The sequence below is a fragment of the Lutjanus erythropterus genome, chromosome 18 (genome assembly GCF_056507025.1).
Source record: "Lutjanus erythropterus isolate fLutEry1 chromosome 18, fLutEry1.hap2, whole genome shotgun sequence".
NCBI lineage: Eukaryota > Metazoa > Chordata > Actinopteri > Lutjaniformes > Lutjanidae > Lutjanus > Lutjanus erythropterus.
This window is the reverse complement of record NC_139334.1, coordinates 26,116,648-26,253,201: the sequence shown is the minus strand read 5'-3', so window position 1 is coordinate 26,253,201 and position 136,554 is coordinate 26,116,648. Positions and strand designations below refer to the sequence as shown.

General features: G+C 38.6%; 6 protein-coding genes and 1 pseudogene across 11 annotated transcripts; 4 read left to right on the top strand and 3 right to left on the bottom strand.

Annotated features, from left to right (window-relative positions):
• The first annotated feature begins 37,316 nt into the window (after nt 1-37,316).
• Nucleotides 37,317-39,905, top strand: LOC146311190 (G-protein coupled receptor 151). Its single transcript, XM_084742598.1, has one exon. It carries the CDS (start codon nt 37,374-37,376, stop codon nt 38,505-38,507), a length of 1,134 nt encoding a protein of 377 aa, XP_084598724.1. The 5' UTR covers nt 37,317-37,373; the 3' UTR covers nt 38,508-39,905.
• Nucleotides 39,906-57,325: 17,420 nt separating this feature from the next.
• mavs (mitochondrial antiviral signaling protein) lies at nt 57,326-65,305 on the top strand. The gene is made up of 4 exons (XM_084742503.1): nt 57,326-57,455; nt 58,260-58,440; nt 60,002-60,735; nt 62,845-65,305. The coding sequence occupies exons 1-4, from the start codon at nt 57,333-57,335 to the stop codon at nt 63,568-63,570; spliced, it is 1,764 nt and encodes a 587-aa protein (XP_084598629.1). The 5' UTR covers nt 57,326-57,332; the 3' UTR covers nt 63,571-65,305.
• Nucleotides 65,306-67,771: 2,466 nt separating this feature from the next.
• Nucleotides 67,772-78,152, top strand: pank2 (pantothenate kinase 2). 2 transcript variants are annotated; one of them, XM_084742623.1, is made up of 7 exons: nt 67,772-68,204; nt 68,719-69,071; nt 70,997-71,250; nt 73,688-73,831; nt 74,195-74,318; nt 75,323-75,448; nt 75,535-78,152. In XM_084742623.1, the coding sequence occupies exons 1-7, from the start codon at nt 67,988-67,990 to the stop codon at nt 75,583-75,585; spliced, it is 1,269 nt and encodes a 422-aa protein (XP_084598749.1). In that variant the 5' UTR covers nt 67,772-67,987; the 3' UTR covers nt 75,586-78,152. The 2 variants fall into 2 exon arrangements, with proteins under 2 accessions (XP_084598749.1, XP_084598748.1); XM_084742622.1 differs by having other exon boundaries at nt 67,784-68,204; nt 73,688-73,864.
• Nucleotides 78,153-80,351: 2,199 nt separating this feature from the next.
• loxl3b (lysyl oxidase-like 3b) lies at nt 80,352-112,974 on the top strand. Of its 5 annotated transcripts, none has more exons than XM_084741855.1 (16): nt 80,352-80,609; nt 86,746-87,090; nt 88,501-88,664; nt 91,543-91,760; nt 95,926-95,991; nt 98,306-98,362; nt 99,337-99,544; nt 99,976-100,156; nt 104,290-104,444; nt 106,363-106,518; nt 108,479-108,638; nt 109,683-109,926; nt 110,809-110,924; nt 111,226-111,362; nt 111,589-111,700; nt 111,955-112,974. In XM_084741855.1, the coding sequence occupies exons 2-16, from the start codon at nt 86,754-86,756 to the stop codon at nt 112,026-112,028; spliced, it is 2,385 nt and encodes a 794-aa protein (XP_084597981.1). In that variant the 5' UTR covers nt 80,352-80,609; nt 86,746-86,753; the 3' UTR covers nt 112,029-112,974. The 5 variants fall into 5 exon arrangements, with proteins under 5 accessions (XP_084597981.1, XP_084597980.1, XP_084597982.1 ...); XM_084741854.1 differs by lacking the exon at nt 106,363-106,518 and adding an exon at nt 105,536-105,706 and having other exon boundaries at nt 80,354-80,609; XM_084741856.1 differs by lacking the exons at nt 98,306-98,362; nt 106,363-106,518 and adding an exon at nt 105,536-105,706 and having other exon boundaries at nt 80,354-80,609.
• A 3,263-nt stretch (nt 112,975-116,237) lies between these two features.
• On the bottom strand, nt 116,238-118,874 carry mrps26 (mitochondrial ribosomal protein S26). Its single transcript, XM_084742434.1, has 4 exons — nt 118,493-118,874; nt 117,631-117,777; nt 117,389-117,512; nt 116,238-116,746 (listed from the first exon to the last, which is right to left on the bottom strand). The coding sequence occupies exons 1-4, from the start codon at nt 118,711-118,713 to the stop codon at nt 116,615-116,617; spliced, it is 624 nt and encodes a 207-aa protein (XP_084598560.1). The 5' UTR covers nt 118,714-118,874; the 3' UTR covers nt 116,238-116,614.
• A 3,142-nt stretch (nt 118,875-122,016) lies between these two features.
• neff2 (neuronal intermediate filament family member 2) lies at nt 122,017-126,180 on the bottom strand. Its single transcript, XM_084743086.1, has 3 exons — nt 125,011-126,180; nt 123,833-123,957; nt 122,017-123,195 (listed from the first exon to the last, which is right to left on the bottom strand). The coding sequence occupies exons 1-3, from the start codon at nt 126,019-126,021 to the stop codon at nt 123,135-123,137; spliced, it is 1,197 nt and encodes a 398-aa protein (XP_084599212.1). The 5' UTR covers nt 126,022-126,180; the 3' UTR covers nt 122,017-123,134.
• Nucleotides 126,181-132,801: 6,621 nt separating this feature from the next.
• Nucleotides 132,802-134,310, bottom strand: LOC146311184 (nanos homolog 1 pseudogene; annotated as a pseudogene).
• Between the last annotated feature and the right edge of the window lie 2,244 nt (nt 134,311-136,554).

Sequence of the window (136,554 nt, the reverse complement as noted above, 5' to 3'; positions counted from 1 at the left end):
GATAATTCACAGACATTGTTGTGAGCAGTTTCATGTAGGAATTACTTTCCTTATATTAGAAAGAAAGTAGTTCCAGGAGATTCTCGTCCACTATAATTCCCAGGATGTCGAATACCAACATTTTGGGTTGGCAAAGCGTCCTGAGTGCAACAAAATAAAAAGAAAAAAAAGAAGGTACAGGTGGAGGGTGGGGTCTCTGTGCATGTAGGCTCTGCTACACACTTCTGGTGGGTTGTGGGTATCACCACTCAAAAATCAAGACAGCGTGTAAGCAGAAAAACAAACAAACAAGTGAAACCTCAAATAAATTTAGTCACGCAAGCCCCCAGTCCCACGCCCGCTCGTGTGTAGTGTTACTCAGAGACATGACTGACAGACAGACAGTAAGACAGATGGACAAGCAGACACAAACAGACAGACTCCATAGATTTATAATTAATCTTCAGCAGGTTTGGATGTGCAACATGAATATTATTTGCTGTACATATATAGAAGTATAAACATGGACACATGAACAGAACAAGCAAAAGCAAGAAAGATAGAAAAGAAAATAGAAAAAAAAAAGTCAGACCTCTGCGCTGACATTTAAGCTGCGATCCAACTCTCCTGTTTCTGTTGTGTATGTGCAGGTTGGATGTACAGAGATGTAACCTAAAGCTGCAGCATGTCATTGTGCCAGATGTCCCAGACAGAGTAATTGGCAGCCATTTTTGGAGTCTTGTCTGGGCTTGGCTGAGTTTAATCCTCTCTGTATGAGAGCAAAGACAGTCCACACGTGATGACCAGACAACAAATAAAAGACTTAAGTGCTTTGCTAAAAGGCTCTTTGGCAAGAGAGACGTCGCACAATCAGAAGATTCTCTGATCAATCCTTGTACCCACACTGTATTTATCAATAACCTACTCTACCTGCTTTCATATAATCAGATCTTTTATCCTCGAATGCCCTCGCTCTCTCTCTCTCTGTCCCTCTTCATCTGTTATCAAAAAAACATTCTCATCCCCTTCATCATCATTTCTCATTTCATGCACCTGCAAACCTCACACAGTGGCACTTGTGTTAGGTGAGTGCACTGGAGCTTATTCTCAGCAGCTTCTTCTTGATCCACTGCGTCTTGGATTTTACCTCATTTGTACGTCGCTTTGGATAAAAGCATCTGCCAGATGAATAAATGAATGAACCAGATTGCAGCCTGTAGGAGCTGCACGTAGGTGTTGGCTGATATAAAATGCAAACAGCAGTCAGCTATCGGTTGTTATCCTGCCTTGGTTTTGCATGTTTATGTCACATTTTTGCCTTGATGGACGGAAATGTTGGTCTGTCAGTCCACCACTGCTAGTCCAGACTGAAATATCTCAGCTACTATTAGATGGACCATCATGAAGTTATGTAGAAACATTCATGATTCCCAGAGGATGATCCCTGTGGCTGTCACTGATGTTTCCTCGTGCACATGGGAGAAGTTAGTCTTCAGGAGTCAGGTGACATAGTATAGAGCAGTGGTTCCCAAACTGAGGCGCAGGCCCCCCTGGGGAGGCACAGAGCCACAGCAAGGGGGGCATGAAAGACCAGGGGAGACAGACAAACTGAAACAAAGTTGAATGAATGTGATCTATGTAGGGGGGAATAAACAAATGAGTTTGCTATTTCTATCCTGCTGACCTTTATTTAGCTAAAATTTAACTTTTGAATTCTTTTTTTTTTATCAATTCAAACTTTTGTCGAGTTCTGAAAGGAGGACATGCCATAAAAAGTTTGAGAACCACTGGTATAGAGTGACAAAGTCCACTGTAGAAGCAGGTTGTGACTCCCATGTGAATCTGATTGTTCACTTATTTTTAGACTAGATTGGTTCAATTATATGGTTAGGGTCTGGACAACAACACTACTTTGTTAGGCTAAGATGAGATCATGGTGTATGTTAAAGCCATACTATGTGTATGTTATTATTAGTTTCCAAGTTTCCAACAATCTGCAAACAAGGAGAAATCTGTAATTTATTCAAGGTAATGGGTCATTTTATGCTAGCTGCTGCTAGCTAGTTGCTATAACTTCTGAGGAAACGTGAATAAAAAAAAAAAGAAAATTGAATAAAACTTTAATATTATATCATCCGTGAACATGATTTCTGTCTGAGTCCTGCCAGTTAGATTTTCATCAGCCTTGGTGGTTGTTTAAAAGTGAAAAAAACAACTCCCATGATCCCACGCTACTTCACAATGTAATCAAACTACGTCTGTTGTTTTAATGTGAGAGAGACCCCTAGTGGCAGAATTGACATATTGTGCGTTTAAAATAGACGTCTTAAAAAGCCTCTCTGGTAGAAAGCCTTGAGGGCTAACTTCTTCTACATGCTTTCCTCATGAGGCTGACATTTGTGGCTTTGAATGAAATTTCTTGACAGCTATAAGGACTGCCATGAAATTTGGTTCAGACATTCATGTTCCCCTAAAGATCTTTAAGTTGAACTTCTAGCACCACTAACAAGTCAATTTTTTAAATTGTTATTTTTTTTTTTACGACCAAATGCCTGCAGTTGTACTTAGTGTATGCTAACACTGTACACTACAATGTTGAACATTACACCTGCTAAACATTAGCATGTGGGGGTCGTCATTGTGAGCATGTTAGCACTAGCAGCAGCTGGTGGTAACGCATAACAAGTAACGTACATAAGTTAAAAAAAAAGTTGTTTTGTTTTTTTAAAGGAAGGGGTAGTTCTCTTGTTCCTTTTTTAATAAATATGTACTTTTACTCTTTATTCGAGCATATTTTTGAGCCACTCATCTACTTTTTACTTCATTTCATTTGGGGGTGCACCTCTACGTCTTGAGAGCTGCCTGAAAGAAAAAGCACCACCCATCTTTTAACCACAATGCGAAGATGACGGAGCAAAAACCCAGAACAAAAGGCAGCTTTCAGCAACAATCACTGCCCACGTCTGGCCACACTATTTATACCAAAATCCAAAAAAGACATCAGTTACATGATGAAGCGCCTGCTGTGTCTCACGAGAACAGCCAGATAAATCTCCACTTTATAAACTCTTATGTTCATTTTGTTAATCTTTGATGTTATTGACATTAGTAGCCAGTTGTTGTTCTTTAGACACCAGTTAAACTAACATAATATCAACTTCAATGTTTAAGTCATTTTCATACATGCAGAACACCCCAAAAAATGGGAATAAAAGGAATGTAACTTGTTCTTTGAATAATTTATTAACTGCACACTTTTTTTTTGCTTTTACTTCAGTAGATTTATTAAATGTTAATTTTCACTTTTACTTGTGAAAACTAGTCATTTTTACAGGAGTAATCGTACTTTTACTTGAGTATAGATTAGAGCTGAACACTTTTGAAAAAATATCAAATTGCAATGGATTTGACTGATATTGCAATGACGATATGATTTGCAATATTAGAGGTAATGATAATTTTTACATCATTATTTTTTACTTTTACTGAAAAACATCTCTGCCTCACAACAATCATTAATTTAAATGCTTTTTGACACGTTTTGCCTTTATACATAAAGTTTAATATAATGTTGTGATGATTATTGTTCATGGTTTAGGAGCAGCCATTGGCACCGTTTTATTCATCGGTACTTTGGGCAGGATTTTCCAAACCGAAGCATCAAAGGTCATGACATTAAATAAAGCACATGAGAGTCAGTTTACCCAGCTGACAATTTTGGCACATCCTGTTTTATCACATCATGATTTCACCACAATAGAACCTGAAAGCAGATTATCACATTTTCAGAAAAAAAAAATCCCCTTGGTTGTAGAATAATGTCAGTTCTGCCATATTCATGTATGGAAATAGATGCAAGTGTTTCTGTGTAAATTAAGTTGTTTGCCAGCGCTGCCTTACGTTTACCGCATGTTTTAATTGCCTGTAGTGTCCTTGTTATTTGTCATGTCACTTGTCAAGCTGTTTCCTGCCTTCAACTGCACTTATGCCAGTTGAATCTTTTTAAGTTTCTTTTATCTTTTACATACTAGTGGCTTCCCATTTGTTGTTGTTTGTGTCCCTCCTTTCTCATTAAGACCCTGTTTGCGTCTCACCGGCTGTCATCGCGAGGACAGACTCGTTCCCAGTTGATCTGGCAGCTTCCGTCCGTCTGAACTCACTTGACGTGCGGCTGTGAAAGGCCTCGCTCGACCCGGGGCATGTGAGGTCACGTCTGCCTGAGAGTGACTGATGGGAGGACCGGGCTGCTGGTGGTGGTGATGAAGTGCTGAACGGAGCACAGTTTACATGTGAGAAAATCAATAAATGGTGAAGAATTTGCCACAGCTTGATCTGAGGGAAAGTGGACGGCCTTCACTATATGTCATACCCCGGTCTATTTATTGACAAACAGGTTAAAAAGATCATTAATTCAGGTTAGAGGTAATTAACTGGTTAATTTATGTGCAGTAATGGCAGATGTATCCTCTCTTGACAGATGTAAATGCACATCATCCCACAGGCAGAGCAGAGTGCAGGTTTGGAAGCAAAGCAGCAGCTCAGGAGGTTTTACGTTGCCTGGGGCCACTTCAGTGGTGATGTGAGGAAGTGAATATGTACTGCATTCACTTCAAAGCAACTGCAAGGACTATTTCTCTGCTGTGTTTTTGATAAATCCAGTCCGTAGAACTCAATACTATTGTTTTTTCATCACAAACATATTGGAATTGTGCCTATATAAGGGCTACAGTAAGTTGGATATCTTCCTAATGCTATGGATGTGATTCATACACACGAAAACACTGATAATTGCCGTAGAATGATAAACAAGAATATTTTCTAATAAAAGTAACTTAGAGCTGCAAGCAGCAACGAACCACCCCTGGGCTCATCAGGACGAGCAGTGGCCATGACCCCGTCACCGAATGCTGATTGTTTGACAAGTTTCTGAATTGTCATGTGTTTTGGACACTGCAAGAAGGAGTTTGACATCACTTCCTGTCTTCACAAGGTGGTACCACAGAGTAGCCATTAATTTTATCTTACGTTCCAGTATATTAAGTGTGAAAATTTCATGTAAATCAGATGACGACTGTCACACGAGGCTTACTTCCTGTTGCTAGTGGGTGGCACAATGAGCATTACTCCTGATTGACATGTAGATGTGATCAGGAAGGGATTCTTATCAATCATTTGAAGTCTGGGGCTGATTGGATCATTTATATTCAAATTACAGCAGCTTCCTGTTTCATGGTGAGACATCAAAACCCAATGCCACACCACACCCTGCAATGATCTTTTGATAGCTTTTAATCACAAACTAGTCTAGATGGCACACACCAATTTTGAAGTCAGTTTGAGTTTGTTAAAATATAAGCCATGGAAAACGCCAAAACTGACAACTTAATTCAAAATGGCTGACTTCCTGTTTAGGCTGTAGCTCCAGCAGGCTTTTTTGTACACCTGGACATGATACATGTGCCAACCGATTTTTTTACATGAAGATGAAATGTACCATGTGGGCTGCTTCCTTGAAATTTTGCAGGGGGCACTATGGAACCATTTTGCAACACCAACTAAATATTAACCTGTAAATGTGTTTAGGCCAGTAGGTGGCGCTGTGACTCTGATGTTATATTGTCATGTAACCTGGAGTTATATGGTAAAACTTCAAAACTTGATGCCCCACCATCAGCTGCCACCTGAGTAGGCACCTTTAAGCTGCTTTAGCTTGCTTGCTAATGCAGAAAAATTGCTAGCTAGCTAACATAACAAAATACTGTCTTGCGTGAATAATATCCACTATTTCATCCAGAATCCCGGGGCTGACTGGCTGGAAAATTGACTAGCTTAGCAGCCAACATTACAAACCAGGCTAGCCAGATCCATGCAGTTTAGGTAAATCACCAGCTAGTAAGCTAACCTTAGCTTGCATGCTCAGCATGGTCCATGATGTTGACATATGGTGCTGATTTTAGCCAACAAGAAATGATGTAATGGTACAAAGCAAACTTGTATAACTAACGACTGTTTTCTCCTTACCAAAAGTGATGCACTGCAACAGGCTAGCTGTAACGTAATCTAAGCTATAGTTAGCCAGCTAGCTGTAATTTTGCAACACGGCAATGTTGGTTGCAAAGCAATTCGCAAACAGCAAGCTAATTAGCATCAAGAGCCAATGGTCCAAATAAAATATTATGGATAAAAACATTATTCTAAATATGATTGCAAATTTTTACAACATTCAGTTTTCATTTCAGCGTTCAGTCTTGTGTATGTCAGGTCACTGGCTGATGCTAAGGATGCTACACGAGCAACAGGATGCTAACTGCAGTTCATTTAACAATGGTGTCATTTATAACAACAGGGATTTTCTAGAAAAAAAAAAATTCCACAGCATATCGTCAAAGGGTTGTGTGTTGGACTACTTCCTGGTTGGGAGCTGTTGTTAGGAAACAAGCAGAGACTCCAGGAAGTTACAGCAGAATTTAGCTTAATATTTGACAGACAAATACAAGAGATTTGAGAGATCTCTTGAGAGATTTAGAGGGGCATTGATCTTCTCATTTAATTCTCCACCAAAGTTTTTTCTTTTTAAAGTTTTTCATACCAACTTTGAACTGGGGTAGACTGGTTTCCAGTACTATTAAGACTGGAATGAACTGCCAAACAAGCTGAAACTGTTCATTCCTCGGCTGGACTTGGAGTTCTAATATTTTTATTAATATTTTAGTCAGTTATAGTATGATGACTGCTTTGTGTGACTGCATTTTCTTCATTCATTTTCTTCTGCTGTCAGGTTTCTCTTGCAAAACAAGACTTCCTGCATAGATAAAAACTTAACTACAGCTGTATCCGAAAGCTTCCTGTGTGGGTCACTGAGCAGATCCTCTAAAGCAGCTACAGACAAAGTCTCCTCATGCTCAAAAACACATCAGCAGCTGCTAAAAGCCTGAAGAGGCTCCTTGATTTCAAAGTGACTGCACCAGCCCTTCTCCTTTGGTCTGCTGTCGCCCACATATGAAATATTACTTTATGGGCCAGTTTGTGCCGACAGGGAGAGGATTTTCTTTCTTTGAGGGTATTTTGACAGAAGCACTTGAGATTTTCCACTCAGGTAAAGACGGAGTAAACAGACTGGCTCTGAAGTGGCGACCGATGGGAGGGGGGCAACATCGGGCCACTTAACAAATGTTTGTATCCATGAAATTTGAAGTGCAGGGAGAGTTTTTAGTCAACAGGGAGCTTGAAAATGTGGGATTATTGAACTATTTCTGACTTGATCTTTCTGTCATCTTGTTACGTTGTTTATGTAATTTTCATCTTGTTACATCTTTCATGTAGTTTTCATTTTGTTACGTCTTGTGCGTCATTTTAGTCTTTTGTATCTTTTCTTCTTGTTATGTCTTTTACATAGTTTGGATCTTGTTGCGTCATTTACGTCATTTTCATCTTGCTACATATTTTATGACATTTTGTTCCTGTTATGTTTTTTCCATTGTTTTGGACTTTTTATGTCATCTTTATCTTGTTACCTCCATCGTGTCGTGTGTGATGTGCATTGATGGATACACAAAGGAATCGTGCTTTCTATGTGTTATCATCCATCCATTTAGGTTGAAATCAGTCCCCTTAAATGCATTAAAATAAAGAAATGAGCCTGTTATGAAAATGTAAGGAGTAGAAAGTACAGTGTGGGGAGCAAAAGTAAAAATTAGTATTTTAGTTAGTATTAGTATAAGTATTTCTACTTAGTTACTTCACATCTCTGATCCTTTTTGCTCTCCCATTGGTTTATTTCCACCTCCAACAAGCATTTAATATCTGATGCATAAAGAGAGAGAGATGTAAATTGCTAAATAAAACATTTTTTTAAATTATAATATTAAAGATGTTCTGACTCCCACACGTCCAGTTTATCACCTCCCTCAAAAATTTCATTTGTCCACTGTGATCACATTATTTTAGATACCAGGACTCTGTCCATAATGTTTTATAGGAAGTTAATTTTAGTGGAGGCATTAATGAGGTTTGAAAATAAATTAGTTTTGAGGGAGTTAGGAATGCAGGTGTCAAAGCGAAGGTTGTGATTTCTCTGAAATTAAACTCAAATGTAGAGGGAAAATGGCTCTGATAAATGCTCCAATCTGACTTTTATGGAATTTCTGTGAGTTGGACGATGCTACAGAAATATTTTAGCGGTGCCAAGATGAAGTTTTGGCTGAGGAGAAGACGTGATTTTGGCGATGAAGCAGGTTTTATTGGTAGAAGTCCAGATATGTGTTACTGTATCCTGCAGGCAGTGAGGGCAGCAGGCAGGCGTCATGGTGGTTACGTCCAGACTCGCATCAAACAGCAAATAAACCTTAATGCTGTGTTTTTACTTCACTCAGACTGCCAGGAGTGTGCTGCCAAGGAAAAATGGTACTTTTTAAAAAAGATGAAGCTTTTTAAGTGAATTTAGTGAATCCATGGTGGACCTCTTCTGTGCCTAAACTTGAAAAGAAACCCTGATATGCAAAAGTGTTTGACCCCAGTGTGACCTTGATATAAATCCTTGTTCTGTATCCATGCAAATCAAAACGCAGTGGATGTGCAGGAATGGGCGACATGCTTTGCATGATTTATGAAGGCCCGCTCAGGTTTTACCCACACTGTCAAGTTTTGATGGACACTTAGAAGTCAGATAATATATATTATGATAAATTTACCAGAGCAGATTTTTAAAGCTACAACTACATCAAAAAGCTGCCTGTGTTGAGCCCTGTGTGCAAAAGCACATCAACAGCTGTTAAAAGCCTGAAGAACATGTTCTCTAATTTAAAGTGAGTGTCCTCCAGTCAGAAGGAAGGTACAGGATTTTATTTCTTTGCAAATATATATTTACAGAGGTACTTTTTTTTCTTTTATTCACATTTCTTTCTCAGCTGCATTTCTTTTTCCTGTAAACTCAAGTTGTCCAGTTTGCAGTCAGTGAACATGGGCTGCACAGAAACCAGCTGAGGCATACAGCGCCCTCTGTTGGTCATCACAGGCTACAACAGTTAGACTCTGGATATTATTTGAGAGGCCATTTCTTCAGGAATGCAAATAACAATTTCTTCCATTTATGATGCATCAGTACAGATAGTTTTAATTTCAGACATTTAACTTCTGAACACAAGATAGATAGATAGATAGCTAGATAGATAGCTAGATAGATAGATAGCTAGATAGATAGATAGATAGATAGATAGATAGATAGCTAGATAGATAGATAGATAGATAGATAGATAGACAGACAGACAGACAGACAGATAGACAATGACACAAACAGCAAATCCCAGTATTTGTTTGTTTGTTTGTCTGCAATAGGCTACTTACAGGTCATTATTAATTTTCTGTTAGTCAACTCATCAATTGATCTTTTTACAAAATATTTTAATCAATTCATGTTTTTTTCTAGAAAATATCATCATTATTTCCCTGAACCTTTGGTGATGTCTTCACATGTCTTGTATGATCAACTGTCCAAAGACCCACAATATTTGCTTCAGGGGAGACAGGGGGCAAACGCAACAGCGGGGGGGGGGGGGGGGGGGGGGGGGTTGTAACACACTAAATTCCTCCGATCAGAAACAAGCCAGAGTGATAACACTTACTCCGCACATGCTCAGTTGGATTTTTTCTCTGATTGTGTAACAGGAACACAATTATCATTTCACCTCGGCCAAGTTTTCGACACTTTTCAACTGATTTTGAGGCGTAAAAGTTTCTTGTTGGATGTGCATTATTTTCCTTCTCCTGTGAATTTAAACTTACATTCATTTAACTTACTGGTTAAAATGAACATGAACAACCCATGTTTATATAGATTCTTCTGGTTAGTACACAATGTTATGTGCTTTTATTTGAGATACAAACCAATAAGGGGGCAGTTGTACCACTCTGACTTCCTGCTGTAACTTTAATTTTATAGTCTTATCTTTATTAGTGAGAATATATGAATTTTATTATTTATTAGTGTACATATACTTGTTGAAAATGTAAATAAGTTAGAATTGTTCCTGGTCTGATAGAAAACAAAAGAGAAGCTGGAACCATATAATATTTGTCACTTTTACTTCATTAATGATTTAAAAAATGTACTGACTGTCCAAATTTTTGTTTATTTTCTCTTTATTTCCTGACTGATTGTTTCAGCATCAGTGATTAAACAGACTTTTCCCACTCAGATTGATTTTGTCAACGATGCTTCAAAGTTCAAGAATGAACTTTTAATCTTATTTTTTAAGACAATGTAGACAAGAAGACCTTAAAGTGCTCAGAAAAATTTACATTTGAAAAAGATCATGTGATGCAGATCAGATCTAATGAAGAGATTGGATGATTTTCCGTGACACGGTGCCAAATTGCCTATTATTTCCTGATGCTCCGCAGACCAATATGAGATTGTGAGGCTGCCTAACATCCCTCGACGTCCTCTAATCACATCAGAGACAAAACCTATCTGAGAGCCATAAAGGCATCTAACAGGCTCTAAATGAGGGGCTGAAATGTTTAGCAATATTTTTTCACAAACTAATCTGTCTCATTAAGATTTTATCCGCGCCAATCACGCAGACGACAGAGAGATTTCTATAGAAAGCCCCGTGAAGAGATCAGCTCGGAGCTTAGGGCCTCATCAAAGACAGATTCCTCGTCTATTCTGGGAGTCGAGCTGTCAATCATCCCCTCATCAGGCTCACAGATTCATATCAGATCCTGACACGACAGCTGTTACATAACCACAGATAATCCACACACACACACACACATGTGAACACACACACTGTGGTGGCAGACAATAAAGGCCAGCAGCTGCCACACACACACACACTCTCTGTGGAGCCAAGAGAAACAGATAGATGATGGATCCAGTTCAAGCAGCGCAGTGCAAATGGCCTACTTAGAGTTTAAACTGGGTAATTAGAAACCTAATCAGGGCTCACTTTGTCACCCCTGATGAACGTAATGAAATGCTCCTGTCCTCGTATACGTGACACTCTCGCTGACACACACTCACAGCGTCCAAAAAAACACAGCTGTGACTGCCTGTAAACACACCTCACATCCCAACATGTCAACAGATGTGTTACAAACTGAAAGTCAATCAATCAAAATCAATCAAAAATACACTTTTCCTCTTACCTGTAGTGCAGTTTGACTGCATCCCCTCCTGTCTGTCATGTCACACTGCTGTGCTTTATGAGCAGCTGTCACTGGGCAGTGAGCACTGCTCGTACTGGTGTTACACTGGGCTTTATATGAACCCAAATATTTAGACTGTGTGGAGGAGATCAGGTGTCTGCAGGACCTGAGGATCCGTAATGAGTTTTTATCTGAACTGAGCAGGAGATCATGAGTCCAGACTGAAACGGAGAGAGGACACAACGGCTAAAATCTTCTGAATAAGATGTTCTGTCTACCAATATTTCAGGTCAAGAGGTCATTTCTTTTTATATGACCTCTAGAAATTTTGAACATTGAATACAGCTGATTTATTTCTGACACTAAAGGAGTTTTTTTTATTAGGTTTAAAAGTGTAACATTATGTAGGTTTCTTTATCCAGTAACCCAAAAGTGAAAAGTCTCACTTTCAGGCCTCAGTGATGCTACAAGTTGTTGTTTTTCCCACCTATGTGACACAATGTTCACCTTCTGATTAATTATTTGAGAAATTTAAAGACTATTTGATTAACCAGGGACACAGAAATTAACTTGACACAGAGGAAAATTACTGTTCCAAGGAAAATGTCTTGTACAGTATTTTTTTTTTTTTTTTTTTTTTTACAGATTGTTTAATGGAAACAATTTCCTTCTGTTTTATTTACTGCGATGTTTGTGGTAATTAGACATGCATATGGATTAGTATTCCAATATCTTTTCATTACAACCATGAGGCTATTATTTTAAAAAAATTAGTTTATTGAGTTGTTTATTTAAAGTGTGAACATATCTGTGAAACTCAGATCAGCTCTGTGTTTCATTGTGTGCAGGTAGAAGACAAGTGTTTTCCTTTATTAACAGCACAGGAGATGAATTCAGTGTCCTGAAGCCTACAAAGCTGCGTTCAGGTGCAGTCGGTCAATTTAAAAGCTGCAAGATGAGGCTGCATGCTTCAGAGAACAAAGTTAAACTGCAGCAGCATCACAATGAGAATAAATGTGCAGTTGCAGGATGGTTTGGACTAAATGTGCATTTGCATACTGACCACAGTTTGATGTAAAATGTGGTTTCATGCACATTAGTGGCAACAAATGGCACTGACATGCAAACTTCACCACCAAGAAACCCAAACACTGTATCACTGCCCATTTAATGTTTCAGCTATTTTATACCACATATTGTCCAGGAAAAAAAACATACTTACAAAATATATCTCTGTTTCATTTGTGATATTTATCTTTTTCTTTTAAAGATTTCAATAAAATGCTCATTACAAAATAGCAACCTGTATGCTGTCTCTTTTTCCCTTTAAAATCTGATTTTGAATTGCATATTAACATATAAGTTATTGGCTTTCATTGTTGCTTTTTATACATATTTATAATTACACCTGCTACTTGTATGTAATAGTTTATTTTTACCTATCTTTGTTCAACTTTGTTGTCCTTGTTTTTAGATATATGTAATGGTTCTGTGCGTACAGCAACAAAAAAAAAAATCAATCTTATGAATGAAATTTATGATGAGAACAATAAATCTTGTCATGTGCATTGTTTCATTTCTCTACAGTAATGTGAATTAGGGATACATATAATCATGTAAGTGTGGTTAACTTAGGACGATCATATTTCCCACAGCCCCTGAACGCAGCGTGTCTCCCGCGGCCTGTGGCGGGTCTCGGTCCCGCCGGCTCTCCGTCCACAACAACACTTGCGGTGAACAGCTGGCGGAGAGCGGCGTGTTTGTCTTTGCGGTGTCGGTTTACCAGCGCTGGGATGTGGCTCCGCTTTGTAACGCTTACACAGAGACTTAGAGGTCTTTGTCCCATTTATATTTTAATTATCTGCTAAACTGCGGCTGAGGGCCATGTGGGAAAGAGCCGAGAGCTGACCCCTGCAGCTGTCAATCAGCCTGCAACCAGGACCACTCTGTGCACACTTCTTATCATATACATTCAACAGTTCAACACTATGCAAAATACAGCAGCAAATCAGCTCTAACAGGCTTTTATTTTGTTAATTTTGTTTAAAAACCAGGTGATGCAGCTGTGAACAAGATCCTCGAACTGGATTCTCATTTTCTACAACAACACAGAGTTTAAAACATTTTAAATTCCAGTCTCCAAATCTAATTTAATCTGTGTAGTTCAAATAAATTTGTATTTGACGCCATCTGTTGGTCATGAAATCATTTCTGCAGTGAAAACACTCGAGATGCATGACGTCTCCATTTTTCTCACCTTTTAAAACACAATTTTAAACTATGTTTTTACTTACATTTCTATAAACTCACCATGAAGCAGCTGTACCATGTTTGTGTTTTATATTTTTGCACTTTTTATATTTGCGCTCTTTCCTGCTTTTTACTGCATCTGCTGCTCAACAGTTTCCCTCAGGATGAATGAAGTTTTAACTTATCCAAATGTAATTTTTGGCCCACGTTTCTTCATTTAAAATAAATAAATAAATATACAAACATGTGATTCACATTTCCCTTAACATAACTTCAGGTTGGACATATTGTTTTTCTCTGGGATAAAGCTGCATAAACTTAATTTTCATTTAAGACTCCCTATACAAAAAAGCAGCATTTTACTGCTGCAGCCACTCAAGGTGGAGCTAATTAACTCCAGTGTTTCCCAACTTAGGGGTCGGGCCCCTCCAAAGGCTCAGAAGATAAACCTGTGGGGTCATGAGACGATTAGATAAGACATTAGAGGATGGCTATTCACATTATTTTCATCTTTAAACAGACACATTTTCACAGATTTTGTGTATTTTATTCTTGTGATTCTTGACTTTTACGGTATTTGCTTGTTTTCTCTGACTATGTTTATTGTGACCATTATGCGGTTCCAGATTCCACAGTACCAGATTCCTCGTATGTGGTGTTATGTGTATGTTGTGTCTTTTATTTCTCTCTTAATCTGATTTAGATTTTAGTTTTTCTTCACCATGTTTTTTAATAGTTTCTACTCCTGTAACCCTGAAATGATATGAAGAGTCTGGGTGTCAAACACACGGGTGTAGTTTTCATTTCAACACTTGAAGGTGGGGCATATGTTAAGTGGGTCATGTGGGGGTCCTCCCTTGGGAAATCTGGTGCGTTAAACACTTAATTTTGTGGAAATGTCTTTATTTATGTAAGAAAACACAAGAATATAATGGAATAAAACATAAAAAGGCTCCTAGGCAAGCAGTTTGTCAAAATAAAAGTCCTCTGCTCATATCATCCAAACCATTTCCTAAAAAAAAAATACAATAATTAAGTGTCAAAAAATTATAAAAAGTGATTTATATACAACATATTAAAATCTGCTATAATGGAGCATTAATCTAAGCACCTCCCCCGTCTTCTGCTGTCACTTAACAAATATCTTCCTCCACAGACGACCAACAATCATCCCAGTAGCAGCTAATAGAGATCAAAATGAAGGAAACAAAGGGGGGAAGAAAAGGAAATCTCAGCCTCAGAGGAAGCCCTCTCCTCTCCTGCTGTCTGCGTGTCTGTGCTGAATATTAAGTGACGGCCGGATGATTTGTCCTTGTGTTTGTCCTCCTCTGATACTTCCTCTCTGGGCGTCACATCCCCCATGAAGAGGCTAATCTGCTCCCAGCAGGGGCTCCTCCCCAATGAAGAGCTGAGAAAAAACACTCAGGCCTACGAGCCATTGTCCCCGAGACAGTCATTACAGACCTGGCAACCAGAAAACTGAAACTAGAAAGCATTAATCTGAGTGAAAGTATTAAGTAATAAAGTTATAAAACATCGTTGTAGAATTTTGTGCAGGTATGGATCAAATAACATGTCAGAAAACAGCACCAAACTGCCATTAAAGGATCAGTGTCTCGCCTCTCCCTCCCCTTCCAAGCATGTAAAAGAGCATACAGTGGCGGCGAAAGTGGAGAAAAAGACAAAAGGCCATATCCAGAGCCAGTGTTCGGTTTGTCTGTTTTGGGCTACTGTAGAAACATGATGGTGCAACATGGAGGACGACCCTCATCCTCAGATATAAAGGGCTCATTCTAAAATAATGAAAACACGACCATTCTTCTTCTCTTAATGACAACACACTTATGAGTATTATATTCAGTTTCTGCCAATAAATCCCCACAAATCTTACAAAGTGGGCTTTTAAATGTGGCTGGCTGCAGTTTAGGTCATAAACCCCGTCCTCTCCATGTAAGCAGACAGGACAGGAGCCAAATTAAAACATCAAAGTACACATCAAATAAAGTTTTCTTTAACATGGTATCTGTCATTTTAGGTAGTTCTTCTTACACTGATGTTTGTTCAAGTATTCTATTTTTTTATCACTTTGGTTTTAATTAGTTATTTGATGCTATAAAAAGTGGGTTTTACCTCATGATTGATTGAGTCCAGGATATCCAGGATATTTTGGCTCCATTTTTATACAGTAGGAGGAATGAAGACACGTTGTCCATCTGCATTTGAAGTCAATGATCAGGTGTAAACTGTAATGAGACATAAACAGACATTCTTAATTTTAGCAGCAGCTTCTCAGAATAGAAAACCTCCAAAATATTTCTATTACACTACACAATTAGAAAAATGGTCATTGAAGATCACTATGTTGTGACATCACTGTTTCTTTCAGCAAATCACACAAAAACATCATGAAAATATGTTGCTGGATTTGACCAATTTCAGGCCGAAAAGTGAAAAGCATTTGTGCACATGAATTAAAATGCATTTTCAGGGCCATTCTTTGTTTTCGTGGTGCTCCTTTTTAATTATTGCAGATAACCGTAAGAAATTGTTTCTGCTGAGAAATTTCAGCGATAGATGGCTTTCTAGACTGACTATATTGCACCATTTTTGAGGATGAAGCCTGTATTAGATGAGCCAAAGCAACTCATTTAAGACTCAACAGACCAGAATTCAATGCAGTTATAAGAATGATATTTTTTGTAGGAACGGTGGCAACATTTTCTTGGCGGGAAAAGCTCTCAGCACTGTCAGAATCACCCAGAACTAAATACACTAAATAAATACATTTGTTCTGTGGGCAAAAAGCAACCTGGGAAAAGTAGTATATGTAAAATAGTACACAGAGAAGGTAAATTGCAACACTTAATCATGAAATTACATAATATACAGACTCATAAAACCATTATTAGCACAAACAAAAAAGACTTGTATCTTGTATTTGTATCTTTTTGACCCACATGAGCAACAGATGAAGAGTTTTCCATCAAGCTGATTCTTGTTTCCACGCAGTGAGTCTGTGGTCACCATCAGGCCTGAGGAGATGTCATTTTTAAAACGTCTTTATGAACAGAGTGAGACAGGGAGCTTGTGGAGCCTCCCTGCAGTCTTTCAGGGATTGAACTAATACGGTGGAACAAAAGAGAGGAGCAGATCTGAAGTGGAGCGAGTGGGCTGAGTTTAACGCAGCCCGTCTCACTGTTTGATGTCCCTGGGGAACGCAGAAATCATGTAAGCCCCCTGTAATTTACTGTTTGGGGTTGCCTGGGTAGGGTTAATTCCCATGAGGACCTTGTCCCAGTGCTTTTATAAAGTCAGGGTTTGTAAAGCTGCTCTCGTTGACCCCCTGCAGGTCATGAGGGCACAGGAGCAGCGTGACCCTCCTCGGGACTGAAAATGAGGGTGTGCGTGTGAGATAAATGCATGGAGAAAGAGGCAGATTGACGGAAACGCTATACATACAGGGAATAACAATTATTTTAGGTGTTAGCAACAATTTAAAGGGACAGTTCACCACAAGTTCCCCTGGCCTGTAGTGCTATTTACTTATCTAGATAGTTTTGATTTGAGGTGCAGAGTTTTGGAGATATGAGCCGTAGAGATGGATTTCTGTCTTCTCTTAAATATAATGGGACTAAATGGTAATCGGCTTGTGGTGCTTATGCTGAAGGCACCAAAAAATACTTTTTGAAATATTCAACAATATCTCTTTCCAGAAATTATGACCTGTTTGCTCAAAACTTATCTACAGACCTTGCTGTGAACAGTTTAATGTAAGAACTACTTTCTTTCTGCAGTAGAATCTACCTGAACTACTTTCTTTCTACTACAAAGTAAGTAGTTTCTACATGAAACTGCTCACAACAAGGTCTGTGGATTAACTTGAGTCATGATTTTTGGAACGAGACACTGGTTTTGAAGTTTTAAAATGTATTTTTTGGCTCTTTGAGCGCCACAAAGTGTCATTTAGTCCCATTATGTTGGAGTGAAGGCAGACATCTCAACGGCCGATATCTCCACAACTCTGCAATTCAAGCCAAAACTATCTAGAGAAATAAATAACACTACAACCCAGGGAAAAATCTGTATTTTTAGATTTGGGGGGGTGAACTGTCCCTTTAAGGAGCAATCTGAGATTATTAAACGTCTCTTTTATGACTCAGTTAACAATAAAACACAGAAGAAACTCAACCTGAACATGTTACTGTTAAGTCTGCAGGCCATAGTAAACAGTGGCAAAACAGCTGAATAAAACGTTCAAATCAAATAAAATATGTGTGAAAATTGTAATTATTATTTTCCTCGCTGCCCTCATCATTCAAACATTTCCCATTTCTTCAGTCCCTCATTGCACTTCAGACAAATCCATAACATCCATGAAGAGAATGAATGGTTCATATGGAATCAAAAAGTGATTTTCTCCATTTACAGGCAGGAGGACGTCTCCTGTGCAGAAAATCTATCAGGTGTTTACCAACGGAGCAGGCATGTCTTTATGTTTTGGTAAATTGGATCAATTGGATTTATGCTCAGCATGAACAGGTTAGGATGCAGAGGTAGATTAATGTCCATTATTTATGTATTTTGCGTGTGATACCTCCCTCCAGAACACTGTAATCTCCTCACAGTCCCACACACAGGAGAGCTGGATAGTTAGCAGGAGGAGACAGTCACCCTGGCCTGGCTAAACAGGCAAAGCATAGAGCGCCACCTACAGATACTTCAACTTTTTCATCAGGAGAAAAATCAAAGGGACAAATGTCAACGTTTTGTCCAAACTGTTTGACTGGTATGTAAGATATTCTTTGTAACCCAAGTGTTTACACAAAAAAATACTTTATTTGCCATTTTAAGAGTCAGAGAACTTTAAAAAAAAAAAGAGAGAGAGAGAGAGAGATTTCTGCACACTGCTCTTGAAGTCTAGATGTTTAGTGTCTTTCTTGGATGTGGGAATTTCCTTTAATTAAATGTCTTTGACTCACATGCATTAGAAATACTGGGCGTGGATGTGTCAGGAAGTCATTAATTCTGCATGGCTTTACAATAGAGGAGAATAGCTGAACAAAGAAATTGAAATTCTTGGCATTTTTTAAAGTTTTCTGGCATTTAGCCTATAGGCACAACGCAACAGGCAAAAACACTGGTCAGTTTTGAGATTTCGAGGCCATGTTTCTTCCATGACATTTTCTTTCAGACTAGCAGAAAGAAAACATCCAACGTGCACATTTAGGTGTTTATTTTAGTTCACAGGCTTCATTTGCATATTTAAACATAACATTTTAGAGAACTTGTGAATGCAAAAAAACAAGAATCGTAAATAAAGTGAGCTCAATGATCAGCAAAGTAGTTTTTTCACTTTGGGGGAACAAAGAAGAAAAGAATAAAGTGAAAGTGTCGTGAAAAACAAATAATTCAAAGTCAAACCATCGACCCAGGCAATAAGAAAACAATAATTAAAGGATCAAGTGATATGAAAATTATAATAATTCAATACTTAGTCATCACATGATTACATAGTGCTGTTGTCAGTGAATTCTTAATGGTGAAAAGTTTTAGAGATAAGAGTTTAGATGTTTCTTTGTTATATTCATGAAATACATCATCATCAGCTGCAGCCACCGCATCATGAATTTTAAATCATTTGTGTCTGCAAACACAAAATGAAACTGCCTGTTTTTGCTGTGAAAAAGTGCAACAGATGAGGATTAATTTGACCAAATGCTGCTGTTTGCTGATGCTAATGTTACAAATAAACTCGTCTTGTCGGCAGCGATAACAGAGAGAGAGATCATAACACCCTCACAGTGGATATAAAGGAGGATTTAGACATTGTTGTGAGCGCTGCATGAATAGCAGCGGTCAGTGTGTCAGTTTGGAGGGCAGGTTGAAGGTTACAGCAGGGGCCTCAGAGAGCAAACAGTCCCTCGTAATCCCGACCTCCCCTCTGTCCTGCAGGCAGGAGTTGACCGTGACGGTTAAGAACCGCCGCGAATCCTCGAGCACGTCTGGACGCCCTCAAAGTCGAGGGAGAGCGGGACAGAGCCGGGTCGGACTAAGACGGAGAGGACGGCCGTGAGGGATCATGGGAAAAATACAGAGTGGCATGATGGTGCTAAGACAACAGGGTTTCGGGGGAGAAAGATACTGTATACTATATTGTGTTTTATCTTATGTAACAAGCAGGATAACGTACAGTGAGCATTTCACTATTGCAAAATAAACCCATAAAATCATTTAAAAATGTATTTTGTTTCACATAAATGTGTGCCAGATTGATTATTGATAAGTAACCATGCAATAAGCGGGATAATGTACAGTGAGCAGGTTATTATTGGGAAATAACAGGAAGGAAGATTCAGGAACCTGTTGGGGTTTTCTTTTCAAAAAATAAACCCTGACCTATTATCCTTTACATGTTGCATCCATACAATAACTCACTTTTGTTTAAAACTACATTTTGCAAAATATTTGACATGGGATTGACAATAAATACACAAAGTAGGTGACACTATATCATCTATATATATAACTGATTATGACTCTGCTCAGTTGGTTCAGTGGATTTTTCTTGTGAAGCCTGAAACACTTCACAGTCTTCGTCGCTCTTGTCAAAATAACAAATACAGAGACATCCTCTTTGTTCCCATGTCCTCTATTTACATCAACACTGTCAAAATGTTCAAAAAGAGCAAGACATAAGTCCTGAACTGGTTGCTCAAAATAATCCACAGACCTTGTTGTGAGCAGCTTCATGTAGGAACTACTTTCTCTCTGCAGTAGAATCTTCTCAAACTACTTTCTTTCTCGTAGAGAAAAAAATAGTTCCTATATGAAACTGCTCAGAACAAGGTCTGTGGATTATTATGAGTAAGTGGGTCATGATCCCTGGAATTGGAATGAAATTTTTCAATTTTGGTGCTTTGAGCTTCACAAGCCAAGTGGCATTTAGCTCCATAATATCATCTCTGCGACTCTCCAAAACTTTGCAACTCACACCATAAAAAAATAGACTGATACTGTGAACTGTCCCTTTAAGATAAATTATCTCCCCCCCATGAGTTGCAGATTAATTACAGCAGCCAAAACTAATCTCTCAATAGTTAAGTAATTCATTAAAAGCTTGTTCACTGTTATAATTTGATTAATTAAAATTGATTCCAGATGATTTATAATTCCCATCCTTCAGAGTGGGTTCATCTTCTGCACATGTAGCTTATTATTCTTATTTTCTTATGTGCAACAGCTGTATAAGTTTCATTTTCTCAATATTTAACATGCATGTTTGTAATTGTGACATTATTAGAAAATGTACAAATATATCATGTGGTTTTGTGTGGAAATATGTTTCAAAAGTGTGATTTGTTGACAAAGTGAACGCAACCTGTGAGCTTACAAGGACGTAATTGGCCGTGCAGCAGCCCGTCAGGAGCTTTAATGCGGCTGAAATGACCACAGAGATGATGTGCGATGATGGAGCAGACATAAACAGCACTAATCTGCTGATGAGATGGACCCTAATCTGAATTTCAGCAGTGGCCAGTGTCAAAGCCAAAGGCGTTTGTCCGTGTGCATTCATTGACAGGATCTCAGAGGTTATTTGTCAACACGACTCGTACAGCTTTGGTAATCTCCCCTCCTCGCCTATAGACTGATTGATAATTGATCCCTGTTCAAACAGGCCCTCTGTCAGACACAGTTGCCTTTGAATGCCAAACGAGTCATTCGGCCTCGTCCTCTCACAGCAGCCTAATCCGATAAACGAATGGGAATGAGTGTCGTCCTCTGCTGATGTCAACCTTTCACTCTGCCATTTATCTCAGATTGTTTACTGATGAGGCCTCACAATGGACGGGGTCACTCGCCGAGGCCGCTTCTGTCAAAAGAAGAAAAACCTGACGTACTTAAAAACACAACTGCTGCACAGTCACAGCTGCAGGTCGTCATTTATATCAAGTACTGACTCATGAACAGCAAGGTCTCCAAGATTTTTCTGCAATTCCTGCAAACTTATCACTGCTATACAACATTCGTGTTCCTCTGAGTATTGATCATACTGATTTTGGTGATCTGACTTTTCCTCTTGCACCATCAGGAGGTTGAAATGTATGGATTTGAGTAAAATATTTCAACAATTGTTACATGTACTGCCAAGATGTTTGGCTCACACATTCACGTTCCCTTCAGGATGAATTGTTATAACTCTGATGCCACCATCAGGTAAATTTTAGTTTGTCAAATTGCTTTATTGATAAAATTCCTGCAACACCAATTACATTTTTACTAGGGCTGCACGATATGTAAAAAACATATTGCAATTATTTTGACAGATATTGTGATTGCAAATGTAAATGCATGTTTTGTGACATCCGGAGAACAATAATTGTAATTCAGGGCATCTCTGCAGCACTGCAGCTCACACACATTTTTCCTTTACATAAAAAAATGCAGCTTCTGTGATTTGGATATCACATTTGGCCACTGTGCGTTTTCAATAATATTTTGATTTACTGTGCAGCCCTCATTCCCACCAGCCTCAACTGCACCTTGTGATTAGTGATAATTATCAAATGTTAACATAAACATTTGACAAATTTCACAAAAATAACTAGCAATTTTGCAAGAGGCTGTGTCTTTAAAAACCCAAAGTCAACTTTTATTTGTTCTCTCTCAGGTCTGCATTTTAGATGATTTAAAACATGTCTTGAGGCAGAGAACACATTTGCAGCATTCATGTACGGCAGTAAATCCATATTTTATTCAACATGCATCAAATTTGAGAGTTTTACACAGCCATCGGTTGTTCAGATGTTTTGGTCTGCTCGTTAAATCTTTTTCTTTCCAAAAACATGTTCATTTTTGTGAGTTAGCACCACAGACTTATTATAGAGCTAGACAGAGCTTTGCCCCCCAGCTCTGCCGCCAACTTTTCCCAGTGGCCACTTGCGGTATTGCAGTGAAAAATTCCCCACCAGCCCAAAAAGCATCCCACTCTCCCCATAGGTAACCACTATAAAATAAACACCTATAAAACTGTTGTCAGCAAACATCGAACTGCAAACAAGATCAGTCATGAGTCTTTCTATTATAATTTTTTTGATTCATGGAGTTTTTATATTTGTAAAACCTCCCTTGAGATGAAAAAACACCCTAAAAAAATTTACAGGCTGAGTGGGAACTCACAGACAGGGGGCACTACTGCGCACATTCAGTGGACCATATAACCAGGAAGTAAACTTGGGAGCTAGACAACTTTTAAAGCTTATTCACCAGGTGAGAAGTTGTGATTGGACTAAATGGGCGTCATCTTTGCATTCACTTGTAGTTCATTATAATCTGTCAATGGTTAGGACAAGCTAGCTAGCTATGTTTGAGGAGCAGAGTATCTGACACTGAGAGCTAATCATGTCATATTATATTTTCTAATAATACAATTAATAATATATAATACGATACATAATTAAATGTTATTTTAAGACTCTCCTTAAGGTTTAATGGTGCAACATAATTCAGTAAATCAAACATTTTAATTACGTAGTAGTAACTTTAAAGGAAGAGGAGGTGTTACCCAATCAGATGAAAAAAACAATCTCACCAAAAAGGTCCGTTCAGAAGTTGCTCTGAAGCCCATTGATCATTTTATATACAGTAGAAATTCACTGGAACCAAAGACCGCCTTAAAGACAGAAACCGCTGACAGATATCCTCACTTTTACATCCGAAAACACACCGGAAAATGCTGTTATAAGTCGCATTACATGTATATTTAGGCGTTGCAGAGGACTTAATGTTTTGTGGTGCGACCTGCCTCCACCCTGCTGCTGCCACAGAGTTAAATTTCTCCTCCACCTTCACAGTGAAGAGGATAGGTCAGTCTGTGATCAGCCCAGGCCCTGAGCGACACAATTTTATTTGTAAGGCGCGACACGGGGAATGACATTTAACTTGTTATTATTTCCCAGAGAAGATTAATGATAAATTGTCCATTATTTTTCCTTAAAAGTGAAAGATAAGACCACAGTCATTTGCCCTACAGCCAGAGTGCCACCACTATGCAAAATGACAGCCAATTATCGGGGCCTAGTTTGGGATAATGACTTTACAATGAATCTTTTGATTGAAATGTAACTCGGCTGGCCCTGGGCAAAGTGCAAAAAAATGAATAGAAAAGTTACAGAAACAATGAGCACTATATAACTGTGTTCAGCTCTTTCTCTAGGTCTCTCCTCCCGCTCCCTCTCCACTCCTCTTTAGAAATAGCTATAGGAGAAAGGCAGAGATATTGATGGAAAAATTATTAAGTCGCACAGGGCTTGCAGCAAACATAAATTAGCATATTCAGGGTAAATATGCAGACTATTTACGATAATAAGACCGGATTATTCAATTCAATGAATGTTAAATAGATGAGGAAATGGTATGTGTCTTATCTAGTCAAAGCTTCTATTCATTTTAATCGCTTCCCAATTGAACTCTTCATTTTATTCTCTCTCAGTTATTGTTCCCATTCCAGCCGGCGATGGCACCTATGGGTCCTGGGAGATTTCCGCCGGTCACGTGGTTTAAGTGGCATTCACCTTATTCTCTGCGGAAATGGAGAAAGTCGACGTCACCCCGAGGCCAGCATCATGATAAGCCCCTTTTCATTATGCACAGGGGCCGATGGAGAACAAGATTAGCGGGGGCCTTGTGTGCATAAAGGCAGGAACATACAAGTCATCTAGATTAAATAAAAACAGCACAAGTCCATAAACAAAACACATTTGGTTTCTTATTGTGTGCATTAAAACTTTAACTTTAATCAGTTTGACCCTGTGTGTGTGTGTGTGTGTGTTAATATATTATAGTCTCTCTGACATGCATGCACACAGACTGTTCCTGCTGCAGGCTTTTCTTCTCTTTCACCACTTTCATAAAACACGAAAGACACATTTGAACTAATTATTAATCCGCCTACATGTGGAAATGGCTGAACATAAACTCTCTCAAGTCTTGGAGGGGTTTAATTTGGTCCTTTTGTGCAAAAATAAAATGTAATTTGCGATTAATGCGCAAATAAGTGAATCCAGACATACACAGACACCTTAGAAAGACAGATTAATGTACATGTCCAGACCAGTCAGGTAAACACAGGTGTTACCAATGATACTAACTGAAACTTCTCTAAGCCCCGCCCTCCTTAATTACTGTTGCTACGCCTGTCAAGCTTTCCATTCTTGCGCTGCATCTCAGCAAACACTGGTCAGATGGTGAAATACGGCAGGTACATCTACATGATCGATGACAGAAATACACTCAGCACATTTTTAGGATACTTAAGTAGGATAAATGATCACAGAAAAGAAGTATTTGTAACACACTGCATTAATCACACATTAAAAACAGTTCAATGTGTAAATTAACAGTCGTCTCACTGCGTCTCCAAAGCCTCTCATGCGCTCATAGCTGGGTGTTTTCACAAGAATGCCTGATGTTTTCAGCTGGAAATAACACTTAGGATACAGGTTCCTAAAATATCACTGCTCCATCATTAGAGCACGAGTAGATCTGACTATAATTACATCTGTATAGTCTGTTAAATCAATGTGCTGCTTATGTGTTTTCTTGAGACAGTTTGTCTTATTCTTTTAGCAGCATTTAATATGAAGTCTCTGCAGATGACAGACAGATGATCAAATGTATTAAATTATATACATGAGAGTGTGACCTTCTCTTCTTTATATGGATATATTTATATTAACGCATCATGTTGGTCAGAATGCAGTATAAAACAGACTTGTTGCAAATAAAAACATAATTCAAAGCGGTCAGCAGGCTTACTTTCATACGTTTTTAAAATTCGACAAGTACACAGCTTTAGTGCTTCAATCAGTCTCTGCTGCAGGATGAAATTGGTTCATAAAATCACAATGAAATAACACTTTTCCCTCCTCCCTCTCATGGTCCATACACCACGCTCCACCCTGACTTTCCTAGTTGATCTCTTGAACATAACTTGCACCGGAGATAAATTTTATTTATTGCGTCTGCTTGTTATGTGTAGGACTACAGAGGGAAATCAGCATCTCGCTAAATCTGTTGCAACCATGTCTTCATTTCTTGTAAATGATCAACATCACTGCACGCTGTCCTTTTATAAATAAACTAAACTAAACCAAACCAAACCACAAACCCTGCTTCATAGTACAGGCTCTTACACCTGAGATAATAAAATCTCCCCTGACTTTTTCAATTGCCTGTAACAGCCTCTGGACTGGTTTCTATTTCCTTGCCTCGCTTCATCTCCCCTACAGTGTCAACAGTTAGCAATACGAGCTAGCACTGGTTTTCAAACACAGTCTGCAAAAATCAACAAACAGGACCAAGTCCAAAATCAAAGCTAATGTTCGCTAACATTAGTTCCAAATTGGTAGTTAGCTAACGTAGCAAAACACCGTCTGGAGTGGATAACGTCAGGTAATTCAGTCCAGACTCCGGGCCTGATCCGTTGGCAGGTTATTGTGCAGTTTTCCTAAAACAGCTGGGCTCTGTAGTTTTTGGTAAACATTATTCAAAAAGTAAACGATGCATTTGATGGAGACTATTTTCAGCTGCAGATGAACACATTTGGTTCACTGGTGAGTATTTACAGGACAGGGACGGTGTGTGAGGGACTGAGTCAACATATGACAGAACATGTCACCTGCTGCGGCACTGTGGCTCACTGATGTGCTTTTAATAGTTTTTGGACAACAAAGGAAGAAGATATATCAGGCTTTGATACACAGACAGACAGAGAGACAGGCAGACAGACAGAGAGACAGGCAGACAGACAGGTGTTGCAGTGATCTGGACCTTAGAATGAGAGTCATTGATTTTCATTTATTTGACAGTATGCAAATCGACTTGCAGAGACTTGGAGAGAGTTTTATAATCATGAGGTAGTGACGTAAGTGTGAGTCACAGTACACACTGAAGAAGCAGAGTTAACTGACTGCCACTACAATGATATGACTTCAAAATAACATTTAAAAGTAAACATGATGCTGGGATTGATTAGTGACTGAAGTCTGTTTGAAAGTTGAGCTGATTTTCACCAAATGACACTTTCTGACATGTAATTCATGAGATAGATAAACTCACACAAAAAACAATTTAAGCTTTTTACAGATACAGATTCACTCACACATCCATCTACTGTTGTGACAACACAAATGTAAAAGTCTCCATCTGGTGGCTGAGAGATTAAATGATTATGAGATTGATTGAACTGTCCTCTGCCGCCATCTGCTGTTCATATCAGAGTATTAATATTGAAGAAATGTAATGTATGTAATGTATAAAATGTGTTACACATGCAAAGATGAAACTAATCTAACAGCATACACAAGTTAGTACAAAATGCAACTCATCTTCTAAATGGAAAAAGTAAGCTTGATCACATAACTCCAGTTCTGACCTTCCTCCACCGGCTTCTTGTCCAGTTCAGGATTGATTTTAAGATTTTATTGCTTGTTTTTAAGGTTTAAAATGTGTTGCCACCAATTTATTTAGCTGATTTCTTACATCTTCAGACTCCAGTTAGAGTAATTAGATTGTCTAACTAGTCTCTCTTCGATCTTCCCTGATCCAGATGCAAAAGAGTTGCTGCAGTAGCCCTAATCCTAATCCAATAGTTTGCCTTCAGACCCCAGAATCCTTTAAGTCACTGCTAAAGACCCACCTTTTCTCTCTGGCATTCAGTTCTGGCAGGCATGCATGCGGACGCCTACTGCGGCGGTTGCCGTGGGGTGTGGCCTGGCCCTGGCTGACGGTGAGCTTGACCTTTGACCTCTGACCAGGAAAATTCCATCGGCTCATCTCTCATCAAGTAGTTACTCAAGTCGATCAAGTCACACGTCAAGTCATATGCAGTTCTGATGATCTCCCCTCACTTTCACAGACAGTCATTATAAAGTGAGTTTTGTTATACTTATTGTATTTTCTTTTATATTTTTTGAACTTTAAAATTGTCATTGATGTTGACATATACTTTGTCAAACCGAAGGTGGGAAGTGGAAATAGCTTCATCTTATGTGGTAAATTATTATTATTATGACTATTATACACATATTTAGAGAAAAATGTGCTGTTGGGGATGATAATCAACATCTATATTTTATACTTAATTTAGCATTTCTATTCTCCTGCATGTTGGCAGGTTATTGTTTAAAATATGTGTCAAATAATCAGAGTGAAAAATGTCTGGTGAGAACTGCTGAGATGTAAGTTTTGCTTTTCCTTCCTCTGTCACATGGTGGCACTGTTCTCTCAGTATTTCTGCACATTTGTCACCACTGTTGACACAAAGCCCAGAAAACCCGACAACACTCCTCAAACCTAAACCTTCAAACCCCTTGATTCTAAAATAAAGTCATTTTTAAACCCCTAAACCTCCCTCTGATGTGATGAAAAAATACTGATGGGCATTTAACTTTTACCTACTTGGTCAAAGTACTAAAGTTTTTATCAACAAAACCACTTAAATATCCAAAGTACTCACTGTGCAGTTGACAGTCCCATGTCAGTACTGTACTTACATTTACTTACTTACATTTGTACTTACATTTTTATACTGAAAAAATGCACACACCATGTACACCATGTGATATATACCCTTATATTCTAATGAGGTATTTATATCTTAAGACTTGAGCTTTATCATTTACTTTTCTTATCAATATTTGGACTCGTATTCTAATTCTTACTTTTGATTACACACTAGCTTTTTTAAAAACCACATTATGCCACCCTGCACTTCATTTCAGTGCACACATTGTTTCAGCGTGTGACAAACAAACCCTTATGGTCTTAATCCTGAATCTTACTGATAATTTAATATCATCGATAACAACACAGTTTATAACCTCATTCATACGTTTTTTTACTCACCATAAAAGAAGAAGAAGAAAAGCTCAGTTAACACCTTGTTTTGCTGCTGCTATTTTGAGTATAATTCTATTTTGTTGACCTATTTTACAGGCCTAGTTACTAAGTTCTTGATTTGTATTGATTTGCATTTTTCAGTCAATAAAAAAACTTCTTCCCCCCCCAACAGCCTCCAGTTCTCCTCATTGCCTCACTGCTTGGTTCCTGACAATAACTGTGACAAGTTTTTCCAAACCAAACAATCACTTGATCAATGGAGAAAATAATTTGCACATTATTCTATAATGACAAACAGTAAAGCCCTGCTTTTACATTCATGTCTGAGTAACAATAATCTAATGATATATAACAGTATAACAGTCACAGGGGTAATTTTTCTGCATTACTTTTAATATTTTAAGTACATTTTATTGGTTTTACTTGTAATAGAGTATTTTTACAGTGTGATATTAATACTTTTGATTGAGTAGGATATGAATATTTCTTTCACTCCATGATCAGTCATGACAGCAGACAGCAGGAAGCCACAGCAGGCAGCAGCATCGAGGTAACATTCATCTGCATAAAAAAACAGGATACAACAAATCATTAAAAAGGAGTAATATTCATTAAATATACTGTATATTTACAGTATCTGCTGATGCCTGTGTACAGTTCTGTGTGTCTTTGGTTTTTACATTTTATAATTAAAGAAGAAAAAATAGAAACACCTCCACCCGCCCCCTCCCTCACATACACACTATAAAAAAAACCTTGACATTAATTATTTGCTATTTTGCAGGCGGGAGTCTGCCCTTTTGCTAAAGGGAGTCATTTATCCCTTTGCATGATGCCTGAGACAAATGAAGGAAACAGCGACAGAGATAATGAGAACGATTTCCTGCTGCTCGTCACAAATCAAACGCACATTTATTCACACGAGCAGAGAAATCACTCATCAACTGTTTAAGAGGTTCATCTGCTGTCTGAAGCATGACGACCGTCATCGACAGCTCCTGCAAGTCGAGTGTTTCCATCCACAGGTTGTCGTGGTAACTGTCAGTCCTGTCACCTGCACACTCTCAGAAATAAGCGTTCCAAAAGGGTTCCTCATGAACGGCTCTGCACAGAACCATTTGGGTCTGGGGAAGCTTTTTTGAAGAAAGGGTTTGTCAAGGGGTCTTTGAAAGACTAAGGGTTCCATTAAAACTCTTTTCATCCAAAGAACCCTTTTTGGAAGACAGAGTTCTTCAAGGATTGTTGAAATCTTTGAAGGGTTCTTTGTACCATTATATAAAAGGGTTCTTGGTAGAACCCCTTGGTAGGTTCTAGATAAAACCCTTGTAATATGAAAAGGTTCTCAGTAGAATCTCTTGGTTAGCCTCTAGATAAAACTTTTGGAATATAAAAGGCTTCTTGGTAGAACCCCCGGAGTGTGTTCTAGATATAATCCTTAGAAAATAAAAAGGTTGTCAATAGAACTGCAGTAGTGGGTTCTAGATAAAACCCTTGGAATATGTTCTTATTAGAACCCCTTGGTGGGTTCTAGATTAACTATTGAAAAACATAAAGGTTCTCGCTAAAACTACGTTGGTGGGTTTGAAACAAAAACCCTTGGAATATAAAAAGGTTCTCAGTAGAACTTTCTGGTGTGTTCTAGATAAAACCCGTACATATAAAATGGTTCTCAGTGGAATCCCCTGGTTGGGTTCTAGATAAAACTTATGGAATATAAAAGGGTTTCTCGTAGAACCAACTGAGTGTGTTCTAGATAAAACCCTTGGACTACAAAAAGGTTCTCTGTAAAACACCCTGGGTGGGTTCTAGATAGCACCCTTAGAATGGTTATGGATAGAGAAAGGGTTCTGGGTGGAACCATTGCACTATAGAAGGGTTCTCTGTAGAACCTCTCATAGGGGGTTCTGGGTGAAACCTTTCACAGACGGTTGCAGGCATAACCCTTTATGCTGGGTTCTAGGTAGAACTCACTTCATTAAAGGTTCTAGCAGGAACCGACAAGTGTTCTCCTGTGAGAACAAATCCTTTATGGTTCTGATTAGACCCTTTTATGTCTCAGAGTGCAGCAGTAACTTGATGTCAGCAGCCGTCAGTGTGTTTGATGACGGGGAAACTTGAAAGCAGTCATGTAAAACAGGGTCGCAACATCAACAACAAATTGCTAATCACTTCTGAACAACAGCATCAATAAGAAGCAGCTCTGATAACAACGAGTCTTTTGTCTCTGTGGTTACCTGGGGAGACCTTTTTACCTTTGATCTCCGTGAATGACGCTAATGACAAAAACCTGCGTTTGTTTTCTTTGATACTGTAAAAGCTTTTCTGCATCAAGGGATTTGGGACAAAAATGTATAATGGCAAGGTCTGCTTTTTTCGGTAGACATCCCTGTGGTCGAAAAACTACTTCATCTTTGTTTCTACTCTGGACTATCTCCAAAGGGAACATTACTGGAGTTCATTTAGACTCTCTGGGTTTTTGTTCATGGTCCCCCCTCCCCTCCCCCTCTCGATCATTTTTCTTTTACTGTTATTTTGTCCTTCTCCAGCTCTGTAAACGCCTTGAGGGAACGTGAGGGATCCAACTCTCACACAATACTGATTCAGTCTATTCTGGAGTGGAGGACGCACAGATGAAAAACAGAAAAGAAAAGGGGAAAAAAAAAACTCACAGGCATTTGCTCTGGTATCTCTGTTGGGTCTCTGGGTTGTTGCCCAAGAAAAAGACCCACAGTAACAGTCTGAGTAGCAGACACTACATGTAGGCGCACGCAGGCTACGCTTCAAAAGGGAGTCTTTCATCCTCGCAGGACCCCGCTGAGAAACTGTTGAGACTCATTCTCTTCAATGACGCACGATGGAAAATTATAGCGCATTAATGCACCTTCAAAAGGATAATAGCAATCATGACTGACAGAATTATAACACCTTATGAAGACAGGATGTTCCACAAATATGTTTTTTCAACCTGGCTAATGTTCCCCCTCAAAAGGATTAGAAGAAAATTAGAAAATTTCAAATGGATAGTGATTTATTTAATTAATTCACACCCACAGCATATTAGAAGAAGAGTGTACAGACATAACAGCAGCTCTGTATTTTCGCAGCACTGCTTTGAGCTAAATGCTACTGCTAGCATGCAATGCTAAGATGCGAACAATGACCATGCCAACACACTGATTGATGGGCAGGTATGTTTTCCATGTTCATCGTGTCTAGTGAGTTGGCATGCCAACATTTGATGAACCCCCTCTTAAGTCCCGCCCCCTTTTCCTCTGTGCTCCAATAGCAGATGAGCATGCTCGGTACCCGGCGGAACCGTCAGCTTTCTCCTTTCTTGTTTCCTGTACTTAGATCAGGGTCAGTTTTTTAAATATAAAAATGTGTGTACGGTCATGTGTACCGTGCATTAACAGGAACATGATGGGACGGGAATCTTTTTTTACGGGATTTGAATGGGACAGGATATTTTATTTACTCTGTCATGGTATTTGGATGCAAGAGGAGTATTTTTGTGGGAGTGGGATGGGACAGGAGTGAAAATCCACTCCCATGTCACCCTTTAGTATATAGTCACATCTTAAGTTAGCAAATGTTAACAAAATGCTAAATAGCTAACCAACGATTAATGCTAGCTATCCATTTAACTAGTGTTTTGGTAACATTAGCTTTCAGATGCAACTGGATAGCTAATAATTGATATAGATTGGCTGGTTAGATAGCATTTTGCTAACAGTTAGCTATCTTAAGATGTGACTATATTCATGTCACTTTTAAAGGTCCCCCAGTAACATCTTTTAACCACCTGCAAAATCAGTTTTTCCTCTGTGCGTCAGTTTCAGATGAGCAGGCCTGGTACTCAGTCTGTACTTAGATATGTGCTAGGTTTGTCTGTGTTGAAAAGAAAAACAAATTTTGAAGATGATTAAAAGATGTTGCTGGGGGACCTGTATCTAGTGAAGGCTGACCACGGGATTCCTGTGGGTGTCAAGTGGGATGGGAGTCAATTTCACTATTAATCACGGGACCTGGACGGGACGAGCTAACAGGAGCAGGTGGGAATCATAATAACAAATGGTCCTTTTTTTTAGATATAAAAAAGTGTGCAGTCTCATGTGTGGTCTGTGGATTAATGGAAATGAGATGGGAAAGGATTTTTTTTTAACTCTGTCACGGTATTGGGACAGGCAGGAGTTTTTTTGGGAGTGAGACGGAACAGGAATGAAAAGAACCCCCGATGTGCTAAAGCCTTCCTTCCCGGCTCACTGTGTTTAAAAATCATTCCTTGTTACAGCCTTTTTTAATCTATTTTTAAATTTTCGGTTAATCACACCATGTCAGGTCATGAATTTTTATATTTACTGGTGGTATTGTTATTGTTTTAATGTTTTATTTGATTGTTATCAGTTATGGGTCTTGTCATGTGAGGAAAATGCACATGTATCTCTGTGTAAACAAATGCAACTTTGCGTATTTGAGTGTTAGATTCACGTTAAACTGATGGTTTTCCAGAGGCGAAATGAGTGGGAGCTGAAACCTCCTCGTATTCTCAGCCGTGCACAGTCCGTAACCTATCAATTATCCCTGATTACTACGCATGCCACAAGGGCAGCACTCCTGCTTGTGCCATCATATTATTATTTCACCCCTCTAAATACCACCGCAGCCTTTTTCCCCCCTCTGTAATGACGCTGTGTGCGGATTCATTCATTAGATCTGAAGCTCCAAAGTCTCTTTAAAGCCTCTCCATCCGTCCATATCTCACACTACTTCATGATGCCTCACATCTTCCTAACCCCATACTGTGATGGTGGCTCCGGTCGCCTAGCAACCAGCACTCTTAGAGGAGGTGACAGCATTTGAGTGGGCACCCTCACCTCTCTACATACAACCCCCCCACTACCACCACCACCACCACCACCAGCAGCAGCAGCTCCCCCATCCTCCCCCTCATCATCCGGATGCTCTTCAAGTCAAGTAAACACACCTCACTGTGTAATGCGATGCTTCAGGCACTTCAGCCTTTAGGGTCACTGCATTAAACTGTTAATGAGCCTGAATGGTCATTTTGTTTCACTCATATTTGAATCAGTGACTCGCTACACGAGTACTGGTAGTAAAACAGAACATAATGTGGCACTGAACCCATTAAGGAGATTGAATATGATCCTCATTAAATACATTTTTTGTCAGCGTCATCATTGTTACTGCTATCTTTTACATTCATTAGATCGTAGCAGGTGTTCCTGTTACTTTACATCATGATTACTTTAATAAGGTAGATGCAGTGAGATAAATTTGGGGAAAAAGAGTTTGTAGATTTGCAGATTGGGGCCACTGCTGGTATTGTCTCACTAGAAGGGCCAATTGAAATTCAAGTACTGCAAGAGAGTGCAATATTTCTGAAAATTTACTTTTGTTAACATATTTTTAGTTTCTGTACATTTTTTAGTTAGCTGTGTATTGGACACAAACTCTGGGCAGATTATATGTAATGTGATTACATTATCAGGATACAAAAATAGGTAATTGTATTCCATTAGAGTTAAAGAAAAAAAAAGATGTAGTCATTTTACATTTAGTAAATATGGGGATTATTTAGCAGGATTGCATTTTAAAATAAGAAATATAAACTTATCATGCACAGTGTGAACACATTACAACAATTAATTGGTCTCAAACCAGTCTGACGTCTGTGAAATTTTACAATCTCATTTTACAGTCAGTTCATTATCGTGGCCTCCTGTGAAAAGATGCTTCACTGGGTGGAAATCATAGATATATTATAATGAACTAGATAGTGAATGCAAAGATGGCGCCCATTCAGTCAAATAAGAGTTGCTCTCCTGGTGCATTAGCCAAAAATGTTGTCTTTCTGTGCAGTAGTGTGTGTGGAAATGTCAGTAAAAATGATCAGGAGTGTTCATTTATGCACGAACTTGGGTCGCAATGGTTTGTCATTTTTAAAAAGATAACAGGAGTTTGGGAAAAACTGATATAGAAGCATCAGTGATAAATTGAGACCGAACTCCTTGTAGTAGCTTTAAAACTGTAATATGCAACAACTGAACACAATACAAAATCTTCCACTTCTCTCTTGGCTGCCTGTATCCCTCTGCTAAGCCCCTCCCACCCAACCCACAAGCTTGAATGGGAGCAGAAGGACGTGGTGAGCCTCACCAAGACCCCAGTCCTTCTCCATGACACCCTGTCCAACATTTCATGGCCACACAGCAGAGCGCCCCAGGCTTCGGAGGCAGCAATAATTCCTCTTTGCCAGTTGTCAGCATCGAACATAATGAGCCTGAAGCTCTGTGGAACCTGGATGTTTTCTACACGCTGTTGTAGGCAAAGAAATTATTTAAAATATATCACACATTGCAGGAGTTTCTGCCACTGAATCTGGATTTTACCATTGGAAAGGACGCGCAGGCATCTGCATAATGTTCCTATAGGAACACCTTCTCTCTGCAATGACCTGTGACTGGCCAAAGTCTCCGGTCACTGGCCAGATTTTTTAAGTCTGAAAACAGAGACAAGAGGAGACAACTTAAATTCAATGTTCTGAAAGGTTATTATGAATGTAAGTTTTGCTGAACTACAGTCACTGTGGTCACAAGTGGAGAGTCAAGACTGCAAAACTTTTGAGTGCACTGATCTCAATAAAGGAGTGTTTTATTGCACAAGTTAAATATTTAATTTGTGAGAGAAACAAACAAACAAACAAACAAAAAACCTTGAAAAGTAACACTGTCACTTTAAATATCTGAAATTGACAGAAGTGCTGGAGAAAAGTATCTTAAGCTGCCAGAAATATTGATAATTGATTTGATGTACAGTAGATGAAAGTTTAGTCTAAATGTTGTTTATTCTTCTCAATTTGTCTTAAAATGGGATTCAGGTTTGTATGTTTCTGTCACTTTATAAAATTTGGGAAAATGAGCCATAAATTTTGCCATTTTTAAGAAAACCATATATTAAGACAAAATTAAAGCATTTAAAAATGTATTATAGAGACATTTGTCCTCATTGAGCAGCTGCGTGCCTTTTAGCCATCATGTGATATGATTATTATTTAAACATGTCATATGTCTGCACAATATGCCACTCATTTCCCAGTGATTCCAGGAAAAGTCACAGCTCTGTTGTCTATTTGCGCATGTTTCAGTTTCATTTTTAATCTACTGGTCACACTTGATTTTACTGTACACTCATAAAACATAACAAGCCGTAGTTTGTATTAAATCAGGCAAAAACTTAAAATTATATGTTCTTTGTTAAACAGTATTAGACGCTTTAGTATTATTAATATTAGACTTAATACAAGGTAATTAGGGACATAATTGCAGACCAATATTTGACTTTATTAGAGTTTAATTATGTTTACAGTACAGTTCACTTGTAATGTGTCTCTAATTACCCTCCAATAAAGTCCAACATGGGTCTATGTTTGGGTTGCACCAACATGTAGTTATTTTTCAACCTGTTTAAATCAAGGTTTAACTTAAAATTAGGTATAAGCAAACTTTTACACTAAATTAAAATTTAGAAAGATTAAATTTAAACCGTTTTTTCAACCTCAGTTTAGTTTTTACAGTAAAGTTTTGGTGCAACAGTTTTTAATTGATCAAGGTTTAAACTCCAGTTTTAACTGTGATCCAGTATTAACTTTAAACTTATACTTGAGGAGGTTTAACTTTAATATGGCTGCTTTTTTAAAAAAATGGATTGAGTAAAATAGTGAAATAGTAATTCAGCTAACGTGGTTTTCTCAAAGGAGAAATAAAGCTTCTCTGCTGAGTCGTCATGAGTAAGCTAACTAGACTAACTTTTTAGCTAAACAATATACGTTTAGTTTACTTTTTAACTAGCTTGCAAACAATATAATCCTCTTTTTTAATCTTTTAGTTAGCTAGCAAAAAATGTAACATTTAGTTAACTTTTTACCCAGCTAGCACACAATAAAACATTTTTAAAAACATTTTCGCTAGCTAGCAAAAAATTTAAAGTTTAGTTAACTTTTTAGCTAGCTAGCACACAATGTAATGCTTGGTTAACTTTTTACCAAGCTAGTACACACTATAATGTTTTGTTTATTTTATTTTATTTTATTTTATGTTTTTACTGTTTAGGTAGCAAGCCAACAATACAACATTTTAGTTTGTAGCTATCAAACAATGTGACATTTAATAAACTTTATAACTAGCTAGAACACCATATAACATTTTGTTTATTAATTTAACTTTTTAGCCAGCTAGCTAACTAGCAATGTAACATTTAGTTAACTTTTTTAGCTAGCTAGCAACTTGATGTTCACTGTGATACCGAGTTAAGAAATACAGAGCAGCCTGTGTTAACTATTTTCTCTTCTTTTAACTGATTGATTGATTAAACTCCATTTACATTATTAAACCTCTATTTACAAAACTTAGATGATTTTTTTAAATTGTGCAATAGAGCCCTGTTTAATCTTAAACCTGGATTTACTCATTTAAACCTAGTTTTGCTAAACTCTGATTAGAGCTAATCTTACATTAAATTAATATTGGTTGGTGCAACACTTTGGATTACAGTACAGTGTTGTTTTGTCCTCAATTATCCTGTAATAAAGTCTAAATAAGGGTCTAATAAAGAACATATAATTTCTAGTTTTTGTCTGATTGATACAAAGTACTACTTGTTGCGTCTTGTTAATGCTGTGTAAAATAAAGTGCAGGTCTCCAGAAGATGTTTTTGTTACTTTGACATGTTTTCTGACACGCCACACCAGCCGCGCTCCCTCCGAGGTTTCACATGTAAATCACATCACGCTGCGCTCACATTTGGTTTGGCTGCAGCCCGGAGCCACACGGATAAAATGACGTGAGTGGTTGACGATGCTAAATGGCAGCACTTGAAATAGCCTACCTGCCAGCCTGCTCACCCACTGCTGATGCGATCACGACCCCATTCAGAGCGTTTCAGCTCCGCGGCGCGCTGGACGAGCTCATCCTCCGCCTTTGTTTGTGTTTTTTTTCCTCCAGGAGAAAAGTGGAACTAACAAGAAAAAACATTTAATTTTATTTGTTGACTTTAAGGAGCTCAAACTTTTGGAAGAAGAGATGGATATTGATCGACCTGCAAATGTGTCCTTTTTTGATTTTGTTGGAGGAGTTCAACTTCTCCAGGGGGGGGACACCAGGACCGCCATGCCCGTCATCCTCATCGGGATCTGTGTGTCAGGAGCAGTTGGGAATTTGCTCGTCTTGCTGATTTTCATCCGTGACTTTAGGAACGGACGCGGCTCTGAGGTGAAGGCGCTCCTCGCCTCTCTTGCCTCCACGGACTTGGTGATCCTGTTGCTGTGCGCCCCGGTGCGCGCCGTCACCTACTACAAGCAGACGTGGACCTTGGGGAGTTTTGTGTGCAGCACCACGGACTGGTTCCAGCACTCGTGCGTGGTGGCTAAAACTTTAATCCTTGCAGCCACAACCAGAGCCAAACACACTTTTGTCCCAAGCGCCGCTGCGGGCCCCCTGTACAGCCCGACGTGGATCCACGGAGCCCTGGCGTTCATCTGGATCGTCTCCATGATGTTTCCCATCCCTCAGATGCTTTTTGCCTCTTTGGCGCAGAGCGGCGGAGACACTATCTGCGTCTCTGAGATGCCAGTTTGTGCGTCTGACTTCATGAGTTTGTTCTACAAGATTTATCCAACTGCAACATTCGTGGTGCCGGTCATCTTTACGCTCGCCTACTATACAAAGACCCTACACTCTGCGGTGAATCACGCACCCAGCCCGCAGCACCAGAGCAAAGTGACCCTGGTGTTACTGTGTCTGAGCGGCGCCCTCGGGCTCATGCTGATGCCAGAGTGGGGGACTTTCACCTGGATCAGGCTCGGCTACAACAAACCGCCTGTGGGGTTGATCATATTCGCGCAAGTGCTCCTTTACGCATGCAGCTCGCTCTCTCCGGTCATCCTCATGACCATGTACGACGACGTGCGCCAAGGATTGATCACCATCTGGTTCATCGCCACCTGCAGAGGCTCCAAGCAGCTTCCCAGCAACAAGTGTCCCAAAACGGAGGGGAACGGAGCAGAAGTGGGGGCCAACGCCGTCGCCAACGCGGTGTCGCCGGACAAGGAGAAGACGTTCCCAGACGTGGAGCACTTTTGGACAGGGCGCAGGAACACGCATGTCGAGGAGGAGCAGGACCCCGTGCCGTGGGAGCGAGAGGAGAAGATGTTGTAGGGGAGACTGGGGATGGTTGTAACACTTTCTGTTTGAGCATCATAACTCAGTGATTGATCATGTTAGATCTCACAAACTGTTGCATACTACAAATAAAACCCAACTGGATGTCTTCTGCACAATTGCAGATTATGTGAGTTAATGTCAAATACAAGCTCTGTTGGTACAACCTACCCTACTACCGGGATGAGGTCTAACATTAGCTGGGGAGAGATGTAACAGTGAGAGGTAATAATTTGCTGATTTAAGATCCACACTATTGAGTTCATGAAAGAACGTTATTAAATAATAAAGAATAAAAAGTTATGAATACAAAATTTTGAATATAACACTTTTTAGGACAAATATGTAGTAACCATGTGCAAAAATGAGTGTAGCAGTCCAAATAGTGAGTTGAAGCCATAGACAGCATATTGAATTTTGGTTGAGATCCTTTTTAATATACAATCTATGGTTGAAGTGAGATGTTTCCCCCGCCCACTCCTCCAAGGACTCGAGGAAGCTCAGGCAGGCTGCAGGAAAACTACAGGAGTGCAAGACGAGCACAACATTGCAAATTGACAATAACAAGCGAGGACGAGTCCTCGACTGCAAGTTGATCAGCTGTTTCTGTCAGCTGTCTGTCAATGTTAAGCCTGTTATCATGAAAACAAAAGCCCAGTGCTCTGAAAATACACTGGAGTTGGAGTTAAGTAACTGCCTGCCAGACTCCATTAACAAATTGCTCAATTTAACCATCATACAAATTTACACCTTCTACACGATTATTAATGACTTCTAACAGTTCATAAACAGTCACTTACTCCTTTTGCAAACATTCTGCATTAATTTGAACTTTAATTAACATGAAACAGGCAAATTAATCTTAATCTTAATCTCTGATGACATATCATGGTCATTTTATGATTTATTGCAGTAAATATATTACAGATTTCTCAGTTACAAAAACACTGTGTGTTTTCCTGAATGTGTCACATAAGTGTTCAGTCACAGTTGCGCCTAATGTGGACGGGCTTTGTGGATCCAGAACTGACAATACTTGACCAACATTTCTTTCAGCCTTGACTTTACAAAGGGTTCAGTGCACTCAAAGCGGAAATTCTCATAGTTTTATTGAACTGTTAGAACTATCCCCACCCTAGGCAGCGATAACGGAGCTAACTGTTTTAGCATGTGTGCCTGAAGGTAGCATGAACGAAAAGCATCATGAGAATAATTTGTCCCTCTAGCGTGAATTTGGGTAAATCTCTGGCATAAATTAACATCCATATCTTTTTCACCTGCCCCTAAAAGAAAACTGATGCAGCAGATATTACAAAATGCATGCACCCTTTCATTTAAAATGCAACTTAAGAAACTGGAATTCTTCTTAGGAAGTCCAGTTTGGAAACCAGCAGTCATATAAGGCTTATACATGTTGTACGATGTTAGCAGCAGGTTGTGATAATGAAAAGGAAAAAAAAAAAAATGTGTGAAAACTGGTCAGAAACTGCAGGAGAGTTGTGATCCCAGCAGAGACCAATGAAAAATGGGAGTGTCATGGGAAAAGTGTGAGTCAAACACTTGTATCCACAACACAATGAAGTTAAATACTCTTGATAAAAATTATATTAATATTTATATTTTTTGGTCATAAAATCCTCAATGTTGCCCGCAGAGTCATGTAACATCTCCTGTCAGCTCAAATGGGAGCGTACAATACTGGTGACATCACTGCAGCTCTTTTCTGATTGGTCAAACTGACAGTGTTACAACAAACCCAGCGTTACAACACTCCCTGGTCACCCCTATAGTGAATCAGACGTGAAGGTGTCTTTGGTTTCTAGTTCGTTTGACCCACAGTGCAGACCCTCGGTGATCGTGGCCTGTTTGCTGTCGTGAGCTCGATTAGATGTAAAATAAACACTCATGTTTTGATGTGTTTCTATTTTGAATATTTGTTCTCGCTGCACCGTCAAGTAGAAAACACCTTTGTTAGAGGAGGTTTGTACAAATATGAAGCCAATGTAAATATCCAGGACTATCAGCATCAAACGGGTTTGTTCTGTTGTGATTGTGTACGTGTGATGATGCATTAAAACATTCTCAAATATGGACTGGTCTTTCTCTTCATTTTTTTTTAATACGTCTACATTAATCACGGATAAACTACAATTCCACCATCAAATCTCTCCATTTAATTCAGGAGGTTATGAGATGACATGCACTGTGCTGCAAACACTCATTTCTCCATATTAAATTCACAACTAATCCAGCTGCACGTTTAAGGTCAAGTCAGTCATAATATTTCAGTGAACGCAGCATTTCTAAGCAGTTTTAGCAAGTAGAAGTGGAGCACAAGGAGCAGTAAAGACATGACACATGACAAGTGCATTATGTTGTATTATTTTCACAGTTTATAATCACCGGGAAAATTTGTGCAAAGCAGCCGACAATTTTTCGAATTTCTGGTGACATTTTATTTTAACAACCCATGCAGTATTCAGGATGGATAAGCGGCGATGCAAAAAGCTCTCAAATCTATTTACTAGTAAAAGTTGTAAAACTAGAGTGTAGGAATACTCTGTTACTTGTAAAAGTTCTGCATTAAAAAATATTTGAGTAAAAGTACTAAAGTAAAAGCATCAAAGTATACTTAAAGTACCAAAAGTCTAAAGTACACATCATGCATAATGTCACAGTTCAGAGGAGTAGATATTATATTGTTTAATTATAATTATTGATGCATTAATGTGTTCATCACTTTAATGTTGCAGCTGGCAAAGGTGGGGTCCATTTTGATTACTTCTATACAGTACATACCAGCAGGAATATAATACATCATTTATTTGATGATTGATTTTTTATTTTGCTTTTTTCAGTTGAGCATGTAAAGTAAATATAGTAACTCAGCAAATAAACACAGTGGAGTAAAATTAGTACAAAATCTGCCTCTGAAATGTTGTTGTTTAAAAGCATAAAGTAGCAGAGAATGTAAATACTCAGAGTACAGTGCAAAATACAAAAATACTTAGTTACTTTCTGTCACAGTGTAGGCATGCAAAGATTTAATAAATGGTATAGAACACAGTATATTGTCATTGTAGGTACATTTATGGTCTTTTTTATGTGTTTATTTATGCAGTTTAACTTTAAAGGGAAAATTTACCATTTTTAAAGGGAAAATTTTCCATTTTTCATGTGGAAGTCAGCATCAATAGGAAATGTAGTCAGTTGTAGCAGTAAATTCCTCATTGCTGCTATAATGACCAAGAAATGTCAAATGACGTCCATATAAAAAGTACCAGCTTTTCTCTTTAGAAAAGTCCAAAATATGTATTAAATTAAATTACTGGATTATTCATTAATGATGTCTTAGTGTTCACATCACTTTCATTTTGCAGCTGGCAAAGGTGGAGTTAATTTTAATTACTTTCTATACTGCTGGGTCGCCTTTGCATTTCCCTCCAGGGATCAATAATGTCTTATCATGACCTATAAATAATGCATCAGAAGTTATTTGTTGGTTATATTTTACATTATTGAACTGAACATGCAAAGTAGATCATAATTAAAGAAATCAAAGTACAAATATAATATGTGACTCTGAGACGTAGTGGAGTGAAAATATTAAGTAGCAGAAAATGCTCAATTAAATAAAAAATTAATACTCAATTAAAGTATAGTACTTGAGTAAATGTAAATACTTTCCACCACTGTGTATATACACACTTAATAGAGGGTTTACAACACAATATAATGTAGGCTGCGTGCAGATATGAAGCCTCTTTATGTGCTCAGTGATGCAGTTGTCAACAGCATTAAGTAAAAATACAAAAAGTATAGCTTCAAAAAATAATACCAAAAGTAAAATTACTTATCAGGCAGGATGTTTCATTTCAGAATAGTGGATTAATTATTGACACATTTATGTGTACATCACTTTGATGTTGCAGCATGGGGTCAATTTTAATTACTTTGTATACTGCTGAGTGGCTCCTCAATTTCTCTCCAGGGATCAGTAAACTCTTATCTCGACTTATAAATAATATATTATAATTTATTTGCCGATTATATTCCGTATCAAGTAAATGATAACATAAAAAAAACAAAAAAAACAAGAGTAACCTCAGAAATACGGTGTAGTAGAAGTATTAGAAGTATTATAAACTTGTACTTAAATGTAGTACTTGAGCCAATTGTATGTGAACATTAAAAAGGAAATATCACCACTTTTTATATGAGCGTCCAGTCAGTGTTGATCGATGTCATCAATAGATCTTTTTCACTGCAGCCGTTTTGACATGAAACAGTAGAACCACTATTGTGCATGTTGGCTCACTGGAAAGGCTCTGCTACACTAAATGGAATGGGACCTTAATTAGTGTCACCGTTGACACCTGTGTTTACACTACCGTATCATATTAACATGGCTGCTGTGAACAACGCCGGCTGTAGTTCTTCCTGAATCCAGTGACCTCACAGTGATGCTGTCAGTGAACTACAGGCTGCTTCATCTTGGATGGAGAAAATGTAAATAAAAGTACAAATAAAGTAATATAAATGTAAACGATTCATTATGAAAGACTTTATTGGACAACATGAGTTTGTAGTTTGAGCTCATTTTGATTTCTTGTGTACTAAAAACAGTTTATTCACATCATAAAATGAAAAATTAAGTCTTGTTAAATGGTGTATACATTGATGTATACATTGTTTTGGTCAGATGTCTAGTGAATGGACAGACGCCACCCCTCCCCTCACCTGACCTGCGTTAATGCTCTAACCTTTCAGCGGTCGTGAAAAGAAACCTGCTTTTAGTCGTGTGTGCGCTTGTGTGCGTGTGTTTACCAGTAAAGCAGCAGCCGCCCGTGGCTCCGACGCCCCAGCAGATTTGACATTTTAGTCTGCCTGAGTGAAAAGAAAGGTTACAGGTTGAAGAGGAAAAAAAAACACACCAGCCTCTAAAGCTCTTCAACATGATTGTGCTCCTGCACATAATTTATTCATTGACAATAGACCATGTCTCCAAACGTCTGCCCTTGGGTCACTTGGTTTTTCATTTTATGATTCACTGTATTTTTAGTTTCTCTGTCATTGGAGGAAACCAAACTGAATAAGAGACAGATGTTTTTTTTCTCCCAGCCAATCAAGCAGTCAATTTAATAGACAAACCGACAAAATTAATTCCTGTCCTGTATTTTTTTTTCTCCAACATTAATTAAAGATAGAGACACTGCCCTGCTGACAACAGCATGCTCATAACCTTTCAGGGAATAAATTATACTGTAAGAAGTGTAAGTCATCAACTTTACTTCTATAGCCCAATGTCACAAATTTGCCCCAAGGGACTTTACAATTTGTACAACAAAGGACACACTCTAATCTTTTAACCTTGATTGTGAAAAGGAAAAAGTCTCCAAAAATCCCTTTACCAGGGGACAATGGAACAAAAAGACATTTTAAAAAGTGTAAAAGTAAATCGACTTGCACATTAAATGAAATGCGACAGAAACATTTAAGGTTTACAGTTAAAACAAAAAAGATATTTTTCTTCTTTCTCCCATGCACAGTTACAAACATTCTTAAAGGGATAGCTCTCATTTTTTAGCAGGATTGTAATAACAGACAATAACATGACTTTAACATAATAAATTATTAATAAAATAATAAATAATAAATATTGAAGAATGCATCAGATCAGCAATATACAGAAGATGCCCTGGCACCAATATCAGCTTTCAGTTCAGTCTGTAGCCCGGTCATGTTCTATCTGGGTTTTTTTGTGTGTGTGTGTGTGTGTGTGTGTGAATTTGAAAGTTTTAACAACCTGAGGGAAGTTTAAAAATGTACACTCTTTATTTTATAGTTTTATTCCAGTTTAAAACTTGAAGTAGTTGAATTTGAGAACTTTTACTGCCAATAAAAAGTAAAATATTGATGAACTAGGAGTGGGTATCCAAATCTATCCATTTACAATACTGGAATATTAACACATTTTGACACTTTATTTTCTTTAGTTTTCCTCATTTAACAAACTTCTTAACCCATCATTGTTAAATAAAGATCTAAACATGATAAAAGTCTGCATATAGTTGATGGTAGCATGTAAAGGGGCTTTAAAACAGAATTTTGGATGTTCAGATTTAGAGAATGCATAACATGAACATTTAACAGAATAAAAGAAAATCTGAAAAACATTTAAATAATATAAACGTTCAGATGATTAGTGAATGTAATGTTGGGGGGGGACGTGCACTCATGATGATGTTAATGTTGCTTAAGTCTAGGCTGCAGCTCTTCTTCTAACATTTATATGAAAAAAATATGAGCGAGCACTCGAATGTAACCCTGATCACACTCCTGCAGACAGACATACTCATATAAACAGGATAAAACCTAATCAAAGGCTTTACAGAGGAGTTTTTAACCCAGTTTTAAAAGAGGTTATAGTGTCGAGACGCATCTTGCATCGTCTGACAGCCGAGTGCAATAACTCCGACGGTAAAAGCAGCTTCACCAGCTTTCTGTTTAATCCTTGAGCATAAAAGTTTAAAGGACAGCACAGGACTGAAAGGACCTGATAGACTCTGGCCTGTGAAAAATCAGACCAAAGATCCAAAAATCAGGTCTGATCCTGCAGATACCTGCAGCGTTCACTTGGATAAAACCTTCAGCTGGAAGTTTGTGTTCTTGTTTACCGCAGAGATTTTACTTTTCACAAACTCAGGCTGTGTGGGCTGCATCAGAGGATTATGTTTTTATTCTACCAGACTGTGAAGGTATAGGATGTCAGCATGGTCTGGTTATTACACTGTACGGTTAAAGGAATAATTCACCCAGGAATAAAAATTCAGTCATTATCTACTCATCATCCTGCTGACTGAAGATCAGGTTTACTTTTTTTAGACCACAAAATGCTGCTGGAGTTTAAACAAGACGACGGCATTTTGCAAAATCTGCCAAACAGTTCACTTTTCCTGTGAACAATAACGTGAAGATTTCTTGGTGAAACCATCAGTGCACATCAATCAGACATAACATAACAAGATGAAAGAGACAAGAGAGGGAGACTCGACTGCGGTGAAAAGGTGAGGTTCAGTTTGCTTTGTAGTGAAACAGCCAGTAGAAACAGAGGGTTACTTTTATACTTTGAGCACATTTCAGCAGTGGTGGAAAAAGTTCTGGAAATCTGTACTCAAATACAAGTACTGCTACAATACTGAAATATCACAAGTAAAAGTCTAATAGGGTTAGACACCGGCCGAGCTGCTTCCTTCAGCCGAGCACATAAAAAAATTGCATGTCACGCCACAGACACTCCCACCCAGACACTCGTCGCAGCGAGTTTGGGTGCTCGTCAGATGCCAGCCGGCCATCTGAGTTTATTCTGCAGCAGGACAACAACCCCAAATGTTATTAGGAACCATCTTCAGCATAAAGAAGAACAAGGAGTCCTGGAAGTGATGTATGACCCCCACAGAGCCCTGATCTCAACATCATCGAGTCCGTCTGGGACTACATGAAGAGACAGAAGGATCTGAGGCACCCGACATCCACAGAAGATCTGTGGTTAGTTCTCCAAGAGGTTTGGAACAACCTCCCTGCCGAGTTCCTTCAAAAACTGTGTGTAAGTGTACCTAGAAGAACTGATGCTGTTTTGAAGGAAAAGGGTGGTCACATCAAATAGATTTTAGATTTTTCTTCTCTTCACTCACTCACTTGGCTGGTTCTGGAGATATTTGGTTTTTCCCACGCCGTCTTTCAGACACCATCACTTCCGTTTTACCTCCATTGTGATACAAGAGACGTGGGCCGACTGCTCGAGAAACAGGTCAGTGATTGGTTGGCAGGATGGACAGGTGACAGGGGTGTGGCCTCCAGGGACAGTGCATATTATTAAACATTACTATGAATATAGCCAAATTAGCCAAAATGCTAGTTTTTGTTGAGCAGATGTAAAGTTGGAAACCTAAAATCAATATGAAAATGAAGAAAGAAGTAAATGAATTAAAGAAATCTGCCTGATAATCTGAGACAGGTCACTTTGATGCTAAGCTCAATATCATATAATATTATATTAATTTTAGTAATGTTTTATTCTCTCTTATTTCTTTATTTTATTTTTTAATCATTCTGTTGTATTATTTTATTCTTTATTATTCTTTTTCACTTGTAAATCTTTTGTTTTCATATTTTAGGGGCCAGTTGATAAACAGGCACTAATAATAATTTTATTTACCAGAACAACAGTCAACATTAAAATGCCTATAACTAGTTCTAATCTGAAACACTGTTTTTAATTGTTTTAATTCACAATGACTAGCACAGTTTTATTTTTATTTTACAATATTCATATTGACCTTACCTTGTGCTCACTGCTGTCTGTGAGGGAACATGGACTGTTTATAATCAGGGGTGGACAAACTTTTTCCCTTCTAGAGCCGAAACTGAAACTTACTGTTGAGCCATGAGACAAAAGCACAAACCTGATGTGTTGTACAGATACAAAATGATACTAAGATCACAAGTTCCATGAACTTCCTGTGCAAAGAGTCGCTCTATCTGTCTGCTCAGATTATGAAAAATAATTAATAATGAAGGATCCTGTTTAAAGAGTTTTTTTTTAATATTTTGGGGGGGTTTGCTTCTATTGAACAAGACAGGTGAAGGTAGACTGGAAAGGTGAGAGAGACAAAGGAGACGACAGACAAAAATAAAACTGCATAAATAACAATTTATATATTCATCCTTCATTAAAGCTAGAAATATCTAGTGGGCCGAATCAAATGTCATGGTGAGTCAGCTTTGGTCCGGGTGCCCCAGTTTGGGCAGCCCTGATCTAAATAAAGACTAACAGGTCTGTTTTTTACTTTCAGTAACTGGATAGTTTGAGACAATTTGTTTTACTTGTAATCAGTTACTTCCACCAGTGCATTTCAGAGCCTTTTTCACTTTTACTTGAGTGAAGAAGTTAAATCAGCGTTTCTACTTCTTTTATAAAGTATTTGTACTTCTACTTGAGTAAAGAATATGTGTACTTTTGCCACCTCTGATCAGTGAGTAACAGCACAGCCAGTTTAACATGACAGCTACTCTGCTGCTTCCTTTAACGGTCGATTCTTTGAAGTGTCTGTGTCTGAAAAGTATTCATCTTTACTTTTCTCCACTCTGCTGTTTGTGCACACTGCTGTGTTTCAAAGGTTTAAACCACCAATAGAGATGCAGCCTGCAACCCTGCTGGTGTTAGTGCTCGTCTGACCTATCTGGATCATAGGCACTTATAGTTCAGGCAAACACAACCTATATGCACTTAGCAGAAGATCGGGGCCGAGGTTGAGGTACTTCCTCATGACCGAGAGCGATCTGTGACAAGTCAACTGTCTCCTTACCGACTCTTCATCTCTCTCGCTGACAAATACAGCTGTGCTTCAATGAAAAGAAACCAGCCCCCACTATCTGATGAAAGCAACTGTTTGCAACGATTTTATGAGATGCTTAATGTTCTCGGAGGTCCAGCATGAGGCAATATCCATTCTCTCAGTGTCTAAGAAGCAATAATGAAGCCTGTTATATAATGTTGTGCAATGCAGCCACAATGTTTGGTTCATTTGGCCATTTAAGCATAATGCTGGCATAAAAGAAATTAAACTGCCTTTGGGGGATAAAGTGCATAAGGGCCCATTTCTACTTTACATGTATGTTTCACAGAGGAGGAGGAGGGGGAGCGGCCTTCAGTGCTCACATGGTTAAATATGTCAATGAACATCTCATTCATCATTCATACAGTCTTCATATGTCGGTGAGGGGTGAGCCGTCTCTGCTAGCATCTGAACTGATGAACTCTACCCAAGATCTGAACTCACACTGCGCTCATATAAAGTAAAAAAGCCTGCCAGGTTCGATCAGCAGGAGGATTTGATGGCTGACGTGTCTTCATATGCTGTAAGAAATCATCTGTTTTGACCCTGCAAGTTCATGTTGATGTACTCACAGGGATTTTGGGTTATAAAAGCAGTTTTATGGAGTAATGGATTACATGTAGCAGGATTACATAATCTGCAAACCAAAAAAGGTAAACATATATATATATATATATATATATATATATATATATATATATAGGATTACAATTTTAAAATAAAGAATGATATACTACCATGCACAGTACACACACAGCTGCCAACTCAAAGCCATGACCTCTGGTGAAAAAAAACTTCACTGTGTGGAAATTTCACAATTTTTTGTCTTTAAATCAACCGATCAGTCAATAAATTGTGCACTACAAAGGAAGAATCAGCTGGACAAACTAATAAACCAAACAACAAACATAAAACACATATAACTGCAACAATTAGTCTATCATCAATCAGCTATTAAATTAATCTGCCTCTATTTTGATACTCAATCATTTTGTTTCAGCTTTTTAAATGTGAATATTTTCTGATTTCTTCACTCCTCTCTGATGGTAAACAAAACAAAACATTTGAGGACGTCATCTCAGACTTTGATCAACTTTTGATCAATTTTCAACATTTTCTCTCATTTTATGAAACAAACAACCAATCGATGAATTGAGAAAAAAAAGATTAAAATTGTTAGTTGCAGCCCTAAAACTATATTAGACTAAACAATTTCACAGTATTTTCTATTGATGTAATCCAAAAGTAATGGGAAGTAATCAAGTTACATGGCTTTCATATTGTGATACTTGAATTATGTTACTGACTGAATGTTTTAATCAGTAACTGTATCAGAATACATCTTTAAAGTAACCTTCTTAACTCTGTATAGGAGCAACAAAACGTTCTCAACCAAATTCATTTACTCTCTTTCTTTAAGTACAATTTTTAGGTACTTACCGTCTACTTAAGTCTTTTCTTTTCATGCCATTTTGTACTTCTACTCCACTGCAGACTGAAAGAAATATTCAGTAGTGTAGTGGTACTATATAGCTGAAGAAATTAGGATCAATCAATTAATTGGCAATAAGTAATTTTTCATGCTAAAACATTTCATGGTTCCAGCTTCAAAAAGGCTTTTCTCCTGTTATTTTTTTACTCATTTTATTACTGTTTTAATGTATGTTGGTTGGACATAATGAGCACAGTGAAGGTGTCACTTTAGGCTCTCAATAATTGTGAGAACATTTCTCCCTATTTTCAGAATCTTTATCATCCAAACAATCAATCAATTAATGGAGAAAGTAATCACATTCATAATGACAATAATCACTGCAGTCTTTACCACAGCCAACAAAAACAGTAAATTCCTGCTTTTACATTAATGCATGAGTCATAATAATCTAATGCTTTTGTGACCTTTATTTGTGTGCTCGTACTTTTACTTCAGTAACTGATATGAATATTTGCTCCACCGCTGCCAAACTGAATCTCTACTAAACCCCAAACTGAAACATTTGTGTTGTCCTACATGAGAATCTTGCATGTCACCGTGTTTCTTACCAGTGGGCTGTAGTTTTAAAGCTAAAGGCCTCTGAAAAGACGACAGTCCTGTTCTTTTATTGAGATGTACATGGTGTTTTTTCTCCTCACTCAACCGTGATGGATTGTTGCCGCCGCCTCAGGCTCTGGCTGTGGCTTTATTTGTATCCTCCTTCCTGCTAAAGAAGGTTTGCCCTGCAAGATTTGAAAGGTTTGAAGCAGACTTGAGTCAAACAGGACTCAATAATAGTTTTAGCATTTGTTCTGCAGCTGCATGGAGAGATGTAGGGGTGATATTTGACTGCACAAAGCCTCCTCCATCTGTCATTTTATCAGGTGAAATCCTCAGTCATTTAAGGTTTCTGCTCTTTTTCAGGTCTGGATTACTGTGTCAGGTGATTTAGGTACATTTTTAGATGTTTTTCATCACTGACAGACAAAAATATAGAAATAGGGTAACCCTAATAATTAAGTGTCTGCTCTGGTGTCCAGACTGCAGGAGAAATCTGAGCAGTTTTATGCCTCTGCACCAGAAACAGCCAGAGGCAATAGATTTTCGACTTCTCCATCCATCAGTCCCCTTCCCTATCCGTGAACACCAAATCTCAAGAACGCCTTGACAGAATTTCCACAAACTCGACACAAATGACTACTTAGACTCAAGGACGAACTGATGGAATTTTGGTATCATAAGCAATAAGTTGCATTACTAGTTTTTAGCTATATTACTTTTGTACATTGTTTGTGGCCTTGTTGCCCTCTGGAGTGGAACAGCTGCTCCACTGAACATACAGACAGATTTTGTTGTCAGCTGTCCAGATGTTGGCTGTGGTGGAAACGAAGTCGAGCTCTCTGGGTTTGGCCTTCAGATTAGATTCCATCACAGATTCTCTCTTGAGGAGCAAAACAAACTTAAAATAATGTCAATACTTCCACCTGTTGAAAGTCTGCCTCCAAGTCATCCTCCATACTTCATTAAGCCTTTTGGCTAACAATTGATGTGACTTGGCGTGACCTGTCATATTTTCAAACCTTATTTCCTGCTCTATACAGACACTTGAACTCAACAGTGATTCAACCTGCATCTTTTTATTAAACATCCACCTTTCTCTGACTCTCCTGGGAAAAATCTTCTAGCAGCGACATGCTTTATTTTTACAATAAACAGAAGACATTGAGCAGAAATGGCTGAGCAAACAAAGACTATAGTGCCACCCACATGCAGGGACGGAGACGTCACAGATTAGTTCCAGGCTTGATTGGCAGGTGATCCCTAGGATGTGCAGCGCACAACAGCCACAGCAATGAGCTCAGCCCTGAGCATCGAAGATGTCTACAAGATAAAACAAGTCACTATGGGACGTTACTGACATAAATTATTTAGAGATTTGAGGTTGAGAACATTAAGAGTTACTCCAGCAGTTTAGTGATGTAGCCTCATAAAGCTGAAGAACATGCAGGGCTGTTTCTAGTTTTTTGGCCCCCGTGCAAGAGGTTGCTTGGAGGCCCATATTTTGTGAAACTAAGGGGATTTTCCATTGGCACTTCTGACTGTGCCGAGTCAAACTGTGCTGTGCTGATTAACATTTCCATTTCATTCCAAGTTGCGCTTGAGATGTACCTTCTTTGGTGGGGCCAAAGCACACTTGACCCGCCTCCAAGCAGGCTGCGCAGACACCCTGGCCTTTCTCTACTGTCAAGTGTGTTGCAAGAGTCAACTCATGTCTGCACAGGAGAGCAGAGAGAATGGCTTTTTAAAATGTGTCTTTATTCAACTCACGGTATTTTTGTAGCTTCTTACTGAATCTCTGCTGTTCTGAAGTTTAGTTTCTCTTCTGTGTTGTTGTTTGTACTTTCAGGTATCTGCTTCATTTTACAATTTCCTCTTTGCTTTGTGAAGTTTTAGGAAAAGCTTGTCTTAAATTGAATGACAGACTTTCAAGCATAGCTCTGTTGTAATAGAGTTGCAAATCCCTGTCGTACTGGTCTGGTCTACCGAGCGCCAACCCTCTGAAGTGGACATGTAACTAACATTTAAATGCATCAATCTAGTGCACTTTAGGAGGAAAAGAGGCTTGGTCAGTGGAAAACTCCTAATTTCCTTTTTTCTCTCAAATGTAAATTCTAACATCCCAAGTTGACCCCAGCAATTTAAATCTACAGACAGTTATGATAAATGGGAAACACTGGGGCTCCACTACATCAAGAAACTCTTAAATGAGATCCATAATGCAGTTTCCCAAATTAACTCATTTAGATTACTAATTTATAGACTGCAAAAAACAATGGCAAAAACTGGGTGCTAGCATCCTCCAAGGTGCACATGAATGATGTAGTGATGTGACGTATGACAGAGCTTCTCTGCTGATCTCTCTCTGGACTTAGAAAACACTACTTTGGGGCCCCCAGGTGGCTTGAGGGGCTCTATGCAACTGCACAGTCTGCAAGGAGCCTGATAACATGCAAGAGAGAAGTTACTAGAAATAGAACATTAGAGTCCAGGATATCCTGATTGTTAGTCCTTAGTGTGAGTCAAACTCCAAAACCCCTTCTTCTTCTCCAAAGTTTTCTTCTTCTTCTTCTTGGAACTGAAAAAGTGGAGACCAGTCATTGAGGGAAAAAATGTACCATGGTGGTTTACAAACACATCTACAGGATAAAGAGTGCATAATCCCAAAACATCTTTACATACAAGCAGTGAAATCAGATAACTTTAATCCCCTTTTAACAGAAATATAATATAATGAACTAACATCCTCCCTGATGCCATTATCGTTCCCACAGTCCTCCAGTAATTCAGCTCAACAAGATCCTGTTCATGTTGTTAACAAAGACGTGCATTAAATAAGATTACTGTCATGCAAATATGGATTATGGGAGGCATATTCATTTCACTTTAAATGTTCTGTTTTGTCTGTTATAACTGCACCATCACAGGCAGTGGACTCCCCCTGACTCAGTGAGTGAGGAAATGGCGCCACCTTCTGATCTGAAATGAGCATGAGACATGACTTCACTTGACTCATATTCCTCCTCAAGTGCTATAAAATGCTGTTATACCCATAATTTAAAGTCATATAACTATAATGTTTTTTTTTATTATTCAGCAGATCTTTGGAGAAAATGCAGACTATAGCAAACCTAATTGTTGCCTCACCTATTGTTTTAGTCTTTTACACACTTTAATGTCTGGCATGGGAATCAATAAAATTTATCTTATCTTGTTACCATTGGAAAGTTTTCAGTGACCAAGCTTCAAGAAATCCTGCAGTGCATACAGCTGAAACACCAGAGTGGCTCAAACTGCTTCTCTTAAACTTCAGTGTGTTGTTGTTCACGTTACCGATGATTTAAAACGGGTTAAAAAGGCAGCACTCGGGTAAATGCAGGGGGAAGTATGGATTAAGGATAAGTAGGCTATAAATAAAAAAAAAATGTAGCAGCTGCAGTTGCTTATAGTTGCTGCACACAGATTAATCATGATTAAATGTGGATTAGTACATTTGAAATCTGTGCTGCATATTTAAATATACAATATACTCTGAGAGGATAAATGAAATAATTACAGCAGTGGTGGAACTATGTATATTTACTCAAGTACTCTACTGTGAAAATTTGAGGCTCTTGTACTTTTCATAAGAATTTCAATGCTACTTTGTGCTGTTTTTAAAAATATTATATATTATATATTTTATATATGTATACCAGTCTCTCTGTATATATAATTATATATTTAATATATACACACTTTACGTTCCTAATTCCTTTATAAAGTCCTTTTCTCAATACTGTAAAGTGTATATTTATACTGTAAAATCAGTTATATCTCTTCATATTGCACAATCTTTGTACAAGTATCCATTTTACAATATTGCAATTTTTTATATATACGTACATAATTTTTTCTTAGTATAAAACTACATACCATGTGTATTACAACATGTGTGCAATTATCATGTACAAGTACACGTGTCTTTATAAGTGACAGGTATAAATAGTTTTTTTAATTTGTTTTTAATATTTTTATTTTTATATTTTTATTTAGGTTATTTTTCGCTCTGTTTCTACCTCTAATTTTGATCCGTGAGCTGCTATTACAAGTGAATGTCTCCAATGTGGGATCAATAAAGTGTATCTTGTCTTATCTCAATCAGTTTATACAATATCACCCAACAAAACTGAATATATTATTACTTTATATTATTTTTTATGCTGGTAATAATTTCTAACGATCCATTATATTTTTTATAGATTATCATATGTTTTCTGTGTAAAAGAATATAAATTAAATGGACATATTCAAATACCTCTTTTTTTCAGTACTTGAGTAGATACACTTAGTTACAATCCATCGCTGTGTATTTCATGCATAAATAACACAGTTTGTCTTGTCCCCTCCTCTCCCTCTCTCTGTGCATGTGAACGGATTAGGATCAGGGATTAGAGACAGATGTAAACCAGAAATCGAGATCCAATCTCTACTGCCGTCGCAGCAGGGGCAATGTCACGGCTAGGGTCAAGATTAAGCACGTCCCGCCTTTTTCAACACAAAATCGTTTCTATTGGTCAACTGTTTGTTTGGCGGCGCTGTCATCCAATAGGAACAGAGAACGGGGAGCTGGGGGAACCGCTGCGCAGATGTGTGTGAAGAAGACAGCGCAGGTTTTAGTGAGAGCAGGAGTAACGTTAAAGACGGAGTCACGAACTGCTGAGGCACCAGAAACACGAAAGGTGAGCATTAAATGTCATGGCATTACATTTAAATAAGACTAAATTAAGTGTGTTTTGACACTGAATTGCTGTTTCATTGTTGGTAATAGCGTGTCACCTCAGGAAACTGTGGTGACATTAGGTTGTGTCGCATTTGTCAGTAAAAGTAGCTTGTACAGAACTTTTTGTTCTTTTGGTTGTTTTCACAACCTTTTTAAATAATAATTTACAGGCAGGTATCAGTCTCTACTGATTGTATACAGGCCTTACCACCCTTCTAAGTCAGTTGTTTTAGTCAAAAAAAATGCATTAAAAGCAGTTTACACGGCATATTTATCGATGTAAATACATAAATTCATAGCATTGTATCACCCTCTGTCATCATTGGTGTTTGTGTGCAGCCATATTTAATTCTTAGGAACCGTCTTTGTCAATTGTTACTTACAGTTAAGGACGTGTTTTAGAAGGGAATCCCAAGTCCGCGAAAGATCTCGCGAGAATGGTTGTGTTGATCAGTATAATGATATTTCACAAACTTTACCCTGGTGTTTTTGTCCGTAAACATATGTTGATACTAACCACAAAATGGTTACATTATAAAACATAATTAATATGTAGACTGTTCACAATGTATACAAATCTCGCGAGAGTTCCACAAATCTAGGGTTCTATCTATGCGCGAATCAAAAGTAGGCTCGAAAAGGATACATTTCGATAATATACAGGCAGGTATTATTCTCTGTCGTCCTTTTTATCAGCGTACAACCTTCTGTAATCACCCCCTCCCTTCTTAGACAGCAGTTTGTACCCAAAACGGGCACGATAACTTCCTCATGCCAGCATGCCAGTTAAAATATATGTACTTTCATTACTGCAAGATTGTCGTTACTTGCAAGCTTCCTGAGACTGAACTGAGTTTGAGACATGAGTCAGTAGTGGTGGTATATTACTCATGCAGATACAGATCTGTCATGCATGTAATTTGATCCACAGTCTTGGCCGAGCCAAGGAGACAGCCAAGAAAAAGGACTGTCCTGACCTGCCAGTTTAGAGGTCATTCATTTGGCTCAGTTCTGCATAATTTGCCCTTGTTTCAAGGTGCTTTTTTTTTCTCTCTTACAACCCCTGCCTTGTCTTGTTAATCTGGAATCTCTCATCACTTTACACTTAGATGCATGCTTGATAATAATATTACACGCTCTCACAAAGCTTCCCACAGTCCTCTTATAGGGATAGTTGAGATTTTTTTTAAGTTGGGTTGTATGACATTTATCTATAGTCAGTTTATTACCTACAATGGATGGCGGTCGGCAGCCCACAGTTTGGAGAAGCAGCAGTAGTAGCAGTGTGAGACACTAGCTAAGCAATGTAGTTTTGTGATATACGTTTAAGTGTACACTATATTTAGAATATTTTGACCACCTTACCTTGCTGCCTGACAGTCTTTTCCAAAGGGAATCTACTATTATAAAAGTCAAATATCAGTCACTCTCCGTCAGACTCCATTGCTAAATCAGTCATTTTACCTCGCAGATTACAGGAGTTGCATGCGTACTGCTGCTTTGATCTTTCGTTGCTTCGTTCGTTTGGGTAATTTTGTGACTCTGAAATAGCCTTTTAAAACAGAGAAGTCACACAACCCTGACACTGTTTCCTCCTGCTGCTTTTCCAAACTGGGGGCGTGCCGACTACCATTCAGTGGATAACTACCTCCTGCGACTCCTCGCTCCCTTTAAGGCCTGCACACAGTGCAGTATATCTATCTGGCTGTGTGTGCACGTCAGGTAAACCATGCCCCCTGTCCTGAAGGCTAATGATACAATGAAGAAGACTTTGCTCTTTGGTTGCTGCCTCTGACATTTATTCCATTATGAAATGCAGCCAGGCTGCCTCTGTGCTGTCCCACGTTTACACTAAACTTTAACATACTGCTTCGTTCTCCTGTGAAAACGTTCCCCCTGACTGAACCTGACAACAGATTACTTGAACTGACTGTTTAGATACAAACACAGTGAAGGTTTTAAGGTGTATTCAACACAAAAAAGAGTGTGCAAGCTTTCCATGACCCCATAAAGCTGTTGGAATGTGTGGGTGTGTTTGGAATAAGAAGTTTGACGACTTTCATGCAGCACATTTGAAGTTGAGATATTAAACTGGAGTGTGGAGGTGATTAATCAGTTACTAGTCAGTGCTTGTTCTCTTTCTTCATACTCCAAACAACCTTGAAACAAAGGAGTACACTTGAAAAAGAAGCAGAGAGCCACATCCTCCTTTAAAGGAGTGTTTTTCCTAAACTGAAACAAAAAGGAATATTTTGATATTTTACTTTTTCCCCTCAGATGCAGGATGCCGAATCTTCACTTTCACTTTCAGTTTCATTGATGAAAAAATCCCCGAATTGTGAGATCATTACAGGCAGTAAAGATCAGATTTCATCTTTGTTTTTTTCGGGTATTTCCACATCTCATATGTAGTAAAAGGGAAGCATAGACAATGGAAATGTGGCCAGGATGCCATGCCAAATGAGGCGATAACAAAAATGCAGGAGTGTGCATTAACTATTTAAGTACTGAATCAAAATAACAACATGCAAGCTGTGTTTCACGGGTATCAGGAGTAAAAACTATTACATTTATTTGCATTGTATTTGAAGTCTTTGCTATCTGTTTTTGTCCACTTTCTCATTTCACAGATGTCGTTTGCCAGTGACAAACTGTACAAAGAATACTTGCGGCGGAAGCTGCCGATGATTGCGTCCAAGGTGAAAGTGAGAGAAATAGTGCCTCATCTGCCGTGCTTAACGGATCACGACAGGGTAGGTTTCCTTAGCTAACAGTGACCTTGAACTACGGCTGTTGATAGTTAAATAATGTTGGAATAATATAATGTGTTGGTACTAGTATCCAAAGTTTTGATACTAGTGCTAAGACAATACACTACCACTTCCTGTGATAACTTACTAGCCTTATCTTAAAATTTAGATCAGTGTTAATCAGCTGGCTCCCTGATATGGTGCTGGTTTGCCATCCAATCATTTTCTAATTCACAATTAAAATAAACTGATTCACACTGCTGGTGGTGGTGCTTATCCATAATCAGTGTATAATTATCTACAGTAGATGGTGGTCGACACGTCCCAGGGTTAGAAAAGCAGCAAGAGTACCAGCACAGAAATTAAGCAATATTTTGCCATGGACAGGGTCATTAATGTTAAATTTGTTTTGGTGCTAAACTTAACCTGCTTATAATAACAATCATGTAACCTCTGGTAGATGCTTTTCTTCAAAGCCAGTCATGCATTTTCACAACAGATGGTCTTGTTTGTTACTGCCATAATGGCAAATACATCCCAAAAGGGCATTTTATGAAACTTTGATGAAGGATACACTGTAAGTGCAGTTATAAGCAGGCATAACAGAGCTCAGCTAGCATTAGTGCCCAACCAGTACTGGGTTTGACATCAACATAATGTTACATAATAAACATTTTTACAAGGATGCTCACATTTTATTATTGTTTGGTGGGATGCTGATAGTTGTTACTATCACAAAGTTTATTATCATCAACGACAGTAACACAGCAATAAAATTTAAATTAATAAATTAAAATCTAATTTTAGGAAAACATCGAGGCCAAGAGAGAGATGTATGGGAACTATGACAGCATGGTGCTCCTTCTGGACTGTCTAAAGAGACGGGAAAACTGGCCGGAGCAATTCATCACAGCACTTGAGGCGTGTGATCACCCAACTTTGGCAGCTGAGATTCAAGCAGAATACAACGCTCTCAGAGGCACTAACAGTAAGTCAGCATGACCTGTGTTTGTATTATTGTGTAAAATTCTTCCAAAAAATATTTCTCAGATTCCCTATGATCTCAGTAGCAGTATTAGTGTGTTAGCAACCACAGGTTCAGTTTAGCTGCCTGGTTATAGCCACACAAATTGTCCATTGAATTTTTGAACAGCTTGTGCAGAATAATCCATATTCCCACATTTTTATTATTATTTGTATACTGTACTTTCTGGTGTGTGTGAACACTGGAGCACGGTATATTGGACTCAGCAAACATTTGCAAACAAAATATTTGCATGATGCTGTTGGTTAATGTTAATATTCTGGTTTATTTTAAGATCAGGCCTTAGGGCAGAGTGTCTGAGGTGTATAGTCATCACTGTTCACACATGGATGGACAATTCAATGGTGAGCGAGTGTACTGTGTTGTACAACTGAGGCAAAACAGTTTCTCCTTGTTGTCTGACCTTCAGAGATCACTCAGATCTGCAGAGTTGTGAGATGAGTGGAAACCATTTTGACCTCAGTAACTTAGCATGAAGCTCCAAATTCCAAACTCCTACACTTATAAATTGTTAGGATAAGATACTGTATCCCCGTGTCTGCGTGGGTTCTCTCCGGGTTCTCCGGCTTCCTCCCACAGTCCAAAGACATGCATGCTAGGTTAATTGGTGACTCTAAATTGCCCATAGGTGTGAATGTGAGTGTGAGTGGTTGTCTGTCTATGTGTCAGCCCTGCGATGAACTGGCGACTTGTCCAGGGTGTACCCCACCTCTCGCCCAATGTCAGCTGGGATAGGCTCCAGCAGCCCCGCGACCCTTACGGAATAAGCGGTTACAGAAAATGAATGAATGAATGAAAAGATACTGCTGCATGGGTCCGGTTTTGCAAACCTGCACCTGTCTGCACTTGCAAAGCTCAGTGCTACAACTGACCTGTTACCTGCAGTTATCTTCAAGTCAAATCTGGACCCCCTGTAATCGTTAATATGTCATACCTGACTCGTGACTAAGTACACAGAAGAAAAGTATCTGTCAGTTGGCCCAGCACCTCTGCTCCTGCAGCTGTGGATATGTTTCGTCCTGTTTTTAAAAAGCAAAGTCACTGACAACATTCTTCTTACAGTCCCTGATCACACCACATTTCTCCCAGACATCCAACTTGGCCTTAAACAATGTATTGTCCACAATTTTGTTTTCACCACTGGCTATTTTTTACCTTTATTTCATCCATTTTGATGTACTAGCTAACAGCTAGCCTACATCACTGTCAGATCACAGTGACATCATAATTTGGCCTGATGTGAATTTAGGGGATCAAAGGTTGTGACTTTCTCAAAAAAAATCCAACATGAAGTTTTGTGTTATTTTTCCACGAGATGCTGCAGAGGAAACTTGCTGCGTGTTTGCTGGACCTGTGAACTTGAGTGCTCGTCTGTCTGACATTAGAGACTCAGTAAATGATAAATGATTTACTGTCTAGCTTCAGGGCCAGCTGGTCCTTCAGGAGCTTTAGTCACATGCATTCAGAACCGATTAAAATGACAACATTGTTTGCTCTGTCCTAGATTCCAACCCCAGCTCCCCTTCAACGACTGTCATCAGGGCACACGTCCATCCAGCACCATCTGCGAGTCATCTGCCCATCCCAGAGAGCAGTGCTAACAGTCAGGCTGCTGTTGCTCTGCCAGCTGAAGCATCCGCTCCTCCAGAGCCAGCTGCCCAGGCCTCACCCCCTCTGCAACCACAACCCCCGCAGAGCTCAGCAGCCCAAGTTCCCAAGGCTGTTTCCTCACCTGAGCCTGTCGCTGAGCCACCAGAGTCAACTGCTGCTCCATCAACACCTCCACCTTCCCCTGCAACCCCACACACCCAGGCGACTGCCACCCCACCACCCCAGAGGGAGGTTAATTCTCACCAGCAACCGGAGGAAAACTCTGAATCAGACATCCAGGATATCTCTGGTGATAATGGTGTGATCCCGGAGCAGGCGAGCGCAGGAGACAGCGAGGTATCGATCAGCTCTGTGGACACTCCTCAGCCCACTGGTCCTGTTGAACAGTGTGAAACAGATGCTCCATCTCGCCCAGATCCTCTCCAAAAAACAACAACAACAACCACACAGCCCACACCACCGCAGAGTCCCTCTCCAACTCAGATAAACTTCGATGCGTCTGATGGATCTTCTGTCCTCACATTGACCCCAGAGAAGGCGCCAGTACAGGACACCACCCCTCCTGTAGACATAACACCTGCTGCTGTCCATGAGCCTGAGGAGACCTCTGAGCCTCCTGCCACACAGGTGAATTCATTTTCTGTCTTTTGACTGATTGTTGCAGCTATGCTCTGGTTTCTGAATTAATGAATTTTACCCGGTACAAGTTTGAGACCTGAAACATCACAGTTTCACCAAAAATGTTGTCAATAAGATGCTCTGGTGAACTTCGTAATAAGTGTTACCTGTCAGGAGTTTGATATAACTAAACTTCTCCTTTAATCAATTCAGCATATTTCACAAAATGAGCCACATACTTAATGCACAAGACTAGCAGATGTATTCTGGTGTGTTTTGAGCTTTTTTATGTGTTATAACTGGTGTTTCTTTACTTTTCTGTCATAAGTAAACTTCCATTTAGCCTAAATACTGACACCAGTTCTTGATACCTAATTTGGCACCATGACAAAAAAGACAAGCACAAAACAAAAAAAATCCCATGTACCTCAACATACATCCCTTTATTAAAAACACTTGAACAATACAAAAATCAACAACAAACATCAGAATTGTCACCACCTTCAGCGTGTTGTTGTTCTTGTGGGCATTTTTCTTCTTCCTTTGATATTAAATGGCAGACTAGAACGTTCAAAGGTGTATGCTGTTCCTGTCAGGTCCAGAAGAACTGCATCCCTGGTACCTACTGTACTGCTGAAAAACAAGTACTGTCATATTTTCAGTACTTTGACTTTGTACTAAAACATCAGATCTTGTGATGTTTCTATATGAAACAGCAAAAATACACCACTAAACAACAAAACCAAAGCAAGGTGCATCCAAAATGTTTACTTTGTTAACAGCATTGAAGCATTTTAGGGTGGTTCATCATCTTTTAATAAAGGATTTGTGGTTTAAAAATGTTCCTGAGGCCAAAGTTAAAAGTTAATTGTTTCCTCTCTATTTTCTTATAGTTCCATTTTCTAAAAAAATGTGTTGAGTGGATCTTGTTCCTTTTTAAAATATTTTAAATTGGGCATTGTTTACATTCATGTTTGTGAGCTTGCACTTGTCTTCTTTCTTACCTTTGCCTGCACATCGCTGCATTTCTTGGCGCATTACAGCCACCAGCTGTCGATCAGTAGATTAGCCTGAAACCGCTGGCAGGAATGCAGCTATAAATAGCCACGTCCTGGTGCTTACACATGACATGCAAACAAAACAGAGATCCACAAAATATTCCTGTTTTTGTCCTTATTCCAAAAGAGATAATATTTCTACTTAGCTGTTTACGTGGCTTAGAAAAAATGAATATTCCATTAATATTCCTGTTTACATGCAGCTGTGCATACGCCGATTATAGAAAATTTGACTGGCTGGAGCCACTTGAACCATTTTGCATCAAATGGGGATTAAATTTTTTCTGCTGGTTGTGGACTGAGTAAACAGTCTCCCTCTTTGATTTGCTCAGCCACATTCTCCAAAAGGTTGGTGCTGCGATATTTGCACACATCCAGAAGCCTGTCGTATCCAAGTCTGATTTGCAAAATGCTAAATTCAGAGGAGGGCCCAATTCAGAATATCCCAAGAGAATATGCCATTTACGTGACCCGCGTAAAGCTGTGAAAACTTCAGTCATATCAGTTACCAGAATGCACCAGTTTCGATCGATTCAGTTAAACTTAGAGGCAGACAGTCAGTTGTGGTGTTTTTACTAGACTTCGTTACAGTGATGTGTGTTTCTAACATCTGGTCAAGCCACATTCACATACATGAAAGGTCGACAGAAACTTAAGATAAGCTCGTAAGATGAGATAAACTTGTTTGATCCTTCGCCAGGGACATTCACACTTATCGCACCTTGAGAGTCTGAAATACAGACAGAAAAGAGCAAGTGATGAATAATAATACAACTGACTTATAGAGCCTGGAGGAGCAGTGCTGTCCTTTTTAAATCAATAAAAATGTTTAAATCGATACTTAATGTCAAATTATTGATTTTTTAAAGTAAGTAGCTGTGTAATAAGTGGGATAATTTATAGAGGGCACGTCATTATTGCTAAATAAACCCCTTCAGATTGATTCAAGTCCTGCACACTGTGCATTATCCCTTACTTGCGGTGATGACTGACTTAAACTACACCACCAGGCTGCTTTTCTGACATGAACCTTGACATCTTTTATCAATTTCACCTGCAGGTTGTTGAAAGCAGCCCACAGACAGAAACTGCAGCTACAGCCCCCCCCCCACCTGGTGCCGCAGGGATGGACGCCTCAGTCTTTGATGACGACAGTGTGCTTCTGAGCAAGCCTGGCCAACTCGTCAGCATGCAGCCACAAGATAATGGCAGCCCGACTATACCTTCACCCAGCTCACCGGTGGAGCCGTACTCGGGCAGCAGCGAGCGTCTGGAAATAAGCGAAGCTGCACCAGACACTGCGACCTCTGCCCCTGTTCCTGCGTGCTCCACCACTGTGAATACAGTGTCTGCACTGCCATGCCAGGAGAACGGCATCACTCTTAACCATAACGAACCAGAGGAAAACCACTACGATTCTACCTGTGAGAGTCTGCAAATGCAGTCTGTGCAGGAGCATGTGGTGCAGCTATCCGAAGAGCCACCTATCCTTAACTTTGCCGGCCAGAGCTCAACGCCACAAGTTCAAATCGTCAACGGTGAAGCAGCTAAAGAGATCACCTCTGCACCACCACTTTCTACCAACGCTGCTGATACTGTATCGAGTGTGAACACCCCCTCGAGTGAGAACCACCACCCCTCTGAGCCTGCACCAGAGCTGAAGACGCTGCAGGATTCAGAGGAGAAGACTTCCTCTCACGCCCTGCCAGCTAATACAAAGTACATTCTGACCGCTGCAGGGGTGGGCGCCTGTGCTCTGCTGATGGCGTGGAAGTTTAAGAATTAAGGAGATTTAATACCTTTAAAGGAAGAGAAGATTAGGCTTTAAGGCTTTGAAAAGAGGATCTTAAGGGTATGGTGCCTTATTGTAGTCACTGGCCTGGGATAGCATGAGGCAGCTGTTTAATAATTACCTATAGTAATAATAGCTGACTTGCCAGACCTTTGATCATGTCCTTAATTATTACAAGCCTGTTATTAAGTCCGTCGGACCATCTTTTATCATTTTATTGTTGAAAGAAGTTGATCTGAGTTGAGCAAAAACCAAATCTACCCTTCTTATTCTAGTTATGGAACTGGGTCGAGATCTCAGGTTATTTATGCACTTGATGCAAATATGTGCTTTGTAAAGGTTTGTCAATGCTGTTTGTTAACGATAGAAATGTTTGTATATCTGATAAGCACTTTGAAGATAAGACTGTTGGCTGTCAGCCAGGGAGGATTAGCGCACCAAGGACCTCAGTTTTACTGGACATGGAGGAGGACTGCACAATTAATTGAAATATTATTGAAATCACAATATGGCCAAGTGCAATATCCAAATTGGAGAAGCTGACATTGTTTGATAAAGGTAAAATGTGTGACAAAACAGTGTTATAATGTAGTGCTACAGGGCTGCCCTGGCCTACAAATTTTATTCTCCACATGGAAGAAAACATGTTTGTTTGATACGGACCCCAACAAATGTCACATCATTATGATTTTGAGATTTTTTTTTTTACAGTGAAAATGAAAATTGTGGCGCAAAAACGATCATTCCCACTAATTGTGAATCGTGACATCTGTGAAAATAATCACTGTGATATTTGTTTTTACCAAATTGTGCAGCCCTCATGGGGAATGTGGAAAAAAAAACAGCGTCACATCTGTAAGTTTTCTTTTCCTGCTGATTGTTGGAAGTGGGGGTGTCAATGAAGGCTGGTGCACTGTCTGTATTTATTTGTACATATATGTAGGTATCAAAATGTGTATTTTAAGAAAAAAATTAAGTGTCAAAAACATTCCAAAGCAGTTAGATACGCAGCACTCAAAGAATCAGTCAGCTAAAAACTGCATAATTAAATTACTTACTGGTTCATAGTCTAGATGACTGGTTCCCAACCCGGAGGTCCCGACCCTCGACGAGGGGTTTCCAAAGCGTTGGGTATCACTCAAGTATTTCTGAAAACCAGTATCGATACCTTTACTTTGATACTGCTTCCTTAACGATACAGTTTTATAAAGTCCATTTTGACAAAAAGAACATTACAGTACATAAGGTACAGGTGCTCATTTTAAAGGAAGAAGCTGTTCAAAACCTGACAGCAGTTGGAGAAACTGCTTTTACTCAGAGCACTTTACTCAACCTGGAAAACTGAACTAAAAGGAACTGATGGAATATCTGCACAGTATTGGTCCATATAAAAAAATAAGAACTCCTAAGGTTCTAAAATTTAGTATTGAATAACGCTGAGCCCTAGTCGGCAGAGCTTCATTGGGGGGTTGCGTGTCATTCTTGATTTTATTTGTAAACTGACTTCTTAAGAAGATACACCGTATCTCAGTATTTCGTTTATTTCTGTGACAAAAACTTAATGACTTTGTTATTTTCTAAGTTTAGATTATTATTTGAGACAGTGGTTCTCACCCTTTTTCAAAACACAACCCCCCCAAAGTAATCAAGTTCGTGTTTGTGACTCCCCACCTCCGTTTGCCAGAGATTGTTCAGGGAATTCTTAAACACATTAAAGCTACCAAACTAATATTTTTGAGTGCTACTCCCTTTTCTCAATTAATTGATCAGCTGTCGGTCCATAAAAAGTCAGAAAATTGTGAAATGTGTCAATCAGTGTTTCCCAAAGCCCAAGATCACATCCTCAGATGTTTTTCCTGCAGCCAAAAAATATGCTAAATTTATTGTTTTCCTTAAAATATACTGGTACCAATTAATGAATTATCAAAATAGTTGTTGAGTAATTTAATAATCAATTAATCACTGCAGCTCTACTTGTCCCTTGCGTTGAATCTCTTGCCACAATATGTTATTGTAATTTAATCTCCAGGACCATCTGGCGACCCCCAGAAATTATCTTGTGACCCCTTTGGGGCTCCCAAACCCCCAGATTGAGAAGCACTGACTCAAGATATAAACTTGAGTACAAGCTATATTCACAGAGCTTTCACTGTCTGCTAAACAGCCACATCCTGCATCACAAAAGTACAAAGTTTAAATAACCAAAGAGCTAAAAGAACAATGGCCAAGTGTCAGGAAGAAGAAAACACTCAATTTGTCAAAAAAAAAAAATCCCATTAAATATGTACGAATATTTTAAAAATACATAATACAGACAAAATTGTATGCAAATGTCCTAAAAAATATCTATAAAAACTCTGATGCAGTATAGACGGGAAATAATCTGCTCAAAAATTCATCCAAATTGGTCGTCTTAAGCAAACCTCCTGCAGTTGTTGTGTTCACTGTTTGGGATCAGGTGTTCTATACAATTATTGTTATGCATTGACTGTAGTACAAAATATCAATAAACTACATCAGCGTTCATCAGTTTACTCTGATAGAAAAGTAGTCTCTTGAGGAAAAAAGTTGGGAACTGCTGATTCTGACCAACATGTCCGTGACCAACAACCACGGCCCTACTTGATTGTAATTTTTGTTTTATAGCACAGTCCTATTTCTTTCTGAGCTGAAAAGTGTGTTATGTTAATATGAAAAGTGGTCATTGTAAGCTGTCTTGTCATTAGCTGCGTACTTAACTGGGTTTTTAATTGGTAATTTTTACTGTTTCATCTGTTTTATGTTTGAAAACGTGTAGTTAATGTTAGCATCACATATTTCTTATGCAATGAGATCATGCATAAAATGTTCTATAAAAAAACTGGATCTTGAATCTTGGTGCACTTTGCAGGGATCCACTTTGGCAACCAGTGGTCTAGACAAACAGCATGTACTTCCTGGCTGTTATCTGCTGTAAATGTTTGAGATGACATTTTATTTTTCCATCTTTTTTCTTCTCCCTTAAATATAAGTAAGTTAATATGTTCTGTGAGGTAAGATTTTACTGTGAATAGAATGGTCAGTACAAGAAATGTCATGGGAAGAAATTGTTATTTAGAACGTTTTGCACATGTTAAGAGAATATTTTAGCTGCAAAGGTGAAATGTATCGTGATTATGATACACGTGTAAATTGTAATCTCAGTTTAAGTTTGAGCTCAGTTTTTATGCACTATCCTGTCATTAGCTATGCACTTGAAAATCACACCAATAAACCTGAAATTGTAAAAATAATTATTGAAAGTAGATGTTGAGTTCTCTTCAGAGAAAGCAAGTGTCTGTCAGCTCTATAAAATAGAGCTGTTTTCCTTTTCATCTACTGCATTTTTTTTTATAACCTAAAAAAATAATTTGTATAATAATATAATTTAGAAAATGAAATAAAATGAATAATTGTAAGCATTGGAGCAATTTAGAAAGTTTTGTCTCAGACTGGATATTTAATTGTATATTTAGGACTACAAGTGGCAAGGGGATAGTAATAAAGCTTTAAACATTAATTAAGAATTATACAATAAATTAAATTAGCAATAATTGGCCATATTAAAATATAATTATTAATAAAATAACTAATAAAAGAAATAGCCATTACTTGATATTTGTTTTGAATATAACAAATGATTTACACATGAAATATTAATTCATCAATAAATAAACAAAAAAAAAAAACATCTGCAAATTCCTTTGAATCTGAGTTATTGATGGATTCATATTTCATTTGTAAATCCTTTTTTAAATTAAATATAGAATAATGTATTACTTTGTAATTTAGTTGATGTATTTATAGATTTATAAATGAATTTGGAAACAAAAATGTATCAATGGAATTTTACTGCACAGTTAATTAAATCCTTTATTTCTATTTCCTGTGGTCTTCCTTAATATTCAGATCCTTATTGTTACAGTGCTAATTAACATTCCTATCATGTTGTGTAAATTATAATAGTTGATAAGATACATTGTGATAATATTATGTTATTTTTTTACATGTAGTTCTCATAATTTATTTTGGATTATAAATTGTCTTTGTTTTACCATTACTAAATATAAATACATGATGTTCTTTTGATGTGCCCCAAAACTGAAGAAAAATGTGACATCAGCTTCCTTTTATAAACTGTTTTCTGACTGACTGATTCGCTTTCTGATTGGTTCTGACGCCCTTCAATCACCTCCTGGCCCCGCCCCCCTCAGTCTTGACAGCGAACATAAAAAGGACATGTACCCGGGCCGTGTGTAACGACACAGCTACTTAGCTAGCTAATTAGCTAGCTTATAGAGCCTCGGACTTCATTGTCCAGAGAAATCATTGACGTCCAATGGTTTAATTTATCATAAACTACAGCATATATGTAGCTGATTTTGTCATTTCAATGGCGTTCAATGGCCACCAACGCGACGATGAAGGTATCGACGAAGACGAAACGCCCACGAAGCAGCCGCGGTCCAACACGGAGATGCCCGGCGGTTATTTCAGACACGAGCCCAACAATGAGGCAGCCGGGTCGGCAGCGAGAGCCACATCCGAGCGGCGGACCTCCAACTCGACGACGAGGCATCGGGTCGACTCGGTGAAGAAAACAAGGCCGCGTAGGTGTTCACATTGCTACCGTGGGCTTAGTGTATTTACTGGGCAAGGCACCGTTGCATGTTTACAAAAATCAAAGGCGTTCCCCACAAAAGACAGCCAGAGAATATGCAGATTTGGAAAGAAAATCTTGTAAAGAGCCGCATAAATACCTCAAAAATATATAGCAAATAGCTGCATAATGTGCTGCAATGATGCTAAAATGGAGAAAATAATTTTGGCATTGGTATTACAATGTAATATGGGTGAGATGTAGAGGCAGTAAATAGCCAGGATCTATTTTGCAACAAGATGGCGTTCTTGGTACACACTGTACTGCTGCTGCTCCTGAGGATGAAGCTGCTTGTCATTATGTCGGCCAACAATGAGACATCAGCTCTATTTGTCCGCACTGTCATTAAGCATTCAAATAATAAACATATGAGTGAATATTATAATTAAATATATTTTTAAAAAACACAAAATGTTGGTTTGTGATTATTATTTTTTTTACATATATTATCTCACATGTTGCAGCATTTCCCTGGTTTGGCATGGACATTGGAGGCACTCTGGTGAAGCTGGTGTATTTTGAGCCCAAAGACATCACAGCCGAGGAGGAGCAGGAAGAGGTGGAGAATCTGAAGAGCATCCGGCGCTACCTGACCTCCAACACTGCCTATGGTAAAACGGGCATCAGGGATGTGCACCTGGAGCTGCAGGACCTGACGCTGTGCGGCAGGACGGGCAACCTGCACTTCATTCGCTTCCCCACGCATGACCTGCCGGCCTTCCTGCAGATGGGCCGCAACAAGCACTTCTCGAGCCTCCACACCACCCTCTGCGCCACAGGAGGGGGGGCGTACAAGTTTGAGTCTGATTTCCGCACGGTGGGTCCCTTTTGTTTGCTTTTACAGGCTGGACAGTGAAGGTGGGCAGGAAGAAATGAGGAGAGAATTGTGAAGTCATCACATATTTATAGCATTTGATGGAAATCTTTGTAATCACAGCAGAGTAGACGGTGATGGAGAGAATCTAAAATAACCGGCCAGTGAATTCAAGGCTAAAGAGGGTTTTTATTAGATGTCTTATTCTGAACACCTTCATGCAATTCACAAGTAATCAAACTAAATTCATTTTCTGACACATGCCAAAATCAAATTAGTTGGAATACTACCCACAAACGAAAGAAGAAAAAACACATCTCTTGTGACCAAAAATTACCATAACTAACACAGATTGTTTCTTGCTTAAAGTAAAAGGTAATTAACAGGTAATTAGGGCAAGAAACAGGTAAAGAGCAAGTACCAGGTAGTACTGTAGCACCTTAAACACACAGCCAGTGAATATCAGGACAAAAAGGCATTTCATTAAATGTGCAGTTTTTAAAGTGTTCATGTAATTGGCAGAAATCAAAGCAGATTCATTCTCTGACACATGGTGAAGGTCACTTTTTGTCTTCTGGACCACAAGAAAGAATTCTTTAAATTATATGGACAATTACAATTATCACAGTTTGATAATGAGATAAATTCTGATTATTGCACAACAGACAGATAGAGAGATGGATAGGAGGATAGGAGGATAGGTGGATGTGCTTTATTGGTTCGGAAATTCTAGCGTTGCAGCAGCAGGCTATCCAGACATTGCACAGAAACAGTTAATGCACACCAATACACGTAGGCATGCCAGGAGAGAAATATATCAATAGAAAAAAAGACACAACAAAAAATATATACTATAGTACACTACAGACATGGAAACATGAATATATATTACAATCAGGTATCATAGTTTTATGAAGATGTGCAAAATAACCATGTAAAGGTTTTGAAACAACAGAACAGAGTGGTGCTCAGTTCATCTGAAACTGAAGACCTGAGAGTTCTGGATGTTCTCTGTTAGACAAAGGTGACGTGTCGTACAGAGTTACTGCTTTGGTCAAGAAAGAATTCCTGAATCGGCTCTTATGACAGCAAAGCTGAACCAGCCTGTTGGAGAAAGAGCTCCACTGTCTGTCCAGTCGGTGGCGGAGAGGCGGGTCAGGGTTATTCATAATGGATAACAGTTTGTTCACTGTCCTTCTCTCCATCACGGCTTCAGACGTGTCCGGTTCGCAGCCAGTTTAGGAGCCAGTTTATGTAGTCTGTTTGTGTCACTGTCTATCCCTCCAAGTGCTATTAACCAATCAGACTTTATTTACATAACTCTCTTCATACAAGTGAAATCTAACACAAAGTGCTTCACACAATAAAACAACCTCACACATGAAGCAACGACTTTGTAATTACAACACTAAAATAAGAACAGCACTCATTAAAAACAGGAACTGAGAAAACACTATCAGAAGTGAGGAGACACCAGGATAAAAACTCAAACTAGAAAATTAAATAAAGTAAAATTTATCAATAAAATTATAAAACTAGTAGGTAAAAAGTAAATGAAAAGTTAAAAGCATAAAATAAAATAATAGAATAGTAAAAGAGGGTGTGTATTATAATTAAATAAAAAATGAAAGGTGAGATATTAAAAGGAAAACAATCCAGAAATGTAGAACAAAACAGTGTTATGTTTTTATCAGTCTGTGATGTACAATTGCACAATCTGTTTTCACAAGAGATGTGATTTCTTTTTTCTCTCTTTTTTTTGGTGAGATGTATTCTGATTGAATTGTAATAAAGGTTCCTGTTTCCTTGCCCCCCTGCTGTCTCTCCTCCCTCCTTGTTTCCTGCCTGTGTGTTGTCCTCCTGACCACATCCCCTCAGTGGTGTAATCCATGTTCTCTTTCCTCTTATGAAAAAAAACAACAAAAAAGATGGCGGACCTGGAGCTTCACAAGCTGGATGAGCTGGACTGTTTGATCAGGGGGGTGCTGTACATCGACTCGGTGATGTCCAGCGGACCCTCAGAGTGCTACTACTTTGAAAACCCCACCGACCCAGATCGTTGCATCCAGAGGCCCTACACACTGGAGAACCCCTATCCTCTGCTGCTGGTCAACATAGGGTCCGGGGTCAGCATTCTGGCCGTCTACTCTGAGAGCAACTACAAACGAGTTACAGGGACCAGGTAATTATCAGAGATCAGAGATTTACTGTGCACTGCTCGATTATTAGCCTTTTTACAGCTTTAAGAGTAACATGCTCTGTGATAATGTGCTTTTAGGGAGATAAATTTGAGTGAAATATAATGGAATTGTTTGCATTTAAATATTTAATGCTCATCATGCTAAGATAGGACCATTAAGCATGAGGCCTTCTAAGACACTGTCAGGTCATACCACTGCTAATACTAATACTTATAGGTTTGCTTAGCAGACAAATTATTCATTAAGTGCAATTTTCAATGTAAATGATCATTGACTCGAGTAGAGCTGCAACAGTTTCAGAATTAATAGATTGACTGATTAACAACATGCAATTATTTTGGTAACTGATTAATTGTGTAAGTAATTTTTTAAGTAAAAATACAAACGTTGGGTCCAGCTGCATTATCCAGCAAAATTCATGGGAGAATTTTGTTACATGATGGGTTTTGTTTTATCAAAAGAAACTAGAAACAAGACATTTGATGACATCACCTTGAGTTCTAGAAAATGGTGACAGGCATTTCTCCATCTCTTGTCATCATAAGAGAAAGTCTATAGCCTAAATCATAAATGGATGAATTGAGGAGATACATTCTAATGTCAGGAATAGGGATGTGCCATATCGTTATGTTTTATGATAAAAAAAATATCTTGTTGTTGTAATGGCAATATGACACTGGATGAGTTAGTTCCAAACAGGAAGTTATGTGAAAGTGGTTTGGTTTCAAAAGGTGAGATGCACAACAAACCTTGATAATATGTAAGAAGTGAAAGAAAAGGACCAATACAGCAAACTAATCTACCATGTCAAGCAGAAGCACCCGATTAAGTACGAGGAGAGCCAAAAATACCATGAGGAGAACTCAACAGCTAGTGAGAGTTCTAAACCAAGTCAGTATTTTCATTCATTATTATCACAAAATACCCTGAAACATTGTGATATTATTTTAGGGACATGTCGCCCATCCTTAGCCTGTTATCAGTAATGAATATAATACTAAACTAAGGACCAGTGTGTAAGATTTAGTGGCATCTAGCGGTGAGGTTGCAGATTCCAACCAACTGAATACCCTTCATCTCACCCTCTTTCTCCAAGTGTTTAGGAGCGCTGTGTCCTTGAAACTTGAGAAAAACACAGAAGGCCGGTGTTTGGTTTTCCACTGTGAGCTACTGTAGAAACATGGCACTCTGTGGGAGAGGAGATATAAACTAACTCTAACCCCAGTTGGGTACAGGTTAGGGGTGTTGCAACATGTGGTATTCACAATAATTTTATTACTAAACAAAAAAAAAAAAAAAGAAAGAAAGAAAGAAATATTGATATCATGTCAACAATACATATGATAATATCATGTAAATAATCCAGTGCTTCTTAAAAATGCAGTATACTCTTAAATCAGTTACAGTTATGGTTACAGACTCTTCTCCACCTCCCTGAGTATAAATTATTTGCCAAAAAAGAAAGAAAAACTCACGAGAAACAAACTTGAAAATGAAATGAAAATGGTGCAGTAAAAATCTGATGTTGTGACAACAACATAAACAAGAAAAGGACAAGTTGTCCACTTACTGAAACTTGTAATCCCCCAAAAGATTTATTAATGCAACCTCAAGGTCATTGTTAAGCCATCTTTTGTCTGTACAGAGCCCGCCTTTTGTTCGTATCGACTGTTTAATGTCAGTATTATTGATCTCAGGATAGTGCAGTCAGCTGCAGCACTACAAATTTAAAAAAAGTCTTTTGGTTTGCTTTGCATGTCACTTTCTCCAGAAGTGAATAGAAAAATAGAACAGAAACAGAAACTTGACACGTGGAAACCACACACAGATTGATACCAGGTTAAACGATGCAAGGATTTGCGGGGGCGGGTGCTCCTCAGTCAGGTGGGTGGCCTGTTTGGTGACGTCTGCCTCTGTGTCTCCCTTGTGCCCTGGTGTGAAAACTAACAGCATTTTTTAGCCGTTGGTTACCAAACCACTTCCTTCACCAACTGTCGGGTTGAGAGTTGAAGAAAAATGGCTCTTTGTTAGTTTGATTTTAGTTTGGTTTAAAGTTTGAAAAATGTTAGTTAAACTGACAGTTTCACCTCCTCCTACTCTCTGCACGGGTTTATTTTTACGTGTGGTTTCTCTGTCTGGTGGCTTTGAAAGGGACTCTTAAATGCTTAGTTCTCACTCAACATAATGGCCCTTTGTGCTGATAAAGAAACATTAGAGGAGTGTATTTGAACTGGGAGTCTGTATAATGTACATAACTGTTTTTGGAGAGCTCGGTCTTGCGGAGACATTTCTCTTTGCCCTCAGTTTTAGACTTCAACTGAGACGTTACAGTCTGTACTCAGTCTGGCAGGCAGTTGATGTATGTTACATTTCTAGAATATTAATATATGATCTCTCTGTCTCTGTATATGTTCACAGCCTCGGTGGTGGGACCTTCCTGGGCCTGTGCTGCCTGCTGACTGGCTGCTCTACTTTCGAGGAAGCTCTAGAAATGGCTTCTCAAGGGGAGAGCACCCGAGTGGACAAGCTGGTTCGGGACATCTACGGAGGAGACTATGAGAGGTTTGGACTGCCAGGCTGGGCTGTAGCCTCAAGGTGCGGTTTACAGCAGCTTTTTTTTTCTCTCTCTCTTTACTGTAGGTCACGAGCCTGTTTTTAATAAAACAGGGAACCAGGGCAGTTCTAAATTTGGTCTTTCCTATCCCAGGGTAAAAACAAGAAGCCTTGAAATCAATTTGATGCACTCTGAGCAAAAAGTTGAACATTAACATCTGTGTGCTACTTTAAATATGTGTAGCTTCCAAACATGTTTTAAAAAGATTATTTGGTCTGAGTCAGTTTTAGGATTGCATGTTTGATGCATGACACTGCAGAATTTTAACAGACTTGTGAACATCTAATATTTCTCATGTTTTGATTTGGTAGTTTTGGCAACATGATGTCCAAAGAGAAGAGGGAGTCGGTGTCCAAAGAGGACCTGGCCAGGGCGACACTGGTCACCATCACTAATAACATCGGCTCCATCACCAGGATGTGTGCTCTCAATGAGGTTAGTAACAGTGAGGCGTATTTTACTGGCATCTGTTTGTGAATTTTGCTCGTGTCATTACCAATTAACAGTGGATTGCTGCAGGCAAAACAACTTATAATGTTGTGACAACATTACAAACAGTCATAAAAGTCTTAAACTGAATCAGAATACAAGGACACTGTTTGGTATGAACAGTTGACAAGGATGAAGAGTACATATGTGCAAACGTTTCTACTGCATGGGAAAGTGGGGTGACATACAAATGATTTCTTGCTTGCCGCGTGTTGGTATCAGAGAATCAGAATTTTTACATGGGATGTTAAAATTTATGTTTGATCAGTCTGTGCAAAAATCAGTTCCCCCCACCGGTGTCCCTGCTGGCCGTTTTCCTCTTCGCGTTCAGCCTCTTTACGGTGCTGCCTTGTGGCGTCTTGATCAAGCAGCATTGTACAGGGCTATGAAGGCGTAGAGGACGTAAACTTCACTGTCCACGTGTCTTTTACAGCCCAAAGCATGGGGCGTTCAACACGGAAACCAATTTAAGACTTCGCAACAACGAATGAGATGTGTGTTTTTAATTTATCAATCAAACTGTCAGGTTTCAAAAACACAACCTCAATCAGTGGACAAATACATTTATTTATTTGTGGGTTTTAAGTTTAAAAACAATATATGTTGACCAAAATGCTTTACAAGCAAGGTAAAAAAAAAAAATGCTGTTTGATTATTAAAACTAATCAAAAGTTAAATAAAAAAAAACAAAAAAAACTGCAAGAATATTGGAGACAGGATTCGTACAAAGTCTTGAGAGTTTGCAAAATACCTAATTTAACCGTTATGTTTTCAAGGTTAGGAGTATGCTTGAATTTGAATATACTCATACTTTCAATACAGTCTGGTGTTCCATCACTCATAGAAACCAAAAAGCTTTTTCAATATTTGAAATGACACATTGTGTTAATCCTGCTTACTTTCTAACTTTCAATCTAATAATTTCCTCTTCATTCTCTGTCATAACCCAGAACATAGAGAGGGTGGTGTTTGTGGGAAACTTCCTGAGAGTGAACACCCTCTCCATGAAACTGCTGGCCTACGCCATGGACTACTGGTCTAAAGGACAGCTCAAGGCACTCTTCCTACGGCATGAGGTAAATAACAAAAAGACCAAAAATGTAGATTATGCTTTAATGGGCTCCATGATTTCTAACTCAGAGTTCTTTTCCTGTTTTTTTAGGGTTACTTTGGAGCGGTTGGAGCCCTGTTAGAGCTTCTGCATCCGTCCTAATCAGTCCAAACTACATCCAAAGAAGTACTTGTCAATCTGCTGCAAAGACCATTAGCACTTTAGACTGTTCAGAATCAATTCCACAGTGGGATGTTACTTCAGCCACCAGCCAGTTACTGGTCCATTTCGGTGGTGGCGGGCAAACTGTTAAACATTTGGTGGTCCCATTATGTTGTCAGAAATCAAGCTGGTTTGTAAAATCGTGGCCTCAGTTGTGGTCAGTGGATAGAAGTCTGTATCCTGTCCTGACCAAAGTCGTATGCAGTGAAGTTTTGTCTGCAGAGCTTTTCAGAAACAAGCCAAGTTTGGTCTGAAACACCTCAAGGAAATTCACCGCAGTTGCCTGAAATACTGTAGGTTAAAAAGTACTTGTCATCATAGTCTTGTCTTGTGGACTGAACTTACCCCTCAGTGGGTATCAGGTCCTGGGGCCAAATATTTGGAAGTACTTTTTATGATTTATTTTACTCTCCTTAGGTATCAGGGGGTGGGAGTTTGTTCAGTTGGATTATAGTGTATGAGTTCATATTATGGATGCTAGAACTTAAAGAAAATCACATGAAACATTTTACCACAAAAGGAAAAACTGATCAGAATCAGAATCTGTTGTTGGTTAAATTGTTTGGTCTTCGCAATCTCAGAAAATTGTTAAAAATGCCCAACTGTAATTTCCAGAGCCAAAGATGACTTAAAAATTCTTGATTTTTCTTAACAACAATTCTAAACCCAATGATATTAAGTCACGATGGTGTAATATGGCCATTGTAGGCTTCACAAATACACAAATTTTACAAGGCAAAGCTGGATGATATCTGAGATTATAAAGTCATGAATTTGCTAGAAAAAACTCCAGGAGAATATTCAAGTTTTCTGTCATAATTAAAAAAAGGTCAAGTGAATTTACCACTTTAATGCCAGAATATCCAAGTTTTTATTTCTTGCAAATTTACCACTTTAATCTCAGAAATTCTGAGTTTGTCTTGGAATATTACCTACTATCCTGGCTTTTTGCAACCTAATGGCCCTAATGCAACATCACATTCAGTTTACTATTAGAAAAAAGACAAAGAAATGCAGGAAATCTTCATATTTGAGAAGCTGGAACTAGCTGTTTTTATATTATTTTTTAAGTTGTACTACAGATGAATTATTGGCCGTTCTACATGAACTCAAACAGCACTGATTCATCTTGTAAAAGTCATCGATATCTTGAGAGTCAAGACAGTTGATCTCTAAAATTTAACTCACTACCGTGTCAGCTCTTGATTTTTCTGTATTATAGGATGATATTAGGCAAGATATTGTCAGTGCACCCCAGTCCATCTGGTAGTCTTACTTACACTGAGAATCTTTTCTAACCACTTAATAGTGTTTTATCACCTTTGAGCATTTTCATTGTCATCAGTTGGACTTGATGTGAATGGTAAATGATTTTTAAACAGTTCCTGCAAAAAACAAACAAGTTTTCCTCACTGGATGTTTGACTCATATTAAAATTTACATTTCATTTTCTCTCAAATGACACCATCATCAACTTAAAACATGCAAGAGGTCATCATTTCATTAGACTTGATCTCTGTCGGAGACATTAACTGTCATTTCTTGATTGTTTCTGCTTCTGTAAATGTTTTTTATCCAATTCAGATCTCCATTTTTATTAAGTTCATGAACCCAGTTGTTTACTGAAAACTGTTTTAACAACAGTGCTTGTATCAGGAAATCAAGACAATCAGTGTTGGGGTGAGTGAGACTGTACTGTAAAGTATGACAAATAAATTTAAAACCTCTACCCTGCTGAAGTGCCCTTGAGCCACTACATCCCTTTCCTTCTGAAGAGAAATCAGAGCAAGTGGAAAGATATTTTTAAATGTGAAAATAGAGGTAAAAATTAGGGCATTATATCCCTGAATTTGCCCCAGGTCCAAGAAAAATGTTCTTCTAATGCAGAAACTTGGTGCATCCCTCCAATGGAGGTTGACGTCCTGTGAACGTAAATCACTTCTGTTGTGGGCACATTCAGTATGTACTTAAGTAATATTTTGAGTTTAATGTTTGTCTTGGTCAGTCTCCCTGAGTTTTTGTTCTTAAAAAAGAATTTAGAAAGTTAGAACTTGAACATTGTTGAACCTTGTGTCTCTGATGTGTGTGTTATCAGAGTCATTTGTCCCAGTATTTCATTTAATGCTTATCCGTCCCATTTTAACGTAATCTGTTTGTTCGCTCCATTGATGGATTACAGGGACCATAATGAATCATAACCTACCTAATGAAGAGGTTTGACTCCCAAAATACTAGTAAATTCAGTGGACACAGTTTTTCAGCTGCCAGTTACTCAAGATAGTATCTGCAAGTTGTTTATACAGTAAGTTGATTTTAAATGAAGTGCCTGTCATGTTTTTGTATGGAATACATTAATGTGTTCAGCATTTGAAATGAGATGAACTGATGTGTAATTCTCAACGTTTCCCTCTGTTGTTTGCTTCTACGTTGCAAAGAAAATGTACTTTTTGTAACTGAGTGATCACAAATTTCTTATTGCATCGTCCCTATTAAATACAAACGTTTCATATCTTTGTGATTGTCTTTGATGTTTTTATGGGAGCACTTTTAAGGGGCGTGTTTGAGTTTATTCTTTCTCTCTTGGTGAGAGTTGGATGAGAAGCTTTGTACTGCTGGTACATTTGGAAGCTAAATGTGAATCTACTGCCAGCAGCTGGCTGACATAGCTCACACTGAAAAAGCGATTTGTGTTTTACCCTTTTTGTGAGCAGGTATTAAATGATATATAATTATTACAACATTTTAGTAGCAGCAGATGGATTTTATTTAGTTTGGACATACAAAACAATAACAGATATTGAGTATTTGGTTTAATTTTCTATGCGACACAAGCAAATACATTTGCAAGGCACTGTGGGATTCCAGCCAATGTGGACTGACCCCTGGCTTCATTTACATATTTTATTTATTTATTTCCAAAGCAGTTTTACATAAAATTTTCCAGTAAGAATGCATAAAAAAACAACACATGGGCAATTGTTGGCTCACATAGAGCTCTTAAAATACACTCTTGGAAAACCCCAATTTGCATAAAGTTGGAATTGTTAACATCATGCAAATGAGGGTGTCTAGAAGGGAACCCCAGACCCGCGTAAAATCATTTTAACTGTAACCATGATTTCTCCTTAACCCTAACCAAGTGTTTTTCCATCCCCAAACTAAATGTTTATTCATTATACATACATCATAAAACGTAATGAAAATGTCCATCGCGTTCAAATCTCGCGAGAGTTTCACGAATCAAGGGTTCCCTTCTAGCTTGCCTGGAAACCCCGTAGTGAATTACCAAAAACACCAAAGAAAAGCTGAAAAACTGTTGCTGTGTGACATTTTTAGATTTTTAGATTTTATCTACAGTGGATAAATGTCTATGAAGATTTTTTTTTTTGTACTTTCTGGGACCCTGTTATCTCTGTGAAGCCAGGGACAAACAAAAAAGAGTTTTTTCTTGATACAACATCAAGTATTTCTTTAACTAATGTTTGCTAATGAGCAAGCTAATCATTAGCATTGACGAGGCCACAAGCTACGAGCTCGCAACAAGCTAGCTTAGCAACTCTGCAACTTCACTTCTAGCGGATCTTCTTGGCAAGAAAGTGAGCAAGCTTACTGTTATTGTTATTACTGTAAGATAATGTATTTTTGCTACCCTTTTTCACCTTTTAACATTATATTTACCCAGGGTTGCCAGGTTTGTGTGACAAAAGCAGCCCAACAGTGAATAAAAATAGCTCAAAAACCAGCCCAAAATCAAAAACTCAACATATGCTTATACAAAACCATATAAACATTTTGAAGTCCATCAGCATTGCTATTATTGCAAAATGTATTGTATAATCTACAAAATAATACCATAAATGTTAAGTGTGCCAGCGTTAAAAGGAATTTTCCTAAAACATTTATTTCACCTAGGTCCTAAATCGGTCTTGTGTAATTACATACAGTATATAATCAATAAAATATAGCTGTGAACACAAAGTAATTGTTGGTTTTAAGTGTGTCTTCTCCCTCTTCTCCTCCTTCCTGCCTGTCAGGACAACATAAATACACTGTTTTTACTTCATATCCATTTTTTGTAGTTCATGCAATACCTTATTGTAACTCAGACACCTTATCATGTTACTTTACCAAAATTTAATCATATACTTAAAGTAAATATGTGTGTATGTACTGATCTGGCCTGCAGTCAAATTTGATAGGATTTGAGTGTAAACATATAATTTCATTCAAAATATGGATCTTTATTCATAGATATGATTCGTGCAATTTGCATATAAATAGGTATGCTCAACTTCGGGACAAAAAATCCAGTCAAAGTAGCCCAATTCCGCGGGAAAACCGCGGACCTGGCAACCTTTAATTCACATGATAAAGATAAAGATATCACTTTAATGTCAAGTCGCCATAAAGTCCTATTAAGCATTAACCCTAACCGTACATAAACTTCACGTCAGTGTAAGAATATTTTGTTGATTTTGCAGTCAATATTTGCAAGAGATTTACAGCTATTTTCCGGTTGTACATCTGCGGACACGTTGCTCCTCTTCAGGCACGTAGCTCCTGTGTGAAATATGTGAAATTCACGTTTTTTGGCTTATGCAAGAGAAGACAGCCTGTTACAGAACCATCCATGAAAGAGTTAGTGTCTTTCCAGGGAATAAATCCAGCCCACTTCAGTCTCCCAGCCTCCTCCTCCTCCTCCTCCTCCTCTTCAGTGAAGGCTGCACAGCTGGCAATTTACAGACAGTAACGCCGTCTGGAGTAATTGGCTGCTAGGTGGACCTCTGCCCCGCAAATTGGACCCTTGTTTGATGGACGAGATGAATTAGTAAAAGTTTTCGGATATTTATCAATCTTTTGCCTTAGAGGGTTCAGTTTATGAACCTCTGGATCACCAAAATTTAAGACCCAGCTCCCCTCTCTCCACTGGAACCGTTATAACCTCCTCTGACTGCAAACATAAGGTAAGGCTGATTTGTGAATAGCTTTAGTTTGTGCCATCGTGATTTAGCTGCAGAACTTGCCAGTGATTTTGCTGTTTTAACACTCCAATCACATGCAAGAAATTTCTAAAACGAAATCAAACAGTTACATTTAATACTCATCTGTTGTATCATCTTATCTGTATGTCAGTACTGCTTTGATAACTATGAGGCAGCATTGTGCTATAAAGTGGCTTCTACAAGCTCAAGCTCCATCTGCAGTAGGATATTTCTTCATACTATCTGTACTAGTAAATCAAACTCCACTTTTGCTGAAATTTGAAGATGAAAAAAATGTGAGGAATGCTGCAAGAGGAAACAAAATCTCCCCAAAGCCAAATATTGGCTTGAAAAATAGTTTGAGCTATATTCACTGCCACATACCTGGTGTGGTGTCATGAAATTAGTAAATTTGGTGCCATTTACAAGCACAGTAAGAGTAAATGAGTTGTATCTATGGATACTTAATTAGTTAGAAATGCTTTATGGGTCGCTTATAAGCCATAGAACAACATTTGGGTTGCAATATCCTTTCTGATGGTGTTTTCTGTTTGGTAATCAATGTTTATAACGCATTAATGTGATATAATGATACCAAAAACTCAAGATGTGATAATAACAATGTAAAAAGTCTAGATTTGATATTTCTCACAATATTAAATATTTAAAAACAAAGGAAAATGACAGTCTAAAAAATGTTCTGTATTGAATAATAAATCTGATCTGTACAGCCTTTTTTTCCTCAAATAAAATTTGTTTTTCCTTTTAACTTGTAGCTAACAATTATTTTCATTTTCAATTAATCTGTCGATTATTGTCTCAGTTAATCAATTCATTTTTTGGTTTATAAAATGTCAGAAAATGGTGAAAAATGTTGATCTCTGTTTCCCAAAGCTCAGGATGCTAAAAATAATTAACTTTGAAATATTGAAATTGATATTGTCACAGTTAAGTACGCTATTGAGACATTTATTTATTGTGTTGATATGTCCAATATATTGTAGTAAATCGTTTTTACTCTCTAATAAGGCGTCAAACCTGCAGTTTTAAATATTTTATAAACTATTTATAAATGGACTTTGGTCCAGATGCTGTGCAGCTGTTGTCCAGAAGACAAGGGGTGAAAGGGTCCATTGGTGGGAGTTTTCTGATTTGTAAAAGAGCTAAAAAGACCGCAAGTGTCAAGCTGGGAGACCATAAACAGCAGCCAAAATGACAACATGGCAGCCCAAAAGATGTTCTTATTATAGCTTTTAAAGGGCCACTTATTAGAAAGTGGTACTGTTAAATTTATCTGTTGAGTTTGGAAAAGATTACATCCCTGTTATGGTCCTGGACACTTTTTTTTACAGAACAGTTAGGCGGAGAAAGCCCACAAACCCTAATTGTACTTTCCCATAATTTCTAGGAAAAGTTTGACCACTGTGTGTATCTATTTTGAGCAACTGCAGTTTTCTTTTTTCCTTCTATACTGTACATGTGTGTCTATATCTTAAACCTATCCCTCAGCGTTCATCTGTAATGCAGTTTCTTCCATCATTCATCAACTCCCTCTGATGTGGCTCCTGTTCATGTTGACTGGTTTAGGTATAAAGTTCTTCTGAGGTCAGGTCTTCTTTGTTGCCCTGGAGCTTTCCAGTTGCTTTCTCTCTACTGAAGCACAACAAGGTGCAGACCTCTGGTAGTGATTAGCGAGCACGTTCAGTGTGTGTGTGTTTGTGTTTTGGTGGGAATGTGCATGCAGCGTCTCAGGAGGATATGACTTTGAGAAGTGTTCTGTATGTTGAAGCAAAGAGCCTCGCTGATCCAGAGAACTGGTGCCTGGTTGTTGATTTGAGCCTTTCACAAGATCTGATCCATGAGCACATTGGTATGGAGAGTTCCTGCTTCAGTCAGGGGCGAGAGAGGAAGAGAAACAGTTCAGTGTGTGTGTGAGAGAGAGAGGGAGAGAGGGTTGGTTTGAATTAGGATTGGACTGTTATAAAAGTGTTGGCCTTTTTATTGAAATCGGATACTTGCCACAGACTGTGTGGCGTGATGTGACGGGGTTCCTTGGAACAAAAGTTACAGAATCATCTGTTTCTAAATCATGAAATAATCTGTTATATTCTGTGCATAATGTATTTCATTTATTTAACCAATGATCCACTCATTATTTCTGTTAATTACTTCTTTATGCCTATAAGGTATCCCAGGCTCCCTTTCCATTGAATATCTGCACTGTAAGTCAGATATGTTACCCACTACAGCAGGATTGTACTTGGATGTTTGTGAGACAAAGGTAGAAAAGGCTTGAGAACATGTGTGTTGTGCACGGTGTACACAGTGTACTTAAGTGACCAAATCACAATCTGAGAGACAAAAGTGTCCTTAGAGATTTAGTTTTTATTGCTAGATGGGAAAAAAAGACAAAAAACAAAGATTTTGACAAATTACACTGTTTATTTCAGCACAGGAATCAACATAAAAACACTCAGTTGCAGATTGTGTAAAATTTCTATGTTTTTTATATATATAGCATACACTTAAATTGATAATTGTTGGTGGCCTGGTAGCTCAGCTTGTGTGTGTGTTTGCTGCATGTTCTGAGTCCTCTGCAGTGGCTGTGGGTTTGACTACTGCCCATGAGCCTTTGCGGCATGTCATTTTCCCCAGCACATAAATATATACACACTCACATACATACACACCCACATATAGTCTGTATGTAAGTGTACACTGTTCCCCACTTTATCCAGCCTTTTCTGAAGGGAACCCTCCATTATATATGCCAAAATATCCTTTGGCAAATACAGTACTTTTGTCTTGCAGGACATGGGAGTTGCTGGTCTATCACCGCTTTGATTGGTTAGTTTGTTTGTGTTACTGTGTGATTTTGGTGAATCCAAACTAAACCTTTAAAACACTAAAATCACACAGCAACACAAACAAACTAACCAGCAACTCCAGTGTGAAGAGAGATAAAATTACAGGAGTCTGGTAGCTTTGGAGAGAGCAAAATTTGGTTTAAGTAATGGTGGAAAAAGCTGTCTGACAGCAAGGAAAAGCAGTAAAATATTCTAAATGCAGTGTAGACTTAAACTGATATGTTTTTTTTTTTGGTGGCTAATGTATGTTTTGCTGCTTACTGTTCACAGCAGTACATTGCTTAGCTTCCTACACCAGTACTTCTCAAAACTGAGACCGTGCTGATCATCATCTACTGTAGGTAATACTCTGACTATGGATAAGTACCTCATACAACCACACTTCAGAAAACCCAAGCACCCCTCATTCTCCCTGTCTTTGTTTCTAATCTTTACTATCAATAATATGATATAGGCAGAACAGTAATCTTTAAAAAAAAGCTTTAAGATACCTGACTTCAATTCAGACGTGGCTATTCCTTTAAAAGTCCCTGCTGACCAAAGCTTAGTGTGAATGTGTGTGTTCTTCCATACACTGTGAAATTGGACTCAGACGATGCAGTCAATCTCAGACATGTTTTGGAAAAGGGCACGTTAAGGTTGTGGTTTCTGTACAAACACACCACACTACTGTATTTGTGTCTCTGGAGGAACAACCCCCCACTCACTAAAAGCTAAGGGGGAGCGTAGCTGTCAAGTTATCAATAGCAAGCCTATGTTAGTATTCAGGATATGTACAGGAAGGTTTAAGAGAGCAGAGTGAACATTTTATAGGGAAAACGTTGCTTGTTGTATGAAGAAATATGAATGAATATTAACCTAGAGGAAAATGTCCTGAAAAATAGTGATACTAGTAAGTAAAAACTGAACATGAGCACACTGACATTAAAAGAAACTGGACAGAAAAGCTACAAATTTGATAAACATACTGTGAAAGTGCAGCTGTTAATTTTCTTAAATATAAACATCATGTCACTGAGGCCTACACATTTTCTTGTGGTTCCTGTTATTCTTCCCCTCGTCAGAGTTGAGTAAACAGTGACCAGATGGTTTGAATAAAACTGCTGGATCAACTCTGCATACTTACATCAATCGTAGTTCCATATGCTGAGCATGTTTTTAGCTCCTCGGTGTGGTGGGCTGCCTCAGATTAAGATACACCAGACTGAATAGCTGAGAATACATTTTGACAGGTGTCTTGTGGTGGATTTATCCAACACTTAAGTGTTAAGTGTTGTTTAAGTGTCATCTTACACAGTAAATATTATTGCAATATACAGTAGTACATCCCTGTATATATACATATAAATTAGGTGTTGACAGAATCTCTAAGGGAAAAATGGGGGCTCTTAAGGTCCATTTTTGCAGTTCTCTAACCAAAGGGATGTCTGGGCGACACAGAGACATTTGACATGACCAGAATGGAACTAAGCAATCAGATAATGATTTATGGGGCACAAGAGCTGACCAGGGTGTCATTTGTGCCAACAAAAAATGCATTTGGGTAGACCAGTGACATTTTGGGGGCAACTATGTTTAAGATAGAATATCCACATTGTTATTTACAAGTGCAGGTGATCAGATGAGGACTTGTGTGTCCAGACGTTGCCAGCCTATTTGAATGAGTTGCTTTGGTAACAGTGTAGGTTAGTAACTACATAAGCTGGTGACACCCTCCAAAAGCCCCTTTACCCCAGCCTGCAAGCTGACAATTTATTTCTGCATCTGTCCATGGACTGTTGTTCTCTGTGTTGTCCTTAGTAGCAGCATAGATTCTGCTCAGCAGCTCTGATGCACTTCTGTCACCTTGGATTTAACATTGTCGTTGTGTGTTGTGTTGAAACTGACACCATAGATTGCATTTGCAATGCAATATGAGTGTCCACAGCATCCAAACTGAGACATTACATCTGTAGAGCTCTGATTGGAATCACTTTTAAAACCACCTACAAATGTGCATTGGATTCCATTTGGAAAAAACACATTTCATGTGTTTTTTTGCTGTCCAGATGTTTTACAGTCAGTATGAATATGTCAAAAACAGATTTGGACTGGCAGTCTGGACACCTGTTCAGAAAAGTTTCTGTAATCCATGTCTGGAATTTTGTAAAAGAATAGTTTGACTTTCTTTCCTTGTGTTCGGTGAGAGGACTGAGATCACTGTCATGTCTCTGCACATACAGAGCTGGGGCTAGCAGCCAGTTAGCTCTCCTACCAATACCCCTACCCTCACTAGTAAAAGTTTTGGGGCTGCAACTAAGGATTATTTTCATAGTCAATTAGTCGGTCGATTATTTTCTTGATTAATTGATTAATAGTTGATCAGTCTATGAAATGTCAGAAAATGGCGAAAAATGTCCATCAGTGTTTCCCTAAGCCCAAGATGACGTCCTTAAAGTTTTTGTTTCATGCACAGACCAAAGATATTCAGTTTACTGTCAGAGGAATAAAGAAACCAAAAAATATTTACATTTAAGAAGCTGAAATTAGAGAATTTGTCCTTAAATAATAACTCAAACCAGTTAATAAATTATCATAAGAGTTGGCACTAAATTTAGTACTTGATTAATAATCTACTCGATTCATCAATGCAGCTTTTAAAAAATTTGTACATATTGTTTGTTTATTGCATACAAAAACTAATGTGACAACAACATGTTGTGGTTTTATGTAAAGTTATGTTTTGTTTTAGAACAAGTGTATTTTCCAAAATGCAGGACAATTCCTTTGATACTTATTGCACTGTACACATTTAATTCATTCTGTTTTCCCCTGGTGTTTTTGGTGCACAGCGTAAAGTATCTCATATAAGAAACTGTTTGTAGTGCATAGTATACATGTACACAAAAAGAATTAAAGTTGCTCACTATCATTTAGTTATTTGATGATATTTTCTGGTATATTTCTTGTACTCAGGAGTATAGGCAGGTTTGTCGCCATTCTGCGTCAGCTCTGGAAAAAGTTTCTCATGCCCATAAGATACTTCTCTGATGTGCACCAGAAACCTGTGGAAAAACACATTTTAAACTTTGGTCCTATAGTTTTTCACTCTGTATTTTTAAAAATAAATACAGAGCAGACTTCACGGTGTTTTGCTTACCTTTTACACTGATAATTACATGTCAAAATTGGTCCAATATTAATTTTTTTAATATAGTCCTTGTGTCCTCAGATTTGTTTTGACATTGTTTTTTCCTTTTCCTCACATGCAGCTGAAATAATGGAGAAGCCCAGATGCAGACAACAGTTGGCGTTCAGCTTTCTGTTTGGGTTGTGGTTTACTTGCTGTTTGGCCCAGACCACACCATCAAACACAGCCACGCCGACACCCACACCATCCCCGTCCCCCAAGCCCCAGACCGAAAAGCTAAGAGTCAGACTGGCCGGATACCCACGAAAACACAATGAGGGGCGGATAGAGATCTTCTACAAGGGAGAGTGGGGAACCATCTGCGATGATGACTTCTCGATAGTTAATGCCAACGTGCTCTGCCGCCAGCTGGGCTTCACATCAGCCACAGGATGGACCCACAGTGCCAAATATGGCAAGGGCATAGGTAAGAGTGACCTCAGCCAGGTCCTGATATTCAGTCTCTGGTTTAATACACTCTGCGCTCTGACATATGGGTATATATGGTGTTCAAGACATCAAGGGCAACGGATATTCAGATAATCTGAAATAGGTTGCCAGTCACATAATTTTTCAAGTAGATTAAAACAAATACTTGTCATTTTTGGTTCCCAGACAATGAGGTTGACATTTCAGTTTGGGGTGAAATGTCTTGATAGCTATCAGATGGATTGCCAGGGAATTTGGTACAGACATTTATGTCCCCCTCATGATGAACTGTTTACTAGCAGGCCTAAATTTTGATTGCCCAGTATTTTGGGCTTTGACAAAATACCTGCAAAACCAATATGATCTCATCTCAACACCATTTAGTGTGGCATGTTTTTATAAGTTTTGGACGTGGTAACAAGGAGACCTTTTTTGTTATTATCAGGTGACCTTTGTTGTCATGGTTAACCTTATGAAATGGTTCCAGTTTGGTTAGGTTTAGGAAAAGATTGTGGTTTGAGTTAAAATAAACATATTACTTACAAAGTTAAAATTAAAAGTCATTATTGACTTTTAGTTTTACACAGGGCATAAACTGCGGTCTTCTGGTTAAAATCCTGTGTTTGTTTGACCTATTTATTCACTCCACCTCCTCCATGTGCAGACTTTCTTAGTCTTTATACTCACCTGACATGTTTTTCTCTTGGGGTTAAATAACCCACTATCTCTGCATTTATCTTTACAGACTAAATGGCATGAAATGACAATAAAAAGCAAAAATAGAAGTTGTGGTAACACACAAAATGACTGAAGACATTGGCATGTCATTCATATGCCTTTTGGTGAGACTAGGGTGGAAAAACTAATGACCTTACCATCGACCTCAGCTGGTGAACATGGTAAACATTATACATGCTTAATATCAACATGTTCACCTTGCGGTCGTGAGCATGTTAGCCTGCTGACATTAGCATTTAGCTCAGCCTAAACTCTTATTCTTGTTATAATTGATATCATGATTATTCTTTACAAATCTTTACGAAATATGACTAAAATTTCTTTTGCAATGTTTGAACAACTTAGGGATCATTTCATTTAACTTTCAAGCCAGTCAGTCACCTCAACACTGAGGTGAAAAATTTGAAATTTGAATAATTTAACTTTGTAAAATTAGAAACTCTCATATTTATTAAACATATTTGACTACATTTCCATTTTAGGCATTTAACTGATTGTCTTATTCAGCCTCTTGTCTACAATAAGTACCACTGGGGAGAGCTTTGCTGCCATACGTTCCTAGAGCACCAGTGTTACAAGCAAGCAAGTGTCACTTCCAGGCCTGGACTGATTACTTTCCACAGGCCTGGGAGTGTGCTGGAGCCACACTGACAGTCTGCTGCCTGTCCAGGGAAAATCTGGCTGGACAACGTGCTGTGTAACGGAGGTGAGAAGAGCATTGAATTCTGCAGGTCTCGCGGCTGGGGCAACAGTGACTGCACTCATGACGAAGATGCCGGAGTTGTGTGCAAAGATGAGAGGATTCCTGGCTTTGTGGACTCGAACGTTATTGACGTAAGTCCCTAAATTACATTAGACAAGAGATTTTGTAATTGTGCTTCAGTAAAAATGATGTTTAGGTTCATTTAGAAGCCTTTTATAAGACCATAAATGTTTGTGTTAATAGCCCTGCTGCTCTACAGCCTATAGACTTTAAGGTTTATCCCACATGGAAGACATTTGACGCCTCAGTGAGACGCCACCTGAAGCTGCCACACACATGGTGTTAATTAGCTCTGCTCTATACCATGTGCTTGAATCTGTTAAAAGCAGCTGCTTCTCAAAGTATTGTTCCCAGGTGATAGAGTGTGTGGGGAATTTTCTCGGTAAACCTGACACACCTTCCATAACAGAAGGCAGCATCAGCATTGTTTGTGTGGTTGTGGAGAAGAGCAGGGTCTTGACCTCAGGGTCACGGGGTCAGATGTTAAATTCTGCCTTCAGCAGCCACTCTTAGTTAGGGTTCAGTAATATGAGCAAATCCTCAGGGATTAACTCTTCTAAAGAAAACAAACTTATGTCTCCTCTTAGCCAAAGTGTTTCAACATCCATCAAGATTATTTCTGCAAAGTTTTCTCCATTTGTATGGAGATAAACAGCTGTCTGGCATGCCTGAATAGACATTGCACAGGGTTCCCACAAAGTCTGGAAAATACTTAAAGGTCCGATTAGGTTATTTATGGAGTTTTATCGGCAGAATATGACACGAATAGAATATTATATTCAAAAGTATGTTTTCATTTGTGTGTAGTCACCTGAAAATAGGAATTGTTGGGCTTTGGTTTCGCAGCCACCGTAGGTTCTCCTACACACATTTGCAATCCACAAGATCACCACTACATGCCACTAAACTTCACACTAGTCCTTTAATTTTAACCGTTATGTTTTTAAGGTGTGGAATATGCTTGAATTTGAATGTACTCCTGGAAAAATGCTAAATGCTAATATGCAACACAATCACTCAAGTAAAGCAAAAATCTTTTAGTATTTGAAATGAAACAATTACATCATCATATTTGTCTATTTGTCTCCTGGTGTCTGACCACATGCTGAGTTAGACCGACTAACAATGACAAGGGGGCGTTTTCCTTTTTCCTTTTTCCATATTTCTTTTTTTCATGTTCCCCAGCATGACAATTCAGCTGTGATGATAAAGGCTTCAAGAGTCTAGAAATTTTTGGGTTAGGTACCTGGAAAGTGCTTGAATTTTACCCCGACTTTACTGACACTGTTCAGTTCACTCTTCCAACTGGTCTGTGTTTGATTAGTAAATGTTTTTTACACATCATTTTCCCAGTGTTTGTGCACTGAAAACAATTGAACTCATATGTATGAAGCTCCAAACATCAGCAAGTCCCACAAAAACAATCTGCATGATCTACGTAACATTTCAAAGAACTGATTCGCGCTGACTCATGGACTTGCACTGTGGTGTAAACCGAGAAATATGAAACTTGTGCTTGAGTCAGATTGTACGGTTCATGAATACTGAGTGGTAAATTAGTTGTTAAATTGCACTGCATATATGCTCCTGACAAATATCCTGAATGTTATATAGTCTGTAGTCTATTTAATATCATTATTATATAGAAAGTCAGTTAATGACACTGACTTGTCAAGCTTTACCCTTTGCACTCTTAGATGAGGAAGCATGTCACTCCTACCACCTCCAGTGGAATTATTCAGTTTGTATGTACTTTGATGTGGCGCAAATGTGGAGCAGAGTGTTTCTAAAAAAAAGGCCCAGTGTGGTCAGTAACTCTGGATTGATAAATAAAAATGTAAGCTGTTTCCAGCATGTCATCGTTTTCCATTTGTCCTCTTTGATGTCCGTTTGTATGACTGACTGCTCTGAGGTGAACAAGGTTAGGCTGGGGACGCGTCTCCACAGACCACTGGAAACAGCTTGAATTATTGGATGAGGTGTCTCTGTTACAAAGACGGATCTAATGAAAAAAAGTTTCATAAGAGTAAGTAGGCGGACCTTCAAATGCAGAGCTACTCTCCCTCTTTCTGCCTGTTGCTGCGACTCAGGCTCAGTTAGATGTGGCGTCCAGACTTCAGTGTCTGACCACAAGCAGTTTTTTTTTTCCAAATAAACCACAGCGGAAGTGACTCATTGCAAAGCTGGTAATCAGAGATAGTCACATTTACCACTTATGAGCTGTTGGTGAGAGGATTAAACCTAAATTACTCTCCCGTCAGAGCTATGATTCACTGTTTAGTCTGCTACTCTCATTAAAGACTTGTGCATATGTGCACGTCTGTATGCATCGATCCAAAGCCTCCTATCCTTATTTATTATCAAATATCAATGTCTTGTAATGAAAATATAGTAGAATATAATAAAATGCATATGAAACAGCTTTAATAAACTCTGAAAGAACTGCTTTTTTTTTATTTCACTTTATTGCGGAAATATCCACAACAGTTTGATGACAAGGTTGGCATAAGCGGTACACTCACTGCAGGGGGAAAAGCTATGCACTTGCAGAGGTCAGACTCTTTAATATGGAAGTCAAACCAACATTGAGCTGTCCTGCACCCAAAGGAGGCGAGACACATATCACACTTGAGCATAGTACAGTATAGATTTAATACATCAATGTAAGAAGTAAACACAGGGATGATATAAACAGCACATATGGAATTTCCATCACACTGACCCTGTCAACAGTAGTACACTGCTTAGCTTCTGTGCTGGTATATCAGGACCCAAGTATCATTATATTATCAAATTGTGAGATAAGTGTATCATCCCAGCCCTACTGATGACACCTTTTACATGCATATTAAATTATTTCTTTATTAATGAAAAGGTGCAGCATTTGCATTTGAAAGCAAATGTAAACCTGAAATTAATTTAACTTAAAAAAGATCTTTCTCCCAACAGGCTCATGTTGATGAGAACAAGATAGAGGAGGTGCGACTCCGGCCCGTTGTCGCCATGGCCAAAAAGAGGCTGCCCGTCACGGAGGGTGTGGTGGAGGTGAAGTACAAAGATGGCTGGGCGCAAATCTGCGACCTGGGATGGACGATCAAAAACACACGAGTGATCTGCGGCATGTTGGGATTCCCCCACGAGAAGAAAGTCAACAAAAACTTCTACAAGTGAGTGAATTGCTCTGCTTCAACCAATGAAACCTGATTCTGGTGTGGGTCTATGAGATTAAAGCTGAAATAACTTTTCCACTTCAGGACCCTGAAATCATACAAGTTGTCATCAGAGAATGGCACGCTTGTATTTATCAAATCAGACTGTTTGCAGTGGTTTGGAGAGGCAGCCCTCTGCTGGCTGGATGTCTGGATAAATCTGTATTCTCTCATTTAGTGTGAACAGACTGCAGCTCATCTTTATGGCTACTCAAAGATGACGTTTTGTATTTTGGGAAATACACAAATTTACTTTCTTGCTGAGAGTTAGATGAGAAGATCAATTCTATTCTCATTCACTACAGCAAATATGAAGCTATAGCCAGCAGCTGCTTAGCCTATCTTAGCATAAAAGACTTAAAACAAGGTGAAAACAACTAGCCTGGCTCCATAACCCTCCGAAAAACATTTTTTCACTTTAGTTTTTTTTACAGTTTGAGCTAACAAGACATGTTAATTAGTGAGCTGTAGAGATCAGCACTCCAAATTAAAACTGTCCCATTGTCACAGAGACAATATAAATACCACACGTGACACAAAGACAGGGTGTCTGAGACAATTCTGGGACAGTACCAAAACATATAATTACAGCAATGTCGTCGAACAGTGGTCATAAATAGTTTCTTTTGATATGCCGTCTTATTCAAAGATGCTTTGTCATAATATCTGTACCAGAAAAGTTGCACATGCTAATTGCGCTGCACCATGCTGGTCGTAGTCAATACATGTGCTCTTTTGCATGTCACTGAATGTGCAGTAAAAGTGTCAAAATAATAACTGCACTGTTAAAATGTATGTAATTGTACTCGTCTTAAGGAAAGGTTTAATGAGCAACAATTGCAGAAGGAAAAAAAAAACTTCAATTTGGGACAATGGTTGTAAAGTCTGGGACAATTGAAAGTAGAATTCGGCACAGTTGCGGGTTAATTTCAAGCCCTGGTGGGTGTATTTTGTACCTCTGGACAGAGACAACTTAGCTGTTTCCTCCTGTTACAAGTTTTGTCTTTGTTAGGCTAAAATAGCCAGGTGCTAATGGATGTAGATATGACAGTGGTGTTAATATTCTCATCTAACTGAAATGAATAACTGAATAAGTTAAATGAATAAGCTACTATTTCTTTAAACTGATAAAAATACACCTGGGGACATTGGATCAATTTTCCACTGCTATGTGAAGGAGCTTTCATTTTCACCTTTCTCTGTGCCAAAAGTGGGAATTAGACCACTTAGCAAAGTGGCTATAACCATCTTTTTCACTCAGTTCGGGATGTTTGCTGCAGCCTGTTTGACATTCCCGTGGTTTTAGTCTGTAAAGCAAAGTGGCAACACTTTGACCAAACCGCAAGCAGGATCTTAGTCTTTGTTCAGTAAAGAGTGGACATTATAGGAACGGCTGTTTACTGTGGACATGATGAGAGGGACACTGTCTCGACTTTTTCTTCTATCTGCCAAAACTGCAGCTCGACAACAAAGCACACGAGCCTTTGATTGTTCTCTTCTGTTTCTTATTTCTTCCTTGTGAGGATGTTTTTGTTTTTCTCTTGGATAAACAGTGTGTCCTCGTCGGGTCACATATTTTGTGTTCTCGGTCTCTGTTCATTACTTTGCCGAGGAAGCTAAAGAGTGATTATTATAACTGCCTGCAGAGATCGAAAAGTATGAAACAGTGTGTGTTTTGTCCCATGTGTGTTCACATCTGCAGGGCTGTGTTTCTCACAGTGTGACAGTTCAGAAAAAACTGAGAGACATCTGCATTCAAATCTCAATATTTAAGTATGAAGAACTGTTGAACAGCTGACAACAAATTTGATTATCAGTTTATTGTTTAATATGTTAAACAGGCACAAATGTAAAGCTATGAGGATTTGCTGGTATTTTCTCTTTCATCCATCCATCCATCCATCCATCCATCCATTCATTCATTCATCAAATCAAATAGTAGATTTGAAATCTTCAAATCTCTTGTTTTTTCCAACTAACAGTCCAAAGCCATATTCAGTATACAATGATATAAAAATGAGAAAGACCAGGAGCAAATCCTTACAACTGAGAAGCTGGAACAAGAAAATCCTTAGAGTAGAATTTTTGTTTGATTAATATCTTGAACAATCAATCAGTTTTTCAAAAAAGTTGTTGATTATCTCTGTGTTGATCAGCTAAAGCCCTAAATAAATAATAATTGTTAATTGTAACCAAAAGACATGATTTAGATTATGAAGCACTGGAGTTTGTTTACAGTGCAGATTAAAAGCATGATAAATGTTTCCTCTCACAATCTATTCGATTCCTTCAGTGTGTTTACAAATACATGCACAGAGGGGGGGAAATAACAAATCATGTTGGAGAGAATCAAAAGATTAATGGTCCAATTGAAACACTGTTTTCTTTACCAATTGAAACTTTATGGACTCTAGATTGAACGGTCCCCGCTGTGGACATAGAGGACTAAGTGATTACTTTAGTGGACTCTTCAGGACCTCCACTTTCTTTCCCCAGTTTGTTCTTCCAGTATGACTGCACACATTCCTGGCTGCGCTCCAGTTGAAGGCGTTTTATTCATCCCCTGCAGATGGTTCACAGTAGTACGAGGGGAAATGTGTGTTTTCTCTCAAGTGTGTGTGAAGGCTGAGGCTCAGGGGAATGATCCGGGGTCGGGGAGGGGAGGTTGGTTGGTCACATAATACACAGACAACAACAACTGGAGTGGAGCCAACCTGCACACAGTCAAATTGTTCTGTGTTGTCTCAGTCCTTTTTTAGTCTTTTTGGTTTTATTCTATGACTATAAGTAGTGTGTGTAAGTATGAAGGTTTGGTTAGAAATTTTAACAGTACAAATAGGCATATACTGAGACTATATGCCAATTGCTGCATGTGTGACAGTAGTCGGGAAATTTGACAATTTTTGTGCCAAAATATTTATGTACCTGTTATGGAGGAACAGCTTTTAAAACTATTACAGGACACTTAAACCCACTGAAACCCAGGACTATGAAATAATTTGTTCCCACCTGTTATTTCAGGTAAGATATTTTTTGTCAGGGTTTAAAAGAGTACTCCACTGACTTACCATAACACTACTATAATACTGTTGGACTCAACATGGACAGTAAAAAAAGATGAAAATACATGCAGCAGAACCAGAGATATCATCTTTTTGGTTCTAAGCGTTCTTCTTTCTTGTGAAAACCTGGTGCCCACATTACCCACAATGCAGCTTAAATGCCAGAAATCCAGTCAGAGATTCAGGAGTGTTATATTTGTATCTGCTAATAGTTATTACTCAGCTGCTTAGCTTCTACTCTAAAAATTGATTTTCTTCCTATCTGAACACAGCCCGTTCTCTTTTACAGTTTGTCACATACTGACGTTTTGTTATGCCCAGCGTGAAACCAAAAGTCAACCTTAACTAAAATTTAAAGTTACATAACGTTACATGTGTCATATGACTTGTGTAACATAGCTTACTTATTTTTAGGACAGGTGATGCTGGACAGCGGCTGCAGCCTGGGGAGAGAAGCTCTGCAGGTCTGCTGATTGTATAACTGCACTACAGGAGGACAAACACTTTGAATTTATCTGACTGTATGAAAACCTGATATTTTCACATCACAGGTGACAAAGAAAGGCAACTGGTGAAACATACTCATGTATGCTCGTAAAGGGATTTAGTGTGACTGCAAAAAAGAAGACAAATCATCGAATATTTGTATAGGACGACCAAATCTGTTTCGACTAAAGAAAATCTGTCTGTCACTGTCACTGCAAAATCACAGCACTGTCAATCACTGGACTTCTGTGGTATCACCAGCTAGTAACAGGTACATAGTGATGAGGTGTTGTGGCTGCTGAATGAGACTCAAATGGCCACCATGGTGCTGGTTTCTGAATAGTTGAAATAGCTCTGTAATTGTGATTGTACATTGGTGACCTGAAGTCTGTAACATGATATACTGGAGTCTTGTGGAATTTCAAAAATGTTATTCCCTACTGACCCTTAAAGATGCATATATGAGCAGCCCAGAGACAGTGTGTGTATATCAGCAACCTGTGTAGGCCCATGTGTGTGTTTGCATGTAGTCTCTCTCCTGTATGTGATGGAATTTGGCTGTCTCACTGTTGCAGACGTCTGAAAAAGCGAGCGGCTGAGAAGGTCTCCAGGCCAAAGGTTAATGTTTCAGCCGGTGGAAGGTACACTGTCACCAAGAAAACCCACTGTCCGTGTGCACTCTGTTTACTGTAGTTTTTGACAGTGGGTTTCCTGTTGGAGTAGACAATAACCATTTAGCTTTTGTTTCTCACTAGTCGACCACTTCCCCTCTCTCTAATATTACAGTACTATGATGTGCAGCATGTGAATGGGTTGTGAATTTGAATTTTATTCTTCTAAAACTCATGGTTGCCTTGTGAGGAGGTTTAATGTTCTTCTTATTTCATTGTTTTGTCTTCCTTTCACATTTCTTTTGACATAGCACAGATTGTAAAACCTGACCTAACCAAGGGAACTTCTAAATCTGGAACATCAAATTGTTTCTACAATACATGTACATACATAAAGTAATTGGTCTTTTAGCATTTTGACATTTGGAGGCCCTTTTTGATGGGACAGATGTTGCTAATCTGTGCTATGTCAGTGATGAGTGCTTTATTTTTCCATGGATCTGTCATTTTTAATCTAATGAGACATCTGGAAATCCAGTTCCCTCACTATGGCATGCTTTTTGGTGGAGGTCAGTAACTTTTCTTCCCGGGTTCTTCAACTAAAGAGTCACAGGCTTGAGTCTCCTGAGTCCATATGACAAGAAACGATCTGTGTCTGGTAGAATCTGCAAATAATTCACAGCATTTGTTTCAGCCTGCTCAGAGTGCCAGAGAGGTGGAGTTTGCCACGTTGAGACAATGAGGGAGGAAGTGTTTGTTTGTTTTGTTTTGACAGTTATTATGTGACACCATTTATCAAGTGTCCTGATGTTGGAAGTTGACGCTCTGAGGAGATATTAAAAATAAAATATTATCAAAGAAATAATTTAGTGATTATTTACACATTAATATTTTTATATAATGAAGCTTTGGTGTCAGCTGACGCTGACAAATATGTCAGGAAATCCAGTGCAACAATGTGGGTCTTAGTTTTAGTTTTTGGACAGCAACGGAGAAAATATATCAAGCTTTAGATGCAAATGCAATATTCATCTTATATTATATCTTATATTTTACAGCCTTAAAGGACTGAACTCAGAGAACAGATTTCGGTTTGTTATTGTATTGAAACCACATTGATGCTCTGCATTTTGCTCCAGATGTTAAAACAAAAAGTAATCATTTGCAGATTCTAAATGACTTAGGTCCGGACCAGATGTTTGTCTGGTTTTTTTTTTTCACAAAATGAAATGACACTTTTGTTCTAACACCTGTACTGAAAAAGTTGAAGAACTCACTAACAAAGACTGTGTGTGGTTTATGATATTACTATGTAACATCATGCTTTGACTATTACACCTGCTTCTGTAATGTAAAAGCAGTGCCATACATCAAACAAAACCAATGTGGTAACTTGAGGTTCACATTGGCTAACAAACATGTTAATTGTCATACTTTACATGTCATACACTGTGTTGTCAAAGGTATATGGACACCCAAACAGTACACATTTGTTCCAGTCCCAGTTAATCCTTAAGGTGTTGGATGAGGTTGCAGGCCTGATAATGTCTTCCACACCAAACTGGAAAAAATCATATCCATATCAACCTCACTTTGTACACGAACTATTATGTAAATAACATTGTATAGTGTAGCATTAAGATCTCTGTAGAGATAGACCTTTTTAAAGAGTAAGATCACTTTTGTTTAACCAGAAACAGCTGCTATATCACTGATTTCAAAACAACCTGACTCCATTGACAAAAATACATTTTACCTTTCTGGTCCACTGCTGCCATGATTGTTTTTTTAACCCTTTAAAAAAAACAGAAGTCACACAATAACACAAACAAATAAAAACACCAAGTAGACCAGATAGGTAAAATTACTGCTTTTGTCTATGGAGCCTGGTCGCTTTTAACAGAGTGATATAGCCACTGTTTTGGTTAAACAAATATGATCTTGTTAAAAATGTGTCTGTCTCAGTCAGCTGCAGTGCACATATGTGTCCACATATTTTTGGCCATGCAGTGTATATGAACCTGTGCTAATAAAATGTGTCAAATAACTGATGAATGTCCAAGTGATTTAAGTCTTTGTCATATTTGTGTTTATTTACGTGCATTTAAAAAGGATGTGTCACTTTCAACAAATCTGTGTGTCTTGTACAATTTTATATGAAGTATTCAAGGAATTACATATCATGTTGACACCTGTATTTAACAGTTGTGTTGAAGAAGACACATCCTTTTGAACAGTGTAACTACAGTAATTGTGTGTCATGTAACCTTTGTTTTCTGTATTTCACTTTGTCACCTCATTTTCTTCTCCTAACTGTGCAGTCTAACCCGTGTTTACCTTGCAGGCCGACATCCAAAGCTAAAGCTAACTCTAAGTCTAAACAGAGCATCACTGGCAAAAGGTAATCTGAGGATAAACAATTCAGTGGGTAAATTGAAGACCCACACACATGCTGCTTCCACAAGCCTCACGAAACAGATGTCATTTATACTGATAAGAATGTCAGGGGGATTTGAATCGCAGAATAGAAAACAGCCTTTTGTTCTAGAAAAATTAAAGGAATACTTTGATATTTTGGGAAATGTGCTTATTAGCTTTCTCATCATAAGTTGATAAGGAAGATTGATACCACTCTATGCTAAATATGAAGTTACAGCCAGCAGCTAGTTAGTTTAGCTTAGCATAAATACTGCTGGGGAAACAATTAGCCTGGCTCTGTAAGGTATTGGCAGTAAGATTAGTTTAAAACCAGTATGGATTAAACTAATGAGATAGAACAAGTTAATTATTGAGCTTTAGAGGTGCTGACAGATGGATTTTGTGACCTTTGGACAGAGCCAAGCTAGCTGTGTCTTCCTGTTTCCAGTCTTTTGCTAGCTTGTAACTCCCTGTAAAACCACAGCATCTCAATTTTACATTCAGACAGTGCCTCTAATTAATGGTTTTGCAAGTTGAATTTATAATATCAGTTTAATATATATTCTGCTTTACTGGACACAGATTTACTGTTGATACCCAGGATGAAACTCAGGCCTCCAACAGCTGTGAATTTTTCCTTTTGTCCAACATGTTTATATGATTTAATGCAATATCTGTGATACCTGTCTGAATCTGAATGATTTTATTCTCAGTATCATACAAGTGTGCAAGCTCTTCTTTAAATAAGGGTGAATATAGTCATTTTCAGTTATTCATGCATTTGTGTGGCCATTCATTTAAATATATGTATTTTTGTTAATTATCCACATATTGTCAAATGATAAATTGTCTACTGTGGACATAGCTGAGCCATTAATGTATAAAATTAGTATAGATCTGGGACACAGCTGATGTTTCCATCACTACAATCTTTGCCTCTATCTCTGCTCCCTCCAGGTTGTATTTGGAGCGTCAGAAGAACTTCTTCCACATTCACTCTGTGGCGTGTACGGGCACAGAGATCCACCTGGCAGCCTGCCCCCTGGAGTTCAGCAAGCCAAACGCAACATCAACCTGCAGTGGCGGCATGGCGGCTGTGGTCAGCTGCATGCCGGGACCTCTGTTCATGCAGAACAGTGGCTTGAAAAAGAAACTTAAAATTTCGGTAAAGTAGTCTTTAACTTAAGGGCTGCTCAGCAGACATTCTAGCTCACACGCGTGCAGTTTGGTCACTTTTTACTGGTTAGTGGACACTGAGTCAAAATTTCTTTGATCTCACTTCTGTTTTCCAGCTCCACCTTTACCACAACTGTTGTACACAAACAGTCTGGTTGTTTTTTCCTAGAAATTATATTATTATAATTATATTTAATGCCCCTGTCGCTCAGGTGGAATAGGAACCTTAAAGAGCAAAAAGGAAAAAGTATTTTGACAAAAAAAAAAATCCTACCTCAAAGTGAACTTGTTTGTCTTTTACGGGGCCGTTTGAATTGAGGATACTACATTTTTGTATACCTCCATTAACCAGTAAAACTTAATTACCAAATGTATGGTAGATAAAAATGTTTATGTTCTTTATGTGTGCTTGTTGTCTAGAGCAATGTGAGGCTGAAGGGAGGTGCCAGGGTGGGCGAGGGTCGGGTGGAGGTACTGAAAGACAACGAGTGGGGGACGGTGTGTGATGATCGCTGGAACCTGGAGTCAGCCAGCGTCGTCTGTAGGGAGCTCGGCTTCGGCAGCGCCAAGGAGGCTCTCACTGGAGCCCGCATGGGACAAGGTTAGGAAAAAAATATTGTACAGTGGTGAGAATCTATTGGTTTGCACCACTGCCAACTTAAACAGAAGCTACAAAGTTTGGTAATTGTAATCATAAATTAGATAACAATATGAAATGACAAAAAATGTGATTAGGATCCACCATATTATACAAATTAAAGACCCAATTTAAATGCAAACCCCAATTTAACCACAGTTAATAAACATCAGGCCCAGAGGAAAAAGTCATGAGGAAATAGTCAAGTAGCTTAAGTCTGTGAGCGTTAATAAGATGTTATACACCTCAGTACAAATACAAATGACATCATTGAACATGGCAAAAAACTGTATGTTTAAAATTAGTGATATTTGTTGCAATGTTGAATTTTTGCGATAATAGTGTAGATCCTTATGTGAATTTTTTGCATTAAATCCCTCTAAACCTGAGTCAGGATGTGTTCGTGACTGCGGTCAGACTGGACTTCAGTCATCAGTTGTCTCTCTGCAGCGTTCATTATCTCTCAGGTCATCTCCTCACCCCAGGGAGCTGATAATCTGCCCTCAACAAGTTCACATTCCTGCACAGATTCCTCATTTGGAGCTTATTTTAATAAGTGAAGGAATGTTGTGTATGAGGGAAGAAAAGAAACAAACACTAAAAGGCATGAAAGAAAGGACTTCATCAGAGTAAACAAATATGCCGTTCATTTTCTCACCAAATTACTACACTAATAGACAAATCTTAGTGTGTCATTTCTCCATCCAGTTCCTCATTCATTAAATAGCTCCTTTCTATGTGTATTTCTGTTAATCATTTTTAGAACAGAAACCCATCTGTGTTACTCCAGGCTATGGACCATTTCATGTGAAAATGAGGAAGTCGAGTTTATATGTCCAGCTTGTGTCTGACCCGCCTGGCCTCCACATGAGTAACACTAAATCAATTTTAAGACAAAAATTACTTTTTCGGGTCATTTTACAGCAGATGATCGGAACTAAAATACTTCATATCAAACTGTTTGAGTTGATACACTGACAGAGTTGTGTAAATAGTAGTTATTATTTTATTGTAGGTATTTTTTTTCATTTTGTAACAAAACTCCTTCACACACACACACACTTACCATATTCATTTTCTCGGTTGGTTGGAAATTGCTTAGAAATTTGGCTGAAAAGCAAATATGACTCAAAATTCCTTTCTGAGGGCTGAAAGCAGCCAAGATGGAAACCCTAAAGCTGAATGAAGCAGTTTCTGTGAGTGTGGTTGTGGGTGGAAGGGAGGTGTGTATGCTGTGACAGGGAGCGGGGTCAGGCCATTGCAGATTTGGTTAGGGACGTAGATCCTGAGACCCTGGACTGATCGAGTCTTCTCGACATGACCCCATCTAGACGCTGGGAAATGGTGGGGCTCCTAATAGGGTGTAAAATAGGCAAGAAATGAAGGGCAGGGTGAGGTGGCTCTCCCATAAAAAGTGCCAGTTCCAGGTACACCAGAGGTTGTGCAGCAGGGTCCATGCTAAGCTTGCTGCTCTTATCATAGCCTATTAACCAAATGTACGAAGCATTATGTCAGAGATGGGAGAAGGCAGGGCATTTCCAAGGTCTTTGTCGACTTTGAGAAGGTACTTGACTCCATTTCCCATGAGTATATCCCGTGTGCTGTGGAACGGAGATGGTTCACGTGTGGACTGTGTGATGAGGGTTGGTAGTGGGGGAGAGAAAACCCCCTCTCCTATCAACATGAAGGCTGGACTCAAGCAGGATGAAACGATGTCGCCACTGCTGTCCAACCTGGCCATGGACCTGCTTATCCAGGCCTCGGAAGACAGAGAAAGTGGTCTTGGTTGGGAAGGTTGGATGATCACAACACTGGTGTTCATGAATGTTCTGGTGCTGTTGAGCAGTTTGGCACGGGGGGTCAGGAGGAACCTGGAGATTCATTCTGTAAACCGACAGGACTCGGGGTTCAGCCCAGAAAATGTCAGTTTTTTTCTCAACAAGGGTGTGACAAATGACCGTCAACCCTGGGAGACAGGTGGAACACAATCAGCCTGGGGAAGATGGTCTGTTATTTGGTTGTCGAGGAAATGGGGCTGGGACGTAGCATTGTGACCCCGGATGTTAGCATTTAGCATTGTGTGTGTTCCTCATTAGTGACCCTCCTGGAGAACATGGAGGAGTGTGTAGCTTTTAGGTAAACTGCCCTGAGATTTCCACCGAAGACAAGCAGTCTTTTGAAGGCCATTTCTCAGAAACACTGGGTGGGGATGTCTGCTCTCGTGTGTGTACATTATGATTTCTACCACAGAGGAAGTTGGTGGAGGAGACTCTTCACAAAATCTCTTTGAGGCAGCAGCATACCTGCTCTGTGCTCAGTTGGATGTCAGACCACCACCTGGCCGAATCTGCCAAGAAACATTCCTAAACGTCACTGAAGTCGGAAACGAACACCACTGAAGGAATTCCTTTCACAGAAATCACCTCATGGTGCTGTGACTCGAAGTGATGGAGTGAGAGTTTAGAGGGTGAATGTAAAGCGTGGTGTCGCTGACAGAGAACATGCATGCTCAGCAAACATGCCTCTGGTTAAAAAGTGAGCTGTAGATCAGTTTCAAGAGGACTGGAAGACTCCAGAGGTACTAGTTCTTGTATGGACACATGTTCAAGTTTAACATTAGAGCAAAATAAATCTAGCAAAATATAAAGTCTTACAATCAAACAGCACATATACTGTTGATCCTGGGCGTTTAGATGGTGTATTAGACATATCTGTTGTTTTGATTTAAAGTAAGTTTTTTTTTTGTTTTTTTTTTTTCATTTTTTCATATGAATCAATGTCTGTTTTACTCTTTTTGTTTCAAGTCCCTGTGGTGTAATGAAACAATGATTCCAGCTGCATCATTTCATTAAAGATTTTATATTTACATCACATTTACAGTTCTGGTAGCAGCAACATTAGTATAATTAAAAAAGAAGAGAGAAAAGAGAAAATCCAGTGAAAAAGACTTGACTGTTTCTTTGCCAGGAGTGGTTGGGACATTCATTAGTTTGAAGACTTGAAACCAAATATTTTCTGGGGTCCAAAAAGCAGGCAGGAGCTGACCTGAATTGTTCTAATCTGATCCAAGCACCTTATTAAATGGGCTCAGGCTCATTAAATGCTGCAGTGGTTGCATATAAAAAGCCTGTGACCCACTAAAACGCTCATTTTTATATAACCCTTTGTTGCTATTTTTGATTTTGGCTTAATTGATGAATAGCAATCTGTTAGTGGGTTTCCACATATTTACTAGAAAATGTGTGATTGTAGACATCAAGTTCTGGAAGAACTTTTCAGATCTTTTACTTAAGTAAAAGTAGTAATACAGCAGTGTAGAAATACTGATAGCACTTTACAATACAGCTTGACGATAACATGGCAATAGTGGGGTAATAGTTTGATTATAAAGTGGTAAGTAGTAGTAGTAGTAGTAGTAGTATAATATTTTGGTAACAGTATGATAACATGCTAACTATAAAATGGTTATATCAATGTCATATTTGGATCAATATAGTGACATTAATTGGGAAATAACTTGATAGTAATGAGGTAATATCGGTCAATGATTTTACAATATTATACAATACAATATACAGTATAATTGCATGTTACTATCAGCATAATACTTTAAAATCACATTTCTGGAAGTCAAAATTGGTAATTACCATATTATAATTGTGCCAGTATAATGCTAATCTTCACTGAAGCTCCAAACATTCCCTTTTTTTTCAAGGTAATACTGTACAAATTACATGTTTAATGCTATGACCTGTAACACTTCCACGAAGTCTTCTTCTTCTTCTTAATCCATAATAATACATCATAATTTATTTGTTGATTTATATTTTGCATTATCAAACAAGTTACTGAAGTTATCAAGTAAATGTAGTGGAGTAAAAAGTACAACATTTGCTTCTGAAATGTGAAATACTTGAATAAATGTTCTTACTTTCCACCACTGCTGATATCTGAAATTTTCTTGCAAAGCTGTAAATGTGTTGTTTGCTCAAGAAGCTGTAAATATAGAAGCGATACGGCCTAAACCAACATCTTGTCTTGACTCCAAACTATCCCATTAACAAGTCTTTTAATCTGCTGTCTGTCTGTCTGTCCAGGAATGGGTCCGATCTACATGAACGAGGTGAAGTGCCTCGGTACGGAGAAGTCCATCTGGAACTGCCCCTTTAAAAACATCACATCAGAGGGCTGTCAGCACATGGAGGACGCTGCTGTTCGCTGCAACGTGCCCTACATGGGCTTCGAGAACTCGGTCAGAGCTGAACTTCCTTACTCAAATGTTTCATCTTAAAAGTTGATTGAGTTATTTATACTATTATTATAGTATTTATTCTATCAGATTACTTGTGGCTGAATTAATTTAACTGCATCAAATTTGTTTTTAGCAAAGAAGAATACTTGAAAAATGTCCTGTTTTTTGCTGCTCTAGAATTCTTTTTTCCCCTAACATTAGATTTAGAGCTGCTACTCATAAGTCTCACATAGTTACCCTCAACCAATACTTACTCACTGCTGTCACAAAAAACACTTCATTTATCACGTAAAAGTTTCATGTTGAAGTTTCATATTTGAAGTTACTGAATAAGTTAAAGAGCTTTAAATCAGCTCAGGCCTATTAATTGTTTGAAATTTATGTCAAAAATACTTTCGCAGATTTTGTGACGACAGTGATTTCCTTTTAACACCGAGTATTTCTGGTTGTGTAGTTTGTATTTTACCAGCTCATGCACTTCCATGTTTCCTGTAGATACACAGAGAGGCTGGACCAAGTGGGATAAAAACTGCAAGTTTTCGGTTAGAGTTGATGTTAACATTTAACCTCTTCCACTCCACCCCTTTGTAATCACACAAGAATACAACTGGGCTCAATGAATCCATAAGAATCTCAGCTTTCCAGTGAGACCCAATTTATGAAATTCTAATGTAGTTTATGGACCCCAGTATTCAGGAATATGCAAATAGTAAATTTTTAGAATAGGTGAATACTTTTATACTGCATGCAAAAAATTGTGTGGGATTACCATAAACTGAGCATGTATGTAAATGGAAATCTGTTGGGTACCCATGCAGTCAGATATATTCAGGTGAGCAAGGGACCCCTTGCCAGTGTTTGCCTCAACAAAATTTATTTAATAAGCTCACTGAGCCCACTGAGGCCTCTGAAAAACAGTAATATCAGCCAAGGACCTGGGCATCCAAGCAGAGTGGAAGAGGTTTTAACACCACCAGCACTTCTACCAGATAAAAATACTTTATTTTTTATCTAGTTTTTATCCCACCCAGCTCGGCTCTTGTGTATCTGTGCTCTGCTTTGTGGTGTCTAACCCCTTCGGCCCCGCACAGATCCGACTCACAGGAGGACGGACTCGTTACGAGGGTCGCGTGGAAGTGCTGAGCTCAGACTCTAACGGGACACAGAGCTGGGGTCTGATCTGTGGAGAGACCTGGTCCACCAGGGAGGCCACGGTGGCCTGCAGGCAGCTGGGGCTCGGCTACGCTAACCAGGGCCTGCAAGTAGGTCATTAACACCGCTGAGGCCAACTTTCTGCAGCAGAGTAGAGCTGCAGACAGCTGACCTGCAGCTTGTCTTGTAGTTTATCTGACATATGCAAATATAATATACTGTCATGAACCCTCACATACAGTAAATACAGTTCATTCTATGCATATATGATGAAATATATTCAATATTTCTGTGCATACTTATACAGGTTATTAGAACTAGTAACACATTCAAATATATTCCTAAAACATAACTATCATGCTAAATGCTGGTGTGTACATGTTTGGAATATACTTGAATGCATGTATTAATGTCCAATGACAGTACATTATAAGTTCCATATGGAGTAGATGTTTCTTTTCCCACATAGAAGAAGATAATACTGTTGTGGTCTTTTCTATGTGGACAGAAACAGCCAGAATGACTCATGTGAAGTTTCTAATCAAACTCAAAAGCCCCTCACCACTTAAGCCAAGCGGTGACCTCATCTGGAAACCATGCTGACGTTTTCCACTCTTAGAAAAAGTCTAACCAAACCGCTGCTTCAACAACACACTCTCCGCTGCCTGAGGACTGTAAATGAACAACATTAGTTTGAGCTCAGACAGCTCAGAGACAGGACAGGAAGTGTGTCCCCTCACTGACTCCCAGCAGGACATTTCTGCAGATCCGGATAGTGGGCGGCCGGAGCAATTATGAGGGCCGGGTGGAGGTTCAGGTTGGGTCCAAGTGGGGCACGGTGTGCAGCACAGGCTGGACCACAAGAGAAGCCATGGTGGTTTGCAGGCAGCTAGGGCTCGGCTACTCCATGCATGCCATCAATGTAAGTAGGACCGACGTCTTAATGAAGAGATTTATTCCACAATAAGACATTAAACAAATTTATTGTAATTTATTGTTTACAGGATAAACCTCTTGAGATGCATCATGAACAAAACATAACCGGAACACATGCAGAAAAATAACAACAAACCTAAAACAGAGTTTTTGTTATGACATTAAATAATAATAATCGCGAAAGGAGACATTAGAAGCAGGAGCAACTTGATTTTAAGTAAGAAATTAGGCTAGTTTTAATGTTATCGGTTTATTTTGTAAGAGTAAAGTGTCTTAAATAAAAATGCTTTTTTGTCTTTTCCTGTAGAAACTGAGGGGAACAGAGAAACAAAGCTTATCAGAGTTTCTCTAGATATGATATACTGAGGTGCATGGCTTTAAACTGCTTCAAATAAACAGGAATGAAAGGTCATAAAAGGTCATATTATATGTGAGGGGTCGTTCATTGGTTGTTGAAGTTTATCGTGCGTACAGCTCAGGGAAAGAAGCTGCTTCTAAGTGTGAAATATAAAAAATGCACAGATTTGGAGAGCCATGAGCCGCTGCATCTTCCTTCTTGCATCTGTTAAATAATTTAATTCAATACAAATTGTGCTTAAAATGATTTAAATTATTTATAGTGAAACAAATTATGATTCTTTTTAGACACAAGCACCCTACAAATTAAGTTATTGGTTATGTACCTTTTGTTTGTTGGCCCATTTTGAAGCTTACAGCGGATCAATCTGAGTTTTTTCCAGCACAACAAGATGTAGTTTGATATATATAAAAATATTTCAGCTGTCTTAAAGATACTCTTTTACTATAACACTTAATTGTGCCCATATTTTTATCTGAGCTGTGAAACTCTGCTGTGAACTGTGTTGAGTTTCAGAGCAGTAAACTGGGAGGAAATTTGATGATTTGGATGTACTGATGTGCGGTAAAACAAAATAAGGGAGTGCATCTCTAAACATCAGCAATAAATGTCAGGTTTTGGTGTCAGTTCCCTCAAAGTAGCAGAAAAATCCATTTAAAGAGGCAGAGAGACCAATTTCTAGACCACAGAACAAAACATACCACGGTTACAAGACTTCAGTTGTTATTCCGTGGTTTCCTGCAAATGTAGTAAATGATTGATTTTGAAGATTCAAGATGTTTATTGTCACTCTGGTTATACAAGTACAATCCTGTGAAATACTTCAGCTGGGAGGCTTCATTACCAGAGAACAATGAATTAAGTAATAAAAGACAGAAGAACAATGATAAAGTAAGTGTAAAAGACATACATATAAAAAAATGAATATAAAATGCAATCAAAAGTTGCAAACAGTTATTTGTGGAATAAATAGTAAATAAATAGTAAATAGAGGTAGGCTGAGGGAAAGTGCACACATAAAAATACCAATTCTTCATGACAATGTTACACCTGGAACTCAGTGAATGTCACAAAATGATGATATATGCGAGTGTATTGGATTTTTTTCTCTTTAAAGTTTAGTTACAGTTTTAAACTTTAGTTTTAACTTTAGTTTTAAGGTATTTTCAGACACAAACTCTTAAACTATTTTAAGTTAAAAGTAGTTGATATCTTAAAAAAGCGAAAAAGCAAAAAAAATTTAATCTGCTTACAAAAGCAACATAATAGAAAATACTTACATACTGCTAACTGGTTAACTGTTAACTTTATAGTGGTGTGGAACTGAGAAGGCTTCCAGTAAGTAATGTAATTATTGAACCACTTAGTATCTGCACGAAGTCATTGTCCTCCAGTGACCATAAACCCAGTGTTACACTGTGTCCTCAGTGAGCAGCCAAAAATGAGTCATGGACATCTGTTTTTCAGAGCAGCGACACAACTCTGAACTCTCTGCAGCTCCATTTGTGAATGATTATTTCCTGATCAATGCACTCTGTTTTCGTTTGCTTGTTTGTCTGTTTGCTATCATCTAAACCCTGAATCTAAGGAAACCTGGTACTGGGACAGCAGCAATGTGACAGAGATGGTGATGAGCGGCGTGAAGTGCACAGGGAATGAGATGTCTCTGACTCAGTGCCAGCATCATAAAACTGTCAGCTGCCAGAGGTCGGCAGCAAAGTTTTCAGCAGGAGTCATCTGCTCTGACAGTGAGTGACAACCACAGAAACGAGAAATGAGCTCAATGTGTTATACTGTTTATGTGATATACTGTGGAGGCCCTGCTTAACCATAAACAGTTGTTACATCGCACTCAACCAGACTCCATTTACAGAAACAGTAATTTTATCATAATAAAAAACACAGTTCATTCAAACTTGACAGAAACAAACTCACCAAAAATGTCTTGGCTTGTCTTTGCACTGCGCCAATAATCACCAGCTCTGGTTTGGTCGAAATAAACACATTATTCAGTGAGTCAGATGTGAAAAAATTTTGGCTCTACATGCCATTTCTCCCTGCTGCCCCCCCCCCCCCGATATTTTCACATCTAATGGAGTTAATTTAGGGTTTATTTTGACCAAACCAGAGTGTGTGATTGTTGGTGCAATGGAAAGACGAACCAAGATGTTTTTGGTGAGTTTTATTTTATTTTGAATGAAAAGTGTTTTACAATGATAAAATTACTGTTTCTGTAGATGGAGTCTGGTGGCTTTGGTGGGAGCATAAAACAGCTGTTTGTGTTTAAACAAACAAGATCTTAATCTTAAACAAAAAGGTCTGTCTCTGTAGGAATCGTTTTCATTGTTGTCAGACACTTAGAATAACAATCAGAGCCTTTTCTTGGCAAAACAAGCACTTTTAGTTGACTTACTTTGACACGCTGAAATTGCCTCCAAGGATTATGTTGTAACCCATTTAGCCACTAACAGCTGCAGCGTTCTCACTCAATACTGGACCAATTTCAAAACTTGTTGTCCCCATTACTGTTGTCCACATTTGGTCCAAAAGTCCAAGTACTTAGGAGCAGTGTGCAGCCACTATGCAGCACAGTACATACATGTTTTTGATGGTGGGAGAAACCCACACAAACATGGGGAGAGCATGCAGTTTTGTGATACTCTGTACTGTTTGTAGTCCATGTTGCAGTTCCAAAAACATAAATTACTCACTTTTAAATGATTCTGACCTTCATTTATTGTGATATAAGGAGCGTAACTCAAGCCTAATTCTGCTACGACCCCTGTCCCCAGCGGCCTCTGACCTCATCCTGAACGCTCCTCTGGTCCAGCAGACCGTTTACATTGAGGATCGTCCTCTGCACATGCTCTACTGCGCTGCTGAGGAGGACTGTCTGTCCAAATCTGCAGCCAAGGCCAACTGGCCCTACGGACACAGACGCCTGCTGCGCTTCTCCTCCCAGATCCACAACATCGGCCGGGCTGACTTCAAGCCAAAGGCTGGGCGCCACTCGTGGGTCTGGCACGCCTGTCATGGGTAATGATGTCTTCATTAACATAGTTTGTGGAGGACAGCTCTGCAAATAAACTGTTTCAGACTGGAGTTTTAATGATGCATTAATCTAACCTCATTGATGACTGACCTAAATCTCAGTGCACAGAGATAAAGGAGGACACTGTTGTGGAGTGTAAGCAGACACACCTGACAGGAAAAGTTTAAAAAACACACAAAAGTTAAAACCAATGCAATGACATTATTTTGTCATAATAAATCTACATTATGAGGTTGCATCATTGCAGCAGAAAAAGTAGATAGAGATAAAAATGTAAAATGGAGAAAATAAATTTATCCATTTCTTTCTGAGTCAGCTGATAAAAAATTAACTCGGAGAGACTGGTGGGAGGAAGAGAGTCAGATGTGTCCTCCTCCCTCATTAATCTGTAGCCTCCCAGGCAACATAGAGTGATAATAGTGGAGAAGAAATTCTGTTTATAAAACAGCTTTGCTGGCATGAATTTAAATTGAGATTCAAATGCCTGCGGTACAAATTTAACAACAGTTAATAGCCCACAGATCATGAGCATTCCTATATGCTACGTTATATCTATTAAAAATATCATTCAGTACTTCTAGTGTTACAGTATTAAAGTACTGAAGTGTCAGTTTAGTAGTACCCTTTCTGTTACCTTTAGCATTGTTCCACTTTCTACCATTTTATGCCACAAACAAAATCAAACTCTTCTTCTTCACTTTGGTTTTGATTTCAGGAGAAATTGCTACAGAGTACTTTAAAGCACTAACAGTGTTGTCATGTTTTTGAATGGTGTTGAATAAAAGGTGTTTTGTGTTGTCAGGATTTTGTAATTTTGGAACCAGGCTGTTTGTCATTAACAGCAGCGTTTCCTCTGTATTACGCAGTCACTACCACAGCATGGACATTTTCACCCACTATGATCTGCTGAACGCCAACGGTACCAAAGTGGCAGAGGGACACAAAGCCAGTTTCTGTCTGGAGGACACAGATTGTCAAGAGGGTGAGTCTGAGGCTCCAGGTTATTTCATATGTTTGGAGAACCAGGACCAGAACCAAGTGACAGTCTGGGTCAGCAGTAATTCACTCTTCAGGTCACTATCTGAGCTGTTTAATCCCCTTGTGTGGTACAACAAGGAGACTTAGTTATAGTCTAGATAAAATATCTGCCATTGTTCAGGTTTTGAGGGGACGTGTGAGAGCTTGTAGTTGATACCTTCAGTGTGTTTTTGTTCAACCAATAAAACAAAGTTCAAAATCATTTAAAAAACACAGAAACTCAAGATCATCTTTTTGTCCCCCAGGTGTTTCTAAGCGGTACGAGTGTGCCAACTTTGGTGATCAGGGCATCACTGTAGGCTGCTGGGATTTGTACCGTCACGACATCGACTGCCAGTGGATCGACATCACAGACGTCAGACCTGGAAACTACATTTTACAGGTGAACACGTTTGCCCAGAGCAAATACTGCCCAAATACTTCTCAGGGATCAAAACTTTAACAAAGTCAGGCAGCTCCTCAACTTCAACAGCAACTGTGTTATTATTCCTCCATTCTGTCTGTCTCACTTGAGTTTATGAATTTTAGGATACCCAGCTTCCACCAGCTTCCAGACTTTACCAGACTTCCTGTTAGAAACGTTACCTTTACCTTTCTCACCTCTTCAGATTGTCATCAATCCAAATCACGAGGTGGCTGAGAGCGACTTCACCAACAACGCCATGAAATGTAACTGCAAATATGACGGACACCGAATCTGGCTCCACAACTGCCACACTGGTAAGAAGTCACAACACTATGGAAACCCATTTCCCCCTGTTTGATGGAAAAAAGATCCTCTAAGTCACTGGAATGAGAAACATTTTGTTACTATAATAACTTGCAGGATCTTTTATTTAATCAAATTGGCAGAAATGATCTTCCATTAAAAAAAAAACAAAAAAAACACTACAACAACCAAATGTTAACCACAAAATTTGCTCTTTTTTTAACATTATCTGACGTCTTAATTCACTGTTTTTTAATCCCTGCAGGTGATGCTTTCAGCGAGGAGGCAGAGAGGAGGTTTGAGAAATACCCTGGACAGCTGAACAACCAGGTTTCTTAATCAGCGATCATTTTAACAGACCCAAAAGTGGGGGGTTTAATGAGTAAAAACACACCTCACAAGCTCAACAAGAAAGACACAAACCCAGTTTTCAATGGATTCCCCCACATATCTCATATTATTTGGAGTTATGGAAGAAGCCAGTAGTATCTTTGCTCCACTGAATGTGTTGTATGTCTTGAGTTATTATACTTGAATATTCAAGTGTTTTTTTTTCTCAGTCTAATGTGAGCTAATGCTATATTTGTATCACAGAATAGGATTTTATAAAGTCAGTTGTACAGTCTGTGTACGACAAATGTACAGCCTTCTATTGAATGTTATGAATGAGGTGTTATTTTTCTTATTTTTTTATAACCAGTTTTCGTTTGTACTTGGAGCAGGCTGGTTCAGAACTACCTGAGGTGCTAAAGAGGCATCAGATAACTGAACAGGAACAGGAACAAATGCAGCTCTGTGTAAGTCGTACTGGGCATTATGGACAGAAGACATAGTCTGTCCTCTTTCCCAAAACCTGCAGGTGCCTCAGAACAGAACATGAAATAATACCTGGATCTTAAAGGATATAAATGTAAATGAGCATGTTGCTCAATAGAAAAAACGTTTTCACATCGATTCTGGTTCAGTTTTCTTTCATCTTTGTTCACAGAAATGTTTTTTGCTTCTTCTGCCTCCGCAGTTACGATATTTTGTGAATGTATTTATTGCTAATATCAAGGTGCTCAAGAACAACACTTGTACATTAGCATTATGGTCAGTTTGAGGAGCTTTGGAGCCTGAAGTCACCTGTAGTTATAGTCTGTATCTATTATTAATAGTCATTTAGAGTTAGAACATAGATGTTATTGGAGAAAGACAATAAAACTACAATTACCTTCACAAATTGCTGTATATGTATGCTGATGTAACCACACCCGCTGCACCAAATAAAAAACAGGAATATTAACTGCGCTGCATGAGAGAAACTTATTTCAGCAGAAATTATTCACTGTGTTTAAGTCATTTTCTTGAATTTGTACAGGGCAGCGATTTTTATGGAGTCACAGGAGAGCCATAAAAAGGAGTGCATTAATAAAATTATAAAGAAATAAATCTGAAAATAAAAAAGGAATAAATGAAAGCAGAAATAATTTTTAAAACTGGGAAAATAAAGGAATAAATAGAATAATAAATAAGCAAAAAAAAGTTTAAATATAATGAGAAATAAATAACAGATTATATACATACATAAAAAATATGGAAATATAAAGAGAAATAAATAAAAGAATAAATAAGTAACTAAAATGGGGAAATATAACATTAAGTAAATAAAAACTAAATGTGGGAATATAAAGACAAGTAACTGCATATAGTTTCACATTTATTTGTTTATTTATGTCTGCATATATTTGTGTATTTTTAATATATATTTTTTTCATATAAATTACACACATATTCTTTTCGTGACCTGGCGGAGATCTGCACTCTTCCAGTTTATTCTTTTATGTATTCCACTTTGTCTTTCTTTATATCTCCACATTTATTTTCTTATTCTTTCACAGATTTATTCTTTTTAGGACACTCCACAGATTTAAGCCTTTTTGGCCTGTTTCATACGTCCACACTTCAGTTCAAACCACATCTTATTTTCTGTCCTTGTTTTGTTTGAAGGCCTGAAACGCAAAAAATAAAAACATCCAATACTTCATCAGACAAAAACAAGATTATAATAAAGCCTGAAAAATCGACATAATTTTGGGTTACAGAAATGTTTTTCTGCTTTATCCGACCATGATAACAATTCCTCTAACCCTAGATTTGACTGCTTGTCCTCGTTTCTAAAACTTTTATTGCAGCCTATATTTGCTTCGTAGACTCACAGCTCAGATATCTGGACACAAAATGAGCCGTCTGGGAAAAAAAAAAGGTTTCTGGTATTTTTTTAAGCTGCAGAAAGAAGTCCAGTTAAATAAGGCTGTGGTGGCATGAAAAAACACTCACTGTAGTTTAATATATGGGTGAATTATTTTTAATTTTATTGAAGAAACAAAATATTTTAGCCATAAATGAATCATGAGTCCTGACCAGTCCTTAACACTGACTTAAACCTGATGTAGTGGCTGTGACACTGACTGAGTCGTGTGAACAGCTGCTAATCTGAGCGTTCATCTCAGTCTCCTCTGTCGTGTTAACTCTAATCCCGACCTTTGCTGCCACGGTTGAATAATCCCATTAACCTCGGTAACCAATCACATTAACCGTGTGCACTGCATTACAACTCCAGTCACACTGTCATGTTTAACACTAATGTCAGAGCACAGCAGCAGTCATGCCACTATTCTGTGAGACATTTTATAAATAAAGCCTCTGAAATCACTGATCACACTTTTCTTTATCACACTGTTTTGTTTAACTGCACTATGAATAGGTTTACAGTCAAAACCCCACAATATTCAGTTTACCGTGTTATAAAATAGAGGACAGCAAAAATTCTTCACATTGAAGAAGCTGCAGCCAGAGAAAGTTTTGTATTCTCTGCTTTAAAATCAACTTAAATGATTAATCAGTTATCAAAATAGCTGCAGATTTCAGCTGTACTCCAAACTAATTAATTAAATTTATCATATTTTTGAAGAGATACTGATGAAGGATTTGAAACTGGCTGGCTTGGCGAGTCTAAATGTTTATTTTTCCTTGTCAGGGTCATGAAGAGAAACTGTTCTGTTCTATCCACTGACTGCAAACCGTGAATTCAAGTTAATAAAGTCCAGTTTTTCTCTCACAGTCCATTTAAAATCAGTATCTTAAGAGTTTAAATGTCGTGTTCTTCACTTTAAAGCTGCTGCAGTTTCTCCTGAAGTCTTCACCCCCAATCATCATCATCCCATCAACCTGCACACCTGACCTGACAGAAGGAGATTATTCTGGCTCATCAGCACGTTGTCATACATGAGCTGTTTACAAGTAAACACTGGTGACAGTGAGGAGAGCTGCACACAGCGCCTCCTGCAGGGCAGCAGCTGCAAGTGCAGGACCAAATGATGTGATGGTGATGTGAAAAACAAACACTTATTAGACCTCAGAGCAACAAAACAAGATCAGAGATCAAACACACCCAGTTTGAGAGGATTTCGTCTTAGGGAAATCTCTCTGAGTATTTTTTTTAAATGTTATTTTTAGATTTAAAGATAATAAAGTAAATCAGTGATCAAATTGGGATCACTATCAAAACAGCTAACCCTGCTTTTAAAATGTGTTAAAAGTTAAAACGGTCTATGCCTCCTTTTGCTTGTAAGGACCACAACTCACTGAAGGACCTTTGATGGCCCCTGGACCCTGGTTTGAAAACCACTGCTCTAAACCACAATGTGAGCTCTCGTCACAGGCCTCAGTGTGGACGAAAGAGTTTTTTTTCAGTCTCAGCATGTTTCATTTGAAGGCTGTTTATAGTTCTGAAGAGGTTTTTATCGTCTTTTCCTGTCCCTTCAATCATTCTGGGATCAGGAACCCCAGGTTGGGAACTACTGCAGTCTTTCAGGATGCCTCTGTAGCTCAGTGTACGGCTGAACAATTCTGAAAAAATATCAAACATTATATCATAAATATTACATCATTATTCTTAAGTGAAAAACATGTTAAAATGGTGTGATTTTTGCAGGAATCTCTATGAAATGAAGGTGTTTTGTAGGACAGGTTGTCTCTGCCTCGTGACATTCATTCATTCATTTAAAAGTTTTTTTGACACACATTTTGCCTTTAACAAATATTGCACCTCCTGCAATTTGAAAAGTGCAGATTATGATAACATTTTTGATAAAGTTTCACTTACCTGTGTCCAGCTTTGCAAATACAAAAAAAGCAAAAATAAATGTTCTTAAATAATGATGTTCACAACCAAAGGGCCCTTGTAGCATCCAAAAATGTAAGTAAATGTAAGTCTAAAGCTTTGTTTCATGTATTTCCTTTTTCTGTTAAAAGTTTAAAAAACATATCTAGGATACTATCACTGAACATACAAAAATAGCCGAGTCAGCTTGTCCTGAAGGATGATCCACTGTGGTTTCCATTTTATTCACATTTACTATGTTGTAAAGAGAAACCGTAAATTATTAGACAGTTTCCAAGTAGCTCTTAGTCAGTTTTAGAGGCTGAGTAAGTGCATTTAGCCTCTTCTTGATCTAATTTTCATCCGATACTGTTCAAAAAGATTCAGACTAATTTAGCAGAAGCTCCAATAAACATTAATTTATTTTACATGCAGACAATCATGAGCAGGAGAAAATGTTGAGCCAACAGTACAGAACACAAATAAGGAAAAACATTAGGCAGAAACATAAAAAAGAATAAAGGCTGCATGGCCTTTTGGTTAAACCATCCATCACATATCCAGGTACGGAGAGAAACGTGTTCTCAGTCTGAACTCAAGCTCAGACTTTTCTGATGACGATGAAGTTATCTGCTAACATCTGACAGGTGCATCAACAGTCTCATGCTGAATGTTTTTCAGCGATCACATCCAAATGTAATCCAGACTGAGCTTGGATCTCCGTCCTGACAAACACAGAATGAGAGGTCATCTGTCTTTGTTGATCTTCTGGTACAGTGTTTCACTGCAGCATTGTCTGTTTAACAACTCGTCCTTGTTTGTCGATGGCAAAGTTGTAATTCTTTGGATTGTCCAGAGCTTCTTCTATACGCTGATCCAAGTTCTCCAAGGTGATGAAGTTCTTTGCATCCTCCTGGAAGAGATTAAATAAATACCATTAATTTCAGGGGCTAATAACATCCGGCAACAATTTTCATACATAAAAACAAGGCAAAAAGTAAAAAAAATAACATAAATAAAACATTTAAGATGACAAAAACTAAGACAAAATCTATTGACACTCAAAGCAAGAAAAAAAAAATCTTGTATCACAATTAAAATAGGCAAGATGACACCCAAAAGATAGTAACTGTAAAGTTTCACTGTCCTCAACAATAAATATCTCACAAAAATACTGTATATGGATGAAAGCAATAGTGTACTTAATGTAAGACAGACAATGTGTGTTACATTTTTAGATTTAGTCTCATATTTAGTCAACTTGAACTAGATTATAGCTAAAACATATCAGATAAATAAAACTGAATCAAAATTAAATCAAAGTTAACACTGAAAAGTCTAAGTAAGCCTGAGATCAAATTTGTAAGACCAGTCTTTAGGAATATAACCAAGATGTCATTTTATCCCTTTTTTCTTTGACTTGCAGGAAAATATATTTTGTAGACTACATAAAACATACAAAAGTAGTTTGAAGAATGAACAATTTGAAATATAAACACTCTGCTTCATTCTGTGGAGAAAACAGACAGATGAACAGAGATTTAGAGAATCATACCTGCAGTTGTAAAATTTCCTGCTCTTTTTCTTTGATGAATTCCTGCTGTTGTTGTTCACGCTGTAGAACAGCTTCTATCTGTCTGCGCTCAGCTTCCTCCTTTTCCTTCTGGATCCTCAGTATCCTGAAACACGCAGAGGAGAAGATTGTAACCAGGACAAAAAAACAAGATCAGGCAAAGTACTGAAATTCTTTAAATGTTTTTTTTATTCTTCATGTTGTCATCTTGAGTTTCTTCGTACCTGAGTTTGAGCAGGCGGAGGTTCTCCTGGTTGTTCCAGGCCATGAGGGTGCGATGCTCCTCCGCCTCCTGTCTCGCTCTCTCCTCCGCCAGGGAGCCCGTCTCCTCCTCGTACTTCTTCCTAAGAACCTCCTCCTTAAACTCCAGACTGAAAAAAAAAAACATACAGGAAAAGAAGCAGATTAATTAATTCATTTCAGCTAAACAGACTATTTAACTTCAGTCAACACAAAATCTAAACAGACATGAAAAGAGTCAATTTAAAGGACAGTATGACTACTATTTCCCAACACTTAAATGAAAAAAAAACAGTCAAAAGCTTTTACTTTTTTTTTCTTTTTTCTTTTTTTTTTTTTTGAGGATAAAAAGAATTTGGTAATTCGATTATTTAAATGTTTAAGTAGCCAAAGACATTTTGACTCAACTTAACCGATGCAAATTAAAATTCATAAAGGAATGTCAAGTTTGAGTTGTGCAAACTTTGGCACAATACTTATAATTTGGTAGCACATGTCGGCAGAATTTTAGCACATTTAGCTATAAGATAAGGATAAATAAGGCCCCGTTCCAATTAGTACAGCAGAGCCTTTCCAGTGAACCGTTATTGAACCGACGTGCACAACTGCAGCACCCTGACTCTGTTTGACCTGAAAGGAACGAAACCTTAATGAAATCATCAGTAACACCTGTGTTCACACCGTTTCCTGTCTGTAAAATACATGTTATGTTTGAGAATAATTCTGAAAGAGTTTTACCGTTTTGGGGGGAGATTTTCGGCACAGGGAAACATTATTAGCCTCAACACCAGTTAGTTAACCTGTTGTGTGAGACATGCTAGTTATAATAACCATAATTTAACGTACCGGAGCGCCCTCATGATCAGCTGGTACTCGGCGTATCTCTCCTTGAGGACGACCATCTCCACCGGATCGACCGGCGGAGGCACTTTGATTCGCCCCTCTTTGGACTTGGCCACCGGGTCGTTGCGGGACTTTCTGCCCCGGACAGCCTCCACGAGCACGGAGCTCCTGGGAGCGAGGATACGGGCCGCCTGGACGGTCTTCCCGCCGATGACCTGGAACATGTCGGCGTGGAAATGTGGTGACAGGTGCAGATTATTAGTCGCTGAGTGTAATGGTTAATCAAAGCATTTGAGTCTAAAACGTGCGCTTTCAGTTAACATTGAGACAGGACTGTTATCGACAGAAGGCGGCGGCCATGTTGGTGTCCTCTGACCGGAGGAAGTAGTTAGCTTAACAAAGAAGAAGTTTTAGACTCTACTGCCATCTGTAGGTAGCAGAATAAAACGTTTTAAAGCAGCCAGTGACCCTCAAGGAAATATTAAAAGAATGGCTCCACGGTTCTACTTCAGTCTTTTTTTTTTTTTTTTTTTTTTTAAACTTTATTTGTCGTTTGCAAAGTTTACAAGATTGCATTCTCTCACAAAAGTATCATACATTGCAAAGTCAATACAATTGCAGATTTTTGAAAAATAAAAACAAAAAAATAAGCCATAATAACATAACAACATAACTTGCCAGAATGAAAAGAATGATAAGATTGATAATAAATGTTTCATTTGGCTTAGCCTTGGTTCTGTTAAAATTATAGATACCAAGCAGCACATCCTCCCAGAACAGCTCACAGTTTTTTTCAATAGTGTTCGCCACAAAGTTACAAATGTGAATCCAAAAGCTTTGGACAATGGAGCAGAGCCAAAGTAAATGAGTAACTGTTTCGACCTCCATAGAACAGAAAGAGCATTTCACATCAATGACTTTTTTGAACCTTTTTACGAATATGATCATTAGAGGGACAAAATCTGTGGATAAGTTTAAACGAGATTTCTCTAACTTTGTTGGTCAATAGGTATCGGTTAGACTTTTTTCCAGTCAATGTCTTCCACAGTAATTAACAGTAATTAAGTACATTTACTTAAGTATGGTACTGTACTTAAGTGCTATTTTGAGGTATTTGTACTTTACTTGAGTATTTCCCTTTTTTGCTGCTGTATACTTCTACTCCACTACATTTTAGAGGAAAATATTACACTTTTACTCCACTAACCTCCATTTATTTGATAACTTTGGCTACTACTTACTTAATAATACAAAATATGTAATAAATTATGGTGTTATTATATCCACCTGATATTGGTCTATCACAGCTATGTCGGTCTATATCGATATCTGTACGTGCTGTATATAGTCCAATACGTGCCTATAAAATCTTTTTTTCAATGGAATTTTAGGCAGATTGTTTATATTTGTTATATTTGTGCACTTTTCTGGTATCTATCTCTGATAGATATTCATTATCTCTGGTGAATATCTGTCATGAATTTAGACTATTTTGGACAAAATTACAAATGAAGGATCAGGACTTTTTGGTGGTCGTTTATAGTGTGATAAAGTATTTTGATTTTGTCTGGTGTTAAGTTATTACAAACAGACATTCTTACCTCATTATTTGAGCAATAAACAGTTTATCAATTAATTTTCGACAAGGCATCACACTATACGTATATACTAATATTGTAAAATCAAAAAGCCTATGCTGTGATATAGGAATTTATCAATATCACCTACCCTTAGTTAAGTAGTTTGTTGGAGAGCTCTCAAACAAAAATCTGTTCAGCTTCATCTCTCATTGCCACTAGACTGTTTTACTTTCTCTATTTACACTTTATTTACTCTATAAAGCAGAAGTACATGACAATTAGTAATGAGTCGTCTTGTAATTACCTCAAAGTCATGTTAAGAAAAACAGATGTTGTATTTGATGTTCTCAACAAGAGAGACAAGCTGGCTCTTCAAACGAGACAGTGACACCTAACATTTTGTGTACTGGACTGTTGTTTTAGACTCACAATATGTATAAATGCATGAGACAACTGCATTTTTGTGTGTTTCTTCAGGGTTCAGTGGGATGCCTGGTGTCAGCCTGGTGACTGATGATCCTGCCGAGGCAGCGAGGCACAAACACATTACAGCTACAGTCAGCTCGCCAGGAACATGGAATGATGGGAAATGGTGCAGTGCCGCTGTGTGCCCGTCCTGTGACATTGAGAGCTGTAAGTAAGGAGAAATTCAAGCTGTTCCAAAAAGAAAAGATGCTTTTTTTGCTAATATTACACAGGATTTCAGACGGGAAATGTGTATAGCAGCCTCAAAACTCAGACAATTAACAGATCAAAAGTCACACGTGAAACACCGTTCTCATTGTTCTCAGCCGCAGATGTAATATCCCTTTAACTTGTTACTATGAGCCATTACTATGACAGTTTCTTTATACCTATTGCTCCTTTATTCCGTAGAAGTACCTGTAAAATTGTGCTTTTCATAGGCCCGGCCAATAATAACTTCATCAATAGCAATAAGGAAATTATTCAATAAAATCTTCATTAGTTGCACTTAAATCTGACCCACCATGAAAGCAAATAACGAACATGCCCTGACTCATAAACAGCCGGTCATGTCCCTTGATAATGGAGCGTGCTGCGAGTGACACACAGCCAATCATTTAACATGAGTGTCGTTCAGTTGCGCCATCAGCATGTGACACATGTGACACAGCATGTGTTTTCTCCATGTCTTTATTAAAAATTGATAATTAAAAATGCTGAATTATTAAGATTGACTGAAATACAACATTTTATTGTAATAAATCTTTCTAGCTATATCACGGCAGCCCCAGGTTTTCAGGTTATAAAAGACATGAGTAACACATGAGAAGAGCCCTGTCATTATGACTGAATATTCTTTCTTTTAAGTAATCAGAGCCATTTTTATGATGAAATACTCTCAAAATACAGATGATTATCCAAACTATGTGATTACTAGTCTGGAAATATATTTGTTTTTGCCTGAATGGTCTCTTAGACTGTATTTTTAATCATGTAGAATTTCATCCAACAGCTGACCTGCTTTGATTACACAGTTAATAGACATCAAGGTTAAAATGAGGCTGCTGTTTATGTCTGTGTCTGGGATCATGTTGTACATATGGACATCACTGCAATCATGTATAAGGTCCACATTAAGTAAAAGAAAAAGGAGGAATATTATTTTTATTTTACATTACAAGAATAAGATCAAGATGCTGTGAATAAAGTCGAAATGTTAAGACTAAAGCAATGACATTTTGATTTTATTCTTATAATGTAAAATAAAAATTCTCTCCTCTGATTTATTTCTTCTTATGCTTGGCCCTAAAACTCTTCTGTATGTTTTGTTCACACCCCTTTACACCTTGATCAGACAAGGTGGTAAATTAGCCATTTGCTGATCGGTCTATAAACACTTAGGCAAATAATTGTGTTGTATATGAGAGCTATAGTTGAGACACAATGCTGAAATGAGGTCAAAGGAAAACAGGAGATGCGAGCTGATTTGCAGGTCAGTTATATGTTTATTCAGCTTGTTGCCGGCTGTTACAGGTACACTGAGCGTGATGGTGCAGACTTATTAGTTTCACAGATGTAAAGCACCATTTAGATCTAACAACAGCAGACAAACAACAAGGAGCTCCTGCAGTTAATCTTTCAGTTTTGTCATTTAGCTTGAATGGACTCACAGAACAGAGAAAGAAAAATTGAATGCAGATAGGCTGCGAGACACACTGCATGAATATAAGGAGAAACCAGTAACAATTAGTCTTCCACAGCATTTACATGTCCAGAAGGTTATGCAAGAAAAGACAGTTTGATTAGAAATTAGAAATTTTAAACAACCGGCCAAATAGAAAGACCCAAACTCACTCTGGTTTTTAAAACAACCAAAACTTGTAATTTTTATTTAGATGTAAATGCAGAGGAAGATCAACTAAAACAGACAAAAATGAGACTTTAATATCGTAAAAAGAAAATATTAAGGTTACTGGTTCACTGGCTATTACTACAGAACCAGGGGTGCAGGACAATGCATAATCGATTGGTAGAGTTCCAGGTCAATAATGCTGCAGGTTTCTTGCATCAGTTTAAACACAGATAAAGTCCGAGCAGCGAGAGATAAAAAAAAAAAAAGGATTTTGTTTTCCTCCTTCACAAACAATTGGTCAAATGTTTGCTCAACGAGGGGTCACAGAAGTCAAATAGTAACTCTGCTGCTTGGACCTTAACATGAGTGATAGAAAGGAACTCAGCCAAAACAATATTGCTGTCCGATATAGCTATATGTAACTAATGCAGTGCAGCCACTCTGCATTTTACAGTTTGCCATCTTCTTGATGTGTGGTGTCAGAACGTGTGTAGAAGAAGGGGGACTTCTGGTGGACCTCTTGTTTAGCACAAGGGCGCATCTGTCTTGAGAACGATGAGCTTTGGTTTGCGGTTTGGTTTTGGGAGGAGGAGTAAATGAAAGGAGGAATATTTTTTTAGGGGGGAAAAATGACAGAGGGGAGAACATAAAAGAAATGAGGGAGGGAGAGGGTTGATGTTCAGGTCAGGGCAGGGAAGGGGGGGGGATGAAGAATTCAGGTTTATGCCAGGCTGGAGGCATTTAGGTTTTAGTTTAGGGCGGGAAGGGAGGGGTAAGCCAGTCGAATCTCCTCCCCCTCCAGAAGTTTTCTGAAAAGAAACAGGAAACAAATTATGCTTTAGCTTTTTACACAATAAAAATGTGGAAACAGTGTCTGTAGTAGAGCTGCAACGATTAATCGATTAAATCAAGCTGTCGATCAAAAGATAACTAATGGAGAACTGTTTTGATAATCTATTAATTGTTTCAGTTGTTTTTCAATCAACAATGTCAAACATCTAAAATGTAAGAATCTTTTGCTTTTCTTGGTCATTCATGACAGTAAATGAAGAGTCTTTGGGTTTTGGACTGTTGGTTGGACAAAAAAGGCAATTTGAAGTTGTCACTTTGGGAAATTGTGATTAGCATTTCTCACCTTTTTCCCCACAATTGTTAGACATTTTATAAAAATAACAATTCAGCGATTAAATGTGAAAGTAACCAGCACATTAATCAATAATGAAAATAATCATTAATTGCAGCCTGAGTCTGTAGGTCAAGTGAGATAAAATGACATTTTTGAGGGAGGGAGGATCAAAGCTCAACAGTGGCGATCCCCTTTTTTGAATGGCTCCGGTTCCAGAAGTGAATTTTCAGTTCATTCACTCTGTAGACAGTTCATCAAAATTCTTATATAAAGAAAGGTTGTTCAGTGTCAAACATCAGCAGACAAAAGCCAGATCTCACCTGTATGCAGCTATTTCAATGTCAAGCGCCATCTTCACATTGAGAAGGTCTTGGTACTCTCTCAGGTAGCGCGCCATCTCCTGCTTCGCATCAGTGATGTCCCGCTCCAGCTCACTTATCCTCACCTATGAAGCCAAAAAAACCACAGCCATTCACAGTCAAATATCAGTGGTGCTCGACACAAGAGGATAAAATCAGAAACACGCAGGACATTAAGAATTTTATGAATGATGCTCTATTCTAGGTTAAGAAAAGATTTACTTCAAAATAATTGGAAATAATTGTGAGGTGGTAAATAGAATGATACAGTTTTTGGAAATCTCTGATCATCACATTTGTGTGTAGCTATAGTGTGCTCTCAGTTTATTTGGACAGTAACCTTGCAGATTTTCACCTCTGCTGTGAAGCTGCCTTCATTTCCTGCTGAGCTCTACAGTATGGGAGGGTGTAGCTGCTGCAGAGAATTCATTTACATGTTGTAGCAAAAAGAAGCATGGCCTCCTCCTGCTGCTGCTCTACTTTCTGCATGTAGAGTGTTTTCTTTTATTCAGAGTAGTGCCTGTTAATATTATTCCATCTTATCTCTGTGTCCAACCTTGAGCTCAACACCCTTTATACACCATCTTTGATCTTTCCTGTCCCTTTTCTCTGTGCTCCTGCTGAAGCAGAAAAGCTCTTTTAAAAGCATAAGAAGAAAGATCTGAGAGCAGAATACTTCTCAGGTCATATTGGTGCACAAGAGGGCAGATAATCGGACCAGGCACCACGTATTAGTTCACGTTCCCATACTGCATGAATGTCCATACAGATCAGACTCCAAATTAGGGCTGTGCATCTGCAAGAATCTGGTGGTACGAAACGAATCATGATAGGGGTTACGATGCTGTAAGCAAGGTGATAAATTTCTTTTTTCTTAACATACTTCTAGGAAAACTGCCGTAGTATAAAGAACACACTGTCATATGCATAATATCTGAGTTGAAAAGGTTTTGGCGACTTTTTGATGCAGTCAGAACAGTGAAGATGATGACAACACTGCTATCTAGCGGTTGGGGTTTTAAACACAAAATGAACCGCTGCCATGAATCCTTGCATGTATTATGTATCACGATACAGTATTTTGAGTACAAGTCTATTGATACTGTCTTACAACCAGAATCCACATGTTCCTCATTCACCTGGTACTTTGCCACCTCTTTGGCCTGCGTCTCCTCCAGATCTTCCAGCTGCTTATTTAAGGAGTCGATGACGTTCCGGAGAGCTTCGATCTCCGAGGATCGGGACTGAAGCAGCCTCCGGTACTCCATTGTCTCCTCACGGATGGCGTGCACGGCCTCGTTGTTTTTGCTCGCCATCTCTGCCACACTCGCGAACTTGCTCTTGTACCAGTCCTCAGCGGCCTGCATGTTCTTGTTCGCCAGCCGCTCATACTGCGCCCGGATGTCTCGCAGGGCGGTGGATAGGTCGGGCCGGGACACCTCCACGTCCACGCTGATGCTCGCCACCTGCAGCTGGGCCTGCAGCTCCGCCTGCTCCTCCGCAAACACCTTCTTCAGGAACACCAGCTCGTCACACAGAGAGACCACGGTGGCCTCGGCGTCACAGTTGGAGAGCGCGGCCCTGCTCGCCTCCTCCCTGGCCCTCTGCAGGGCCTCCTCAGCATCCATACGCCGCCTCGCCTCCTCCTCATACCGCTCCTTCATCTGCTCATACACATCACGCAGGTAGTCCCTCTCCGCCTCCATCCGCATCTTCTCCCCGTTCTCCGAGTCGATCATGGCCCTCAGACTCCGCGCCTGACCCTCGTAGAGTATCTGCAGACGGGACGGGTCGTTCTGTCGCCGCCTCAGCGCCTCCAGCTCGGCCAGCAAAGCTCGGTTCTGCAGCTCCAGGTGCCTCACCTTCTCAATGTAGGTAGCGAAACGGTCATTCAGGTCCACCAGCTGTTCCCTCTCCTGGGAGCGCAGGCCCAGCAGCTCTGTGTTGAGGGAGCTGGCCTGAGCCAGGTCCATCCGCTCGGACCCATCAGGCAGGGAAGAGGAGGCCAGCCTCAGGATCCTCTTCCCGGACGGAGGAGCTCGAGGAGAAGAAGAGAAGAGGGAGGAAGACATGGAGGATTTGATGGTGGTTTGGGAGCCTCTGTAGCTGTCCCAAGGGCGGCGATAGGAGATGTAGGAATCGTAGCTCATGATGAATTTTTTGTTGTGGATTTTTTTTTTGTTTGTTTAAGAAAAGGATGGATGTTTTTAGGTTCAGAAGGTTTTTTATGTCCCCCTTGTTCTGCACACCATCGGTGAGGATGAGCGAGCGTTTTTGCACTGCACCAGCTCAGTGATGCTGCAGATCCCCGGCTTTTATAGAGTGAGGCTGCCCCTCCTCCCTCCACCACGGAGAAACATCAGTGCTGTCAGCATCCACCAGGCCAATGGCTGACTGCTGCAGTGAGGAGAGAGGAGGTTGGTTTTCAGAATCACTCTCAGCTTCAGCAAGCAGAGCTGATGTGGTAGAGCAGCTTTTCTTTTAAGCTGCCCTTAAATTTGAATGGCAATCAGTTACTGTCATTACTCCACGCATTTCTGGAGGCATATCTTACTCTACTTAATGCCTACAATTCAGGCTGAGATGCATTACTCTAGCAGTGAACACATCCACATCAATAAAGCGAAAAAAAAACTGGGGCAAATGTGAAGATGACTTGAAACAAAGTCTTTTCCACAACCCAGAATCAATACATAGTGCGTAAAGACAGAGTAAAGGGGGGCATATATGTTAAGAGTAGAGCACTTTAAGGTTTTAATGCCATAGAAGACAATGAATTAATTATCATACAGAGTGCTTGGTACTTGGATTGATTGATGTGTTTGATACCTGCTGACTGCTCTGTCTAAATAATATGAATGATGATTGAATAATGCCACATTAGCCCACATACACAGATATCAAAACCTTTTCCTGCAAAGTGAACATTGCACAGATGGCTGATGCTTTGTTTTAATACTCGACAGATATTTTAAAAAGTAATATTTTCTTCTCTGATCATTTCCTCTCTTTATTGTTGCCTGAATGTCCTTTAGCAGACAGATACCCTCCTTTGCGATGCCCTACATACTGCTATTGTTCCCAGAGTATCTTTAGACGTATCTATTTGATCTATTTAGATTGTAAATTGATGAGTCACTGATGTTCTTCAGCCAACAGTGTGTGTGGGAGACACCACCGAGAAAGAAAGTGCTATCTGTATCTGCTGACACAGAGAAACACTCTTGCTGTTTAACATCCTGAGATGAGTCAGAGGGTAGCTGTAAATCACCCTCAGTGTTTGTTGAAAAGGAGGCGCCAAGCTGGTGTTCTTACACAAGACAGTGTTCAGATTTCTGCTCAAGGACGCGTTTTTTTGGTGACACACTCTCTCAGACTGGTGACAGGTGCAGGACAGTCTCATTATAGGACAGCCAACATTAAACTCCTGGAGGATGTCTGCTTTTTCCATCCTGCTGTTCCAAATGTTTGACCTCTGCCTGTGCAGATACATAAAAAATATAACATGTAAGAGAAAATAGTTGATTAAGATTTCTAGCACAATATTGTGGAAGCCCATTTCTGTGGATGTGATGAAAAAAAGATCCTGTAAGTAAAACAATTTTTCTCAAATTATCTTGGTGTCAAAAACAACTCCTTATTTTTAGATAAATATGTCATTATTTTGAGAATTTCTTATCATTTGAGATTCTAAGACGTTATTTTTAAGATAAATAAGTCTTCATTTTGAGATACTAGGCATTATTTTGAGAGAAATAAGTCATTGTTTTGAGAATTTTTCATTATTTGAGATGCTCACTAATTTTTGAGATACTAAATCATTTTTTAGATCAAATAGGTCACTATTTTGAGAAATGTTCTCATTATAATGACTTAGAGGGTCTTTTCTTTTTCATCACGCTGTTGGAAATGGGCCTCCATCCAATATGACCACAGTGTATCAGCTGAGTGTCGATTTGGTTTTTGATCAATACTGATGACTCAATCAGTCCCACCAGCTGCTGAAATTTCAGTTTGAAAACAAAATCTTTTCTCATTTGTACACACAGCGAATACATCACAATTACCACCCTGATATAGCAAGATATGGCCTTAAATTATCTGAGGAATAAAGCACCTTGCTTTATTTATTTTGAGGAAGTAAAACGTGGTATGATGGAGACGAGTCTTGGGAAGAAAATCCCGGCATCCACTGGAGTCCCATTACAGCTATCAGTATTTTCTACATCACCCTTTAGCTACAAAAACTAAAATGTGTTGATTTCAAGCCAGAAAAGCAAATGATTAAGCACAATTATTATGCCAGTAGGGGACACCATTTAGCCAGGAAATGTCCTCAATCAGTTTTTGTTCCCAAAATGAAATCTTAATCTTAATACCTGCCAAACGAAAAGATGATAAATAGTATCTGATTATTTGTTTAGATTGCAAAAGTTTGTGTCATTTACAATGAAAGGATTTTGTAGAGGGAAGTTCTATTTTTGCACGGCTCATTGTTTGTTTGACATTTAAAGAGACAGAAAACAATACATTTTTGTTGCATAGGAAGAAGCATAGCAACAGATAAAATATATAGATGACGTCCAGATGAAGCTGATTTGCAGCTCCTGTGGTAGTGTGTTAGCTTAAACTGTATTTGAGCTATACTCTGATTCACCCAAACACAATGCAACCTAAATGTATGTTATTTGTATTAACATTTTAAAAACTCAGTTGCAGTGTCTTTTTGTTAATATGGTTTGGTTACTCACAGGAATCCACAAATCTAATTGCAGAAAGTGTTATTTAGAAGGGCTTTCTAGTAAAATGTTTTCACCAGCAGTCCTTACACTCCACTGTAAGGACAATGAATGATCATAAATGAAATGTAAGAATAAAACAGTTTTGTACCATTTTGGTTAGATCAAAACATCTGAAGATGAATCATCAATGAGACTTTTTAACAGCTGTAAAATCACAGGTGTCGATACTCGCTTACTGTCTGACACACAGCTCATGGTGGCACCTAACAGTTACTCAAGTACTGTACTTAAATACAATTTTGAGTATTTCCATTTCATGTTACTCTGCACTTCTACTACACTACTTTTTGGAGACAACTATTATATTTTCCGTCACATTTATTCGACCTTTAGTTACTTTGCAAATTTAGATTATTGTTGTAAAATACAAATTAACTAAAAAAGGTCAGGCAAAGTTTCTCATACCAGTGGCTGCTGGTAAGCCAAGTGGAACCAGACTGGCTGTAGTTTAGCCTGAGCAGATACAATGTAGATATAAGGCTAGGCGAAGCTGCTGAGTCTCTGCTCTTTGCTTAGATGACAGAAGATTTAAAGGTAGCTCAAAGGTACATTAGGTCAGGGCTATAGAGTGGTGTCGCCTGTCAGAGGACTCAGTATATTTATGACAGCACAGCCTGATTCCCACTGCAGGGCCTGATGAAAATGATACTTAACATAAATACTGAACTTCTACAGGAACCCTCACCCAACTATCGGCACATTTTAATGAGTATTGATAACTGTCAATGGAGTCTATTTCGTGTCTCTTCACCTCCTCCATCCTCCTAAATATGACTCAGAAATCTATCTCAGCCGCCATCTTGAAGGATGTCTCAATTCCCAAAATCCATCTCGAGGAGAGGGGAGGCTTGCCGAATAAGATATGAGCAAGGATTCGCAGGTGTATCCTCTGTGGAGGTGTTTTCAGTCCTTTTTCTACCTGTGACATATAAAAGATGCGTGACATACAGGTGGAACATACAAACCATCACAGGAGCGAAATAATTGAGATTTAGGCTGCATTTCCACCCAAAGTGCATTGTTTTTTGTCCCAGGAACTACTTTTTTAAGAAACTTAAAAGGTTCCTTCAGCCCCTTGTTGTTTGCATTTACACCACAGTCTAAAGACCCACAAAGTTTGGGCAAATTAGCCTGTTGATGTATGAAACGTGACGGCTGTTTTTATGTCATTTTTGCACTGGACTGTACAACAATAATAATGCCACATAGAGTGATGGACAAGCATTATTATTTACACGACAGAAGGACAATTCACACTTAATTCCATTCTCAGCATAAATGTGCAAAAAGGCCTGGACTTGTCAGTGTCAGTCCATCTGTCGTATGCTTCACAAAGCACAGTTTAACAAAAACACATTGGTTTGCGGCTGCAGATTTTTAACTTTTTGAAATATGGCTGAAATAAAATGCTGCAAGTACTCAACCAGAAGTGTCAGAAATGTTCAGCTCTGCAAGGCTACATTACAGGCCTGTGTGTCAAATAAAAAAAATAAAATGTGTGACATCTGCATTGTTGTCACATTATGCCATCCTGTGAATTGAATTAAAAGTTAATAAGCTGCCATGAACACTGTTATGACCTTCTGACAGAGATCATAAAATACAGCAGTAGGTTCAAACAGATGATGCAGCTGCTCCATAAACCTGACTTCTCTCTCCTCACGTCTCTTCCTCTTCTGCTCACAGCTTAGGTGGGAGGGACAAAGACATCAGGAGAGGAGGCAGGGAGAGGAATCGAGGATGCACAAACTGAGAAAAGCCTTTAGTGGGGGTTAGAGGTTAGTGTCTGTTGTTGTAGTTCTTAGCAACTGCCAATAGAGGTCAATGAAACTCATTGATTCCATAACATTCAAAGGGAAAGCTCATCAAAAAACAAATGAAATCTTTCCACATTTATTGAGCTGGAGTGGGATTGAGGTGTCTTTTTTGTGGTCAAAGGATCAAAAGAGTGACTTTTAAAAAAGTCTCAACTGCATCATGTAAAATGTGACATGGTTACCCATAGAGTTGTCAAAATACCAGAATTTAGATGATTTTTTATAGCTTTGGTGCCTTCAATACCATCAAATGTCAGTATTGTATTTTTTTAAACAATACATTTTGACAGATCTCATTTTGAAACATTTCTAGAACTATTATTACAAACCCAAACCAAATACACCCACCAGCTGTCTATCTCTGCACAAAAGAAGAAACTCTCCCAAATAAGGTCTGTGACTGATCACATACACACTCTGCAACAATCTAGTGTATTCCAATACAACAGCTCAGCCATATCATGCTCTCTCTGTAAAAATAATTTAATTTATACATTTACGGTTGCATTAAATTATATTAGACCTAGTAGATGCACCAAAGTGGCCACTGATTTACAACATTGTAGACCACAACAAAAGATGGTCATCATGATTTTTATTTTATTGTTTTTTTCAGTGAAAAGTAAAATTGTGAAGCAAAAAGTGATCATTCCCACTAATCACTGGTCATATCTAAATCACATTATCTATCAAAATAAATTCAATGATTTTTTTTTTTTTTTATCTCATTGTGCAGCCCTCATCAGGGCAAGCCAAATGATTTCAAGTACATTTCCAATCAAGCTGACTTAAAAACACCTTTGTAATCTTGTCTTACATGGCAAAGGCCACCCCACTATAAATTATAAAAACTATTGTCTATTAATAATAGGTCATTTTTATTAAACAACACAGTGCTTATATTATATATGAGTACAGTGGAGATCTTTACTGCAAAGATTGTTGTTGTTTAAGGTTTTGAACACTAGGTGGCACATTTGCATCACGTCAGTTTGAATGTAAGAGATGTTAGGAAATGAAAAACAATTGTGAAAATGCTTATTCAGTAATGTGTGTGACACAATAATTTCAAGTCACAATAACATTCAGCTCTGTTATCGAGTGCTCCAGTGAACTCTCAGACCTACATCACAGAGTGAGTAAACGGTGGTGTATTAAAATCAGTTGTAGTCCCATAAAGAAAAATGCAAATTACATGTTTATTCAGAGTTCATTTACAGTGAATATATTTCCCAATGATACATAAGGTAAAAATAAGTACATAAAACATTTCTATTGACAGATAAAGACTTTGGAATGTCAGGCTTTTCATTGCTAAAATTGTTCACCCCTTTATTACATTTACAAGAATTGCAGGAACACGTTTCCACGTGGAGGAAAAAATCTGTGTGTTTGAAGTTGTGACAGTAAAACTGAAATAATCGAGCTTGGAGCTACTTGAGGAGCATGTGGGTGAACTGCATGTCGACGTCTACCTTCCACTGTTTTACATTCAGTTGAAATCTGCAAAATACTATCCACATGAAATCACATAAAGAATATAAGACATCCAACATATAAACAATACAGAAATTACCTTTAGGCTAAGTGTCAATACAAAAGTGTATTCCTTTGGTAGAAAACATTTATCTCAGGAAAAACATGTGCTCGATATAAAGACGTATATCTTGCATTTTGCATGGCCTGTCAGACATCTTCCGTCCACGGGCCAGTGAACGTATGGGACTAAACATTCATCTCGTATCAGGAGTGCTGCATATTCATTAATGTTGGCATGTCATGAAGCCAGAGCAGCCCGCTGACATGCACACGGCTGTTTGCACTGGCACTGTGCTCCTCGAAAAACACAGCAACTTCTGATTACAGCATGAAGGTGGTCATTCACAGGTCGATCTGTACAGTACTTTGGTTCAGTTTTGATCACCAAGTCTTTAAAGGGACAGTTCACCCCCTAATCAAAAATACACGCGTTTCCTCTGGGCCTGTAGTTGTGAGTTGCTGAGTTTTGGAGATATTGGCCTTTTCTCCAATATAATGGAACTAGATGACACTTAGCTTGTGGTGCTTGATTGAAGAAATATACTATACTATATGTCAGACATATGAAGCACCAAAAAATTACATTATAAAAACTCAACAGCAGTGTCACTGTCCAGGAATCATGACCTAGTTAGTGAGTCAAGTTGCTCTTGCTGTTAAGTTTTTTGGCACTTTGAGCAACCAAACGCAAAGTGACATTCAGCCCCATTATCAATCACCTGCTGTTTTGGCCTCTCACTAGATAAGTGCCCCTTTTGCAAGACTTTCTTCCCCCTGTTTCTTTCAGTTTATGTATTTGGCCCATGGCATCATTTCTCAGTCACGGGCGTGTTGAATTTGAGTGGTTATTTATTTTATAGACCACTAAACCACGTACAAGGTGGCATTGTTTTCTGTGCTGTTGCTTGCTCTGGTGATAAATGTAGAAATCATGAATGCTTTAGCATCTCAGTGTAACTTGATGATTTTTAAAAATCTGTCGAGTATTAAACATCTGCATTAGTGAATGGGTTTTGAAATAAATGCACGCAGTATGTGCTACTATATGTAACTTCATTTTTTATAAGAGAGGAGTGCCCTTTTTGTCACTTGAGCACACGCCCCCCGGACGTCTCTTTGCACGTCCCTGTCCATATTTTAAGGCAGATATCTCCAAAATTTTGCATCTGACACCAAGATAGTCTAGATGGGTACGTAGCACAACAGGACAGAGAAAAAAATAAGCATTTTTGATTTTGGGATGAACTGTCTCTTTAAGAGTGCTGCCTGCGGGGGAAAATATTGCGCTCAATGCGTCCAAGTGTAAACTATGTGCCCATAGAGTTACAAGATAGACGAAAAACATTACAAATGAAGCAGTGACACATACAAAAAAAACAATAAAAATCTCATTTTCTTAAACTCTCTCTCTCACGACTTGTCTTGTGCATGAAATGGGGGCAAAATTACTGCCATACACACTAGTAATTTACAGTGCAACAACTCAAACTTCATTCATCTCCTCGTTTAGAAGATTTTCAGCCTTTTCCCCACCGCTCTGCCTCCCTTGGCCACCCTCTGGCTCGCCTGGTCTTTAGAGAGCGGGCAGTACTTGATGGTGTGCGCATTGTCGCCGTTGGCACTGCAGAGGGGGCAGGTGTATGCCCGCAGGATGGGGCACAGGACCCTGCCGTCCGCTGTCTTCAGGATGTGGGTGCCATAAACTTCCTCCGGTGCGCCGTTATTCCGACAGAAGACGCACACCTTCGGCTCGGGTTTGCCCCTCTGAGTCTGTTTGCGCCTTCTGTCCATGGAGAGCAGGTCGAGGCCGGCGAAGCTTCCCCTGTAGGAGGGTGAATCTCTGTCCCCCAGCGGCGAGTCACCAGCCAGGTGCTCGTACGGCCTGAGAAGAGAAATGCGCTCCTTGAGATCGTAGATGGAGATCGGCGGGGAGCCCGGGGCCGCGCAGCAGCACTCCAACTGTCCGTCGCCGTCCCTGCCGTGCCCAATTACGCAGGAGCAAACCGGGGAGTCGTCCTCCAAGCCCAGGGTCGCTTTAAGAGACTCGGTGATAGAGTTAGGGCTGCACGACGGGCTGTTGATCTTATTCTTCGCGACAAGTGTCGACAGGCCGAGGTAGTCGTTCCAGAAATTAAAGGTGTAATCATACGGAGACCGCGCGTCCAGGTACCCGCGGTCCAAAAGATCCATCCTGTCAGAGCTGCAGGGTTTAATGTCCACAGAGGTGAATAAGCGTTTCGGACGGTGTGTTTGTCAGCATGGAGAGTCTGTGGAGGGGATCTGCTCTTCCTTGCTGCTGGGTCTAGTATGCAGCGCACTCAACATGTAGGCGCTGATAAATTCCCCAGAATAAAACAGGGGGGCGTGGTTTGGTTCAAGTTGATTATCTCTCTGGCCCCAGAGGAGGGTCTACAGAGCAGAGCAGGGAGCTACTGAGCTGGGAAAATCAGTTTCCCTCCCACTATATGACTACTATCACGGAGAGACAGTATCTCTTTGTGTTATAGCAGAATTATTTATCCTGACGGTTGAGAGAGACTGGTATATTGTACCTTCTCATAATTATTTATTAGGCTGTTTTGTCCTTGGCATTTGTGAGTCTGAAGAGAAGGCCTGGAAAGAAATAGGCCAAAATGTATCTTTTGCCCAGCCACTCCTTGTCCTGGGTAGGGCTGCATCTGCAAGAATCTGGTGATATAACCATGATTCAATTCAGTATATTGTGATATATTACAATACTGTAAGCAGGGCGATGTATTGATATTTTTTAATCTAATTTTAGGAAAACTGTCATAGTATGACAAACACATTACCATATGCATAAAATCTGAGTCAAAAAACATAACTTTTTATGCGTTTAGAGCAGTGAAGATAGATAACTGCTGTCTAGCAGCCAGGGGTTTAAAAATGGTGCAAAATGCACCACTGCAACAAATCTTTGCATGTATCACAATATATTAATCGATTCGTCAGCCAAAAGAAAACTAGTTGCAAGCTGTTTTTAATAATCAGTTGATTTCAGTCATTTTTCAAGCAAACACTTGCTGGTTCCTGCTTCTTTAATGTGAGGATTTGCTGCTTTTCTTTGCCATTCGTGATGGTAAATTGAGAGTCTTTGGGTTCTGGACTGTTGTTTGGACAAAAGAAACAACTTGAAGACTTTGCTCTGTAGCCTGGGAAATTGTGATGAGGATTTTTCTGCTTTTTGACTTTTTATAGACAAAACGATCAATCGTGAAAATAATCTGCATATTAATTGATAAAGAAAATAATCGTTGTTGCAACCCTAGTTATCACAGTTCAGAGTTTTTAACAATAGACACAATATTGCAAAACATAATATCATTTTACACAAGTGTATCAATATTTTATTGCACCCCTAGTCATGGGGTAGTTTTTTCCTCATGGGTGAAGTTATAACTGCATTGGTGCTGTTTTGATACAAATTTGGTCGATGTTGAAGCTTTTTAAAGTTAAAATATGAAACATTACTGCATTGAAATGTCTAAAAACTCTATACATTACATATTCTGTCAAGTTCTGTACTTATATTATCCAAAATGTAAACAATTGTCAAACCCAGAGAAATCAGTAATTCACTGAAGGTAACGTGACTTTCCTGGTAGCCGCTATTTCCAGGAAAACACGGGACATGTTGAATACATCACAAAGTGAGGAAGGAAGCAGGCAAATGTGAATAAAACTTAAAAACATGACTTACCTCATCCACGAGCATGATTTTTTCATGAGTCATGTCAGACAGAGTTTCATCAGGTTGTTTAACAATCAAGAAAACAACTCCCATGATCCCACGCTACTTCAGATGTCATCAAACTACATCTTTTGTTTCAATGTGAGACCCGCAGCAGCAGAATTTTAATATTGTATTGTGTGCATTTAATTTACAGGAGTAGATGTGATGCTTTGTTAGCTTCCAGCAGCAGGAACATCACTTTATTTGAAGGGGCCCTCCACTGGTTTTGTGTTATGTTCCCATGAAGGTAACGCACTTGCAAGAGACAGATTTGAAAAGGAAGAGTCAAAATCAATTGAGAAGAGAACAAGACAACTTAACTTTTTGTCCATCGTTTAGCTAAAAACACTGAATCCTACATTCTTCTCATAGCATTATGCCCTAAAGATATTTAGAGTGAGTTTAGAGCCAGACATTTATTCAGGCTAAGCTCAGAAAGCCTTGATTACATCATCAGGGCTGTTTTCTCAGCCTTGACAAAGCTTTTCTAGAGCCACAGAAAACACTGTAGTACTGACCATGACTGGTAAACTGATTTTACTGCATCCTAGATTATGAAGAGTCTTACACAATATTTTTCAAGTCTGTTTTATAACAATATTCTGCAAGGACTATAGATGTTGTCCCACATCTCTTCTGTTATTAAGGGATTTCTTCATGGTGAGTAGAGGAGGAACGATTACACCAAAACCTTTTCAATGGACGTATGGATTTGTGAGTAGTGTTGGAAATATGTGAACCTGTCCTTTAAGCTGAATGTTTTTTACCGTC

What these genes read in the sequence shown, in the direction of transcription:
- neff2 (XM_084743086.1), bottom strand. Translation starts at nt 126,021, where the DNA reads ATGAGCTACGATTCCTACATCTCCTATCGCCGCCCTTGGGACAGCTAC. An exon ending in AAGAGGTGGCAAAGTACCAG is followed by an intron (nt 123,958 to 125,010) that starts GTGAATGAGGAA and finishes TTGGCTTCATAG; the next exon opens with GTGAGGATAAGTGAGCTGGA. An exon ending in ATTGAAATAGCTGCATACAG is followed by an intron (nt 123,196 to 123,832) that starts GTGAGATCTGGC and finishes GTTTCTTTTCAG; the next exon opens with AAAACTTCTGGAGGGGGAGG.
- mavs (XM_084742503.1), top strand. Translation starts at nt 57,333, where the DNA reads ATGTCGTTTGCCAGTGACAAACTGTACAAAGAATACTTGCGGCGGAAG. An exon ending in GCTTAACGGATCACGACAGG is followed by an intron (nt 57,456 to 58,259) that starts GTAGGTTTCCTT and finishes ATCTAATTTTAG; the next exon opens with GAAAACATCGAGGCCAAGAG. An exon ending in CGCTCTCAGAGGCACTAACA is followed by an intron (nt 58,441 to 60,001) that starts GTAAGTCAGCAT and finishes GCTCTGTCCTAG; the next exon opens with ATTCCAACCCCAGCTCCCCT.
- loxl3b (XM_084741854.1), top strand. Translation starts at nt 86,754, where the DNA reads ATGGAGAAGCCCAGATGCAGACAACAGTTGGCGTTCAGCTTTCTGTTT. An exon ending in AATGTTTCAGCCGGTGGAAG is followed by an intron (nt 95,992 to 98,305) that starts GTACACTGTCAC and finishes TTTACCTTGCAG; the next exon opens with GCCGACATCCAAAGCTAAAG. An exon ending in CTGGAAACTACATTTTACAG is followed by an intron (nt 111,363 to 111,588) that starts GTGAACACGTTT and finishes TCACCTCTTCAG; the next exon opens with ATTGTCATCAATCCAAATCA.
- mrps26 (XM_084742434.1), bottom strand. Translation starts at nt 118,713, where the DNA reads ATGTTCCAGGTCATCGGCGGGAAGACCGTCCAGGCGGCCCGTATCCTC. An exon ending in CTCCGCCTGCTCAAACTCAG is followed by an intron (nt 117,513 to 117,630) that starts GTACGAAGAAAC and finishes TGCGTGTTTCAG; the next exon opens with GATACTGAGGATCCAGAAGG. An exon ending in AGGAAATTTTACAACTGCAG is followed by an intron (nt 116,747 to 117,388) that starts GTATGATTCTCT and finishes AATCTCTTCCAG; the next exon opens with GAGGATGCAAAGAACTTCAT.
- LOC146311190 (XM_084742598.1), top strand. Translation starts at nt 37,374, where the DNA reads ATGGATATTGATCGACCTGCAAATGTGTCCTTTTTTGATTTTGTTGGA.
- pank2 (XM_084742622.1), top strand. Translation starts at nt 67,988, where the DNA reads ATGGCGTTCAATGGCCACCAACGCGACGATGAAGGTATCGACGAAGAC. An exon ending in TTGAGTCTGATTTCCGCACG is followed by an intron (nt 69,072 to 70,996) that starts GTGGGTCCCTTT and finishes ACAACAAAAAAG; the next exon opens with ATGGCGGACCTGGAGCTTCA. An exon ending in GGCTGGGCTGTAGCCTCAAG is followed by an intron (nt 73,865 to 74,194) that starts GTGCGGTTTACA and finishes TTGATTTGGTAG; the next exon opens with TTTTGGCAACATGATGTCCA.